The following is a 144179-nucleotide window of genomic DNA, read 5'->3' on the forward strand; positions in this document are numbered from 1 at the left end:
CGGTAAAACAAGACACACAAACCTTCAGTTTGTATTTCTCACGTAGGTGGTAACTTTCTCGACATCATTTTAAGCTTTCAGCATTCTCAAGTGGCAACAAACATTTCAAATTTCACAAGTGGACAAGTACTTAACGAAGTGACTTCTTTTTTAAAACGGCTTCAGACAAGTATAGGCAATTTCAATTGTAAATATAACCAATATTTCTTTAGTACTTCAATGGCAACTTGTCTAACATATAATAATCAAAAATAAAAAGGAATACAAACCAGAGGGCCGGGGCTAACTTCGACCGCGTCAAAGTTTGTATACCCTTGCAACTTTTATGGTAACTCTTTCCTTACCTATAGCCATCAAAGTGGAAAAATGTTTAAGCTAAAAAGGCTAATGTTTGCGAAAGAACGGCCAACAATCTTAGCATAGGAAAAAAGTAAGATATTGATCAAAGTCACTGTTTTCCACCGATCGTTCCTAAGGGAGCTATATGATATAGTAACCTGATCTTTATCAAATTCGGCACAGTCATTAACAGATATATTAAACTAACAAATGTTTAATTTAAAAGCAATCGCGTCAAAAGTAACGAAGTTATTGACAAAAGTCACTGTTTTCGAAAGATCGTTCCTATGGGAGCTATATGATATAGACACCCGATCTTGATCAAATTTGGCACAGTCCTTTATATGTGTAATTAACTCACTAATACTAAATTTCATGACAATAGCTCAGAAAATAACGAAGTTATTAAGAAAAGTCACAGTTCGTGACTTTGCCTTTTGTATGGGAGCTATATGATATAGTGATCCGATCCGGCTGAATCCGAGATATACAACGCCTGCAGTATATACAAGCCTACATGCAAAATTTCAGCTCTGTAGCTCCAACGGTCTAGGAGGAGTTTGCGTTGATCCAGACGGACGGACAGACGGACAGACGGACGGACGGACGGACGGACGGACGGACGGACGGACGGACATGGCTATATGAACTCGTCTCGTCATGCTTATCAAGAATATATATACTTTATATGGTCGGAAATGCTTCCTTCTATGCGTTGCACACTTCTGACCAGAATTAATATACCCTTTTTGCAAGGGTATAAAAATTCTGCCAAAAACTAATGAATAACAAATGTTTTCAATTAACTAACAGCAATTTACATAATTGGCAATTTCATTTTTATTAGTTTAATGTTAACAGATTATTTCAAGGGGTTTGCTTGAGGCTTGAAATACCAACGTTCAATATAAATGCAATTTTCATGAGTTTTTCAGAAATATTTTCATAATAATATCTAAGCGTTCTCCTCTTGGGATTCGAGTGCACTTCATTTTGAAAAAGGAAAAAAAAAACCAAAACTAAAAGTTTAAAAACTAATTAAAAAATATTTCAGTTAAATCAATTGCATTAAATGAAAATTAAATGCAAATATATATGTATATGTGTATATCCATTCAACCTAAAGCCGTATAACAATTGAAAATGCCAAAATAATAAATAAATGCATTGATATATTTAGTTATCACTGACATGAATTTGCGGTCAAATCAATGGCACTCTCGATGTTGAAATTGCAAAATTTTCCATTGTGTGTGTGTGTGGCAACTAGCAAGCGATGAGAACTGAGCCAGAAATGCTAAACGAAGCGAAATGAAAGGGTAAAAAAATAGTGGCAGAAAACCAAATAATAAAAAATGGAGCACTCAAACCCCGTTTTAATATTAAAAACGTGCAAAACATGCCAATAATGCCATAATGCAAAACAAAACAAAGCAAACAAAAAAACTGTAACAACTTGAACTGAAAAAAAATGTAAAGACTGAAAGATAAAGAGAGTGTGAAAGGAAGATAAAAACCGCAATCAATTTATGTTTTTTTTTACATACAATTTTCATCTATCCAATTATAAAGCGACTGTTATATGCCCTATTTGAAAATGGAAATATTATATGCCTTATTTTGTTCTGTTTTGAATATGTATTGAATTGAATTTTTGTAAACTAAATTCGATAAAAGCACCTCAATATGGATTAAAAGAAGTATTTTCTTTGGATTCTTTCAACTTTTTTTTAGCTCTTGTAAATTATTGCGAAGCTTGATTGTTGGCATCAAATTTCAGCTTGACCTTCTGTAAAGTTTAAGTTTTCTGTCAAGCAACTGACTATTTAGTCAACTTTGTTTAATATTTTCACTATGGCTTCTTATTGTTAAGTTTTCTTGCATACTTACTGACATACTTGGACAATAAGAAACATAACAATCACACATAAGATTTCTGTAAATTGTTTTAACAATTTGGCGTAATGCTATGGCCAAGAAAAATATCGACGTGTTTACTATATGAATGCATATGTAGATATTTTTTAGTTAAACAAATAAAGTTGATGAAAAAACTTATTCAACGCCAAAATAATTCTTGTTGCCTAAAATAGTTTTCAAAAATGTAAATCAAACCTTTCGCCAAGAGTATAGACAGATAGTATTTTAAAATTGTCCTAGAATTGATAATACATATGCAGTTTTTCCTTTTTATTATATATGTTATATAAGTCATACCCTGCTAGGGCTAACTAACAGCAGGGCAACTCGTAAAAAAAGTAAAAAAGTATTGGCATTTGTATTGGATTTGCTGCAAGGGTCGGAAAGCTGTCAGTTCTGTTAACCACAGCAGGAAACATGCGGATTATGGCCACGTTAAAAACTGTTATTTATGGCCGACCGTCAAATAACCGACAACAACAAGGAAAACAAGGAAAAAAAAAACACCCACATCGAACCAACGAAAATTGTAAATCAAATTTTGTGCTACAAATTAATTGCATTTCTCTGCATTAATGGAAATACAGTCCACTTACCACCCCATCCCCTTGTTCCATTAACTAAATCATTCTGTCAGTGGAATTAATTATGGCAGAAAATAAAAAAACAGAAAAAAAACAATCAACTTATATTCTTTCGTACCTCTGAATGGTTTTGTATGTGGGCGACAGCCATAATCAGACGGTACTCAATTTGATTTACCATTAACTAGGACCTATATAAACACATTTATGTGTGTGTGTGTGTGTGTGTGTATTGTATATATAAAGAACATTCTGAGAATGGTTAGTTAATAAACCCATACAGTTGTTGAAAAATGTTTAATTGTTTGGCAATCGGCGGCATAAATGTAATTTGTTGACTATCCTAATGGGCGTGAGTAATTAATTTTTAATGGCTTTCACCAATGGGCCAAAGTGGCAAAAGAATTTTTGATTCATTGCATAGATTTTAATTGATATTGTAACTGAACTTTATACACACATATATATATTTTTTTTTATATGAGTATATATGTATCTGTCATACATTGTATTTAGTAAGTGGTGGCTCTTAATTCAAAGCATTAAATCCACCAAATGTGGCAGCTACTTGCTAAATTGTTAGTGCTATAACAAAATATATATTACAATATATGCTAAACACACAAAATTTGAAGTTGGCCAAAAGCGAAAAACATTGAGATTAGTTTTTCCATAAAATCAATGTAGAATAAGTAAATATTTTAGTTTGAGATGTTTTAAATTTGAAAATGTCTAACAGCCGCTTATGAATGCATTTGAACTGCCCTTCATTAATATCCCAAAACTAAAATGCAATGAAAAAAATGTGTGTATAAAAATTCAGATAAGCTGCTCTTTGGTGTTATCTTGTCATATACTTTAATAATACTGGTCTAATGCAATAAGGTAATCTGTCATCAGATTTAATACCAAACTGAGAGAATAGTTGCAACTGTGTCGGACTGTCTGGTTGTCTGTCTATCTGTCTGACTGTCTTTATGATTGTATCACATTATCCCTCTCAACCATTTACCTCAACTCTCTCGCATTACCAACTCGTTTGGGACTAAGCTCAACTTTCTGCTCCTGCTGATACCTGTCTCTGTTACTACTACCTACCTACCTATGTACCTACCTATACATAGCTACCTACCACTTCACCTATTTCTGTCTCCTACTGCAACAATAAACTGTTGGCCACAAAACAGTTGCCATATTTTCCCTCGACCTTTATACATTCTTCTGTACTTTACTCTGCCTTCCCCAGGCCACTAACCCCCAGTTGATTCTCCTTTCACTGCCACACCTTGTGCATATTGTGTGCAATATTAAAAGAACAAAACCAACAAAAGCAACAACAATAGCACACAGCAAACAACACAAAAAAAACCCCAAGGAAGAAAAAAATGTTTAGACTAAGACCAAGTCTGGAATTTCAATAGCCAAAGCTTTTGTAACATTTAAAAAAAAAAGGAAAAAAAAAAGAAAATAAAAATTTATATATATGTATATAGAATAATACATATTTATATATATGTATTGAATATTAAATTCTGGCATATTATTAAAAACCAAGTCAAGCCAGGCTGCAACAATAAGAAAACCGAAATGGATAAAAAGAATAAAAGGAATTGTATTAAGAGAAAAGCCATGCTAATGCAAATTTATTAAAAAGTAAAACCAACATTACCCAAACACACACACACACACACATACTCGGGCACACACACACACAAATAAAAGGGAGAAAATGTTAACGAAAGATTTTTTATTTATTTTCATGTCCTTTGTTTTCTTATTACGTCTGCCTGATTGGATATTCGGACCGATTTTGACCAAATTCAATTTCTTTTCTACCCGCAATTAAGCGATAAAGCGTAAAAAACACTTCAAAAAGGTTTCCAACTTTCAATTGTTTGTGTGTGTGTGTGTATTGAACTTTAACACAGTGAAAATTTATTTTTAAATAGTTTTCAAATTTGTTGCGCTTTGTTTTTATTATTATTTTTTGTTTTTACGCTGAAGTTCACTTTGCGGGCGCCTTTCAATTCAAATTGAATTTGATTTGGTCAATATTCATAAAATCAGTTGGTACCCCTCTAATCCCCTCCCACTCGCCGTCGTCACCATTGGAAAAAAAGAAAAACTTGTTCAACTTTTCAGCGGTTTTAAGCTGGAAAGTTTTTATTGGCGTTTGCCTTTTACCTCTCTTTACCCCCACTGATATTTTTTAGTCGAATTGGTCCGTTGCCTCGTTTGTGGTTTTGTTCGACTTGCAAATGAAAATAGTTTTTCCACCATGGAAATTGAAACTGAGCAGCATTCGGAGCCAAATATTTAGCCAAAATGCGGTTTATGTTGTTCAAGAAAATTAAAGGGGTGAAACCAAAAATACAACAATTTTGGCAGCTGGCAAAAAACCCCGGAACAAACCAGAAAGACCCTCACAGACTGAGGGGGCCAAGCAGAAGTCAAGCAGGAAGCATGGCATTGGGAAAAACTTTACCATTTTTCCACTTCATGTGGCATATTGAAGAAAATAAATATACATATAACTAACTATACATACATATATGTATATATACGGATGCAACAAATTGTATGAGGCACCAGCAGCGCACTAAGCAAAGCAAATTGAGCAACCAAAGTCAAATTTTTTGGTATTCTCCATAGAATCTAGAATATTTATATATATATGTATGTATAAACATATATACAATATGGAAAATTGTTGGAGAAACTCAACATTAAGTGTTTTGGGTCAGAGTATCTTCAACTTGGCCATGGAGTCAATTTGAAGGCCAGTTCACTGCTCTGCATAGCGGAGCAAGACCAAATACGATAAACACGGGGTCATACACAAAAGAAAACATTTCCCAAAGATAAAGCCAATGCTTAATTAAACCCAGAAACAGAAAACTAATTTAAATACAATGAATTTTTAAATACCCCCTAGACTTTTTATAACCGAATTCAATCTGTTTTTATATTAGCAAATACAGCAAACGAATTTCAAACTTCAATGTGACGGAAAAAAGAACTGCAGTCTCTAATGATTAGATTGACCATGCACTTTAGCTTTGATTAACATATATTTTTACCACTCAATTCGTGGTTAGTTGAGCGACGCTCATAAGTATGCTACACTTTGCATAAAGAATAGCAATAGAACGTGGATGAAAACAAAGTAAGAAGATGTTTAAATTTATGCACCATGCAAATGGGCAATGCGCATACGAGAAAATCCCCATAAAAATAAAGTGTCGCATAAGTCAATATGGCGACCAAGTCCAAGGAGGTGCCTCGAAGCAAGTATTGTCAACATTTGAAAGCTTTAAGCAGCAGAGACAATTTACATAAGACCTGAAAAGGCTTAACGTTAGTAATAAGGTGAAGTAGCGTACATATAAGAGTGCCAGTTCTATCTGAATCTCTGTGTGTGTGGGCGTGGGTGTACTTATACGGATATGGGACGGATTTGTATCATCACTTAAGCGATTGCAATGCAGTGAAGGGAAAGAATTCGAGAACTGTAAAATTCACTATTAAAGGAAACGAATAAGAAAATTAAACATTGAGTGTAAGCTGATTCACATTCGTTCCCTCACACACACACACACACACCGTTTTTACTCTTTGTTTCTGTCTTTAATCGATCTCATCGAAATTGTTTACTAGTTGGCCATAATGTTTAAGCATCATCAGGCACTTGGAATATGTTGAAACTTATTGCCAATTGCACTCATCATTGCTTCATTGGATTGCATCATTATAATCTAGCTGAATGAAAGCAAAAATATAGAAAGAGAAATAGAGAGAGAGAGTGAGATATGGAAAGTAAAGCAATGCAACGCATCATCAGCATCGTTGATGAGCATTAAAAACCGCTCGCTTACACATATTCTCTTGGTCCATGGTCCCATATTCATACCCAACAACCCGATTTAATTCTCCATAGCTATTGCCAATCCCTTGTGCATTGCCATTCGAGTGTGCGCTGATGGTTGAAGGAAGTGCTGAAAGAGCAGGAGGAAGCACAAAGAAGAGATGAAGAAGAAGCTGGGAGGAAAGAGGAAAAAGTGGCTCCAGGAAATCTCTTGGCAATTTATTGTAATGCCTTTGGTATGCATTTTCTTGCTGCTTTTTCTTCTCTCCTTTTTTTTTTTTTTGCAATAATCACTGCATTTAATTACGAGCAAGCTATTAATTGAATTAGAAATGCACACACACACACACACCCTTCTCTCTGGAGAAAGGCAGAAAATAGATAAAGCGAAATGCATAGAGAAATGTTGTCAATGTTGGCTAAAGAGAGGAGGAAAAAACGATAAGGCAAAAAGGGAAAAAATCGTATTTTCACGTTGCCATGGCTGGCTAGATGCCTGACTGGCTGCCTGCTTGCTGCTTATCACTGAAGCAAAGTTTATGAACCCACGCCTCATATGTGTGAATGTATATGTGTATAAGTGTGTGTGTATAAGTGTGTGTGTGTGTAGGCGTGGCCATCATCTGCCTTTTACCTTTATAAATAAGCAAAGAGTCAAGGCATCAGCATCAGGCAGATGTGTCGTCCTGTTGGGTTTGTTTTTCCTCTTTCGTTTTCCCGGTTTCTCGTTTTTTTTTTTTTTTTTGTGTTTCCACTCCACTCCCTTTTTTGTTTTCTGTTTGGTTTCATTTTTTTTTGTTTTGTTGTTACCTCGCCACACTTCACTGGTTGCTCCTGTTGCCTGATGATGCTTCTGATGCTGACAAAGATGCGATAATCGCTTCATTCATGGGCCTTAAGCCTTAAAGAAGCCCACGCAGAACAACAACAACAATAAAAACAACAACAATAACAAAAGGGGATAACAGGTGAAAAAAAGCATGGAAATGGCAAGGGAAATGCCTGTGCATGTGTGTGGGTGTGTCGGTGTGTCAACATGAATGAATGAAACTGTGACTGTAACTGGATCTGCATAGATGAGATCACTTGTCGTTAGTGAAATATGCTTTCTCATTAAGTAGTTTTGCATTTTTTTTTACCATGTGTAATTTGCATTGAAATATGCTTAAAGTTTTTTGGTCGTTATTGTTCACCCTTTTTGTCAGTTGCAGTTAGTTTGTTTGCCAAAAATATTTGCCATAGAAAATTTAAATTTGATGTGCTGCTGATGTTGATATATGTATATATGACGATGATGTTGTTGACGATGATGATGATGATGATGGAGTCGAAGACGAAGACGAAGACGAAGTCGAATGTCTGTTGCGGTCAGCTGTTGAAAACGGATTCCGTTTGTTTTGGACTTTTGGCTCCCACCGGTCCCCCTTTTTCTTTATTAATTTCCTGTCTACATGTGGTGCACCTCAAGCCGGAAAAACAATTTGTTAGCTTGTCAAAAGCATCGACGAGCCCGAGCTAGAACCAGAAAACCAACCCAACAGCATAACTCCAACACCGAAAAGCAACCGAAACGCAAACTCAACCCCAAACACGTATCCAAAAACCCAAGACCAAGTATCAGAGACAGAGTGGGAGAGAGAAAGAGAGAACATTTATGTCCAAGTTTCACCCGCCATCTTCTTGGCAAGTATATATATAACTCGTTAACTTTTTGGGTTTTGGCTTTAATGTCAATATTTGCCTATGTTTTTGTCCAGAATTTCCATAATGAAAATGGCAAATATGTTACCGGATATTGTGCTGTACATGCAAATTGTATAACTACATATATATATATATATACATATATATTATCGTATGACCATCAGTATCTATGGCATTTACTTTAGGCATTAATCAGCAAATTATGTTCTTATGGTGAGTGTATTAAATTAGCATAAAATCAACAATTGCCGTTCACATTTATACATAGTTACCGAGTACAAAACAAATTTCCCCAAAATGAAAACACCAAATACAATTACACACACACACATAAACAAACACAAGCAATGAATGAATGAATCAATGAATGAGTATTCGAGAGGGAGTTAAAGGGCAAAGAGAAGAGGGGGCATGTAGTCAAAGTCTGGCATACAACTCTATGGACTGCAATTAAATTCAATTTAATGCACAGACACAAATGCCAAACTGAAACAGGACATACGAAATACAAGAAACTGAAGAATCGACCCAAAGGATAACCTATTTTTTAATGGAAATTTTTGTATACATATGTATATCGAATGCTACATTTTGAAAATTTATTGAAATGGAATTTTGTAATCCCCAAAAACACATTATTCAATAGAATTAATTATGGAATCTAAATGAAAGATATAAATTCCATATAATTTTGCTAAGAACATGAATTCGTATACTCTCTACCATCATCAAGTCTTGCAAAAAGTAAAAACGTTCGCGAGGGTAATGTACGTATGTACATACAATGTGGGTCTACGTTGTAGGGAATTGATATCAGAACGAGCTTTGCACTTAACTGGCCCATTTTATATTAAATGCCTGCCAATGGCGACCGAATTGAAATACGCCATGCAAGTACAAAAAGAAGAAAAAAACAGATGAATACCTGGTTACTCTTTGATTCTGTCTCTAGGTATAAACCTTTAAACAGAAGGTCTTAAATTTATAAAGCGTTAAATTTTTGTCTTATGATTCGTTTTCGTTAGTTTGCAAGAAAACTTCAAATAATTACAAGCAGTAAGAGTACAAATTACAAGTAACGAGTAACAGTAACTAGTAACAAGCATCTAGTAAGAGTACCCTTTAATGTAATGTTGAATGCAGCCAACGAATGTAATGTTTTTAATAACTGAGGATAAAAAGAACGAATAAAAAACGACTAAAAATAACTATAAAAAATAACAAATAAAAATGATATGTTAAAATAACGATTATAAATAATGAGTAAAAATAGCAAGTAAAAGTAACGATTAAAAGGCACGAATAAAATAAAAAAAAAGAATAAAAATAACGTATAAAACTACCGAAGAAAAGTATCAACTAATATGAATTAGTTGCCGAACAATGTAATAAGTATATTGGTTAATCAAAAAAGTAGTTTATGCCTAATATAATTTTTGAAAAGACTCTCAGAGTCCATGAATATAGTCTCAATTTGTTATTTAGGAAATTTATAACAATTCCTGTTCCATCTATGCAAATTAATCCTATTATCGGTTCAAAAAGTGATTCCCTTACCCATTCATTTTTTGATGAAATTGCAAAACTCTATGGGTATACCCGATTCGCTTTTGAGTGCAGCAACATACAAAACAAAAAACCAAAAATAGAAAACCAACTGAGTGCCTGAAATGCGGCGATAGTCGTAGTCCTAGTTTTTCCTTTCTGTCTCATATCTCTTCTTTTTTCTCTCTATGCCTCACTTTGGTTCCCTATCCCCACCAATCTCTTTCTCTCCCTCTCTCTCTCTCTCTCTCTCTCTCTTTCTGTATATATATGTTGGCTATTTTGGCACTGATTGATTGAGTGGCGATTGCTAAAACCCGCCTACGTCTAACGGCCAATTGTTGGCACTAATTTCTGTGTTTCTCTCTGTTTTTAGGGTGTAAATAATGAACCGCACTTGGGGGTTTTCGGGTAAAGTGCCAAAAAGAAAGGCCCACATATGTACATACGTATATGTGAGTGAGAGAAACAGAGATAGATGGGTAGAGCGATTAAGTAAATGGAGCGTCACTAACAAAAGAGGACACATGCGAGGACATACATACATATATGAGAATATCTACATAGATGTAGGCATATACGATTCTGTCAATATTGCTGCGTAATTTGATATCCATACAAATGAAAATGCAATTAACATTCAAACGAGAAACGAAATCATTTCCAATATATATTCATTTAAATTTAACTGAACAGTAAAGAGTTCGATTCTTTAAAGGATTCAAGTTCCGTTTGAAGTTTCATCCTCAGTCAGACTTATTAGGCTATAGTTTTTGGCACCTGGTTTTTTGGCTCTTCCTCTCTTGCTCTCTCTCTCTTTCTAGTTAGTATGTGTGAAGTGTGATAAGAAAAACCGAGAAAAGTTTCTAACGAGAACGAACGAACGAATGAAGAACTTGTCAGTTGCTTGCCTTACAAACATTTGTCCAGTTTTTCATTTTTTCCGTTTTACTTGAATATGTTGTTTAGTAAACCAACTCAATGGAAAAGTTGCCAAAGTTGTGCAGTACACAAGTACATATATATTTTCTCACTTTCCCTCTCTCTTCCTCTCTCTTTATATCTACTCTACTCTATTTTTGTATATATGTATCTATGCATATGTTTTGTGTCTGGCATAACGAGCATTAAGTTCCAATGCTTCTAGCCATATGATATATGACATTGCAAAGACATCACATCATGAACAAGAAAGAGAAGAAGACATATGCACGCGGTCATATAGTCAGTTAGTTTTGAAGATAAATCATCAGTTAGAGACACTTTAAGACAGAAACACATACACACACACACATACTAACTATCTTTCTTTCACTCTCTATCTCTGCCTTTCTCCCCTACCAATTGCTTCTCTTTGCACACTTTCAAAGTTTGGCTGTAAGTAATCAGGTAAAGCATGTGTATTTTTCACACGTTGAGAAAAAGGTAAAGTGATCAGCGCGAATGAAACTTTCTTTTAAAAAAATTACTTTCACAAGTTGAAAGTGAGAGAGAGACAGAGAGAGAGAGAGAACGAATAAGACGTACCTTTAACAATTGATTCTAGTCTAGATTTTAGTAGGCTTGGAAAATACACAAGTTAAATTATGTTCCTCATGATTTTCATTACAATATTTGAACGAGACCTGGTCACAAGTAAAACAAAGTTGTTCCTAAATAGAACATATTCGAAAGAAAAATTTCACCAAAATTAAAAAAAAAAAACAAAAATTTCGAAAACGAATCCATTTTTACATTGTAAAAAAAAAGAAAAAGAAACAATCCTTAATAAAATGGAGCTTCCTCCTGAAACGAGGGAACGTTTAGAGACGATTTTCAGCGTGAGCCAAACCATATTCCATTGGGGACTTGTGCCATTCATTATCTATTTGGGATTCTCCAAAGGATCCGATCCGGGTATGCCACCAATAAGCCTACGCAGTCTACTATGGCAATAGAAGAAGAAAATTTGAAAGAAGTTTAAAGCAAAAGAAGATACGACAACGAAGAAGGATGAAACGAACGAAGATGAAATTTTGAAAGATGAACGATACGCCCAACCAGATGCCTCCAACTCTCGCCCTCCCCTCATTGCAATTTCGGTTGTAACTAATAATTGTAGTTACCTACAATCTATAAGGAATAAATTTATGTTTGCTGTGCAGTAAATTTTGCACCCATTTTTTCTTTTTGTTCGTGTCGCCAGTTTGATAAAAGAGTAAGTATACCCTCATTTGTGTTTCTGGCAATAATATATGACAGGCGAAGAGATGAAATTGCGCAGTGCTATAGATACTTCAATTGCCTGTCTAAATGTCTGGCACAATAAAAGTTTCCTCTCACACGCTCTGATTGACAATTCGCAAAAATATAAGAAAAGAAAAAAAAAACAAACAAAACAATGTAATAAAATCAAATAGAATAGAAATTTCTTTGCTGCCTTTTTTTTGCCAAGGCTTAATTAAAAAAGTTTCTCTGAACAAGCATTCTCTTTTACCTTTTCGTTTCCTTTGTTTTGTTGTGCCTTTTTGATGGCATTTCTATGTCCAGATAGAAATTGATTCCCACTCACACTCGACATCCATAAAAATATCGATATCCAGATGTATATATATAGATATATAAATACATGTATATACCTTTTGTATTTATTGTACAACCGATTGTCTTTTTTATTTTTCTTTGGTTTGATTTCTTACGGTTTGGCTTTGGTCTTGGTTTTTTTTTTTTTTGTTGTTTTACCGGGAACATAAGTTTAAGAATCCAAAAAAAAATGTGATAAAAAACAATAATAAATAAATTAATTAATGAATGCTTTGCCTGCTCGTTTTTGTTGTTCTCTTAATGTGTGTGTGTGTTCTTCTCTAAGATTTAAGAACTTCTTCAACTAAATGTAAATTTTAAAGATACTTGTTTTTTGTTTTTCTTTTTTTTGTTGTTGTTTGTCGCTATGTTTCATTTGTATTGAATGGTTTTCTTGCTATACATTTGGCCTAAGTGAAAATGTATCTTTAATTTATAAAATATATATATGTAAAGACATATTTGTAGGATGTTAATGGCTTTATGATGCAAATAGCTAAGATGTTGTTGTTGCTGCTGATGTTGCTGTTGTTGTTGTTGTTGTTGCTGTAGCTGATATAGCTTAGAAGCACTTGCGGTGGACAATACCAGGGCCGGATTCATCGTATTCCTGCTTGGAGATCCACATCTGTTGGAAGGTGGAAAGAGATGCCAAAATGGAACCACCAATCCATACAGAGTATTTACGCTCTGGTGGAGCAATAATCTTAATCTTGATGGTCGATGGAGCCAGAGCAGTGATTTCCTTTTGCATACGATCAGCAATACCTGACAGAAGCAATGAAAAATTAAATAAATTTCAATTTATTTGAAAATTTTGAATTCAATTTATTGTTTAATTTACCTGGATACATGGTAGTACCACCGGACAGGACATTGTTGGCATACAAATCCTTACGGATATCAACATCGCACTTCATGATCGATTGATAGACAGTCTCATGAATACCACACGATTCCATACCCAAGAACGAGGGCTGGAAGAGGGCCTCGGGTGTGCGGAAACGCTCATTGCCAATGGTGATCACTTGACCATCGGGCAACTCATAGGATTTCTCCAATGAGGTCGATGCAGCTGCTGTGGCCATTTCCTGCTCGAAGTCCAGAGCAACATAGCACAACTTCTCCTTGATGTCGCGTACAATTTCACGCTCAGCCGTGGTGGTGAATGAATAGCCACGCTCGGTCAGAATCTTCATCAGATAGTCGGTCAAATCACGACCAGCCAAATCCAGACGAAGGATGGCATGAGGCAGAGCATAACCCTCATAGATGGGCACAGTGTGAGAAACACCATCACCAGAGTCCAACACAATGCCAGTGGTACGACCGGAGGCATACAGGGACAATACAGCCTGAATGGCCACATACATGGCCGGTGAGTTGAAGGTCTCAAACATAATTTGAGTCATCTTCTCGCGATTGGCCTTTGGATTCAATGGGGCCTCAGTCAAAAGGACTGGATGCTCCTCTGGGGCCACACGCAGCTCATTGTAGAAGGTATGATGCCAGACCTTCTCCATATCATCCCAATTGGTGATGATGCCATGCTCAATTGGATATTTCAGGGATAGAATACCACGTTTGCTTTGGGCCTCATCACCCACATAGCAATCCTTCTGACCCATACCGACCATCACGCCCTGATGACGGGGACGACCCACAATCGATGGGAACACAGCACGTGGAGCATCATCACCGGCAAATCCAGCCTTGCACATACCGGATCCATTGTCCACCACCAAAGCTGATGCTTCTTCGTCACACATGTTTAGTTGATATAAGTTTCAAAAGGCTACAACGAGATGAGAATTGCCAAATATCAGGACATGTATCCTTAAGCAAAAAAAATAACCATAAAAAAAAAAACACAGCAAAAAAAAATTTAATCCACTAGAATAGACGAAACACTCACGACGTGTAAATCCAACAGCGACAGCAATCAAAGTGATTCCGTTCTATGTCGAACTCATGCATTTAAATAAGTTGCACTTTCCTAGTAACATGTTGATGAATTCATGATCTATGTCTAGAGGCTACAGCAGGGACAAACGTTGGGAGGGGGGGAATTGGAGGTGGGGTGCTGCATACTGGGTTGGATACACATCATTTCGATTGTCAAGAAAGTGTAGCATTTGGGGTACTAAGCAAAAGATTATGCCACTTGTCAAATATATAACAAAAGTTTCCATTTTTTTAAGTAAGTAATAACTTTATATTCATTACAAACTGGATTCTGTAATGTCGAAACACCCAGAGAAATTATGTAAATAAATATGAATATGATTGCAAAAGTAAAAACACAATTTAGAAAGGATTTCTTGACCAATCAGAGGCATTAGAATATCGTCTTGCCATTTCTACATAAAAACTTTACATTTCCTTGAATTTTCTGAAGAAATAATTGAAAATACACATCGTTCTTACTAGCAAGTAATATATATCTTCCTGGTCCATGGTTAACCCATCCACGATATACAAAAACACAATCTATTTGATTAAATAAATTTATGAAAAGTCTGATATAAATTCTCTTTTCCTTATTTAGATTTCCCTTGCAGAATAAATTGTAAATTGAAATTGGTTTCAACAATTTGAATATATAGCATATCAAAATCTAAGTTAACTCTGTTTATATAATCTTATAGAGTATGCAATTGTTCTTTATGTCATAGTGCAATTCATCATTCTCTGTCATTTCATTTTCATTTAAATTATGCCTCTTTCTCTTCTCATCTTTATCTTCTGTTGTTGTTGTTGTTGTTGCTGCTGCTGCTGCTGTGTTGCTGCTTCTTTAGAATGCATTGCTTTTGACTTCTGAATATCTAAATATGTGTTGCAGGACTTGTATAGGCATCTGTTTTCGGCCGTTTTGTTGTTATATTTTTAAGTTTTTATATAAATAAATTACCCCGCACGATGCAAAACAATGCAAAATGCATTTACCCACTAAAATTTGCCTCACATTTACGCAAATACAACAAATTTGTGCCAATGATGTGACAAAATCGTAGAGGGCCGGATGGATGATCCAACAAAATGCATTAACAATACAATATTTGTTGAATACCCTTTCATATACTTTTATGATTGACATTGAAATGTTTTCGTATTTGCACAAACATTGAATTTCAAAAGAATTGGTGTAAGATAGAAATAACCATTTATTCAATACATATTACAAAGTATTAAAAGGTAAAGACTAGGCATTGATTAACTATAAACATAAATATATAGATATATTTAATATGAATATCAATATACCCTTCCTGGGCAAGTGCATGGGAATAAATAATTTTGCATCTCTCACTCACTGAGACATCATCTGTCCATAGATGGTGTGGTAGTCCGAAAAGAATTGCCGCTTGCCGTTTTTGTTTTACAAGAAAGAAACAAGAACAACAAGCAAAAAAAAAAGAAAAAACAGAAAAAAAACAAAAACAAATAGAAAATTCTATCCACATGATATACAAGTTGACGCCGTGTAGATTTCATTGAATTTCAAATCATTTTTATTTAAAATGTTAGACCAAAAAGGAGGGCAAACAAAGGGAAATGCATTTTTATATCATTTGCTGCCTTGCCATGCCTAGCCATGCCTTGATATATCGTGGCTCATTCTTTGCACTGCAATTTCTCGGTTGTCTTTCTTTGTCTGATATGATCTTAACGTAATATTAGCTATGAGATTTATGTATATTATACTAATTAAATGTAGCACAAAATGCTTATGCATTAATTCCCCCCACCAAAACAAAAGAACTAAATTTGTCCCCTTTAAAGATGGGGGGACAAGAATTGTATGGTGAGGGAAGATCTCAATACTGCTATCGTTTTAAATTGTTTTTTTTTTTTGCTTTCGTTCTTGTTGCTGCTGTTGTTTCGCCTTATTCTGCAAACTGTGTAAACTTTTTTAAGTGCTTTTGGTTAGAAACTACATAGAAAAAATTTACGTGACTGCAACCAGAAGCAGGTACAAGAAACTTTCACGTATCATTGTCTGTATGCGCCAGGAAAGCAGTTGAAAGAGGTAAAAATTATGCTTGGCCTTGTAACTCAGTCGTACCACGAATAAGTTAAGTGAGTTTGAGTGTGAGTGTAAGTTTTCTGGGGTGTGAAGGTGAGTTTTGACTATGGGTTTACTTAGAAGCAGGACGAAGATAGTATAGATAAATGAATGGGTTGATTGCATAGTTCTTCAAGCAAAAGAGAACAAAATAACGGCTTAGGATAGGGTATTGTTGTTTAGCCAGTAAATATTCATTGTAAATTTACAAAAATTGATTTATTTGACAAGAGTTATAATGGACGTTTAGTTTGGTTTACTAATTTCCAAAGTTTCCACATAATTATTTATAGATTATGAGAAATTTCATAAATTATTTCATTCACTACTTCTGGTAAGTAGTTTAGACTATAGATTTAATTTTAAAATATCTAAAGCCTTTTAAAAGTGTCAAATAATTGCAGGCATATAGAAAAGAAAGCAATTACAGTAGAATCCGGTTATAACGACTCCGCTTATAACGTCCGTCCGGTTATAGCGACTAAAGTTCGATGAGTGATTGGTTGGTCACAATACAAACTTATACATATGTCTGAAAGAGCCTCCGGTTAGTACGTCTTCCGGATATAACGACGAAAATCGTCGATCCCTTGAGCATCGTTATAACCGGATTCACCTGTATATCATCTTTCAGAGCTTGATAAGTATCACAAATGTAGATAATATTTTCAAAATTTAAATCAATCTATTAATCACGCTTTAGAATATGAGATATTGAATTTAGTCTTCACTAAATAATAAAATAAAACTTCTAAACTAATCAATCCACTCTCTTTACGGTCATTATGCACCACTGTAAGATGTCACTAACTGACTTGAGAATGGCAAATGGCGAAAGCTGACCCGCACTTCAAATAGTTTTCCCCACCGTGCACTTCTGTCATCTTTTAACTCTTAAACAGGATTTCGTGGCGATGGTGGTGGTGTGAAAAAGGTGGGAGTAAAATAAAAATGCGCGTTGACAAGGCAAGGCACCACCTCGACTACAATTCACCAAACGGAGCCATGTTTGGGCATGGGAATGGGAACGGGAACGGGAATGGGAATGGGATGTCTTGGCCTTTTGGCACGCAATGCAGCGTGCGGCACTAAAATAAACTTTTTCGGCCAAAAGTGAGACGAGACGGCGACAAGAAAACTGAAACTGAAACTCAAACTTAGAACTGAGAACTGAGCGAACTGAACAAACTGAGCTGGGCTGAGCTGTGCAAGTTGCCCCAATGCACATAAAAATTCAAATACTTGCAACGCGGTTGCATACCAAGTGCCACAACCATTTTACATTTAATGGCTAATTTATGAAATTTTCCAAAAACGAACAAGCGGAACAATAAAGCATTTTGCCTTTCCTTACTTTGACCCCAAAGACCTCTTGTTTTTTTTTTATTCTCTTTATTCATAAAATAAAAACCTTAAGTTTTAATTTTAATTTAATTTTCAATGTCAACAAGAAAGAGTAAGAGAGAGAAACCGAGAGAGAGAGAGAGAGGGAATGAGAGGTGCAGAGTTGTAGGTGGGTGAACTTTTGAAAAAGAAAAGTTCCCAAGACAAGCGCTGACAGTTTACCAGCATCGTCAGTGGCAACCAGAGAACCAAACCAAGTAACCAACTAGAAAACCAACCTCTTTTCTCCTGCCCTGTCCTGGCCCCCCTTGGCCCCAACAAGCTGTCCTTAGTTCTTTAGTTTATTAATTACACAAGTTGCCTGGGCAAATATTTTTCACTCAAATTAATTTCTCCCATGTGGCCGCGACGGCAGCTGTCATCCGACCTCGTTTTTCCTTTCCTTGCCTTTACTGTTGCCGCCTTAGCCTTTCCTTAACTTAATTACCCTTCACTCAAAATGCAATAACGTGAAGAAAAGCAACAACAAATAACCATAGAGTGAGTGAGAGAATATAAGAACCCCAACCAACAGCAGCGACTTAAAAATTAATTCAATTTTTATTTACAAGAAATAATATACATATTATTATTATTATTATAAAATTACATATTTTTGTTTCTTTGGATTTTTTTGCGCTTCAATCCAATGGCAGTGTCTCATGCAACCAGGTACGTTGACCGCCTTCGGCAAAATCAGCTGCCGCATGATCCTGTCCATTGAGTATCCATTTGGTGGTTAATAGACCCTCTACACCAACTGGGCCACGGGCATGAATGCGTACCGTTGAGATGCCAACCTCGGCGCCAAGGCCAAAACGGAAACCGTCCGCAAAACGTGAACTGGCATTATGGAATACACAGGCACTGTCCACGCTACCAAGGAATTGCTTTGCTCTGGCATCTAAATGCAAAATGAAGGAGTGTGTAAGTGTGTGTGTGTGTGTGAAAAATGTGGAAAATATGCGAGTTTATACATATGGGAAATTGAACCAAAGAAGTGCAAAACATAGTGCAAGCCAAGTTGAGTCGAGGTGCGACGCACAACGGTTGAGTGTTGAATAAAATTAATTTCCCAAATGATTTAAATTTTTCGTTTGGGCCAAAGGTAGAGAGTGTGAGTGAGAGAGAGAACGTATTTTGTGTTTATGGCGACAAACAATACATTGAGCACATGCAGCACACCACTTGCATGCCACATGGCCACAACTTTTGTTTTGCGGGGCTTGGGTCTTGGTTTTTGGTTTCAATTTGCTATCATATTTCGCATTTGGCGAATTCTCCAACAAAACAAAAACTGTTATTGAAACACATAACTTGCACCAAAAAAAAAAAAACAGGTAGAAGCTGCCTGCCAATGGCAATAACCAATTTTTCGATAAAATATGTACATATAGATATGTATAGGGGCACACGAAAATTTATAGCCCGCACATTGTGAATGCTCATTAGTTGCATCCTTGCCCTTTTTGCACTTCTTTCCGCTTCAATTGCAAGCAATTGTGAAATTAATTTTCAATTGAACAATCGCAAAAACTCTCTGGCTTACCATTTTCGGTAACAATGACATCGGTATGCCCGCTGCCATATGTATGTATGTGATTAATGGCATCCTCCAAACTGGGTACAATCTCAATGCAACACTCTAGGGCACCATATTCATGCTTTAGACTCTTTGCCGCCGGTGGTCCGAAGGTTAGTTGCTGATTTAATCTTGGTCCAGCATAGATTTTAACACCCTCACGTTTAAGCATGTTGCAGACATCAGTGAAAATGTCCCCGCTCATTAGATCCTCGTGGATGAGTAATGTTTCCATTGCATTGCAGGCTGTGACAGGTGCCACCAAAATGTGCGCCAGTACCGAACACCACCGACAACGATAAATTGAAAAGAGAAAAACAAACAAAACACACACACAAAATGCAATTAATTTTTGTTCAGCATCAAAACCAAAAATAACGAATAAAAAAAACTGAAAATACAATAAGCACTTAGGTGGAAAATTTTGCAATTAAAAAATGTGTGTGTGTGTACCACAAACCAAAAACCCACACCCCTAACAATAATATAAACTTCTAGTCCAGGCAATTGAAATGTTACATAATCGTATGTAGAGTCAGTTGACTTTATGATCCTACACCATTCCCATATATTTCAAAGTCCATTAAACAGTTAGCTAGCTCAAACGTTTTATTATCCATATTTTTTTTAGGATAATTTTCGATTTGAAATCCTGAATTTCAGTCACTTACTTAGAAAGCAAGTCATTTGCTTTTTATTGAAATTGATTCCAGCAAGAAAGGGTTAGAAATGATACAAAAGCAATTACCGCGTTTAATAGATAAACTTATCGATAGTTATGCATCCCTTTGCATTAGAGAGCGTTTTTTCTCGATCAATCTAGGGTAATTTTGGCTAAAGCTTCTTCGGCACGGGATTAAGTAAACTAAATATTGAGATCTACTCATTTTTCAATGACTAAATGACTTGTTCTACGCCTCATAGTTTTAAGTAATTTTTAAAGCCGCTAAAGAAGACAACCTGAATTTGAAAAAGATTCTTATAAAGTGTTTTAAGGCTCTCCACTGCAACTATTTTTCACTGTTAAATGTTTGCTAAAGCTAATTTTGTATATATTAGTAAATGATTAACAAAAATTTGCTTATGACTAGCGCTTACCTGCTGGATAATCGCATTTGGCATCACGGGCAATACGCAAAGCCTTTTTCAAATCGGCATCTTTATCGATAAAGACATGGCACACACCTTCCGCATGACCTAATACAGGTATATGCAATGATTGCTGTTGAATGCTACGTACTAATTCCGATGAGCCGCGTGGTATGATTAGATCAATGTGATTTTCCATGGACAGCAGATCGCTGATTTCCTCGCGAGTAGAAACCTAAGAAAAAGAATGTTAATGCAATCATAAAAGATCAAATCAAATGGGATATTTTTTGTTCACTCACTAAGGATACTGCATGTTCGGCACCAACGCTGGTCAATGCCTCCTTAACCAATTCCATGAGTGCTTTATTACTGTAAGCAGCCTCTTTGCCGCCTTTGAGTAATAGACCATTCGCCGAGGCCATGGCTAAGGCAGCCACTTGGGGCAATGAATCTGGACGGGATTCGAAGATGACCAATAGCACACCAATTGGCACTGTAACCTGTTTCAGTTCCAAATTCTCGGCCAAACGTGTACGACGTAGGACACGTCCCACATTCTGCAAAAAATAAAAGCCAATTGACAAGTCAGCAATACACAAATCACATTACATGCATTATATGCCATGTGGGTCCAGGACCATAAAATAACTCAATATTTATGCGACAATTTTCCCGCTCCCTTGTAATGCCAACAACGATGAACCTCCAACCCCGCCCACAGCCATATAAAATCCCAAGCGTCCATTTTTAGAGGCATTTGCTGGCGCAGTTTTACATAAATCAAGTTGCTCATCTTCATCGTAATCTTTATTTATTTTTAATGGGCTGCTGTCCGAACGCCTTCGCTTTCGCCTTTGCCTTCTTTTCCCGCCCAATCCCCGTTCCAGCTGAAAATTGGCTGCAGATAACACGAAGAAGATTGCGGCTGGGCTGCTGACAGCAGTTGCCTGCCCTCGTTTGCATAGAATGGAATCTACTTCCCATAACCATAACCCAATGTTGCCAAACCCCAATCCCTCTAGCTCTCATATCTTCTCCATTTTATTTTTTACTAAAGGGCAGCAGGACAAAAAGAAAAAAAAAACAGAAAAGGAAAATCTAAACTCAACTCAACTTGTGCTCTGAGTAAATTTGGTTATATGGTCATTATTATTGACTTTGGCATTGTGTAGGGAAGTAAAAAACTTTAAATTATATTTACTGAGGACAATTGGATAAGTCATGGCTAAAAAAATGGTGAAAGAGTGAGAAAGAATGCCAAGGGTTTGGCTTGGCGATACAGAACATGAAAATTTAGTTTATTATGTCTCTGTAAAATATGCAAGAGTAATAACTTTCTCTTGCCTACACAATGATGAGAAAGTGAAAAGGAAATTAGAAGTTAAAGTTTAGCAACAAGAAAAAAAATTAATAAAGGAACTTCCGCTTGATGATGTAAACATTAATATATATATTACTTACATATGTACATAACAATTTTATTGCTTATTTTGATTTTAATGCCTTTTAGCCATTTTTAACTTTCTTTCAAAATAAAACGTTCAAGTTTGTTAACACTCCACTCTAGAAAAATATGTTCAAGTGTCTTAAACATTAGCTAGATCAACTTTTATAACGAGTAAGTTTATTAATTAACGGATAAATTGTGTCATTTCCTCATTTTGTTTACCCATTTCTCTTTTTTTCTATCTCTTTCTCTAATCAGTTTCTATTTATTAGTTTAGGTGATCTTTTTATAAGTCATTTTTGAGTTCGTTACTTCACTTGTTTTCTTTCTTAGTTGATTAGTTCATTCGCTTGTTAAATTGTTTTTTTGTTTTTTTTTTGTCGATTCAATTCTTCTTTTATTTATTTCTTCAATTTTTGTTTTTTATTTCGTTAAATGACTCGCTGATTATTTTTTTCCATTTGTTTTTTCTAAAGGCTTTGTTTATTTCATTGTTAAGTGTAGATTACACTTGTTTGATAATGGAAGGGTTTAAGTAAGTGACTGTAGTAAACAAGTCTGTTAAATGGAAAAGTATCTTTTGTCGGTCCAAATAATTGAAATTTTCGAAAGCCTTGTAGATATTAACATAGATAAATTTCTGTTTTGGTCAGCCGCATTTTCATAACCTTTTCTTTTTTGTATCCTTCTCTTGCTTTCGTTTTGTGATTCGTGGAATATTTATTGAGTGCGTTATGGCACTTTCTTGTTTATTTGCCCTCACACACATACTGGCACACACACCGGCACACATTCAAATACAAGTATATATATTTTATGATTTTTTACGCTGACGCCATTTTGTGTCACAATTTCGCTGCCATTTTTACAATAAACTCCATGTCCTGGACGCGCTATGGAAAAACTTTTCTTGCCACAAAAAAAACAACACAACTGAAAAAAAAATGAAAGGAAAAACGACAACACACACATACTGGTGGAAAAAAAAAAAAGTTTTGCGTTTCCGCACAATCACATCCAATAAAACGGCTGGTTGAAAGGTCCCACCACACGCTGTCCCCCCGCCGCTCCCTTCACGACCCATTGGAGTACATTCAGTAGTAGTAGTCTAACCTTCAACTGCTCTGCTGCTTCCTAAATCCTTCTTCAGACCCCGACACCATCTCAATATTCCATCAACTCTCTGTCTGGGTCTCTCCGGCTCTGGGATTCTAGGGTCTTGGGTCTGTGTGGCTGGTTAATGTCATTGCCAAGATGCCATACATGGTGGAGTGATATGGAGTGGGGAAGGGGGCAAGGGAAACTGTCTTTTATCTTCCACATGCTTAGACTTTTCTACCCATTAGGGTTTAGTTACATATAAAGGGGAATGTTCAATTCGATAAAATACTATTCAAAATACAAGCTAAACAAATTCGTTTAGTATTAGTTCGTCAGAGAAATGGAATCAAACAAACTGTCACATTTAGATCTTTAAATTTTCAATCATTTGATTAATTTTAAACCACAAGATAAACAAAAATGTTTCGTAAAAGATTTAAATTTAAAGTCGAAAGGGTTTTTAAGACTTTTTATCACTTGAAGATTTAAAAAATAATGCAAACCTAGATACAATAAAAGTTAAATATAATAACGGTTTAATAGAAATTGTCTACAGATTTTCATGTTTTTTAATGGAAAGAATATAGAATACCGACTCGACATTATACATATAACTTGCCATAACTTTTCCAATTTTGAAAACTAAAACTTTACAAAACTGCATAAAGTGTGTGTGTGTGTGTGTTTTTTTTTTTTTAGGTTTTTTTACGAGGCATTCCCTAGTCTACAATTCAGCAAGTGCATTATCCTTACTAGCTCATACTTTGCCCTTATTACCCTCTCTGACCCTCTGGGATGTGAAAAACGAATATTTGAGAAAGACAGAAGAAGGGAGTGTGGCGGGGTGTGTGTGTGTGTTAGTTGAGAGGGTGTCAATTTTTGTTGAAGTGTAAAATTGCTTGGAGATTTCATAATGTTGTTAAAGCTTTTCCGAAAGAGCAAAAGAGCAACTGCATATGGCTCATAAAATGATCAATTCTTGCTAAACAACAATTCCCCAAGACAAGTGCACAGAGAAGCTAACTCAATTTTTCTAAAAAGCAATAACAACACCAAAAAGAAAACGATTTTCATTTTTCAAACAAAAAAATTAAATAACAAATGCAATTTTCTCACAACTTGTCATCAGACAAGTTGAATGCCCAAACTTTGCTCGCTCTAAAGGCTTTTTCTTTTTTTTGTAACATTAATTTCCCTTACCTTGTGACTATCCTCGGCAATTTGCTTCAGGCCAATGGACAAGTTCTTCAATTTCGCTGAAGTTAATGACAAACGCGACAGCAATGGCTTGGCCAGACCATTTTTCTTTGCCTCAGCCAAATCCTTGGCATTGGCATCGAGTATGAATTTCTCGCGACTAACCAAAAGATCGGCCAATGTGTTAACAGCGCTGGCACGTTGGCCGGCAGTCAGTGCCTGCATTTGACGGCTCCCAGTACGAGCTGAAAAAAAAAGAAACAAAATAAATAAATGAAAAACGAATAAGGGAATAAGAATAGAAAACTCGGCGGAACGTTATACAAGTTGTGCATCTTTTCAATTAAGTGGCAATTTTTACCACCTGCCACCAGAAGAGCAACTGTGGCAGTGGCAGTTGTCTCTAATAACAATTAAATTAAATTTTAGCCACAACATTGCCATAGCCAACTTCACAGTTTAGACTGGTTAGCCACTTAAACTTGCTGCCGCCCTGGGTGATGAAGCCACTTAGCACAGAGGAGTAGACGAAGAGGACCTCCCAAAAGGACTCCTCAGTCACTTTAAATGAAAAAAAAAAACCTGCACAAAACATGGCAAACCGGAACAAGAACACAGCAGAGCATCGTGACCCACTTTGACATCATCTCCTGCATCTTCCTCCCTCTCTTGTTTAGCCTGACTCTGTGTGTGTGAGTGTGAAACTTTAATGGCCATTAGGTTAGTCCAAAACCACTTGTCATTCGCTGTTAGAATGACGTAAGCTGAGAATCTACTACTAGCTCGTTCTTTGGTGGCAACTTACCCAAGACCACACAATGTAACTAAATAACTAGCACAAATTAAGTTGAAGACTGAAATATCTCACATACTTTGTAAGCCCTTTCTGGACCGAATTCGAATGTTGAAACTAAAATATATTTGTTGAAATATATTAATAAATATCAATCCAAATTAATTTCGAGGTCCTATGTATCTTTTGATTCACCCTTTAGACAGTGTTGCCTATGATTAATTTAAGATGTAACATTGAACACTTCTCGATTTCTCTAATGATCTTAACCTTACTTAGATTTAATTATATAATATCCAACAAATTAAAATACCTGATCGAAATAAATAGAACTAATTAATTTGAAATAAAGACGGATCTAGATATATGTTTCTCTTGCGAAGACAAATGGGCGATTTTAGAAGGGGAAGTAAATATCGAACAATTTTCCACATTTCCTTTCCCAAGGATCCGCGACTAAATCTACAATAGACAACAATTCATATTTTTTGTGATAACTTTGCTGCATTTCGTATAGCCCATCCCATGGCGGATAGCGTAGTTTCCCATACCAAATCTTTATCATTTAAGTATATTTTATCCCAATATAGGTGGTAAACTCATCAAACTTATAAACAAACTTGATCTTTTGAAAATTTAACGAAGAAAAATTATGAAAATCACCCAACAAAATTATTTTTTCAATAACCTTTCATTCCTTTTAAAATTTGATCAATTGTGGCCAGTTAATTTTATGCAGTTCTAATTGCTTTAGAAATAGTTTCTAAAATAAGAACTTTTTCTGCATTTCTTTAGATTGTAAATGTAAGAAATTTTTCCCTTTTGTTATCACGCTAACAAGAAGTTTCTAGTTAATCTATTGTCCTTGTTCATAGCCATTGTTCGAGATTTTCACAGTTGCATTTTTACTCATTTTAATTAGTTTTTTTTTTGTTTTCTTGTTCTTAAGACTCACCGTTCTCGGCCATCACTTCGACGGGCACTGAATTGGCACTTTCCGTTGCCTCGGTAAAGAATGTTCCAACCTTTCTACCGCCAATTATTGTCTTAATGGCCTTCTCCTGCATACCATTGCAAATTACAACGCTGACACCACGATCTAATGCCCAAGTGGCTGCTTTCACTTTGGAGTCCATGCCGCCAGTGCCCACCTAGAGGAGCAGAAGATGAAAGAAAAGAATGAGAAATAGGGATAGATAGGAAGAGTGTCAACACAATTTCATCTTCTTGTTAAAACGGAAAAGAAGAAGAAGAAAAAAACCAGAGTTCAAGAGAGATAGAGTTTATTTACTAGGTGGTTACCTACCTAATTGCTATCCTTACCTTTGACTTTTTTCCAAATTCAATGCTGTTGCTATCGTCGCTTGTGTAGGTGTGCATGAGCTTGGCACCATCTTCCCATGGTGGCTTATTGTAAATGCCATCGACATCCGACATAAGGATTAGTAAATCCGCTTGTACTTCAGCGGCCAACATGGCCGACAAACTGTCGTTGTCCTTAATGGGTATACCCTAAGACAAAGAAAGAGAGAGAGAGAGAGAGAGAGAGAGAGATGCAGAGGAAATAGTTGTCTCCAGTCACGTGTCTATGGCATAGATAAGAACACCTTCATGTACTTACCCTTCTCGCACCACCGGCTGGCTCATCGTCACGTATAAACATTGGTGGCGAAACGGCATCGTTCGTATTTATGATTGGCACAATATTTAGGCTAATTAATTCGGAGAGCGTGCAGAAGAGATTGTTGCGTGTTTCCTCATTGTAGAAATCCGGTTTGGTAACAAGCACCTAAAATATATACATACATACACACACAATCCAAGTACAGACAACTCACTCTGTTTTAATTAGACTAACGCATGTTGTTATGCGTCCTATGTCCCTATTACTAACCTGTGCAATCTTGACGCCATATTGGGCAAACATAGCATCATAGAGAGACATAAGACCCGACTGACCCACCGCAGCAGCCGCACGTGGTTCCAGTGTGGCGCCATCGAACTAATAAGCATTGCGTAGAGATACAAAGCGAGTGACAGGCAGAGAGGCAGAGAGAGAAAGTGCAAGAGAGGGACATAGAGGGGGGGAAAGGAAGAAATGTTGAATTGAAATTGTATGATGTGCAATTGCGCGAAGGTAACCTCTTTGCTGTCCTTGGGATTAAGAGTCTCACGCATGGAAAGGGACATGAGCAGCTCCTGTGCCAGTTTCTGTTTTCCAAATGCTACAGCGCCGCTGGTGACCATCATAACTTCGCGTCCCTCTAAATGACATTCGGCTACCTGATGGATAACAACAATACCAACAAAAATGAAATGTGACAAGATTAGTTTAGCTAACTTGAAGATTTTGTATTATGAAACGTTAGTTGAAATTAAACAAAGATGGCTTTAGGTTCAGGATATGTTACACTGGACAAGTGTTGTTGGGTTTAAGTAAGGTTAAGCACAACTTTGGAAAGATTAAGAACAGTTGAAGCAATCTTAAGTTAATGATACGGATGGGATTGTAGATAGTACGATAAGATTGTGATAACACTGTGATACATTTGAGCTAAGAATTAAAACATGTCCATGATGAAGTTAAACGTTAGTTAAGAATAAGTAAAGTTAAATACTTCTTGGGTAAGGTTAAGATAAGGTTAAGTAAAATTGATATAAGATTGAGTTAGTATTAAGATCAAATTTTATAATTTTTGTGGATATGAAGAAGAAGAGATTAAGACTAGCAAACTTTACTCTTATGGATATTAAGATGATCGTTAATTAAGGATAGGGAAATTTAATATAAGCATATAAGCTTATGTAGAAATAGGTCAAGATGAAGTTAAGTCCTAGTTCATAAGTTCGTCAATAATTACCTGCTCCACAATTGATGCCAATCGTCCCAGAGCCAATCCATGATTGTCCTCACGTGTTATCACAGCACTTCCCAGTTTCACAACCAAACGTCGAGCATATTTTAACTGACTACGTTCCGTGAATGTGGGATGAGATCTCTCCAGGCGTTTCTCAGGCGAAACCAGCTGCAGCAAAAACAAACAGAACAAAAAGAAAACAGTTAGCCAAAACACATAAACTCATTTGAAACACAACCAGACAAAACAAAAAACCAGAGGGCCGGGGCTAACTTCGACCGCGTCAAAGTTTGTATACCCTTGCAACATTTTTGGTAACCCTTTCCTTACCTATAGCCATCAAAAGTGGAAAAACGTTTAAGCTAAAAAGGCTAATGTTTGCGAAAGAACGGCCTACATAGGAAATAACGGAGCTATTGATCAAAGTCACTGTTTTCCACCGATCATTCCTATGGGAGCTATATGATATAGTTACCCGATCCTTATCAAATTTGGCACAATCATTAATAGATATATTAAACTAACAAATGTTTAATTTGAAAGCAATCGCGTCAAAAGTAACAAAGTTTGTCACCAAAGTCACTGTTTTCGAAAGATCGTTCCTATGGGAGCTATATGATATAGTCACCCGATCTTGATCAAATTTGGCATAGTCGTTTATATGTGTAATTAACTCACCAATATTAAAATTCACGACAATCGCTCAGAAAATAACGAAGTTATTAAGAAAAGTCACTGTTCGTGACTTTGCCATTTGTATGGGAGCTATATGATATAGTGATCCGATCCGGCTGAATCCGAGATATACAACGCCTGCAGTATATACAAGCCTACATGCAAAATTTCAGCTCTGTAGCTCTTACGGTCTAGGAGGAGTTTGCGTTGATCCAGACGGACGGACGGACGGACGGACATGGCTATTTGAACTCGTCTCGTCGTGCTGATCAAGAATATATATACTTTATATGGTCGGAGATGCTTCCTTCTATGCGTTGCACACTTTTGACCAAAATTAATATACCCTTTTTGCAAGGGTATAAAAATAACAAACACCGACATTAAAATGGCTTATCAATGACAATCGGCAAACATGCGAGGTCGTAAATTACGACAACAGAAAAGCACTACACAAATTTCATAAAAACAAATCGAAAGCCAATTAATTAAATAGACCAATCCAACCCAATAACCCCCGCCCTTCCACCGCCCCACGACACATTGGCATACCCACGCTTTTTTTTTTGACGCTCACTCAGCGAACTTAATCAGTTTGTGTTCCGTGTGTAAATCATAATCACTAAATTGACGGCCAAGTCTGATTGTAAATATGTGCATTATAAACAGACAAGAGCGTATAAAACCAACAATAACAGCAACAACAACAACAACAACTAAAACAACTAATGCCATAATTCTCAAATAATTATTATGATTCTGTGTGGGGATAATTGGTTTTTTAGCCAACGGTGCGAGCTGCATAATTAATTAGAAATTATGGCTAATTGAATTTTACACTTTGTAACATAAATTGATAAATATATATTTACACATAGATTTAGATATTTTTCGATGCATATATATAAATACATATATATTTATACTATATATACATACGTATACATGAATTCAAGTGTAGCAGCAGAGAACGTTTCCGGGTAACGGAAGAAACGTATTTACCTTGTGCTACATCCCGGAAATATTAACCAAACTGTATGAGAAAACTTAACGGCAAAATGGTGCAAAGATTGACACTTAAAAATAAAACTAACAAAAAGTATTTTAGTATAGAGTTAAAGATAACTCTTTTTAAATAAAATTTCCCAACCAAATGTCCATTTCCCCCATCACCTGGCAAAACGCTATGTACGCAAACAACTGAGACCAATTTTGATAAAGAGACGGAACATTTTCTATCGTAATTGTATAATTTTTCACATAGTCACCGATTTTGGCTGTCATTTGGCGAAGTCTTTGATTATTAAGTTGATAACAAATGCACAATTAAATTGCTCAGTTAATCGAATTGAGACGTAATTATTATTTTTCCCCTCTGACAAATTTTGATGGGGCAAACAGGCAATAGCTCAATAAAATGTACAAAATGTTTATTTGTTTATTTTTGTCGTTTTACTTAACAGTTACTTGGCTATTTGACCGCCTTCAATTATTGTTGTTTTTCTGTTGTTGTTGTCGTTGTCATTGCTGTTCGTTTGTTGATTGTTATTATCACTAAAAGACAGTTTATTTGTTATCACAATACAAAAGCGAATGCAATCAAAATAAGTACGTTTTTTTGTTTTTTTTTGATGACGCGATTTTTGGTCTTATTGTCTGTCTGTGACACATGTCGTATGAGTGATATACATTAAGTTCGCCCCCACAGAGCAATTAGTGTTAAGGTCAAGGATGTAACCTCTTTTTTTTGCTCTTATCGTATAACTTGACAGTCACTCATAAGTGTCAATAATTTTTTTTGTCAGTTTAAGGGGTTAAAATTAGTATCTAAATAATGGACACGAATAATGTTTATTTAACAAACAAACAAAAAATTATCATTATTATAAAATAAAAGGGCAGTAAGCTTCATTTTAATCATCTGTTGATATCTTTTATAATTTCTTCTAGAAACTAAAGAACATTCCCTTCCTGTCTGCCTAGCCAATGTTTACCTATATCTTTATTTGGCCATTCATTTTTGTTAGGACTGAAACTACAGAGCAAAATAATTGGCAATAATAGACAGTTAAGTTATATGGGATTCACCCGAAGATGCTAGAGACTAAATTATGTTGTATAATTTTCAAAAGCTCTTTATGAAAATGTGCCTAATTTATGTCCCTATGCCCACACAAGGGGCATCTTTATGAATTTAAGCCGAATTTCATATACTCTTTATTAAAAGCAATTGTGTCTATCGTTCGCCAAGTAAAGGAAATCAAATCAGACAAGACATCAAGATATTGCAAAACATATCTGCTATTATATCAAGTAGGTTTATAAACATAATAAAGTGACACAAAGTGTTTAGTAAAAAAAAAAAAGCGGAGAATTGGTTGACTTCTGAAGTATTTTCTGGCTAATATTTAATACTAATCCTTAAACAAATATACATAATATAAAATGTGTAAATTTTAGTACATAAGAAAACTATTGAATAACTAACACAGAAAATCTAGAGCAATTCACTAAGAAATTTCTATCTTAGAATGCTTATTAACACTCCAACTGTTAGTAAAAACAAAATACTCTCAAACTAAAACTGAAGTTTACCTATGGTGAATGAATAAGGCCTTTTTGGAAAGAGTATTAAAAATAAGAAATATTTTACGGCCAGCTGTTGATCCATTGTATGGCGTTGTATAAAAATTACAACACTTTTTGTTTTTTTGCCGCTTGTTGTTTGTATTTTATTTCACTCCGTGTGTGTGTGTGTGTTTGTCTCTCTGTTTCTCTTACTCTGTTTCTCTTACTCTCTCTACATTTTTATGATGTGCCTTATACACGCACAGTGAAGCTCCACCGAAAAGAGTCAAGACCGAAGGCGCCATAACTGCCAACACGTGTCAAAATGAAAACGGACCAAGGGTTGCCAAGGCTTTAAGAGAGTATATAAGTATATGTCTATATGTGTGTGTGTGTATATGACGTTGTGTATAGTGCACTGAACGAGTGTAGGCAACGAGGTTGCCCTCGCCTCGACCCTGACCTAGCCAAATCGTTTTGAGTGTCAAAGGCAGGCCAGGCCATTGAATGTCGGACATATGCAAATTGTTGGAGAGAGTGGCCTAGCCTGAGGCAAGCAAAAATGTTGATGCATATACTATATAAAACAGGGTAGGCCAAACGGGGGAAGAGACGTTAGAGTGTTCCTCAAGTTCCCATTGAACAGAATATTTACACCATTTTCTCATCTTTTGGTCTTCTAATTTTTTATTTTTAGTCCCCTAACTTTCTCTTGCTATTTCTCTCTCTCTCTCTCCAGTGGAATTTATTTTAACACGTTTTTCCATTTGCCTGCCAGGCGCCAGCTGTCATGCTGTGACAACATTTTATCAGCTCTTGTCAGGGATAGTAGTAGGAATAGTGTTTGCTTTTCTATTTCTTTCTATCGTTTTTTTGTTTTGTTTTGTTATTATTATTTTTTTTCTTGTTCCGAACAAATCTCTTTTGTCTTTTGCCTGCCTCTGTTTTGCATGTTGAGTAACATCAAACGATGAGAGCTGCAAATGATTTACAAGCATCCCTCCCTTTCTATCGTTTTCTTAATACACCAAGCAACAAAATAATGAATCTTGTTTTATCAAATAGCATAGAATTAAAGGTTCATATATATCTATTAAAATCAGTCACATTATGGAACCCATATCTAATCAAAGAAAGATACTAATCAACAATTCACAATTAAGTCTCACTCTTTGAACAATATTTAAACATTTTGGAATTGACTGACTGAATTTTTGTCAATTTGTTAGTAGATTAATTTGTTTTTCATCTAATTCTCATTAAATTAAGTGTAATAAGTAAAAATTGTTGTTCTTTAGATTAGAAATTCAAAGAAAATATTTACAAAATTTACAAATTATTACAAAATTTTGTCAATATTTTTATCTTTTTTAAGGGAAAAAAAACAAATTGGATAACTTTCGATTTGATTGATTTTTGATCAAGACTCACAGGGCAAACGTTTCTCATGTTTGACAGTTTAATATGGCAAATGTGAGATCCCCTTCAATTAGCTTTAAACCCCAAATACATAGACCCATTTTTGATGTCCCATTTCTGTTTACTTTATGGTTTTGGGGTCTCTAAAAGCCCAAGCTGTTGCCGTCTGCCCACACACACACACAACAGGCAGACCAAAAAGGGGTTGTGTGCTTGCCTCCATTATCGTTACTCATAAAATAAAAAGGAAATCTTGAACTATATAACAACTTGGAAATGGAATTGCTTGTGTTGTTTTGATTGAGTGTAGAGTGTTGAAGAGGTGGAAGGGGACTTTTCGAAGCTGATTAAATTTTAGTGCCAAGGAAAATTTCGTAACTAATCTATTGAGAGAGCGAAGGAGAGAGGTAAGTAGGTATACCCCACTTCAATGGTCTGATATTGAACCAATTTCAGTCCCTTGCCTAGATTGAGTGTGGTCATCGAAAAAAAACGCAAAAAATCAGCTGAGTTTCACGCTCAAACGTCATGCCGGTTATTTTCCCAACATTTCGAAAATATACTCACAGGTTCTTTTGTTTAATTATATATATACACATAGGTGTATGTATATGTAATCTATTCTTATCGGTCAATGCAAATATGGGCTATGTGTGTGTGTGTGTGTATGTGGCTACTAGTCTTGTCTGGTCAATTATTTTCGGCATCTGAGTTGAAATCAAAGTCCAGCAAAGTTAAAATTCATATAAGCTGGACTTTATATTTGCTAGACATTTAATCTATATAAATGAGCAGTATTAATAGGAGCTGATAATGACAATGAATATCAGATATTGATTGTAATTTTTGTACATTGAGTTAAAAGCTTGAGTTCCTTTTTGTTCTAAAAGAACCCTGGCACATTGAACCGGTTAGAAGTGGTTATCCCTCTCTCTCCCTCTCTCACTTTTCTCCCCCGTCGTGTGCAAAGTGCAGATTAGCCTCCCAGATTGTTAATCATAAATCACAAGGTTCAACAAACGGGAGAAGCACAAACATAAAGAAGATTAATACCCCCAAAAAAATGCTAATATTGAGGATTTTTGGAATTGTATTCGTTTGATTTTGTGTCACTTGTTGTATTTTCTTCTTCTCTTCAAACGACTCGAAAAAAATAAGCACTTATGTCAAAAACCAGGAAAAAATAAGAGTGGGAATCAAATTGGAATCTTTCACTCACTGGCTGTCTGGGACCATGAGAGCTAACAGCTCGCCAGGCATTGCTGGCGAAGCCGTTGCGTAATCCATTGGCCAAGTTAAGGCTATTGCGCAGCATCATCTAGATTGAGAGAGATCCTGGATCTATTTCGATGACACTTGGAAAACCACAAAAAAAAAACGAATAAAAGGAAGAGATTGTTTTTTTTTTGTTGAACCGCACCGTAAAACCCAACGAGTTCTACTGAATATAGAAATATAGACGACCAACTGATGGACTTGCTCGTTCGTTGGTTGGTTGCCCCCCGACTCTTGCGTATACTCTTACACACACTCACACACACACACACATAAAGTGTGTGAGTCTGAGGCTATAACTGATAATGGGAAGCGCAAACATGTGTAATTGTAAGTGTTCTCATTGCGATTGCGATTAAAATTTTGTATGGCAAACTCCTAGCCCCTACTCATTCTCTCTCTGTCTCTCTCTCTCTCTCTCTTTATATGACTCTTTCCCCTCTCTCTGCTCGCTTGTTGTGATTCAATTAGGAATGTTATCAATCACAAACACTAACACCAAGTAAATTTTGGCACCAACACCAACATCAGCCAATGCTCTGCATTGAGATTATGGCAAACATTTACAGACAGTCAGACAGACAGACAGACAGATAGATAGACTACTGACAGGGACAGCGAGAGAAAGAGAAAGAGAAAGAGAAAGAGAGAGAGAGGGAGAGCGATTGCGACTCAGAGAGTGAGTGAGCAAGCGATAGACGAGTATGTTGATAGTCGTAGTAATGGGCCATGAGGCACTTTGGTGGTTGGGGGTGGGAGGGTTGCGGGTAGCGCCCATTATATTGTTCTGTTCGGCCTTATCAAGTGGGGCACGAGGGAGAACACTGTGCAGGCGGGCTTATCTAACGGTACAGTGTGTTTGCTTAGCCAACGGTTTAATTGTTTTTGTTGTTCTTGCTCTGGTTGTAAATGTTGCACTTTCTGCACTCAAATATAATTTATAGATCTTTCTGCAATTCATATAATTCAGTTTACAAAGAAACAACACTCCAAAAAATAAAAAGAAATCCAAAAAAAGAATGCAGAGAACTTTAGCATAGACAACCCCCAAAAAGTAGGCTATGAAAAATGTGGTGATTTTAATATTCTCGCAAGATTAAATAAAATGAAAAATACAGAGTTGTCGTGAAATGTGCTTGATTTTAGACATAGAAGCTGCCATTTAATTTGAGTTAAATAAATTGTGTATTTTTCAATAAACCTCATAAATCGGCTAGCTTAATATTTCTTCTTTTTTTTAACATTCACTTTATGAAATTCTATAGCCTTAATACATTTATTTTATTGGATTGAATATATATTTTTTTTCACCTTTCCATTAAAACAAATAACAATAATTTTGTTATTGTTTTTTTGTTTTCTGCTTTTAATAATGCTGAAGCATTTAACACTTCAAATTTAATTTAGCCTCTCTTGTTAAACTTAAAACCAATTGCAACCACTCACCTGGCGGGACAAAGAGAGATAGAGAGGAAAATACAATAAAATAATGTGATTATAAAACAAATTATTTAAAAGCAAAACAAGAAAAAAAATGAAATAATTGCTAGCAATAAGTAATTTTAATTAACTGACAAAAAATGCGAGCGAGTCCATTTGAAAAGTGGCAAGTGACAACACTAAAGACATATGGAATGGTTCTGTGTAGCCGTTGGCATAGGGCAAACTGAACAAGTACAGGATACTAGGGATACGGTTGATAATCAGTGCATATTGTGTGCAAAATATCCTGCAGCTTTTCATTTAATTATTTTCACAAGCAACAAACGATAAACAAGCTCTGGGAAATGGCTGACAACGCAAACCAAAAAAACTGAAATAGACGACTAGCAAATGCCCAGTCAATCATATCAAGGGGTAAACATTTTCTGAAAGATAGAGTTATATATGGTTAGATAGCAAAACAATTTAGTTTTTGAATGTTATAATGTTATGTTAAAAATGACTTGGTACTCTTGGTACTGTTCTGTATCAATAGCTGAATGCATTATCTTGTCTTATGCACGATTAGCAGTCCTTTTCTCTGAAAGATATGCTGTATTTCTAAAGCATTTCTTTGCCTAGTTCTGATTATTTAACACACTTTTTTCCTTCATAAAGTAAACTAGCACTAAATGTGTTCTACTTGGTCTAAGGTTTGTCAATTTATGGCTTTATTCAGTGTGAATAAAAAAAGAATATACAAACTTATAGACTACCCTTTGATATCATATCCCCTATTCCGGTTAAATGTTGTGTTTGCTGGCAACCAGAACAAAACAGAACAGAACAAGAGGCATGACAAAAAGCTGTTGCCAGGCCACTGAACTGACACCCGGATATGAAATTATGTTTCATAATTTAATTACATCTGCAACAACAGAAACAAAACAAAAAATGGGGGAAAAGAAAAGTGGACACTACAATGGAGAGTTGAAACAAGTGTAAAATATATTTATATATATTTTCGCCCATATTTGTACATATATTAAGAATAATAATAATAATGTTGCCCATAGTCCATGGTTGGTCTTGTTCTGGTCTCTTGATTGCAATTGCATTGCATAGAAAAGCCATAAAATACAAAAGCAAAATGGCCAAAGGGCTGGTCGACCACATTGACTGCCTGGGGTCAGATAAGTGCAGAATTATGTACCCAGGCCTTTTGCCTGTAGCGGCGGGCAAAACAAAAAACAAAAAAGAAAACCAGGCCACAAGTTTTTCAATCGAATTTCGTTGTTTATGTTTTGTTGCCACAATCGTTTGCACAAATGTTGGGCCATGTTGCATTTGCGTTTGAGCCAGCAAGGAATGCTTTTTCATATGAATATGAATTTATTATGCCAAAAAACCTATAGGAGGAGAAATACATAAAATAGTTGTCAACTCTGGTGCCTTGGTTTTGTCTTTTGGCTGCCCACAAAAAAAATGTGAAGAAGACAAAGAAGAAGGACACTTGTAATTGAAACTGGCCATAAATTTTATACATAGAAAACTTGGATACATTTGCGGCTCTTGTGTGAATTTTCGTTGCATTTTGAAAACACATACAAGCAGGCCACACACGCACACATACACAGAACAGAACATACACAGACAAATACACTCACAAATACCCACAATAGACACAAAGGGGCAAAAACGCATTCAAGTCTGAAATTGTTTGCATTTTGCGTATGCAAATTTTTGGGTTTTTGTTATAAATGCCTGAATGGGCATTTCCATGGGAAAAAAACAAAAAAAAAAAAAGGAAAAAAAAAACACAAAACGGAAAAAGGATACTCTGATCAAAGGAGTGCCGATGAATTAATTGATTGAATTGAAGGCAAGACGAAAACCACAAAAAAAAAAAAATTACTCTAGATTGGCATTCGTTTTGGCTTTGCATTGGTTTGGTAGCTCTTTGGAAATGAGTTCAACACAAAAAAGTGTTGAAGTGTAAAATGAAGGAAATGAACTGCTCGGTCTATTGCTGACTTCAAACTAAATGGATATAGATAAATTTTCGCATAAATTTCAATAGAAAATATTCAAGAACCTAATTTGTTTCAGTTTAAAGTTTAGTTAAGTGTCGGTTATTTTTATTTCCAATTAGAAATAAAATCAAATCCAATCCCAAGCCGATAACTAAACTTATTCCTTGATGAAAATTTATTTATCTTCTTCCTTAAATATAGAATATTTGACTTATTCGCAGTTCTATGACCAAGTCTCTCTGTCTCTGTGGTTAAAAGTTGCTTACGAACTATTGAACTTTCAAATAATAAAGTTTGATTTTACTTACACACTTCGGCAATTTTAGTAGTCGGGGCCAGTTTGCTGCTCATCGATTTTATATCCTTTCGCATGATAAAAATAATTTCATTTGCAAATCCGATTTCAAGATTTAAAAGCACTATTAAATCTTGGCTTTGCTTTGATAATGAACCTCCTGAAACGAAATTGCTTAAAGTTTTATGTTTAAAATCTTTAAAAAACTTCTTTGAGTTTCCAATTTGTTGTGTGTGTTCCTTTCATACATATGTATGCACATATGTATGGTATATTTAAGGATTTGTTTGCCCACCTACCTTGAAATCAAAGTAATTTGTCCTTAGAATTACTTTGCTTAAGTCCCCCCTTTCGTACACTCATTTGCAGTTCGTGCTTTATTTTGTTCACCTTACACAGATTGCATTTGGTTTTAAAGCATTTGAAAAGGACAAAACCACAAGTTGTGGCCATAAGTTTCTACTATGGGTTGAGTTTCTTCGTTTTTAATATATGCGCATTGCCAAAGTAAGTCCTGCTGCATGTTGTGTGTCCTTCGTATGCGGTTCTACTATACTTTTAGCCTGTCAGTTAGTTTTTCCTTTTTGCTACCCTCAACACCCTCTAGAGCTCTAGCTAAGGCAGTAAAAAATTCACTTACAAAACACTTACGCCGACACCTAGCCACGCCCACACACACACACACACACACACACAGATATAGCCGCAAAGAAACTTGTGCATTGCAGCAGAAACTTCATCAAATCCAAGCTAATCACACTTTGATTTGCATTTTGTAACCAAGAGGAGTGAACTTTTTCAAGCAAAAAGCGCATCTCCAAATGCAGAGAAGAGAGAGAGAGAGAGACAGACAGAGGGAGAAAGAGAGAGGGATAAATAGGAGAAAGGGGAAGAGAGTGAGAGAGAGCACTTAACTCTAAGCGTTGCCTAGACATTGATGAATGAAGTCCGCCCCATTCCCCACCATTCAGCAGCCCGCTTGTAATTATGCTAATGAGATGTCTTCAGTGAAGGGAAGAAAGAAGAAGGAAATAAACTTGGCTGCTTTTGCCACTTGAGTTAAATGCAATTAATTATATTTTTTAGCCACTAAGCCCTTTACAGAGTTAATTAATACAATATGGATAGATAGATAGTAGGTACATATAATAGTTAGTAACATAGATTAAACATGTATAGTAATAAGCATATTTCATACATCAATATATTATCCACGATTAGGCTACAGAATAATCTAAAAGTTAGTCCAAAAATGGTTGCTTCCAAAATTCCAAGAGAATTTTGAACTATCTTTAAGATCATGATTTATATAGTTAACAAAGTGGATAACAAAAGATTCATCGAATAATCGAGTTTTAAGTAATGTATTTGTTTCTGTGTCTTCTTTTTCTTCTCTTTAGAACTCTGTGTGTTCGTAACCATTGTTATCATAGATTTCCAAATTTGCACGATTATTGAAACTAACTTTTTTCGCCGTTGTCGTCGTCGTCGCCATCGGCGTCATCATCATGGGCGGACGTTTTCCTGTTTTCGGTGTTGGTGTACCACCCGGCATGGCTGCTGCATTCATTTTTGCCTCTGAACGACGCATTTGAAAGAGTTTCATAGACTTTCGATTCAATGCCAAATTCTTAAGATTCAGTTCATCTTCGCCAAAGAAACGCCTCTCGAAATTCATAACCAAATTGCTATAATCAGTTTGTTGTCGATTTCGTGTTGCATGCAAGCGATAAATAGTCTGACGTCGAACTAAACTCTCACGATGTTCACCATCATCTTGCTGATGAGGATGATGATGATCACTATCCATTAGGATTTCAGAATAATTTGGCTCATCCTCTTCATCATCAAGTCTTCTGGGTCGTTGCAATCGTCGTGCTATATTCACTGCACTACCCTTTAGCTCGAGTACGGCATCTTCGTCACTGAATTTTCCACTCGAACGGAACCAATCGATTTGTGTTGTTGCCAACAACTGTGACATGGTGGCAAATCGATGAAAAAACATTGCCACAAATTGTATAATCAATATAAAGCCAAAAAATATGACAAACAGTAAACCAATCGGATCCAATTCCTTATATTGACGATAGATACCAACTTGCAAATTATCACGATCAAATGTAACAAAATCTGTAGGATCTATGGGCCATTCCAGATGTAAGAATTCTTTTTTCAATTGCAAAAGGAATACAATTAAAACAAATATGGCATTGATCATAAGAAATGCAAAGGCAATTAGATTACGTAAATCTTTTAGACCATCGGCCATGGCTTGTTTTTGTTCTTTACTCAATTCGAGTGGTTTCAAATACTCTTTGATTAAGTCACGCCAAAATCTTTGCTCAATTAGTGATATTTCACCCAATTCGGAATTAATTAGTAATGGATCATTTAACCAGCCTGGTTGATAAAGTTCAGAATCTTCTGTTCTTCTGCCATCTCCACCAGCATTATCATCTTTAACAACTGGCGCTTCTCTGGTGCCCCAGCTAACATCGTTCATATTGAAAACGGAATAGAACATAAGCAGCATATACATTGAGGGTATGGTTATATAATAGATAACACCACAAAGTAAGGCCCAAAACTCTTGCGGATGCACAAGACCTGCAATAAGGCAACATTTCATTTAAAAATCGAATTTTCGGTCACCTAAACTCATTAAAAAACTCACCAGCTATGGTAATCTGTACGGCAACAAGTAGGAAGAATAATGAGGCTGGAGCTAAAGGTCCATCTTCCAACATCTGGACTATAATACCTATCAATACCGCCATCATAACTAAACAGTAAATGGCACTTATAACAAATGCCAAGAGTAATTGATACTTTTGTTTCAAATAAACGCAACTCAGAATGAAGAATAACAAGGGAAAGAAATTCCATAGAAATGCTGTCCATATATCAATGGTAAAAACGGCCACAAGAGCTCCAACCATCATTAGAAATATGGTGCCAGGACCGAGAACAGTGCCAACCATAAGCATACTTTGATACCACATATATAAAGTGGATATGGAATTATTCCTCTTCACCACCTTATCGGCATCGGCCAGGATATCGAAAATATTTGCTATAGTCGATGGTACCCAACGACGACGTTGATTATAGAACTCATTGAAGTACTCCGGCGAATGGGTATAAGCATCGGAGGCGGCACAATACTCAACCCGAGAGCCCTGCTTTAGCAATAGGGTGCATAGCCAACGATCTTCACCCTGATCATATTGGACCATTTTCATAGGTTCGGCACTCACAAGCGTATAACGTTTCATAACACTATTCTCCATTAGGGCACTAGCCCGAAAGAGACTGAAACAACCGGGACTGCAAAGAACACAGCCGATAACATGTTCGGTGGCCTTTTGCAACCAATGACCGATGGCATATTCGAAACGTTGATACCACACCATGGGACCACGGCCAACAGGATGTATACGTCCGCAGGCGGCACCTAATTCATCGACAGCCTTCATTCGATCAATAAGCAAATGTACAGCACGTGGCTGAAAGTCAATATCTCCGTCTAGTGCCAAAAGGAATGTATTCTCGGCAATTACTGCCTTGCGGCGTGGTGAGAAATGTTCCGTTTCCATAATGCGATAGCCAAGTAGATAATACATATACATGACCTGCGACCAGCGTTTCTTGTGACGTATTTTATCCTTATTCTTCAGATGGGCAACCATTTTTGTACGTCCCGGCAGGGTCCAAACCAAGCGTCCACCATATGGAGTTTCAATTTTCAATGGCGGTTTAATTCTAATATTCACACCATAGACCTCAAATGCCGCCTTATCTAGGGTCTTGGTTAGGGTCTTTACATACTCGTTAACTGGGGGATTTCGTTTATTCTGGCAATAGCGTTCATCCAGCACAAAAGCGTCATCAAAGAATATGTTGGCTGTGCAGAAGAAAAAACCAAAGACAAAAAAAAGCCACATTAATATGTATTCAAGTCGTAAACTTGCTACAGATTTTTTGGCCTTTCGCCATTTTGGCATACGATAAAGTCACAAAAAGAAAAAATCCCACAATCCCAGTTGCATAAATTTTAAATCTGACACTTTTTTTCTTCATTACATTCAAGTAAAATAATATCTAAATGACGTATATTCAATATGCCTTACGAAATCAATTTAATATTCTTAGCATTTGTTTTTGCTCGTAGCTAAAATACATATTTGAATTGATTTCAAACCAATTTGTAGTAAGCAAAAATAATAGAAGAATATAAACCGTTTTTCCTTCTGTTTTTCTTTGGCTTGGGAGATGTTTTTTGAGATCTGCAAATTACTTTGAAAAAGTGTCTAAAATCTCTTCTTTAGTTGTTTTTGATGTTAAATAAATAAATTTACCTTGACTAACTGACCATTTAATGTTTTTTTTTTTTTTTTTTTTTTTTGCTCGAAATGTATTCCAAGCCAATAAAAAGAAAACTTTGATCAAAAACTAGAAAACTGCTCTATGTGAAAAATTCTTAGGTATGCAAAATGATTTCAAAGTCCTTGCGAAATATTTGTTTTATGCATTTGTTGGCTGCTAGCTGCTGCTGTTGATGGTGAAAATGTATGCAAAAAATAAATAAAAAGAAAAAAAAGCAAACTTTATGCAAATCATAAAAGTAAAGCAAAAATATTGTAAAATATTGTAAAATACTTCAACAGACTTGATGCTGCTGGTAGTGCTGGTGGCACTTGACATACTTTCCAATTCATAGTATTCATCATCCGCTTTGCCGCCATTTAGATGCGTTTTTGCCATTCGACGTGCGCATTGGTCCTCATCCAAGCGTATAATTGATTTGAGGAATTCCATCATTTCCTCTTCGGTTTCATGCCACATTGTGGCACAGACAATCAATTGTGGAATTTTATCCTCCTCCTGTATATCTCGGCTGGCATTTATGTCGCTGGCCAAAGCCAATACTGGATCACGTGGTGTGGTTAGGTCGCTCTGTGTATACAACAAAATATAACAAAATTTTGAATTAAACAAAAAAAAAAAAAAAAAAAAAAAAAACATAAGAATTTAATGCACTTGTTGATTTTAAGTTTTTTTTCTCTCTATTTCTTCACCAATATCATTTATGTATGTGTGCAAGTGTGTGCGCTAAGGCGGGAGCAATAGATGGAGCATAAAAGTGAGGAAGGGCAGAGAACTAAAGCAGCAGCCAAAGTTAACAAAACGAAGATTAAATAAACTGAGCTGCTTTTTGTACAAGACTCTCGTCTCTTGCACTTACCACTAACATTGACAGCTCTCACAAATATATATGTATGTACATATAAATGTATAAAGAGCAGACGGTAATTAGTTTTAATTAGTTTTTAATAAATATTAGGTATTTATTTTATCTAAAATGTGTGTTGATATCGTTGCGCAATCGCAGAAAAAAAAACAACACATGAAAGTGCATGGAAAGAAGAAGTAGATAAAAGGAGAGAGATTCTCTTACTTTAACGGCTCACCATTAACACAAACAGTTCTCCCACTCTCCCGCTTAGCTAACAGCGAATTTCCGCGAAATTCACAAAAAAAAATGGCCACTGTTAATTAACATTACATTTCCGGTCATTAATGGCTCCTAACTAAATGTTAATTAACATTACATAAGATTACTCTCTCCATTTTCGCTTGCGCAACATGTTTAACATTTTCCTTCTTAAAATGCGCATGTGCGTATTTCACAATTAATAATCACTAATAAGTTCTCAATACACATCGCACAGGATGAAAATATAAAAATCTTGACTTTGTAGAAGCAGAAAAATTAACCGTTTTCAAGTGAATGCGCAAATGTGAAGGAGGCGTAAAAGAAGTGAAATAGTGAAAGCAAGCCTCAAAAAAATGTGTTTTTTTTCTAGTGTGTGTACAAATATCGCTGCGCAGTGGCGCATGAAAAGGGAAGAGACAAAAAGTGAAAGCTAATGTCAAATATTTATGTGTGTGTGTGTGTAGTGTTAAGTTATTTTTGTGAGAGAACGACTCTTCTTATACATCAACTGTATAAGAAAAAAAGGTAAGCGCTAGGCTAAAGGTAAAAACATAATATGTGATTATTGAAACCAAAATGCACAGCCAATAACTAAATGGTTTTTTTCCCCCTGCCCACTGCCCTTTAAACTTTTATCATACAAAAAACTAATATGTGTAGAAGAGATAGAAACAATTTCGTCTTAAGAAGATGGCGCTGACGTCATCGTGAAGCATTGAACATTATTAGAAAAAGAAAATGGAGAAAGAGAGTTAAACGAACTTCTAATTTATGTTTCCGAACAATAAATAATTTAATAATTTTATTATTTTACGAAATGGTAAAAAACGAGGAAGGAAAAAGAAGCCGACTAAGAAATTTAATTATTTTTCTTTTAATATTATAGTGCAGAATATACTACGGCCACTGAGAATTGATTCTCCGATGAAAAAAATGCTTTTCATTTGTGTTTTTTTTTTCTTTTAAAATCAACATGTCTGTCAATTTATGTTATTAATTGTGAGAAGAAAGAGGGGGATAAGGAGGGGGATTTGTAAGTATGTTTATTTTTTTGTGTAAATAGTGAAGAGGGGTTGGCTTTTGGAAAATCCAAATTCTGTTCAAGCCGTTTACCGCCAAATTACATTACGACCTTTGTCAATGCTCGTAAAGCAATGCCAATGCCATTCTAATTTATTCTTTTAAAAATCAACCTAAATTTTAATTACTTTAATGTCTTTATGTTGGCCCTTTTGGGCTTTATATATGTATACAACTGTACCCACTTTTAATTAAGTTTACACCCACGTAAATACACACACACACACGCACTCGCACATACTCATACGCATACGCATACGCATACGAAGAGAAACGCAAACATTTCCTGAACTTTGCAGTTTCCCCGTCATTTAACTTAATTACATTGCTGCCCTGACATTTGAAGCAACGCAAACGCACATCATCCAGCCAGGCAGAATGTACCGAAAATAGTCAAAAAGTTCCTTTCGTAATAGAGATAGAGACGGAGAAGGACTAGGAGGAGTAGGCGAAATGGTAGTGTCGTCGACGCAAGGAAACTTGTCGCTATGATTGATGTTAACGCCTGATTACAATAATTCATTAACACAAACTTCTCCACAATCTCTGCATAATGAGGTTGAAAGTGAAGGATGAGTAACTTACTCACCTTTATGGTTAAATACTCATCACTCCAATCGACAATACGTCGATTCATGATGGCACACTGATCCACAAGTAAACCACAATACCATGGGCATACAAATAACTTTTCAGTTTTGGCATTTCTATCATTTTTCGGTAGCCAAATGTGCAGGCAAATCCAAATCTGTGATAGCCACCACAATGGCCATATCCACAGAGCATATTGGAGACAACGTGCACCCAATTCATCGAGATTCTCAGCCAAAGGTCGCAATGTTAGATAGTCGGGCATTATACGATGCAATGCGCAGGCATCCGCAGCACGAAGCTGGGCCAAAAATGTGGCCAAAGCCACAGTTATTGGCATTGAGAGCGTTAAAGGCAGGGCGTAGCTGAACTCTTGTATCTTAATTTTGCAAGCGAATTTACAAAATATGTGACACAAATAGGCGGAGCCAATCTGCAGGAGTAGAGCATAGATAATGGCATTCGGATTGGATTGAATCGTATGTTGTGACACTTTGCTGACAAAGACATTGCTGCTTCCATTTGCGGCTATATCGTGCTGGGTATTGGTTTGCTAACGAACAAAACCAGAAACAACAACAAATTAAAGGTGTGAAAGCCTCAATTCAAATGTCACTATGTTTACTTACCACTATGGTTATTGAATGCGTTTGCCAGGCATCGAGAAATAGACTAAAATACTCGGTAAATCTCTGACCATTTAAAAGAAATGCCATCAAGGCAAAAACCACAATTTTCAGGGGTGACAAATATAGATATAATTGATAACGAGAACGAGTGCATCGAATGGTACGAATAATATAGGCTAAAAAGTAAGATATATACAGTATACAGTAAGAAGTGACAGGTGATATCAAATCGAAGAATGACTCACCGATTGCATCATGTGTATTGGCATAATTCTCCCACCAACGAAACGATACAAGAAGCAATGGAATGACCAATAATTGCAACTCCAATTGCTCAGACATTGATGGCCAGATTAGAAAGACACTTCCCTGTGAGACCATGGCCAAAATTGAGATGCCATAGCCGAGCATATCCATTGATTTCCATTGCAGACGTGTTCCTGTCAGCAAATCTGTGTGTGGGTGTGGGTGTGTTGGGTGAGTGTGAAATGGCAATCAATTTAATTGCTGTCAGATAAGATGGAGGATGGAGGAAGGCTATGGCTATGGCTATGGCGAGATAGAATGTTCTTGTGGTTGTTGTACTCACTGAGTATACCGGGTATAAAGGATACACAGCATCCAAGCATTGCACCGCGCGTCATATCCAATTGGGGCAAAACAATAAAGGTGAGCAGGGCCAGACCGGCAACATGAAACAGTTCAAAGAGTGTGACCTACACAAGAGCAACAAGCATATAGAGAAGGACGATTGGAAATATAGAGCAAAGTATAAGGGACCTGCACAGGCTTTGGGCTCATCAATCTCTTTTCTTTTCCTTTTGCTTTTCTTTTTTTTTTTTTGTTGTTGTTGTACATACCAGCGTCATTTCGAGACCAGTGGGTCGTTGCTCTCGCTTAAAAATGCATATGCGCAACGAGCGCAAGAATGTAAAGACTTCTGGTGCAGCAAAGGCAAAGATCAAGGCCCAAACCCATGCAATTTGCTCCTGTTTACTGCTAATCGCCGTCAAATCGCCATTAAGTAATACTTGCATATGTCCAAAAGAGATTTATTAAACTAAAACATATACATATGTATGTTGTGTGTTATCTATAACCTTCAACTTACAATATTTGCTGCACACTTGCACCTTTTGACTGACGCTATTCGTGGAGGCCGTATTCCCAATCATATACAGATAAAGCAACTTGGCTAATACACTTGATATCAGTACGATGGCAAAGACCAAGAGATAAACAAAGACTTTGAACAATTTAAGACAAAATTGCAATTTCTTCCAATCGGCATCGCTTCCGCTACGATTTTTCTCCGGTGGATCGACAAAAAGATTCCACATGCGCAATTTTCTAAAAATAGTAATCCAATATTTTAAGTTCCTTTTTTTTCTTTCTTTTTACTAATTTTTGGGTTGAATACCAACCGATTGCGTTGATTATAATCACTTTCATAGTCACCACTGACACCGCCGACACCGCTCATGTCTGTCAAGAAGTAAAATTTATTTACAACTAAATAAATTTAATAGCAAGCGCGGCCAGGCACTTAGCCGATTGTTTGCCAATTGGTGTATTGGTGGTTCCGAAGATAACAAGCCTTGTGCTTGAACTTCCTTTAACTGCGACGATATCAAGAAAACATTGTGGCAGTGCGTAAGTTGACAAGCATGTCAACAAGTCAACTCATCGACAATTCTATATCAATTGCAATTAAAGAATCAAAGAAAATGCCATACGATAAATAAATATATCTATAAATATGTGCTAGTGCATTTGGGCTTTCTTTTATCAGGCTAGAGCTAGGCCAACGTTGTTAGATGGCACATTTTGAAGTGGTGCATATATATACACCTATGTCGTATATATACTTTTTTGTTTTCTCGGAAGTTAGCTTTAAATTATAGTTGATTACTACAAAAACCACTTAACCGCACTTGGTCGTTTAATTAAATATCTATATATGTATGTATCAGTATAATGATGACAAATAATTCAGAATCGTCGGACCTCAAGCATAGCATACATTTAGGCAGCAGTATGATATGTTAACATTCGATAACGATAACATTTCATCATTATCGTTTTGCTGCCAATTTAAAGATTTAAAAGTCTTTTCCTTATACACTCGCTTAAACACATTTTTTATATAAAATAGAATGGACATTAATAAACTAACTTATTACGAAATAAATGAGAAATTAAAAAAAAGGACAAAAATTACATATTAAAATTTACAAAAATAAAATCAACAAAATGCGTAGGTTTGGTACTTAAATGCTAATAAAAACAATTTGCTTTCTAGTATAGTTTTCTTGGGCCCTCGTCTTGGGCCTGCTGCTCCTCATCACCCGTTCCGCCTCCTGCCCCGACTCCTCCTCCTCTTGTGTGCCTTTTGCGATTCAAATCGCGTGCCTCCTCCATTGTGGTGGGCAGAACTTTGTCAGCCGTCTCGGGAAATCCCAATGTAAAGAAACCACTTATCAATGCAAATGTGGCAAATAGAATTTGTGGCGCATAAATATAATATTTGGCCAATAAAGGAGTTTGTGGTGCCAACATGGAACCAATGCGTCCCACCATCGAGCACATGGACAATAAACTATTGCGCACATTAGTGGGAAAAATTTCCGAAGTGAAAAAGTATAAAATTTGAAAACTGCATGTAATGGCCAATTTGCCAATGAGAAATAGAGTCAAAGATCCAGCATAGTTATCTGAAAAAAGAGAACAGATTGGATTTTACTTAATCTCTTTCTCTCTGTCCATCTCTTTCTCTCACCTGGATCAATTGCCGCTGATGCTCCCATGCAGACGGCACAAACCAACATAGAGGCACAAAGGGAATATCTACGCCCGAAACGGTCCATAATAATGAGGGGCAAAAGTAAACCCGGTATCTGAATGAAACCATTCAACATGAAATTCGTATACTTATTTCCACCCAAATTAACTGAATTCAAACTCAAACCAAGCGCAATTAGAGTGTGAGTGAACCAGCAAAGGCAACAATTGGCAATGCGTAGCAAAAAGAAACGAATGGCCTTCATAATGGGATATTGACTCTCATTCGCTTGACGCAATTTCTGACGATTATTGGCCAACAGCTCATCCAATTGCTCTTCGGGTAGGGAACGTTTGTTGCAACGGGCGGCACGTCTCAAGACAGAAGCTGCTTTTTGTTCTGCTCCCTGGCTAAGAAGCCAACGGACACTTTCCGGTAGAATCCATAGGAATAATAACTGCAAGATCGCCGGTGCATACAATGCCCTCAGAAGCCAACGCCAATGTTGCAACTGTGACGCCAAGAAACCCAAAAATGCCTCACCCAGCGAATAGAAAATTGTGATAATTGTTGCAGCGGCCACACGACGTTTCGGACCCACCAGCTCAATGGCCAACAAAAAAGCGGTTGGAAATAAAGTGCTACCCACGGCCATGTCAAGAAATTCAAAGGACAGGAACATGTAATAATTGGTCGAAAGGGATCGTATGACACCCATTAAAGCACTTAAAGCTCCTCCAATGGCCAACATGGTGCGTCGTCCGTATCTAAAAACGAAACCAAAAACGATGAGCCACACTCTCACATGAAAGCCAATTCAATGTTATACTAACCTATCGGCAAAATAACCACCAATTGGTATCCCAACAAATTGTCCCACATTGTTGATGGTTCCAACCATCGAAAGCATCCATTCATCTTTGCAAAATATGTCAAACTAACCAGAGAGAGAGAGAGAGAGAGAAACCAAAATTAGCCAACAAATTAGTCTACTATTACATAAATCTTTACCTCTGTCGATATAGTGCGCTCCTCATCACGAAATTTGTAACCATTGCTGCAACTTTGTGTTGCAGTTCTATTAAAATATTCTGCCGAACAAAATTCACCCGATGTTTCAGTTATATTTTCCACATACTGATGACATGAATCCCATGCAGAATTCTGATATGGTATAGTAAAATTAAGCCATGATTCCTCATACAAACTACTTGGACTATCACATTGTGTTATATTGCATCTGAATTCAAACGAAAGTTGAAAATTGAAGTGAGTTTTGCACAATGAGATTTCGTTAGATGCCACTCACCTTTGTACCACTGTACTAGCCGTAAATACATAAGAAATTGAAAAGAAAGCATTGAAAACCATGGGAATACACAATAAGATATAGTTAATGATCTGATATCGTCCAAATTGGCCAATACGCACAAGAATGGCATCCAGAGAGTTCTCATCATCATCATCATCAAGTTGACGATCATCTGCCTGTTGCTCCTCGGTCTGTCTCATATGATGACCATTTGAGGGCGTAAAATTTTCCCCTGTCGCCGTTCCTGCTTTGTGGTTGGTCATTTTTAATAATTTTTCTCGAGCACGTGTTTGAATGCACTTTTTTATTATTTTTTGTTACGTTCGGTGGGTTAACCGAGTGGAGCGAAAGCAAAACACGTATTTTTTCTCACGCTCACGCCGCCGGTTCACGTTATACTAAATTTATAAATTATTTGTGTGTGTTTTCGTTTTCGTTTCGAAAAAAAAAAAGACCAGAGGGCCGGGACTAAACATACTGTATACCCTTGCAAGATTTTTTTTATTAATCTTTTTGTCAACGAGAAAAAAGAGTTTATATAAAAAATCCAATGTTTGCAAAAGAACAGCCTTCAAGGTTACGCTGAAGCAATCTGGCGCATTTAGCATGCCATTTTATCGTTCGTTTATATGTCAGCTATATAATTTAGTTATCCGATTTTGATCAAATTTGTATTAAACTGACAAATATTAATTTTTATGAAAATCACATCAAAAGTAACTAACTTATTGATAAAAGTCTCAGTTTCGAATGTGAGTTTCAACGAATATACCCTTCTTGCAAGGGTATACAAAATGTTCTTAAAGTTATTTTTATAATGGGCCAAACGGCGGTGGCGTCGTTGCTACTGCTGGAACGAAACGAAACGATACGGCACGGCACTTCGTCGTCGTCGTCTCGTTGGGGGAAAGGCAGCCCATTGACTGACTGAAATCGCCAGCCGACTCGACTATATTTAGTCTATCTGCTTCGCTCTGCTCTTCCGACTGCTGCTCCTCCTTCTCCTTGTCTCCCATAATCAGTGTCTGATATAGTCAGATAGTCTCTCTATAGTGCCCTTATCATCACTTACTGTATACATACATACGTAGTTGAAAGCCAAGTAACAATTTTTTTTCGGGTTTTAATCTTTTTACGTTTCAACAACTGGTTTTATTTTTGTTTTGTTTTTGTTTCTCGTTTTATTAGCTTGTAGTATTAGCTTATTGAATGACTTGGCAATACACATACATATATTGATTGGTTATCAAATTCGGATGGTTGATGGATTGGATAGATGAAGGGTAAATTATGTTTGTCAATTCGATACATAAGTAGCCCAAAAAGAGCTGTTTCTCTTGTCTCTCTGTTTGTCTACTGACTGATTACTGAGTGTGTGTGTGTGTGAGTTTTCCGCTCCCCCCTTCTTTATTCTTTCCTTATCTCTTACACTATTTGCACAATGTCAATGACTTTGGCTCCACTTGAAGTTTACATTACAATTTTCAAGATTAAGTTGAATAAATTATGTGAGAAAAACTGAAACCAAAAAATAAAACAGACAAAAATTGCATTTGATTAACCATTTTACAGGGTAAATGGGGGCAGGGGCTGCAATTGGGTATGTGGGGTCAATTAATCAATGATTTGTCATGAAAACAAATGAAAATGCTGAATGAATTCATAAATTATTTACCTTTTAGAAATAAAATAGTGACGCGTTTAGTAGTAATTGAAATAACATAAATCACTGGCAATTCGGAATGCTAAAACTAATAATAAATACAGTTCTATTGATATGATCAATATGTATTGATAAGAACAGATGAACCTAACCTAACCTAGATAATAAATTCTAATCATTACCAACTGTGAATGTCCCAATTGTGATTAAAACTTTTTTCAAGTAAAACATTTCAGAAAAAAAGAAGAGAAAACCAAAAGAAATCACAAAATCAAAGATAAAGATAAATCATATTTATTTGTTTAAAACAAGAGTTTAAAGAAATAAGTTATTTTAATTGTGTTATTTATTGATATTCAGATTTATTTCATATTTATATAGGAGAAAACTAGTTTTTAGAATAGGGGTGAATTTCAATACAATCGATTGTCCCTATAGATATGTATATATTTTTAACTAGTCTATAATATCTATAGTTGGAAATAAACTTAACTACTTTCTGAACTCTTGAAATTGTTTTTAAAAATTCATCAGATTCTGTATAAATTTATGAATGAATTAAAATTTCTACATTTGCTCATACATATGTATATAGAAATGTATCAGTTCTAATCAGTAATTTGATTTAACTCTGTAGGGTTAGGTGTTACAAAATTTCTTTACAATAATAAAGCAAACAAAATAATGTTAATAATGATAATAAATTTACGTTTCAAGTGTAAATCAAAAATTGTTCTTAATCAAAAACCAAAAGTCATTCATAAATTGTGTTACTATGCCAAAGAATTTTGAAAAGCAAAATAAAAAAAATAAAAAACCAAACTGATAACAAACTAAAACCTACTGCTTCTTATCTTTTGTAAAATTTCCAAATTTCCTATTTTAAGTCTGGCACAAAATTTCAACATTTGCTGTAACAAAAACGTTTTAAAGAAAAATAAACGAATTTCCCTGTTTTAGTTTTCAATTTAAAAGGTTCAGTGAAGGATTGCTCACTGAGGACGTGTAGGATTCAGTTCTTCAAGAACAATATTTTAGCTCTTAAACTTCAATTTCAAGCTAAGTTCAAAAAATTATAATCAAGATTATATTTGCTTTAAAAGTTTTGTAATTTTAGTTGTTGGTTGATTTATTAAAATTACTTGATTACTTCAACGACTTACTGGTTGGGCAATGAAAATTATTGAAAATTATATGAGAGACCGATAACTTGGAGGTGTCCAGACTGCCTGGAGACCCTCAGGGCAAAAAAAAACTATCCCATTCTAAAATTAAAAATTACATTCCCCGAATATCTACCCGTAGATTCGTTACTAAAAGAGCTAAACTGATTAAACTTTCTAAGGATGACTGAAATTTTATAGAATTTTTAATTTTATATAAAGAATGTAAAAAATAAAGGTAAACATATTTCTTAAACAACAAAATTTGTTGAACTTTATTAACTCTTAGTTATTTGTTACAATACAAAATTGATACCCTACGATATTTTTGAGTCAACTAGTAGAATTCTGAAAATGATCTGTGGATGGAAAAAAACAAGCTTTATTTGGCTTAATTAGCACAAAACGACAATGTAATTTGATGATTGAGTGAGCCACTTTAGCAACCTTCTTCCCATAGTAGAATGTACATATATTGGAATCATTTTGTGTTTCAATTGACAAATTGATAGAGAATTACTTATGTATATACGTATAAACATCTTAATTTGATTGTTCATGTGTCTATAGTACATACAATATAAGTGTATGCTTATCACTTAATGCAAGCTCTCTCTCAGCCACTGTGGCGGGCGATTACTAATAATATTTACAATTCGATAATGATTTTACCGACGATATTTAATTAGACGACACTTTTTGTTTGCTTTTCCGTGATTGTGGGTTTATTGCTTTTATTGTTGTGGTTGCTGTTGTTGTTGTTGCTGTTGTTGGACACACTTCTTCTATCTAATTCACGAGCCTCGGCCAATGTGGTTGGCAATATTTTATTTGCGGTCTCGGGAAAAAGTAAAGTTAAGCTCGAACAGATGAATGCAAATATGGCAAATACCAAATGTGGTCCATATCTATAATAAATAAGCTACAAAAAGACAAAGACAATTAATAATTCTAATTCCTTTGAAGGAGAGAAGGAGACAGAGAGAGAGAGGGAGATGACTAACCAACAGAGGCGTCTGTGGTGCCAACATAGACCCAAAGCGTCCGACCATTGAACAAAATGAAAGTAAACTATTTCGACAATTTGTGGGAAATATTTCTGAAGTAAAGAAATACAAGACCATAAAACTGCCAGTAGAATTCATTTTGGCCAGAAAATATAAACAAGACGCAATCAGTGGGTAATCTGGGAAAAAGACAAAATAAAACCTTTTATTGATGCATTAAAAGAATAATCCTAGTTCTCTCTCACCCTCTTCGAATGCCATCACCATAAGCAAAAAGATCCCACAACTGGACATTAATGAGGTTAAAGCCCATCTTCTGCCAAGTCGATGCATCAGGATTGTTCCAAAGATGATTCCAGGTATTTGCATGAATCCAGTTATGCTAAAATTTTCAAATTTATTGCCACCACTCAAGCTATTCGAATTCAAACTGAGACCCAAGGCCAATAGCGTGTGAATGAACCAAACGAAACAGCATTGAGCTATTCTCCAGCCAAGAGCGTGAAAAATTTGCTGCACCGTATAATGCCCACCAGAAGCAGCCGATTGGGCAACCAGCTGACGATTCGATCTCATCAATTCACTTAAATGTTGTTCCGGCAAAGATTTCCGATTCACACGAGCCGCTTTACGTAAAGTGTTCTTGGCATCCGTTTCCTGCGATTGACTCAGAAGCCAACGAACACTTTCCGGCAGCAGGCAAATGAAGAGCAAGTGCAGCAAAGCTGGAGTATACAAGACACGAAGTAAAATCCGCCAATCTCGTATATATGACGCCAGATAACCCAATCCGGCCTCAGCTAAGCCATAGGTAAGGCTTATGACTGTGGCAGCCACAACACGATGTTTAGGGCCCACCAGCTCAATGGCCATTAGAAAGGCAGTGGGAAATAGAGTACTACCCACGGCCATATCTAAAAACTCCAGACACAGAAAGCTATAATAATTTGGGGCATGAGAACGAGCCAGGCCAGCAAATGCGCTAAGGACTCCAGCCACAACTAGAATGGTCTTGCGGCCATATCTAAAAGGAAGAAATAGTCGAAACGGAACATACAATATAGGAAACTATGTAGCAGTGACTCACCTATCAGCCAGGTAACCACCTAGAGGAATACCCACAAATTGTCCAATATTATTAACCGTGCCTACCATAGAGAGTTGCCAACGATCCGAGCAAAATATGCCAAACTAAAGTAGAAAATTATGAATTTAGTCCCAAACTTGTGTTAACTAATCTTCTCTCCCCTAACTAACCTCACTGGCAATGGTTCGCTCATCTTGGCTAACTTGGTAACCCTCTTCACAGGGTACACGATGCCTGCGATTGAAGTTCTGAGCCAAACATTCAGATTCATTTTGTAATGAAATAATTGTCTTTGCAAAAGCAAAATGCGAACACTGATCCCATGCAGAAGCTGTTCCCATTCCCTTCTCTTGGGGAATTGTGAAATTCAAAAAGGATGCGGAAGTGTAGTAAGTGCTCTCTAGGTTATCGCACTGACTGATGTTGCATCTGCAGAAAGAGAAAGGACAATATAGTATAGAGAGAGAGAAAGAGAGAGATTGATTCTCATCCTGTTTCTCACCTGTGATCCACACTACTGGCCGTAAATATATAGGAAATGGAATAAAATGCATTGCAAACGATTGGTAGACACAGCAAAATATATAGGCAAATTTGATAGCGACCAAATTGGCCAATTCGTATGATAATATCATCCAAATGTGTATCCTCTGCTGTTGTTGTTGTTGTTGCTGTTGGTGTTGGTGTTGATATTTTCTCAACAGGGATCTTCTCCAATTTCATGATGCTAAACTAAGCGCGTTTCTTAATTGACTAACAACCGACTGAACTGACTGAACAATGACTGAAGATGTTTCGCTAGATGTTCCTCAAACATTGCACGAGAGCACCGAGAACAAAAGTGGCGACAGCAACGCCGCCTCTCCATCTGGTCAATTTAAAAGGTTTGGATTAACTAATTGAAATTGAGATAGATACGTGCACTTCGCGTCACTTGAATAGATCCCACTCAAATTTAACCCTGCATTCGTATGAATTTTCATCAACTATACAAAAACAAACACAAAAATGTTTGATAGATACAAATATATGTATCAACTAACTGGCTTATTTTGTCCGATATATTTTCAATACCATTTTTTTTCGTTTAGTAAGTTTGGTATGTCAAAGTGACCAATTTTCATTAGATAGGTGTTTCTATTCAAGTGAACCGGGGTATATCTAGAATTATGTTTGCTGCAGGTGAATAAACTTGATCAATGTCTTGCCTCCCCTTATTATTATAATAATATAATAATTATGATTTCTTTTTGTTTATTGTTGAATGGGAAAAAATATCACTTTATTTAAAGACAAAAGAAAAGATAGAATGTGTTTGTATGTATGTGTGTGTGTGTATATATGTATGTATATAAATCGAGTACAAATATATCTAATGTAAGAATACTAAAGCTTAATTCAAAGTAGATTGTGAATACAGACGAAACAGACAGAGAACTGCAATAGTCGTTGTTGCTCATAGAAATATTGAACCCAATTTGTGTTAGTTTTCTGATAATTATTACTTTAGAACCTAATTTTTTTTTTTGTTTTTGGTGTTTTTGTGTATTTTTCCAATCACTTGTTCTTTGTAATGGGTAATAACTGGTTTAAAACTGGGCATAAACTGCTTTAAAGTGCCAGTGCCACGCCTCCACGAAAAAAAGAGCGGGGGAGAATGAATTTTACTCTTAGATTACAACCTAAATAAATCATGTTCTAAACTGTTGCGTTTTGTGTATCTACTCTTAACTACAGATATATATGTATTTATATATATTCATATTATATATATAAAGGTTTACAAACAACTCTAAAATATATATATGGAATCAATCTTATCAAATTGCAATACGTGATAATTTAGTTTGTGTCTGTATCTGTACGTGTGTGTGGGATAGAGATTAGAGATTATACATGGGATTACTAGTTGCATCGAATAACTGAGTGCCAGTTGACTCGATCATTGATCTTAGTGCGATACTTCGCTGCTTGGCCACAGCTTTGCGTAGCGTCAATTCAAATACATTCTCCTCATCAATATTATCCATGGGTAAATGTTGTCTTTCCCCTCCCTCTTTGTTGGGACCCTTGAATACCAACTCTTCATGTTCATAAAGGACACAAGTTTCAGCAAATTCCTTGGCAAAATATTGCGCTGTATTACGATTTGTGATCACTTCGCTGGGGAAACATTGTAAAAGCTCTTCAAAACTTAATTCCGCCACCAAATGATTAAGAATTTCTACAACAAGATTAAGACAGTTTAAAAAGTATATCAAAAAGATGAGGTGACTGATGTTTCTTACCAGTCAAATGAGCTTTCCAATTCGTTAGTGTTTCTTGCTTGCTGAGAATCTTCCTTAGCAAACTCTCCCAATGTTTAGGTGTAAAGCCACAGGACTGAAAAGATAAAAGAAAACTTAATTAAGATAAAGAAAAATTAAATTTTTAATGATTTTCTCTACCTTTCCATATTGCCATAGATAGGCTGGACAAAAGCTCATCATATAGTTAATGGCCAAATTTTTGGGTAAAATGATAACCAGGAAACTATCAATGCCCATTAGATTTGGTGTCTTTTGTATGAATGCCAGGAATTCGGATATAATTTCACGATCCACCTTACTCGATGCCAAGAGAGATTGAATCTTTAACGTCAGTGTGAGTAGTTCGTTGTGCCAACTAACGAAACGGACTTCAAATTCACCCTCATCCTTGTTTGGATAACTAAAATCAGCCCGCTCAAACGGTGGCAAACGATTCAAGTACTGCGGACGCTCCAAAAGGCATGGAATGGGTCGAATGTACGATTTAATGTGTCTATCGTATTCGTCGCCCTCATCGGTTAACTTGTAATCAGGTATATAGGGCACATAGATTAGCTTACTCGTTGACATGGGATCATTCAATCTCAAATGATTCGGCTTGGGACAGTAGTTAGGAGCCATTCCCACCATATAGGATATGCATTCCATGCGCAAATTAAGAAATTCCTCCCGACTCGATTGTTGTTCGATATCCGCGGATTGTAGATCGGTAATGAGATCAGACAGACATTTCAATCGCCCCATATACATGCGAAAAAGGATCTTTAAACCCTTGAGATTGATTGCCATCTGATCGTCATCGGTTTGTGGATGCGTTAGCGAGGCATTTGAATTACGTTTCTGGAATGGCGATAGCGATTGATGCTCCTGCAATTGATCATAGACAATTCTCTGCTGATGCCTGCTACCATTCAGTGATAGACTTAAAGATCGATCCTCGCACGAACTGGAGAGCGAATGATTATCGGCTTCACTGTGCAGCGATGGAGCTCTCGAGCTGCTGCATTCCTCATCGTAATCATCATCCAATTGTGGGGGTGTCTGTGAGCGGATGTCATGCGTCTGCTGGGAGGCACTAACATCGAAGAGATCATAATAATAGACTTGCAGGATGTTCACAAACACTTTTTGTGAGGTCTGATAACCCTTTTGTCCTATATGCGAGGCTATATAGTTTAGGAATAGCTGAAGTATAACATCCAGACGCAGAGTGTGCTCAATGCACAGGGCATGAATGAAGGCATCGCTAATGGCCTCAATTAGAGCGGGTTGCTCATTGGCCAACAGGATTGTCTCACAGAAATCGGAAAAGGAAACAATGGCATTTGCAGAAGAAGAGTTTGTCGGAGTCAATGGTTTAGTTTTTGCTTGATGATTTCTTCGATGAGTTCGTTTCCCACCGACTCCACCTCGTTGACTACCAATACTGCCAACTCCTGTAGTCCTTGCGGCTTCCTGCTGACGTCTCTGATAAATCACAGTGCTGTCGTCGAAGAGGACATTCTTGTGTCGTATCAAAGCTGTGGCTAGAGTACGACGCGTCGATTTGGCTATCACTTCTTGGGCCAGCAAATAGTTGGACATGCGGCAGGCTGTAACAGCCAATAAAAGTGACTCATCCGGCGATCTGTGAATTTGAAAAAGAGAGAGAGAACAATGATTAATTTGAGTCGAAAAAAAAAGTATGAGGACTTACAACTTGTTCAGGTATTTCAAATAGTTAATCAATTCGCCGCTCATTGCATCAGCCACAACGGGAGAGCTTAACATTATCTGTGGAATATCTCCGGGCGCATGTTTGATGAACATGTTGAGGAATTCGAGTGAAAGCGGAACCTGCTTGTAGCCCTGCTGCAGGACACGAGCTGGTGTGAAAAACGGTTGAACTGTCTGATGAAGAAACGATGATTTCAAGCGATCTGTTCCCAGGCCAAGTAGAAATAGTTTCACTGTATAGATGAGGCCAGTTAGGACAGGAGATTCTTTATCGTCCCGCTGCTCCACCTCCTCCATTTTATAGATCATAAACTGATCAATATAATTCTTATAGATATCCACCAATTGAAGCTGGCACATTTTATAGAAACCTGTGGCCTGTAGATAAACATCCTGTTTGGTAGAACTGCCAAAGAAAATAAACCGATTGAGTCGATTAAGCGGTTATTATATATGGTCATCTTACCGTATGGAGAAATCGGCCAATTTTCGGCAATTGGCCATGAACATCTTACGTAGCTCCTGCTCCCTTTCCATGCCCAATCTTTCGCATTGTAGGGTCAAGCTTAACCTCAGCATGACATGGGCCTCCTCCATGAGATCATAGAAATTTGAACTACTCGCACTACGATAGGATTCGGCTATACCTTCGAGATCTTCTATTATATACTCCACTCGCGGCACTTCTAGATTATACAAAGTCCATTCGTTTACGACATTCGAGGATTGAGCAGCACTTGAACTTCTCAGCAGACTGCTATGCTTTGCCTTAGCTTCAGCCAAAAGTCGTGCGGCTATATTCTTTTTTGTCGTCGTAGCAACAGTCGTCGTTGATGCCGAGGATGCCACTTCACCCATACTCCGACGCTTGTGCAGATCCAGAGCTGCATTTGTAATTAGAACCAATTGCTCTCGATTCACACAGACAAATTGAACATGCATAAAAGCAGCCAGCCCAATGACTGCAATGGGCGAACTAATCTCTGGAGCAGATTCCTCAGGGAAAATGCCACCAATCGATGGATATTCGAAACGATTGTGGAACAGCTTATGACCCAGGCGAGAGGTATGAGTTTCTACCGATTCCGAGGTCACAGCATAGATCACATAGTCATTAATGTGCACCTGAAGGACAGGTGCTGTAAAGCTATAACTGGCAATGGGCTTCTCGTTCTCACTATACCATTTGCCCTGGGCCGAGAACTGATACAGATAACCATCCACACTGCTAGCCAGGAGCAAGCAGTGGCCAATACAACGTTGATGTTGCGACGATTTCAAAGTTCGTCGATTCACATGCTTGAATGTGGTCACAGCACTTGGAATCTGCTGATTACCCATATCATATTCATCTTCCTCTTGATCCTCTGACTGACTTGATCTCTGATAAATTGCCCTCAGATCCATGCAGCGCAATATGTCCAGGACGCGAGATTGTGGCTCCGATGTTTTCATGCATATCTGTAGCAGTTTTCGGATATCATATTGCACAGAGGCATCTTCCAGATGATTGGATCCGGCTATGCCACGCACATTCATGGCCTTGGCCTCGTTGACTAGCTTGATTTTTATTTCACCAGCTCTCTGAGGGCTAATGATGATATCCTGATTATCCTCACTCGATTTATTCTCACTCTGATCCCACTGAGAACGCAAATCCGGCTCGAATTCTCGACCATAGGCACTGTTAACCAGCTTGGCCACATTGAAATCCAAGGGAGATCGTCCAGCCAAAGCGCCTCCGCCGACACCATTTAGTGACTTGGGAGTGCTCGATTGCAGGGAATCACTGTCACAACTCTGTTGACTATGAGTAGAGCTCAATATGCCGCCACCACCGCCAGCTCCAAGGGGACCCCCACTTGTGGGACCACTTGCCTTGCTGGCCAAACTCAAAGATTCCGAGAGGGGTTCATCACCAACACCTCCAACATAATCATTGTCCAAGCAGCTTTCATCTCTCATTTTGGAGGCCAGGGCATCTATCACCTTAAAGGCTACACAATAACGATGACTCAGACAGGCTATCACATTCTCCGCCAAACACAGACGTATGGGCACGAAATTCAATTGGACAAAGAACTTAAAAGGCAGAAAATCGATGAAAGCGAACCTCGGTTGGGTATTCTCATGGACACATTGGGTATATTCATACAAAAAGATTCTATCCCTGCTGCTCACTATGATATTGCCCGATGTCTGACAACACTGCACCAATTCTGGGGGACTTCGCAGTGGCAACTCAATCACATCGATGCTCTCGATTAGCGGTGTCTTTGGTGTTGTCATTGATGCTATCCTTATGGTAATGGGCAGCTCATTGAGACGACTATCGGCGAATTTCCAGAAATTTGCATAGATTCGTACAAACATTTTAGTGTCATCCTCGGAGCAAACTGTATTGCTATTGCTGCTTGAAGTGCAGCTAATTGTCGATGATGAATGCACTGGACTTCCAGCCTGTTCCTTTTCCAATGTGAGAAGATATTTGCCTGGGAAGAAGATAAAAAGGTAAAACACTCAGTTTGGATCTCCAAATATAATCTCTACTGATTCTCTTACCTGACTCACAGTAGATCAATTGAACTACCTCACCCACTGTGGCCAAGGTATGCCTAACGGGCATCCTTTCATCATTTCCACCACCACCACCACCAATTCCATTGGGATCGCCATCAGTTGTAGTTGGCTCCCCATGCTGATGCTGGTCCTCTGCATCCTTGTCCAGATGAGGCGAGTTCTGCTGCTTTCCACCTAGATCATAGATCTCAATAAATTGCTCAGCACTGCTAATGGCAATCCGATTGTTGCCTATCAATGTGGCCGCCAATATCTCGCCATTCAGGGCATAAGTCTGTTGCCTGGCAAAGTTGTAGGCCTGCAGTATCTTTACCATGATGTTGTGGAATCACTATAAGATGACCAAGAAAGGGTGGACCAAAATAAGAGTTTTATTTTTCACACACAAATTTCAAATACAACGCCCCAAAGAGAAGAGTCGTGGTGACTTCATCGCCGGGCGTACTCAGACTGTCTGCTGCCGAATCAGGCAGTAGTCAGTGAGTCTCAGTGAGGAAGATATTCTGAAAATGGTAGTGGGTGAGCTAGACTTGTAAGTTTGTGTGTGTGTGTGTGTGTGCGTGTGTGTGGGGGGGCGGTGTGAAGCACTCAGTCAAGTGGTTGTTGTATGGGCATGTCAACCATTAGCATAATTGTTGTGCCTTTTATGCTAGAGAAAGAGGAAGAGAAAATGGGAGAGGGAATGGAACTAAAGGAGGCGAAAAGAAAGCAGAAAAGTGTTGAGGCAAAGCCAGAGGTCAGGGCTAACTCTGGTCCGTTTTAATACCGTGCATTGACAACTAAAAGTATGCAACGGTAATGAAGTTGGTCTTTTAGTCTGCAACCTCATAATTTTCAATTTCGTGCAGCGAGAAATAAAAGAAGGGTATCTTTTAAGTCGATCTTCACAATTAAAAACTAGTCTGCTTGTAAAGTTATTGTTAAATTAAAAGCAATTAATTTTAATGACACTTCATCTGAGCTAATCATTTCAATTCTAACTATACATATCTTTAAAGGCACTTTGTAAAGTTTCTTGACATGTTTACTACAACTTGTTAACTATAAATAATATCAATAGTGCTAGACCAATCAATCAGTTTGAATTCAAATCGTTATAAACTAAAAATTTTAAACAAAATACAAAATTAAACTGATTGTCTTACTAAAAAAAGATTTTTAGCAAGAATATATATTGAATAATATTTTATACCAAAAAAAAAACTTATTCCAAGCCAAAAAGTATTCGAATTTTAGTCCGCCCTGCTGAAATTCTAGTTGTTGTCCATCATAATGTAAATAGAAAAAGAGGAAATTAGGTCACAACACGCCCTCACAATAAATATCAACTTAAGCCCGGATCTCTTCCCCTTGTTCACCTGTTGGCCCCCCCATCATGGTCTTGAATTGATTGCCTTGGCTGGACTTGGGTTTGGTTTTGTTTTGTTTTTTGGGGTTTTGGTTACATTAGGTTGGATTGGGTTAGGTTACTCCTGACGTGCCTTTGGGTAATTAAGTCATATAAACGCAAAGCAACACACTCACATACATCAATCAGCACCTGAAATGCAAATGACGTCACAAGCCGGCCAAGTGTAATACCACAACCGCCCACAAAACAAAAAAGAAAACAATGGATCGAAGGGGGAACCGGAAATAGAACAAAGTATATATTTTTTTGACCAGTGACCAATAGCCGACAACCGAGAGAGGGCGCGATAGACCGCGATTGGAGGCGGCAAATCAATAATAATCAATTCAAACATAAATAATGCGTTCATTAACCCAAATCAGACGCTTGCATTGAAGGGAGAGGGTGTTGGCTGGGGGGCGATAAATGGGAGAGGAGGTTGCATTTTTGGCAACAACAACAAAAACGAACTCGACAAAAAAATCAATAAATTTTTCGTTTGCCAAAATAATTTTTATATAATAAAATTGGCACTTAGTCTTTTAGATTTTTTTTTTTTTTGTTACTAAAACTTGACTATTAATTAATAAATATTTTTTTTTTAAAATTCAATAACAAAAATTATCAAAATATATTTTGTAGTTTATTTTAATTTTAAAATTAAACACTCACATTCCTAAATTGAACTTGTTATTAGTTCTCAAGTTTTCATTTTAAATACCCGCACATTTTTGATTTTATTTAAAATTTGATTTATTTGTTTATGTTTCTACGGTACTTTGTGTTTTTTTTTTGTTTCAATGAATTAAAATTAAGAAAAATTAAGTGTGACCACAGGGCGGCTAACAGTAAAATACCTTATGCGGGCTCAACAGCTGTTCGTGGCCTTGCGCAGATCTGGCAACCCTGATACCCACATTTGTGGTATTCCTGCCAACTTGGTAGAAAATTAAATATAAAAAGTTGATTGAAAATTTTAATTAAAAATATATTAAAATTAAAGTAAACCATGGAAAGGGAGGACAACAGAAATAATTTAATTTTCCCTAAATTCCTTTTACTAATATGATCTGGTCACACTAAAAACTTGTTGCGAAATTAAAAGGCGCAAAATTAAGCGGCAATTCAGAAACTCGAAATTTAAACAATGACATCGTCTCGGAATTTTGTCAGTCCACAGAATAAATATGATCGGGTTATTCTGCTGGTCGATATGGATTGCTTCTTCTGCCAGGTGGAGGAGAAGGAACAACCGATCTATCGAAACAAACCCCTGGCAGTGGTCCAATTTAGCAACTGGAGCAAAAACGGCGGCATAATTGCCGTAAACTATGCGGCCAGGGCCAAGGGTATAACCCGGCATATGCGTGCCGATGAGGCCAAGGATCTGCTACCGGAAATTGTATTGGTCAAAGTGCCCAATATAAGGGACAAGGCGGATACCACCAAATATCGCGATGCTGGCAAGGAAGTGGCCAATGTCCTGCAAAAGTTTACAAAGCAGCTGGAACGTGCCTCGGTGGATGAAGCCTATTTGGATATTACAGAGACGGTTAATCAACGTCAGAAGGAGCTACAAACTGTAAGAATCAGCAGCACCTTATCTGAGTCCTCTAATCGTTATCATCTTGCTCTCCATGTTAGGGTGCTTTTACACTGCAACCGCAGGAGCTGGTCAACACTTTTGCCGTGGGCTATGACAATATGGGCGAATATGTCAATAAAATAACCAAAAGATTCTCTAATCCCTATATGGATGATGAACGCTTTCAGTTGGTGTACGATCAGAACGATTTACCCTCTGTGAGGCAGAGTGATATACGTCTCCTGATTGGAGCCTGTATAGCCGGTGAGGTTCGAGCCGCTGTAAAGAAGGAAACGGGCTATGAGTGCTCCGCGGGTGTAGCACACAATAAGATATTGGCCAAACTTGCCGCTGGCCTAAATAAACCCAATAAACAGACCATACTACCGCTGGACGAGATTCCTGGTCTATTTGAGACATTGCCCGTGGGCAAGATAAAGGGTTTAGGTGGCAAATTTGGTGAAATCGTTTGCGAAACATTGAGCATTAAATTTCTTGGTGAACTTTTGAAATTTTCCGAAGGTGAACTACAAAGGAAATTCGATGAAAAGAATGGGTAGGCCGAACAATCTAACAACTTGGACAGATAAAGACTTTTTCTTTTTATCTTACAGCACTTGGTTGGCCAACATATGCCGTGGCATTGATTTGGAGTGTGTCACACCACGATTCTACTCAAAGAGCATTGGTTGTTGCAAGAAATTTCCCGGACGGAATAACATTACCGGTCTGAAGACACTCCAACACTGGCTGAGTGAACTGGCCACCGAGATTACGGAACGCTTGGAAAAGGATGCCATTGAGAATAATCGACGGGCTAAGCAAATGGTTGTGCAATACGTACAGGATCTTGATGGCGAAGAGGTGGCCAGTTCACGGTCGAATGCCCTGCCCAATCACTATGATAAGGAGACATTGGCAAATATATCACTCGATTTGATCAAAGCCAATACCAAGACATTTCTACGTGCCGGCAGCGATGCAGCTCTAAATAATTCCATTAAATTTCTTGGCATAAGTGTCGGAAAATTTGAGACAATTACAAATAATCAAAATAAATTACAAGAAATGTTTGCCAATCAAATGGCTAAAAAGCGACGTATTAGCTCAGAGGAGGAGCAAAAGCAGGCCCAGCCCAAAGAGAAGGAGATGGAGAAAGAGAAAGATGCGAATGTGAAACCGAAAGAAACAGAAGAAGCAAAAATGAAGAGTTTCTTTGCCAATTATTTGCAAAAGCCAAAAGCGGATGACCAGAAGGTGGCAATGGATGTGAAGCCAAAAGCCCCAGTGGATGAACCGACGGACACGGTGGGGATAGTGGAGAAGACAAGCTTCATTGAGGGTTACAAACAGAAATTGAAAGCCCTTAATGCAGTTAAGGAGGGTGCAGCAGCAGATTCCTCAATGCCATCATTGACATCAACGCCTCCAGAGATGAAGGAAAGTTTCTTTGCCTCGTTTCTGAAGCAACAGAAGGAAGACACGTCTAAAGAGAAGTCATCAAAGATGGATGATTCAACGGAAATGCAAGGTTTGGCTGATGAGCTTGATGCAATTGAGGCCAGCAGCCAACCAGAGCCACCGTTAACCGAAGAGGAGCTACAGCCATCCTCATCCACATCGACGAAACGGAAATTTGAGCAACTGGAGACGTGTAACAACTATAAGGAAAGCTATGCTGAATATGCGACACCCGAATTGCGTACAGATCTCGTTATACCTCTGATTAAATGTGACGATTGTGGAGCGCAATTGCCCAATGATCCGAAGACACTGCAATCCCATCGAGATCATCATTTTGCCCAAGAATTGAGTCGTCAATTGAGAGCCGAACAGCGTGAGGAGAGGGAAAAGAATCGGCCCAAGGCCAAGCAGTCGCCAACAGCTCCTACTCCACAGTCCAAACAAAAGGCCAAAAAAAGCACAGCAACAGCAGTCGTCAATGGAAATGCTTCGATAACCAAGTTCCTGGCGCCAGCTAATGCTGCAGTTGCTCCTCCACCTCCACCTGCCAACAGTGAGTTTCCCATGCAGCAATGTGACGAATGTAAAACATATATCAAATGTGTGGATATGCCAGAACATTTGGACTATCATATGGCCAAGAAGTTGCAGCGTGAACTCAATCAACAAGATATGCAAGCCAATCGGCCAACTCCCTCGCCAGGAGCAGTCAAGAAACAGTCGTCAAATAAACTAAACGCCACCCTGCCAAGTGCCAGTGCCTCTTCAAAGGGGAATCGAACCATAGCCCAGTTCTTTAGTCAGATTAATTAAGCTAAGCCAGGCCTTAAATGATGCTACAATTAAAGTATTAACAGTTTTTTTTTCTATTGCCTAGTTTTAGGATGAATGTTTAATAAAATACATTAATTTTGAGTTGGTATATGTACATGTATATATATTTCTTACCTCGTATATATGTATAAACTTATTTTGTCTTACAAATGTCTTTGATTCGGTTCCTTAAAAACTAAATCTTAGATTAAATTATACTACATTATGCAGCCGTTAGATTTAAATCGTTGGCCTTTGAGGGTTTCTTTTTGCCACCAATGGCATGGGCTTCCTGCACCGTGGTGGGCAATATCACATTTGTCGTCTCCGGAAAGAATAGAGTGAGACAGCCGCTAAAAATGGCTGCAACAGCAAAAAGTATGGCCGGGGCATTGGCATAATACTTGGCCTAAACGAGAGAGGATAATAATGATGATAATTATCTACTACAAATCTAGGTTGAACACTTACCAACAAAGGAGTCTGCGGGGCTAACATTGAACCAAATCGACCCATCATGGAACAAAAACTGAGCAAACTGTTGCGCAAATTTGTTGGAAAAATTTCCGATGCGAAAAAGTAAAGCACTTGAAAGCTGGCCGTAATGGTTAATTTGCCCACCAGGAATAATACCAATTGGAGGACATACTGATCTCCCCCCGTAAAGATGGTTCCAATGCAGCACAGACCACTGAACAGCATAAGACCGCAAAGGGAATAACGGCGACCAAAACGATCCATTATGAGGAGAGGCAGAAAGAAGCCAGGAATCTCCACCAGGGCAATATATGCAAAATTATTATACTTATCACCATCCAAAAGGACCACATTTAAACTCAAGCCATAATAAACCAGAACGTGAACAATCCAGCACAAGGAACAATTGGCAATGCGCCATTTGAAATTCTTGAATGCTTCTCGAATGGGAAATTTACTTTCTTGTGATTCCTTTAACTTATCTCGATTCGCCATGACCAGTTTGTCCAGCGAACTCTCGGACAGTTTTCGCTTATTGACTTTGGCTGCCCGCCTCAGAATACCCTTGGCCCTCTCCTCCTTGCCCTGACTGAGTAACCAGCGTACACTCTCCGGTAGAATCCAGAAATAGGCCAACAATATTAACGATGGCATATATGTGATTCGCAGAAGAATACGCCAATCTGGGAAGGCTTTGGCAAACATGGCCAATGCAACTTCACCCACAGCATAGAATATTGTGATCACACTGCAAGCAAGGACACGTCTTCGTGGACCTACCAATTCGATGCCGATCACAAAGCAAGTGGAATACAATGTGCTACTCGTTGCATTGTCCAAGAACTCAAAGATCAAGAACCAAATATAATTTGGCGAATACGAACGAACAATGCCCAGCAAGGCGCCCAAAATGCCGCCCAGGGCAATGGAAAAACTACGTCCATATCTAAACACACGAAAAAACAAAAAACACTTTTAATAATTTTCAAGTAATATTTTATATCAAGTTTAAGTGTTGGGTCACAATGATTAATAAACAAACAAATCATTTGATCACTCACTTGTTCAATTATTCAATGACTAACTTATTCGATGACAGCTGTCTAATAAAGCTTTCTGATCAGATCTATTACCATATATTTTATATACACGCATACAGCAGACAGATTTTGAGAATTTTAAAAAACGATTTAGTGAGTAAGTAAACAGTTGGATCATGAAACAGAAAGTGAGTAAAAAAATGACTGAGTAAGTAAACAAATAAGTAAAAGAACAGGTGATCAAGTGAACAAATAAGTCATGGAACAGAGAGTGGGTGAACAAATGAGTGAGTGAATCAATGAATAAGTGACAAATATGTTTATGAACAAGTTAGTGTGTGAATGAACAAACCATGTAGTAAATGAACAAGAAGATCAGTAAAGACGTAGATAATCAAAAAAATGAAATGAAGAAAAGCTAAAAAAGTGAATGAGTAACAAAATAAGTGAACAAGTGAGACTGCAATCCAGTTTACTGAGCATTTAGTCTCTCATGAGCAACCCAACACAACAACATAACCGCATAAATTTGTATATATATTACCGATCTGCCACAAATCCACCAATTGGTATGCCAAAGAATTGTCCCAGATTATTTATTGTGCCAACTAGCGATAATTTCCATTCATCGTCGCAATAAATTCCAAACTACTCACACACACACACACATGGGGACAGAGAAAGAAAGAAAAATTAGAAGATTTAAACTTGAGTATGGAAAAGTTTTATTTTTCGGTTCGTCAGGTCAACAATAGATTGAAATTTCACAGTCATCTCTTACATTAAGTCTTGTTTACATACAGATCAAAATCACCCGCTACCTGTCACTCTGCCACCTGCCTGCCCCCTGCCTGCCCCCTGCCTGCCCCCTGCCTGCCCCTCATAACCTCTTTTTTTCTCATTGGATGGTTATCTTTTCACATCATCATCATCAACTGACTTGTCTCTCTGTCAGTTAAGTTTGCCCAATTATATGATAAAGCAAGCACTTGAGCAATTTCGACTAGCTACTTATGTTAAACGACATAAATATTTACCTCAACTCTGATTATGATAACGAACATATGTACATATATGTATATATAATTCGACGGAAGGCCATAATAAAGGTCTCTAGAGATTCGCTGATTCACAGTTACTGTGAACTTGAAACTATTGATAAATCGAAACGACTTGATTTAGGAGGTTTTCATAATCTCAGAGAGAAAGATAGAGTGCTAACCCCCTCGAACGTCGAATAATGTTGGTTCTTGACCACTATCAATAAGTAGAGTAAAGATGCAATCAGAATTTTATTTCAGAAAGTTTCATTTGGTAGAGTTTGAATTTTAAACCAAGAAATTGCAATTGTTATGGAACCTAAGCAAAACAACTGTCTGTGTGTGTTGTTTAGTTAGATAAGTTTATTGGAAACATTCTACAACAATTGTGTATTACTTAAACAATTGTCTGCAGTATCTATCTCTTACTTATATAAAGTCAGTTTGTTGTTCTTGAAGTTTACTAATTTCTAGTTGGTAAATGGTAGCCATAAATAGTTAAGTAAGTTTAAAAATTCCATTCGTAATTGAATTTTCCCTAGGAATTATCCCTCTTATATATAGAAATTTTTATGATTTTCTTCATATCTTGAATTCAATTACACCACACTTGGGCCCCGATAGAGTAAACATTTTGATTGCTTTATTTACCCGATTTGGCATAATTCCTCCTCCTAATGCCTAGTCAGTGAACTCAACATGTTAGATTAGTCTGCTGATTAGAAAGGTTTTTAACACCGCCACCCCCCAAAGTGAAATACTTGAGTTGGCCACGTTGGTCCAGAACCAAGAGACAGCATGTGCTTGAAATCGGCTGACTTATTATCAAAGTCCACATAGAGCAATTCACACACACACACACACACAGGCACACGCAAGTCTGGAGTCGTTTGTATTGTGGTCGGTCCCGTCGCTCTCTGATAACTCGCACTTTGATACTCACGTCATTGGAAATTGTTAGTTCATTATCGCGAAATATGAAATTATTGTCGGGACATGACTGAACCTCTTGTTTTTGATAATAGTCAGGATCACAAGTAGACGAGGATGCATTCTCATTCACATAACGATTACATTTATCCAACTCTTTGCCATTGTGTGGTATACTGAAATCTGTCCAGTCTTCATAGTATTGACTTGCCGGTGAATCACATTCTGTAATGTTACATCTGTTGATGATGAACAGAAACAAAGTAACCCCCTAGGATCACAATAAAGTTGTCTTTAACATTAATCTTTACCTGTGCATCACTGTGCCAGCTGTAAAGACATAAGTCACCGAGAACATGGCATGAAACATCATTGGTAAACAGATCAATACGAATATCATCAATTGGAATCGTCCGAATTGTCCAATATATTTTAAGATGCCATCTAAAGTGACATCCTCTTGATCAACCACCGATGGCACTTCCATTGTGGCGGGGGTGGTCGTGGTTGTGTTTGACGTTGGCGGCGAGGCCGATGAAGTTTCGTTTGCTGTCATTGTTAAGGATTTCTTCTTGATTTTTTTAGTTTAAACCATTAACTTTAATCATTCACAACTTCATCTAACTGCACATTCAAAAAAACAAAACTAAAACAGAAATTTTATTTTCGCTCAAGTATTGCGATTTCTATGAAACTTTTATGTCGTATTTTTCTTTTTGTATTTTTTTACATACATATATAGAATTTATTTTTACACCCCAAAAACCACCGAACAAGTTACGCGTTGTGTACCACACAAAATCACTTGACCAACTGTGTACACGTTTCACACGATCTCTCCGATCCGTCGACGTTCGCCCACCGGCAGCAGCGGCAGCCCCACCGACGACCCCATGAATGAATATATATGTATGTGTGTGTGTGTGTGTGTGTGTGTGTGCTTGAGTGTGTGAATAATGAGGAGAACAACTTTGAATGGATGAAGGGTAACGGGTGGTGAGGATGAGGACAACACATTAGTCCCCTATCAGCCATGATAAGCAACGCGCCTATAGGAATTTTTCATACCCTCGACTCTCACCCTTAACAGCTTAACTTGGGTATATTTGGCCCGAAAATATCTGCAAATTTTGTGAACAAATACCAAACAACTGTGCTTTAGCCATAAAATATCTTTAAATATTTCCTATTTCTCTAAAGAAACTACAAAGTTTCCATCAAACTGGCTACAGGGTATGACAAAGTCTAAGCAGAACTCTTTCTTTATTTTGATTATGTCTCAACTTGATTTTGATTGGGACTGTAAATGCTTTTCATTTGGTTTGGACCAGCTATAGAATGGTAGTGCCCAGAAATAATCGTAAAATTGAGCTATATATAAACTTTGTGATTAACATTCGTTTATTTCTCTTTCGAAATGGTTGCAATTGACTAGCCATATAAGAATTAAATATAGGCATAACTCTAGACTCTAGATTAAAGAATTTAACGATGTCAATTAACGATTAATAGATAGATCTGACAAATATTTTTTTTCTAGGGATTCCAACATACATAACTCAAAATTTAATAAACGGGATGACATGACTTTAAGTATTTAAACTTTCAAGTGCCAATTATTTATTTTATTTATTACATTTAAGAGTGCATTTTTATAGCAGAAAAAATATGAAAAGTAATTTCCAAAAAAGATAATTTCCACAACTAACTTCAACTCGTGCTTGAAACGGTAACGATCTTGAAAACTGATTGTTGAGCTATTACAATATCTAAATTATACAGTACAATATCTGAATTATTTGGTTTTGTTTTTGCATTTCACTTTCTAAGTAAATTTGCAAAAAATATCGCATCATATTAATGCAAACTCTCTTGGGCAATTAACCTGTTTTTTTGCTGCTTTTTTTGTGTTTTTTTTGTTTTTAAACGTAACAATAGCTTGAAATAAATTTTGTTTTGTATACAAGCAAAGCAAAACAGTATTATTGAGATCTGAAGGCCAATGGCGATAAAAAAAAATCAACAAAATGACAATGGGACGAACATATGTGACAACAATATAGAGTATACGACACGTTGGACAAGTGTTATTCCTCTATTATCAAAAAATTATATGACAAAATACAAAAAAAACCTCTATTCATTCATAACATTTACGAAACCAACAAAAAACAATAATAAAAAATCAAAACAAAATCCAGTCATGAGAAAAAAAAACAATAACAAAATATCAAAACATAATCCAGTTATGGCAACGACTTTGGTATACCATGCACCAAGTATACTTGGTGATTTTAATTTTCGCATGCCTTTTAATAAGCTTTACAAGCACAGAAACACTGTGGCGCCACCAACGTCCATTTTGATAAAAATTTGTGAGAATGATAGATAATGAAATGCTATATTTAGGTTCAAATTTTCATAGGAGAAAATAGATTTACAGGGGCGGAATCAGGCGTAGAAACAAGTTCACATGTCTATATAACGAATTTAATGGATATAGCTCATATATTCTTCGACAAGTTAAGTGTTTATATAAACGGGCATAGGCACATCGAATCGGTTATTGATGGTGATCCAGAATGTATATACCTAATGCTGTTCTTTTGCTTATAAGCAATAAGAAAAAAAATTAGTTACAATAGAAGCCCATTTAAGAACTTAATTGCGATTAAAGGGTGTTTGATTCTTTTTACCAATAACGTTACTACAAGTGGGGGGTAGGGGGCGGTCAGACAGGGTAATGACATCAAAAAGCCCAAAAAAAAATAAAAAAAAATACAAATTAATTTAAGGTTAAATTTTGTTTACGTTTTTAAACAATTCATTAAAGATTAATTATATTCATGTACATTACCAAGCGGAAACCTGCTACTATTTGTAATAAATATAAATTGCACTTAATTTCAATCATTCATTTCTCACAATTTTTTGGACAGGTTTTTAAATTCCCTTTTTATTTTGTGCTCAATTGAACACGTCGAAAACTGAGAACTGGAACCAATTAAAATGTCAAAAGCTTTAACTGGCCCACTAGCCACAACTAAAGTAATAGTTAGTAAGTTATGTTCAACTGTGTTTGGAATACATTAAAGTCGTTTTTTTCATAATGACGTCTCGTACGTACTGAAGCTATGCGAGGGTTACTCTAGAAATTGGTTGATCATAAAAATGGAATTCAGTTTGTTAACGAAAACTATTAAAGTGTCCCACGTATGTATGTGTGATCATTCTGGTGACGTTCTTCGTTTGGTTTTTTTTTTGGCACTAGGCCAGCCAACTAAATCATTTTTGGTTTGGTAAAAGCATAAAACCAAAATATAAAACACATTGTTTCAAACTCATTATGGAACAACGCAAATCACGTTTTTGGCACATGCATTTGGTGCCTTTTATGTTTATGATCACGAGACGATCTAATGATCGATCTATGACTAGAAAATGTTAACAAGAGAAAAAAAAAATGGATATTAAATAATTTCATTCGTTTACTAATTGAATAAGAATTTGAGAAAACATTTCAGAATTCAGTTGACTTGGATTAATAGATATTAATTTCTTTTGGATTGCTTTGAGTCAACGGAATTACTCTTCTTATATACCGAATGGGATTGAGATTAAATTGTTTTCAGTTTCTTTGAAATTGTTTAACTAAGAAAATTAAGAGATATAAACTTATTAGGGTATTACAGTTAGAGAAGCCTTAAAGTTGTTTTGTCCCTATTGGACGCCGTGAGGGACATACCCTACGATAGTCTTGATATTCTTAAAAAACTTTTAACTACAATTTGCCATAATCATTGACACACTGTGCGTATACGTAATGTATGGCTAAATGATGCAAGGCATAAGGCCTAAGGCGGAAAAATTACCACAGTTTAAACCATTTTACTTACCATATTTTATCATACATATTAAAAGAAAAGTCGTCACGTTTGTTGTGAACTTTTTGTTTGTTTTGAATATATCTAAACACATACCTTTATTTAATGAATTCAAAAATTGTGTTAAATTCTTTTTTTTCTTGTTTTTTTTTTTTTTTTTTTGTTTTTGTTATGTTTCTCGTTCATTTTTTCTTTGAATGCTCTTTTTTATGTTTTTTTGTTATCATTATCATTTTCCTTTTTTTTTTTTTTGTTCTCTCCCCTTGATTTGTGGTACATTTTTGTTGTTTTGCAAATTTCTCAATATATTTCTTTTGTTCTTTTTGCGGCATTGTTGAAGAAATTATCCACTTTTGACAGAGTTTAATCTTTTGCTGTGAGTGTTATGTGCTCTGTCATCTATTTTTGGTAATTATATAGATTTTGTCTGACTCTGTTTTTGTTTTTTTTTTTTGTTTTGTTTTTTTGCTTTTACCGTCATTGCATTTTATTAGATCTTTTGACGATTTTATTTTTCATGTTTTTGACTCTTAATATTTTATACTTTTGCTTTTGTTGTTTGTTGTTTTCTGAATTTGTTGTTGAAGTAAAAAGTTGACTCAAAAAACATTTATGTAGTAAAGAGAGAAACAACGCAACACATCATTGTACAATATATGTATGTATATATATGCAACGTATGTATATGTGTATGTAGTTATGTATTTTCTGTACCTACAAATACATATAGATCTATTGATCAATCAGTTGTTGTGGTTGTTGTAGTTGTTGTTGTTGTTGTCATGTGTGTCTTGATTTGTTGGTGATATGATGGTTATATATATTATTATGATCCTTATGCATGAGAACTGAGAACATTAACTAACACAATTTGATATAGTGATTTTTTTTATCTCGCTCTCTCTCTCTACCCTAATTTTTTTATCCTCAATTGTTGTTGTTTTTGTTTTAGCGGTATATGCTTGTGATAGATATATATATATATATATATATATATACTATATTCATATATATGTATATACATATATGAGTTTATGCATTGGTGATAATTATAATCAGTAATAATCAGTAATAATAATAATAATAATAATTATAATCAGTTTAATTTATTTTGTTTAAATCTATAAATTCAATTATAATGCACTTAACTTTCTTCATTTAACATATTTTACGATGCGTATGTATGTATGTGTGTGTGTATGTATATGTATATGTATATATGTGTGTTTGTGTAGATGTGTGAGTGTGTGGTTCAAATTCATCTCTTGCTTGCTTCCTTCATCCTGTTATACTGCATACACATTGATTTTTTGTTGGGTTTTCTTCTTATTTTTTTGTTTTTGTCCTTTTCCATATATATGTAAATATTTTTTTTGTTTTTGTTTTAATATAATTTATATAGAATTGTAAATATGTTGTTTTTTTTTTTTTTGTTTTGTAAATAATGTTTATTATACTTTTTTTGTTTTGCTTTGTTTTATTTCAACTTTTTACCATTTGCTTGTACATTTTGCGAATATTTTTTTGTTTTTTGTTTTTTTAATACTTATTGTAATGCAATTATGTTGTATGTGTGAGTTTGTGTATGTGTGTATGTTCATGTTGGATTTACTCATGATCATTGATCTATTTGAGATAGAATTTCATCATCAATTCAATTAACGCTTTGAAGTTTAGTGCCGAATACTAAACTTTCCGGTTGGCCTTCTTCTCATTTCTTTTTACACTGAATTAGTTTGATCTAGTCATATAACTCAAACATCTGAAAACACACTCGGTTAGTCAGTCGATTGCCAAGACAAAACAAAAATAATGGCATGTGAATTGGCTGAATGAAATTTTGGAGAATAAATATGAACATATATGATTCTCTCTCTCTCTCTCTCTCTCTGTATTGTTAATAAAATGAATTGAAGACTTAACAACTTTTCTTTTTTCTTTTTAGTTAGCATCGGAGCAAGAATGCCAAAGATATGACATCGGTGAGTTCACACGAATATAATATTCGATATTTTTGTTGACCTTCTTGAGATATGTTTTAGAGTTACTTAGCAAATATCTGCAGAGAGTTTTTCTTAGATATAACAGCCATAATTTGCTTTAGATGCATAAGAACCTCAAAGGTAATAAAAAATCCAGGTCAAAAGGAAGGGGAAGAAACGTCTAGTGTATCTATTCATGTAGATATTGGCAGATAAAGTTTCTGAAATTGTTTTCTCTAGTTGATCCATTAGTTGAATGGAAGACTTTAAAACTTTATTTAGTAAGTACATATATGATCCTGATCATGGATCTTAAAATTTATTGTATTATGACAGACAGACTAACGAGAGGCTTCACAATTGAGATTCTTTCTTCGCGTTTGTGTTTTGGTTTTTTCGAGTGTAGAAGATGAAATTAGATGTTGTTGTCGTGTCATTTTCCTTTTGCAATTCATTTTCTGTTTTATTTGCTTTTTGTTTTTGTTTTTTTTTTATAGAATTGTAATACACATTTAAGAATTAGTTTTGCTTTTTTGTTTTAAATATTATTGTTGTACACAGATAAACAAGATTAATTTCACCTATGGTATAGGTTTTTCTTTTTTTGTATTTTTTACTTTTTGGTTTTTTATTTAATTTTTTTTACGTTTTATCTTTATTTTTTGCTAGCCACATTTAATACCCTTTTGTCTGTGTATGTGTGTGTGTATATGTGAGATTTTCTTAGTATGTTTTTTGTGTTTTTCTTTTTTATTTAGTTGCTAAAAGTTTTCTTATTTTTTAAATTTTTTTATATGATCAGTGCTTCATTTCTGTTTAGAGTCCTTGATGTGTCAGTGTGTGATTGTGTGTGTCTAGGTGTAAGTGTGCAAAAAAAAAATGAGTTACAACTAATTTTTTCTCTATGTAATTTTGCTGTTTCGGTTTTTGTGTTTTTTTCTTTTTTGTTGTGGTCTTATTTGTTGCTGCATCTTTCTACGCTAGACTACACACTGTGCTAAGCATTTCTCTGTTTTACTTTATCTTGATTTTTTACGTTTTGTTTGTTTGTTCTTGAAAATTTCCCAAAAATTGGTGGTTTTGAAACCAACTGTTTTTCATATACATATATATTTTTTTTGTTTTCAATATCTTGGTTTTTTCTTAATTACTTCATTAGTTTGGTTTTTTCAATTTTCAAAGAAAATTTTGACAAATGATAAAGGATACAAAAAAAAAACAATTAGGCAAACAAAAATTTGCACTTAAAAATTGGCACTAACTTTTTTTTTTTTGTCCTTTTTTTCTTCTTTTTTTTTTGTTTTACTTTGTTTATCCAACCACAATTGTAACGCAAATACATATACATATTTGTCCAAAAAACAGTTTGCTACATACATTAGGCATTTTCTTTCTTGCGATTTACCATTTTCATTCTTTGTTTCTTTTTATGTTATTATATTCCATTTATCATTTTAACATATTCTCTGTTCATTTTATTTATTGAAGCTCTAGTTATATGATTGCCTTGCAGTTTTTATTCTTGTTTTGTTTTTTTTTTCTTTTTTTATTTGTATTTTTTTTTAAAGTTTTGTTGTTCTTTGTGTGTTAGAGTGTTATAGTGTTTTTTGTTTTTCTTTGCAACTTGTAAATATATTTTTAAATATATTTATATATTTTATTTGCATTTGTGGAATCAGTTGTGGAAAATAAGAAGAAGAACCAAAACATAACGGGGAAAAACGTGGAAAATCGAGTGAAATTCGAAGTGAAAAATTCTTGTTTGTGGTAAAATTGGTGCAAAGAATAAAACCAAAAACAGTCTACGCAAACTAAAATGTGTAGCATCTTTTAGGCGCATGCCCCCAGATGCATGCAATGCAATTTCTTTATTGCCTTTTTGCTGTTTTTAGGATTCTCTTAGACATTATATACTCACATATAAATGAATATACGCAGGTAAATATATATGTATGTACATATACTTATATAATGAACCCATATTATGCATTTCATTTCATTTGCAACCTTTGTTTTTGGTTATTTTGCCATTTTCCTGTAGATATCCTTCACATATTGGTTGTGGTTTTTTTGGCACACTTTTCTTACATTCACTTGTTTCTGTTGTCGGTTTTTGCATTTTTTTTTTAGTTTATCTCTTAATATTGATTTTGTATTTGAAGCTTTTCTTAGCTTTGTTTGTTGTTCCTTTGTTTTGTTTAAATAAGCTCTTTAAAGTGCTGAACTTGTTGTTGTAGCTTTTTTGTTTCTTTGAATAATTGTGTTTTTGTTTTTTTTTTTTGTATCTTTTTGTTTTTTGTATTAGTTTTATTTATTTCAGAAAAATGAAATTCCATTGAAATTCGTATAATTCCTATGTGTTGTTCCCCCCGAAGGAATAAAGAGCAAAAAACGAAAAAACATTTCCATTGTGTGCTTGTGCTTCGTTTTTATATGCTGCTTTTATTTAATTTTATACATATATATTTCTTTGTTTTGTTTTTGGCCAGTTTTTTCTCTTATACTTCTTCTGCATTTGCTCTTTACTGATCATTTGTCTAGTATTATTATTATTATTATTATTATTATGTTTTTCTTTTTATTATTTGGCACAATTTTTGTTTGTTTTCTTGCTTTTGGTTTAATTACAAACATTTTGCTTGGGCTGCTGATATTCCATTCTCTTTATTTTTCCATTTCTTTCCAACATCTTAATTAAGAGTTATGTTTTTTTTTAGTTTTATTTAATTTAATCTTATATTTTAAATATAAGTTGATCCCAATTGTTCAGTTTTATCAATTTAATGCTGCAATATCCATTATCTTCATGATGATATAGATTCAAGTGTTCAGAGAGAGTTGTTCATCCATAAAGATAGATATATATACACACATATATATATATATATATGTATCGAGTTATATATGTATGTGTACACACAAATATACATACATATGAATGTATAGAGAGAGTCTTACAATTAGTTTATCCATTTGTAGTTAATAATTTCTTTCATTAATTACACATATACAAACACACACATATACAATATGTTAAACAGAGATTTTTTGTTGATATCTTTTTTATTATTATTATTCTTTTTTTAACTTTTTTTTGTTTAGTGTAATGCGCCAATTTCTTGCCTTAGCCATGCCAATCTCTATAACTATTGTCTGTGTAATGAATTTTTCTTTTGTTTGCTATACTTTATTATCTTGCAACATTCTGTTTTTGAACATGTATTCGAATATTTGCCTGACCCAAAAATATCAGATGTATGTACCTTCGATGTGGGAAAACATCAAGACAAGAGACAATGAGACTCATCGAAAACGATCAATAAGTTGTTCTAGTGTTGAAAAATTAATATCGAATAGAAATATCAATCTTAAAGAATCCATAATAATAAGTCAGCAAAAGTCTTTTCGAAAAAGAAAAATTCATTATATGGTAACTATTTGAAACTTTCAGAACTCCTTTGGTTTATACCAAATCCTTCCACATGATTGAAATCATTATCGTTCTAGAATTGCCTCTCTTTGGCCCAAGCAAATATCGAATGATTTCTAAAACGGAATGTACTCTTTTTCTTTTAGTTTTTTGTATACAGATGTAGTTAGGTATATATGTAGTTTAATCATTTATTTAGTGAATAATATTTTGTGTTGTTTTTTGGCTTTTCCATATATATATGTATGTATGTATATGTATGTATATATATATATATATATATATATATATATGTCTGAGAAACCTTTGGCTAGTTTCCTTTAGCCTAGCCATGCCTATTTTGTTTTATTTTCTTTTTTAGCTGCTTCTTCAATTGCTTTGTTGAATTGGAATACACGTAGATTTAAATCCTTTTTATGTTGGCGGATTTTCGTGTGAGTCTTGTAAGTCGGCTACCTCCACCCCCCCTCTACCCCTGCTATAGGGGAGGTATGGGGGAAAAGAGGAAGCAGAATAATCAGAATAAATGAAAATTGGCAAATGCAATTTATGTATATGGAGAAAATATCCATCCATCTGTCTAATATTGATTTGTTTTTATTTTCTTATTTTCTTTATGGCCGTGTCTTTTCTCACTTTGCTTTTCTTTTGTGGCTATTTTCATGCGGTTTTCCTTTTCGCTTGCCTTTGCCTATGCGCAGAATTTATTATTCTTTCAGTTTTTATTTTATTGTGTTTTGCTTAACAATTTCTAACACCAATATATTAATTGAATGCCTTTTTTTTATAGTGTAATTATTATTATTATTTTTTTTTTCTGTCTAAATTAAAACATTTTCCTTTTTATTTCGTATCGTTTTTCGCTTTTGCATTTCATTTTTTTGTCTGAATTTTTTCCTTTTTTATTTAATTTGTTTTGTTTGTTTTTTTTTTCTCTTTTGGATATTAAATAAGAATATCTAAAATACCTTAAAATTTAGCTTTCTTTCTTTTGTCTTTGCCTTTTTTATATATGTATGTATATAAATATGTTTGTTTTTTTTGTCTAATATTTTTTTTTTTTGTTTTCTTTTTGTCTTTCTTTTCTTGCCTGTTTGGGCAATCCTTCCTTACATTCATTCCATTCGTCAATCCATCAATATGTCAAAAGTGCCTTAAATGCTTGTTTTTCATACTTTTGTTTGTTTTATTTGTGTTTTTGTTTTATTTCTTACTTATTGTTGTAAAAATGTTGTGAGCAAATACACTGAGAGAAACATTTATTTGTGTGTTCAATATAATGATATTGTTGTTTTTGTTTTTTATTCGGTGTTCCAACTACTTGCAGCTAACTTGATTAGTTCAAATAATTGTTGTTCTTTTAAATATATATATATATACATATACATATATATATCGTTTGTTATTATGATTTTTATGTTTCTTTTTTTTTTGTTTTTGTTTTTTATTTAAGTGTAACGGGCAACTCTACTGCAAAGTGGTTCTTCGAATAGCTTTGAGCAAATTTTGTATATCTGTTGTTGTTGTTGATGTTGTTGTATTTTTGTATTTACTTTTGCTGGGTCGGTCAATCTCTAAAAGGGATAAGTTTCATCTTCTATACATATATATATATATAATAGTTAATAATATTTGAAAAGGTGTATGTAAAAGAGAAAGAGTTATAAAGATCAAGTGATGAGAAGTGATAGAGAGAGAGAGAGAGAGGGAGATTGGCATATGGTCAGGATTATTAACATATTAAACTAAGTTTCATTCACATATATTAATTAACAAATTAACTCCCTTCCATATATATAGAAGACTAAGTATATAGTCCAAATATAAATAATATATATAAACGTATATATTATTACGCTTTAAAAAACGTGGAGAAAATTGTTGAGGAAATTGAAAAAAAATTAAGAAAATCCACATTGCCTCTTGTTGTTGGTTTGTCTTATTATTTTTTTCCTGTTTGTTGTTGTTTCTTTTCTGATTCGTTTCTTTATTACTTTCTCTCTCTCTCTCTCTTTCTATATATATAACTATTTTCATCGGTATCCTTGTTGTTTTTTCCTTTGTGTGTGTGTGTGTGTGTGTGTGTGGGACAAGAGTGAAATTTGCTTGGATTGGTTTGGTTGTTTAAGGCACCATTAAAATTGCTTTTCTTACACGTATTTTTCCTTTGCAAATTTACAAGTTTTGAACAAAAAAAAAAGTTTACCTTAATATTGTATTTCTTTTTTTTTTTTTTTTGCTGATGTTACATTAATTACACACATATATTTAATAAAAATTGTTTGCGAAATTTTGCATTTTTTTTTTGGTTTTATTTTTTTGCATTCTTTCTTGAGCTATATAATACACATAATAATTTATATACCCTTGCAGCGTTTAGAGAAAGACAGCGACAGGGAATGCATTAATTAATCTTTCGATACGAAAACTTTAAACCGAAATCGGACAACAGTTCTTTTAAGGACATATATTAATCTCATTTGGAAAGCTTTTCAGTTCAATTAGAGACAATCAACTCAATCCTTTTGAAAAAAGTGATATGTTTGCTTACATCGTAATCGTTAAATCGTCCTTGATCGATTACGTTTAAGAATTTATCTTTTTACCGATTAAACTAACAAAATACGCAAGCTGATCTTTTTAGTTCCTTATTTTTTGTTTAGTTTACTTTATGAAATAGGCACATTTCGGGATATATCGCTTAAAAATGAATCAAGTTCGGAAATAATTTTCAAACGGCTTAAGCTTAAGCTTTACTCCAAACTTCCGTGTCAAATCTAGTGGTCAGAGCACTGACACCTATGATAAAGGGCAGCAATCCGCTCCTGTTATGTATATATTTTCAATACACTTGAAATTTTAATGGTTTTTTAATTAAAAGATGCTTAAGATGGAGATTTATGTATGAGTAAATATACGCTGCGAACTGCAAGAGCATAGAAAGTTCGGTGTACCGAAATAAAACTTTTGATAGGTTTATATATAATTTATATATATATAATTTTTTGTGTTATCATGTTAAATTTAATTTAATTAACCTTATCCCTTATAAACCCAATTAACCCGCCTCTAGTTGACCCGCCTACAATTAGCCGCCGTTGCTCTTTGTTTTTTTTTTTTGTTTTGTTTTGTTTTTTTTTTTTGTTTAAGTTTGTTTTAGTTTTGTAACTTGCGCAAAAAATTTACTAAATATTTCAAATACAATTACATTACAAGTTTACAATAATAATATATTTAATTTATGTATATTTATATATATATATATACGATTCATTTATATATATATAATACGAATTTACTTTTCGTCATTTCGCCCATTTTTGCCTTTTGGTTTGCTGTGGTTTCTTTTTTTAAATTTTTTAGTTTTTTGGTTTCTCAAAAAATGATTGCTTCAAATTCTTTGTCCTCAGCGAAAATATTTGTCACTAAAATCACCAAATAGTTTTTCCATTTGTTTCGCTTGATATATTTTGTTTTCTGTTTTTTTTTTAGGTTTTTTTATTTGTTGCAAATTACTTTTACTTTTTTTTGCCTTTTCATTTGTTGTTACTTGATCCTTCTAGCTCTCTCGCTCGATCGTATAGGCAGAGTGATGTTTAGTTTATTTAATTTATTTAATATGGTTATTTTTGTAGTTGTTGTTGTTGTTGTTGTTCATCATCTTGTCGAGAGATTCAGATTTTAAATTATTTAATCTCCATTAACAATTTGAGTTTCCTGTAATCATGTTTTATTTCATAAGTTTTGGTTTTTCACTATCAGCAACAAAAGAAATTGGAATAGTTGAAGAAAATCTAAATACACTTAGATATATAAGATATATAAAGAAATTTCTCATCAATTCCATTTCATAGTGTGTGTCTGTGTGTGAGGGGGCGAGGGGGTAGACAAAGAACAAATACAAAAAAAAAAAAAACAATTAATTGTTTACTTTTTACTTGTTTCTCCTGCGGGGATATGTTTGTCTTATATTTTGATATATAATATATATATATATATATATATATATATATATATGTTAGATTCTTTGCTATAATGTGGTTTAGTTGTTGTTGTAACTGTATAAATAACTGAGTGTGTGTGTGTGTGTGTGTGTGTGTATGTGTGTGATTAATATAATTACAATATATGTGGGTGTGATTGTGTGTGTGTTTTTGTGATTGGATATGTATTATTTAATTTGTATACTCAAAAAATTTGACACATTTTGGCCTTTGCTTCAGCATTATCTTCTTTTTTTTGCTTTTTCTTCTCTTCTTTATCAGCATTCTCTGTTTACATCTATTATTTCTGTGTTCTGCATTCTTTTTTTCTCTTCTTGTTTGTCTTTGCATTTGTTTTACCTTCCTTTTTTTTCATTTGACACGTTTTTACTTTTATTATTTGCATATTTCATTTCGTTCTTGCTCCTTGTTGATTTTTAGTTTTTTTCATTTGTTAATTTATTTGTATTAAACGTTTTATTTTGTGTTTTTTTTTGTTTTTTTGGTTTTAACTGCCCAAGCCTACTATTATTTATAACAAAATTTGAATAAAAATTTACAAATTATTTTTTTGTTTTTTTAATTTTAACATTTTGAAAATCAATTTATTCTTTTCTTTCTCTCTTGGTTGTTCTCTTGTTTCTCTGTGTGTGTGTGTGTGTGTGTGTATGTGTATTCATTGTTGTTTTTTTTTTTAATTTTTATATTTTTTTTATGTTTTGCGTATAAATTTAACAGCTAATAAATTAAAATTATTACATTAAAATTTAAATCCATTATTTATTTATCTTTTTTCATCCTTCTTCTCTCTTTCTTTCCCTCTCTCTTTCTTTCTTTCTTTCTTTGCATTAGAAAAGTCTTTTTTAATCGCCGCAAAAAGTGCTTAAAAATTATTATTGTAATTTGAAATAAAAACTATAACAAATTCAGTTAATTTGTTTTTTTTTTCATTTCATTTCATTTTTTCTCTTCTTTGTTTTAGTTAATAAAAATTTGGCTCAATATTTCAATTTTGTGTGTGTGGTGTGTTGTATGTGTGTGAGTTTCATTTATGTAATTTGTCTATGTTTTTGTTTTTTTTTTTTAACTTAAAAAAAATTCAAGAATTAATTGTCTTTAACTAGTTGTATCAATTTTGTTTACAATTTGTTTTTATTCAATTTGGAAAATAAAGATTTAAAACAAAAATAAAAATAAAAATTCCATAGTCATAGCTAGATTTTAATTTAAATGATTGATTTCTAAAGTTGTGTGTGTGTGTGTGTTGGTGTGTGTGTGTGTGAATCAGAATTTTGCACATCAGTCTAAACATATTCAAAAATCACAAATACAATTTCGATAACAATTACAATAATAATATTATAATAATAATAATAATAATAATTAATAATCATAATTAAGACGACAAAAAAAGAGAATTAATTAATTTAAGAAAAAAAAAAGAATTATTATTATCTGAAATATATATATGTATATATCTGTATATAACGCCATTATCTTTCTACACACACATATATATATATATATTTATATATATATGTATATATATATGTATAAATGTTGTTAAAGCAAACAAAAGCAAAGAGTTTTAATTGGTTGCCCCTCTTCTCCTTGCTTGGCCAGGTTTGTTGTTTTTTTTTATTCCTATGTTTTATAATTTGTGTTATTTTTTTTTAATATTGTTTCGTCCTTTGCTGCTGAGCTAAAACATTGATGGATTTTATCTGCCTTTTTCTTTCTATGTGTTTAATTTGTTTTTTTGGTTATGATGTAAAACTTGCTGTTAATTGTTCTTAAAAATTAACTGCAATTGGAAATTTTTTTCGTGTTTTTCATTTTCTTTCTTTTACAGCTCATTTGCTTTTGCTTTCTTGTTTGTTGTTTTCATTTCGTCACATTATCAATCTCATCATTTCATCATGTATTATGTATGCATGTATGTATGTATTGTGTGTGGATATTATTTGTCTTCAATTTAAATTTTTTTTTTTGTTTTTTTTTCGTTTTTGCTTTTGACTAAACTTACAATTAATTGCTGTTCTGATCTTACTCTCTGAGAGGTCGTCGCCTGCGTTTAAGAAACGATCCTCGAAAAAACTGTTTAAAACATAAAAAGTTTTTTCTTAAATTGGTTTTCTTCTTTTGCTGCTTTTTTGTTTGTTTGTTTCTTGTTATATTTTCTTTTTCAATATGTTTTTGTTTTTATTGTTTGCTGTGGTTTTCTCTACATTTTTTTATTTTTTGTTTTTCTATTCATTCTTCTTCTTTGCGGTAAACTTAATGACACAAAAAAAAAAATTATAAGAGTATGACATATATATTATATATATCAAAATTAATAAGAATCAATGAATAAATATATAACGCGTATGTATGTGTGTGTGTGTGTCTGTGTGGCTGTTTGTGTGTGTGTGTGTGTCGATTGGTGAGTTACTGAATATTATGAATGAAATTGTTGTTTATATTTTTGCCTTTGCTCTTTTCTTACATATTTGCTTTGCCTTTTTCATTTTACTTTTGTATTCTCTGTTTTGTTGTTGCTTTTGCCTTTTTTGTTGTTTGAGTTTATGATGTATTTTCCTTTTTTTGTTTAATGTATATAATTTGTTGTATTTGCTTATAAATTAACATTTTTTCTTTTTAATTATGATTTTTGTTTTTGTTTTGCTCTTTTTTTTTTTTGCTTAGACATTTTCTCGCGCTGTCCAGTTATAGGTTGCCTGTGTGTGTGTGTGTGTGTGAATGTGTTGTATGTGTGAGTGTGTAGATGTAGATACAGCCCAGTCCCAGTTCCAGTGCCAGTCCCAGTACGAGAGTCTTTCCTCTTTGTCCCATGTTTTTTTTTTATTATTTTTTTTTTTATCCTCTTTTTTTTTGTTATCCTTAATCATCGTTATTCTTCTTTCGCCTTATCATCCTCGTCCTCCCACAGTTCTTGCGGTGCATTCGAATTTGAAGTTGTTGTTAGTTGAGTTTTATTGTGTATTGTTGTGGCCCCGCCGCCCATTTTAGTGTATGGGCGTTTTAACAATTGCACTTGGGGCAATATAATGGTAGCCAGGTATGGGCAATCCAGCGGTCTCCATTGATATTCTGTACAAAGAGAAAACCAAATGTTAATTAGTTAATCTGTTGTTTGTTGTTTCCTTTTATTTTCTAAGTAAAACAAAAAAAATCCTTTTGAGAAACTCACTCCATCACCATCCAATGATGACGAACCCATAAAAGGGTCATAATTTTTCTCCCCTTATTTCTTAAATATAAAATAATACAAACGGAATATGGTTATATCTTTAACTACTTTTCCCACCTAAAAGTTTAAAGAGAATAAAGTTTATGAATGATTTTCTTTTTCTACATATTCGATTCCATTTTGTGTATTTACTGATTACTGAATCGATTAAAACAAAATATCAATTTTATTTCCATTTCTATGACTAAGGTAAATCCGAAAATATGGTGTAAGACAAATTTGCCCCTTGAAGCATGCAATGCAAAATTCTGAAAATTGGTTTATAAGTTAAAAACAAAACAAAAATCGTTTAACTAACTATAGCATAGCTTAGGGAGCCATTCCATATCCCTTAGGCTTTTCCGCACATGTATGTAAATGGATTTTGTAAGATAAAGTTATTTAGTTTATAACAAAACGCGAATGGGATTTTGTTGTTTTAATTTTATTATTCCAATCATTGTTTCATTATAAATTATGTTTTGCTTGCTTGGTTGTTGTTTTTTTCTGTGTTGTTGTTGCTGCCACTACTATTATGCTTTTTGTTGTTCATTTATATATATGTATATATATATTCGTATTCGTAGTTAGAATCGAGGCTACAGGTAAAGCTTTTCCTATATAAGTATGTATATTATTGTATGCAAGTATGTGTGTGTGTGTGTTTGTTTGTGTTCACTATAATGTGTGTGTGTGTCCCTAGGTATGTATGTATATATAAGAATTAATTATTAAATTGATCTTGTTTTTGCTTCTTTTCTCTTTCTTTCACGTTTCAATTCACTTCATCATCTGAAGAGATCAACTACATTTTGTATAATTGTGGCATATATAATATATAAGTAATTAGATTTCGCATAATTATATATACTTTTTTGTTTTTATATAGAGTTTTGGTTATAAAATCGTAAGCCCGCTTAAAACTTAATGTGTGTTTTTTTATATGGGATAGAGAATTAGCATAAAAGAGTGTATGAGTGTGTGTGTGTGTGTGTGTGTGTGTGTGTGTGTGTGTGTGTGTGTGTGTGTGTGTGTGTGTGTGTGTGTGTGTGTGTGTGTGTGTGTGTGTGTGTGTGGAGAGGGAAAAAGGATTAATAGGGAAGAGAAAGAAATTTTGTGAATTTCCAAATACTTTTCAAAACATTATATATATATAAATACAGTGAAACCTCGATATAACGAACTTCGTTATAACGAAAAACCCAATATAACGAATTTTTTGTTAAGTCCCTTGAAAGGACTAAGGTTTTACATTTCAGTACCTATAGCGAATCAATAGATATAACGAATAATTTTGCGATCCCCCTCAGATTCGTTATATCGAGGTTTCACTGTATATGTATATATAATGTTAATTTTGACCAATTCAAAAATTGAATTTGGTTTACAATTTTATACAAAAAAATAATAATCATAATAATAATAATAATAATAATAATGATAATAATAATAATAATAGAGTTGTGTAACAAAATTTACAATCGTATATATATTTAAAATTTTCCGATACAAATAATAGATAATTTATATATGTATATATTGTTATTATTAATATAATATATGTATATTTGTATGTAAATGTATGTTTGTGTATGTAGTATATAATAGAAATGTGTGTGTGTGTGTGTATGTAAATGTAGGATGAATATCGACTTAGACGACAATCAAAGAATTAGAGACTTCAAGTCTAATACATTAATAACTTTTGCTTTCATATTTTTCACTTTTTTTTCGTGTTGTTTCTTTTGTTTCTGGCTGCTTCTTCTATAACCTTCTGCCTTCGATTGGCTTCAGTTTATGATTATTCAAATACATGTAGTATATAATATACATATATATGGTAAGTAATTTTTACGCTCATTGCGTCGATTGCGTCAATTAGAGCGAATTGGTCCATAAATGGTCATTGTACACACTGGGATTGATTTTGATTTTTTTTTTTTTTGTTTTTTTTTTTCATTACATTTCATTTGGATTACAGATATATTTATCTTGTGGGAAAGGGACAAGAAGAGTGTACAATGCATGGGGATTTATTTTAGTGTTATTATTATTATTTTTTTTTTCATTTAGTAAAGCTTCTTACAGAAACTTTTCTTGACAAATGGCTTTTTCTTTATTTTTCGCAAAACTAACAACTAAATTCTATTATTACATTTAGGAGTGTATAGGAGAGTTGAAGAGGAGTATGAGGAGGAGTGGGAGATGAGGAGGGTAGAAAATACATTTTTATGTTGAATGTGCATAAATATTGAACTGGAGAGAGGATCGAATCGATCGATTGATTAATGGATATATATATATATATATATATATATACTCTATGATACAATAAGTAGTGAATATATGAGAAGGAAAGATTAGATTGTAAATGAGTAAATACTAGGGGAGGAAAGGAAGGGGTTATATAGGATGTGTATATATTCTATAAACTTGTTAATTCTTCATTCTCATTAATATTCGACTTACTATCTCTCTCTCTCTTTTTCTAGATTACTAGACTATGTATGTATGTATCTATATATATGTATATATATTACTTCAAAAAACTGTTCTAAACTGGATGCGCATTGAAAAATTTGGCAAATTCTATAATTATTGTAGATAAAAGTTTATCAATGTATTTTTTTTTTTTGTTTTTTGGTTTTTCCATGAAAGGTAAGAGAGGGGGTATATATGGGTATGGGGTAGGGGGGGTTGGGTCTTATCTCTTCTTACTGCTGCCAGTTTTAGTTGGTCACTTGGTCAAAAAGTTTATTTGCTGCTATTTTCGTTTTTCCTCTTTTCTCTTCCTCTCTATATATATTTATATATATATATGTATCTATATATACATATTCGATACACACAATAATATTGTTCAAGTGCTTGATTATACATATATATATATATTATCTATATAGAGCTGCCCTACAAAATTTTTGGCTAATCCAATTCATAAAAAAAAAAAAAAAAATATTAACAACCGAATATATATTTGTTTTTGTTTTTATTAAATATTGCTTAAATCTATATATATATATATAGAGAGAGAAAACTACTACAACTTTCGATCGATACTGATGTATGTACTGCACTATGCGCTATATATTATAAATATATATATAATATATATATCGTATGTATAATCGTATATGTGTAAAAAACTGTCTTGAAAATGTTTCGAATACAAATTTTTGGATTACCATGTAAGAATACCCGAATTATTTATACAATTTTTTGCACTCATCTTTCTTTTTTGTTTTGTTTTCTTTTTCATCTGTTTTTCCTTACATTCATTCAATCTCGATTTTCTTTTCATTTATTTTGGGTGCCTTTTTTTTCTAAATCTATATCTATTTCTTCAAGAATCTAAACTCTAAAGCTGTCGCAACACTAATTCTTATTCTCATCATCGCTTCCTTATGATCTGAGCTGAGAGATTAGAAACTATCTTTCTCTTTCGCTCTCACTCACTGTCTCGCTCGCTCGCTTCCTCGCTCTCGCTCTCCTAAGCAAAGAAAATCTTGTTTTTGTTTTTGCGTTATTCTCATCTTCCTACTTTTGCTCTGTTCGTCTTGTCTTATTCATCATAGTATACTTTTAGGCTTCTACTCGCCTAAGTGCTGCCTGTAAGGGGCTTTTCAGATGTGTGGGCCTAATCCTAGTAGGGATTAAATTTATTACGCGGCTTCTCCGATTCACCAAGAGTCTCGGTCTGATGCTGACGGAAACGTGAAGTGGCATAATGGCCCTTGGCACGATTCACACCGGTTGTCTGTACCGGCGGTCCGCCGGGTGTATTGCCACCATTATTGTTACCCAACGTGGTCAGACTGAGCAAGTCCAGAGCACTTAAATTGGATAGGGCACTCAGTGCACCCGGTTTGGTTAGCAACTGGAGGGCCGATGCCAATGGGCTGGCTGCCAATGCCGCAGCTGTCGCTGGATTGATCGCAGAGGCGGCTGCTGCTGCTGCGGCTGATGCGGAGGTGGCAGATGACGCGGACGTGGTGCCATTTGTGGTGGCGTTGGTGGCATTGCCTGCAGCTGTTACTGTGCCACCTGTGCCATTACCAGATCCTGCGGTGCTGTTGTTGTTGTTGCTGTTGGTGGTACTGCTGCCATTAGTATAGCTGCCATTGCTGCTGGCGGTGCTGCTGTTGCTGCTGCTATTACTCCCATTACCACCCCCGCCGCCGCCACTTAGAGTCACTGTGAGGCAGTTGCCCGAGGCGCCACTGGCTGTGGTGCCATTTGTTCCGGTTCCGGCTCCAGCTCCGGTTCCATCAATGGGCGTTGCCCCGCCATTCTGTTGCTGTTGGGCTGCCTGAGCCGCCTGCTCTTGAAGATTGGCCTTCTGCAGCTCAACACTGTGAAAGAGGAGGTGGGGTATTTGGGATTGTTGTTGTTGTTGTTGATGTTTTTTTTCGTTTTTTTTTTTCGTTGGGATAGGTAGGTAGATAGAAAGAGAGAGAAAGAAAGAAAGAAAAAAGAGGAACAAATTTTTGGGATATTGTTGTGAGGTAATGGTAAGTTTTTCAAAAATACTTTATTTTTTTTTTTTGGTTTTTTGATTTTGCGGAATTGAGTTGATATTATTACTTTTTTTTTTTGGTGTTATTTAAAAAGGTTAAGGAGGTTTTTGTGTGGAGGAAACGGAACGGTGGTACGGAGTTTACGGAGAGTTTTCAGTTTTTTTTTTGGTTTGGTTTGGTTTTGGTGGGGCGTTCAATTTTTTTTTTTTTTTTTTTTTTTTTTTTTTTTTTTTTTGGGTGATAGGATAAGAAAGCTTTTGGTGGGCGGTTGTTGTGTTTTTTTTTTCTCTGGGATGAAGAGATGGACCGAAAAGAATGGGTGGGATAATTTGTTGTAGAGTCTTGTTGGGTTGGTTGGATTTTAGGTTTTGGTTTGGAGTTGAACTGCAGATTTCAAAATTGAGATAGAGAGACAGAGAGAGACAATGAGCAACTGGCTTGGCTTGGCTGGCTGTCTCTAGGTTGGTTATATTTTCAATTGATTTGTTTTGTTTGTTTGTTCTTTTAGAAGATGATACCAATTAGATATATTTAATCCATAGTTGTTGTTGTTGTTGTGTGCGTTCGTTGTGGCGCTTCTGTTGTTGTTGTTGTTTTTGTTGTAAGTACATAGTAGTGGTAGTTAAAAGTAGAAGGTAAAATAAGTACTAATTGTAGTTGTAGTTGTTGTAGAACTAATTGGGAATGGAGTAACAGTTAGAGGAGGAATGCGTTGCCTGCTTCTTGCTCGATATATATTTCGATCCTTTGATCCTTTTTGGCGGCTGCTGATCTTAGATGCTAATTATATATTTTATATACATAAATAAGAGATTCAGAGAGAGAGAGAGAGTTAAGCGCTATGTGAAAAGAAAAGTTTTGTGTGTGTGTGTGTGGTTTTTTTTTTGGGTAGGGAGTTGTGGAAAAAAAAAACTATGGATAATTTATTGTTTATTTTCGGCGAATTGTAGTTGTTTTTTGCTAATAAGGTTGGGCTTACGACTTATAGACTAGAATTCATTTGTTGCTGTTTTGTTTGTTGTTGTTGAGATCTTAACCTAACCCCAAAACCGTTGTTACATGATTTTTCCATATTTTTTTTTTATTATTTTTTGAACGCGCCGCCGCCGCCACAGACTACTGAGAGGAGACCGCGCGCGACCACCTCCCTCCCCTCCTTAGACCTTCTTATTTCTTTTTTTTTTTTTTTTTGTAGTTGTCATTTCAATTCGACAAAATGTTATAATATGTATATCTTTTTGTTTACGAATTAATCATGAAGATACATACATATATAGAGCGATAGAAAGACAGAGACAATAGACAGAGGTGAAAGAGACAACAGTCTCAACACTCAGCACTTACCTCATATTGATTAAGTATTGAGCCAATGCCACCGAATCCGGATTACCACTGATGGTTATGGTACGATCAGTATTGCCACCCTCACGCTCCTCACAATTGGAGATCCTTATCATGGCCCCAGAGATTTGGCGTATTTCTGCAATCTTGGTGCCACCCTTGCCAATGATGCAGCCAATTAAATCATTCGATACGGTCATCTCGTGCTGCTGTTGCTGGGCACGATTCGCGTTTGCTGTACGCAATTGAGATCCGGCCAGGGCAGCCAATGCTGCTGGATTAGAGCCTATATATGGAGAGGTGGGATAAAGGATCAGAATATAACAGAAAGAGGGAGACGGCCTGGCACTCAATTGGGTGTGGGTGAAAGGGACGGGAGGATGGATAACTTACCTGTGTGATTGATGCCACCAGTGCTGGCGGGATTCATTCCAGCTAGACCCAAAGCAGCCAAACTGGCCAAAGGATTCTTGGCAACCTATGTGCGCCCATGTGAAAGTGTATTCGTTCGTTTGTGTGTGTGTGTGTTCGTGTGTGTGGAATAGGTGTGTTTTTATGAAAGGGAAGGGAAAAAGAAAATGGAATTAGTCAACTTAATCATGTTATATTTATATATATGTATGTATATATACTATTTAAATGTATTTTAATGTATTCATATATGTAGAGAGAAAGTGAGAGAGAGAGAGATTGATAGTTTGATAAAGATAGAGAGAAAGGTGGTATGGACATATCTATATACATACATATATATATATATATATATATGGTATCCTGTTATAAATAGGTACTCTGATTAGTCAAAAATATATATATATGTATATATAGATATATATATCGTTACAGGTATAGTGTAGGCATATATAATAATATTATTCAGTATATTGTTGGTTGGTTGATAATAGTTAGTTCTGGAACTGCTTCTGGTTCTGGTTAGAGGAGAATAACAAAACACAACGAAAACAGACAAAAACCCAAAAAACGAATGAGAAGATGTACAGAAAAAAACAACAAACAAATAAGTGGAAAAAACAGCGAATGAAATGCAAATCAAGATGAAATCCAAAATATAACATAACAAAGCAGAAGGATAGGATAAATAAATATGTACGAGATGATATATATAATATATATATCATTCCTTTACATACAAGAAGTATATATACAGCTTTTGTGTATGCGAGTGTGTACTGCGTGTATGTGTGTGTGTGTGTGTGTGTGTGTGTGCGTGTGTGACAGATGTTAACTGATTGTTGTTTCGCTAGGTTGACAACATTTATAAAAGTAGCGAAACCAAGAAAAGATAGAAGGGAATAAGAGAGAAAGAGAGACGGACAGACAGACATAATACAAGGATAAAGGACCAAAACTTATAGGAGAGACCCTCCCACATTTTATTACGAAAAGGTAGACAGACACAGACATCGGGATAGACAGATAAAGACAGGGACAGAAAAAGAGAGGGAAAGAGAGATATATGTACACATATAGATCATTCATTTGCTCGCATTCGAATGTTGTTACTATACAAACACTTTGATCTTTTAAACAAAAAACACTATTGCATACCTCAAGGAACGAATTTGATTTAAGAGCAAGAAACTTGCTTAATTCTTGATCTCTAAATTCTATTGTGTTTTTTTTCTCAAGAACTTTTTTTTGCCACCTAAGTCATTATTTTTTAGGGGATTACGATCTATCACTCAGCTAGCTGAAATTAGTATTAAGGAAATAGTCCCTCAAGTTTTCCCTCGTCTATTTGGCTTTGGTAATCGTTTTTGCACCTCTTTTGTTTATTTTTCAATATTCTGGTCAACAGATTCCTGTTTAACTATATACTTCTATATAGACTTGATTTTTTATTCAAAAAGAACAAAGTTTTCAATTGAATTTGGCCTTCTCTTTTAGAGATGCCCCATCCACCGCCTGCCCTCTGCTGCACTTTCCTCCTCAACTATCCCTTCTCCTTCTCTTTATTCATTATAGTTCTCAAAGTTATTTTTTTCACCAATGACACCTACAGCAAATCACACAAACAGACACACACATTGAGATACGCACACATATAAACAGTTGCTCTGTTTGTATCCTTGCCTATGACTATACATACATATATAGTTTTCAAAGTTTATATATAATATATGCCATGTATATATATGTACATAGGACAAGCAGCAAACAGAGTAAATGAAAAAGAAAAGGACGTACTAGAGGACGCAATGCACACACACACACACACACACACACACACACACTCATACATACATACATACATACATATAGACGCGTTTTATAAATTAATCAAATCAAAGGCAACACTTGCAAAATAAGTTTTGAATAAATACATAAAATTGCAAAAAAGCGTGTGTGATATGTGTGTGTGTGTGTGCGTGTGCCTGGGTAGGGTAAGGGGCGGTAATAGGGGAGAGACACTCACAACAAATGCAATGGGGTAAAATCTGTTATAAATCATATACATATATATATGTATATATATATATATACAATGAGGAGCAGCAGGCCAAGAGAATGCTGCGGCTAAGGAGAAGGTGGCCGGCCATGGGTATGAATTTGTGTGTAGTTGTATATCTGTGTATGTGTCTGTGTATGAAACTGAAATATTTATCAAATGCGAAAATATGCGAATTTTAAATCAAACCAAATAAAACGAAACAAAACACGAATGAAACATGCGATTTGGTAATATTTTATAAGTTGAAAACAAAACAAAAAAAATCAAGCAAAACCAAACCAAACCAAATAAAAAGACACTGCACCACAATGAAGAGAATGTAGGGGAAAAAGGGCAAAAAGGGCAAAAAGATATAGGAGCAGCAGGTATGGATTAATATTATAAAAATTGTCATAAAACAAAACAACAAGGCAAGGCAGGGCATTGGCAGGGGCAGGAAAGGGCGGCATAGTAAAAACTTGAAACAATTTGCAAAAACTACAAACAAATTACAAAAACTTTAACTAGCCAACACAGAGAGGGAAGAAAAAAACAAGTAACACTGGGAAGATGGGGGACAGAGCTATAAAGAGGGAGATAAAGAATAAAAGAAAGAGATAGACGGCGACGACAGAGGGCAATAGTAACGATAATAAGAAAAGAAAAAAATGCATTTGATGGCTTTTGGAGGTCCCCAAGTTGCCTGATTTTTAGTATTCCCCCCACACAACACAACACAAACACACACATACACAGAGTCAGAGTGAGGCGAGAGAGAGAGAGAGAGAGAGTGAGGGGGAGGAAAGTAGGTTTAACTAAAAAATCAACAACTTTGTATGGTCTTTAGGGGGTAGACAATGTGAGCGGGGGGAAATTGTGGTTACAAGGACTGTTAATGTTATTGAAATGTGGCCAACAGTTGCGACCAATATACAAACACACACACACACATACACCAATGGGGGATCGTAAAAGAAATGCCAAAGGTAGTAAAAAGGTGGCAACTCTGGTGGGCGTTGGGTGGGTATAAAACATGTGTGTGTATGTGTGTGTGTGTATGGGCGGACAGGTAAGAGGAAAGTTTCATAGCACTAAAAAAGAAGAGAATATATAACTAGAAATGTGAACACTACTGTGAAATAACATGGATAAACGATATACACACACACGCACACTCACACTCACACATACACACGTTCAAAGGGACAGACAACAAACAACAGCAGCAGCAGGAGAACACACACAAAGGATGAAGAAAAGTGTAAGAACTATAACAAAACTAAAGGTGAAAGAGAGATGGAGAGAGAGAGAGAGCAGGGAAATTTAACCAACTACGGGGAGCGAAACAATTACAACTAGAGCTAACAATACGTTGGGCGGGAAAAGGGGCGTAAGGGACGGTGGAGAGGGTGGCTGGGAATGAAAGGGGGGGGTGTAGGGTAAAGGAAGCAAACATGCCAAATAACCATGCTTCTACAAAACATTTCAAAATTCTTTTACTTTCGGGAAACGGTTTCGGCTTTCGGTCATGTTGCGGATCATGTGAATCGATTGAGAGCGGGTTGAAAGAGATTCTTTGGTGGAGAGGGTGGTGGTGGGTGGTGATGGGGTAGGGGAATGTGGAGTTTGGAAAATAAAACCCGAGAATTATAGCAAAATCCGACAATTGCTTTTCTTTCTCTCATCGATAATAGGCTTGGGGTTTCTTTTTTTATATATATATTTATTTGTTTTTTGTTTTTTTTTTCATTTTCTCGAACCAAAAACTCACATCGGGCATTTGCTGTAGGTGATGGTGATGTGCTGGCACCGCTCCTTGTAAATGTGCCCCCTTTAATAAAGGATCCGTAAGGCCTGAAATACCAGCATGTAGGCCACCGGTAGCCAAAGCCAGTGGAAATACTGGGCAGGTCTAATATGATTGGTAATTATTTGTTTTTTTTGTTTTTTTTTTTTTGAAGATTTAAACGTATTGCAATTGTGTTTGTATGTTGGTGTGTATGTGTATGTTGGTGAGTGTGTGTGTGTGTGTGTATGTGTGTCAGAATTATGGCCAAAGAAGAAAAAAAGAGAGCAGAAGAACAAAAATTGTTTACCAAACATAAATATCTCTTCCAATTTGTTTTTTTTTTTTTTTTTGGAAAATTGTGTTTAATTTTCTTTTTGTTTTATTATTATTAATATATATTTTTGTTATGCTATGGAAAGATAAAAAAAGCTTATCAAGTCGGAGAGAGGCTTTCGAACATAATGGAGAGAGATAGAAAAAGATGGGGGGAGAAAAAGAGAGAGAGAGAGCGAGAGTGGGATAAAGAGGATTTCTAGGAGAGGTCAAAACGATAATTCACCGATTTTCTGAATATATTATAAATAAACGATATTCGCTGGATAAAACACATAAAGGCAGAGCAAGAGATAAAGAGTGAGAGATAAAGAGAGAGTGGGAAGAGTATGGTGGCGCAAAGTAGTAGAATGAAGTGGAGAGAAGGAGCAAACAACTAAGAAAACAAAATATATATATTAAGACAGACAGAGAGAGAGAGAGGAGAGAGAGAAATGGAGTGAGTACTTTAGCTGGTCGGATTCGTTGAGAGGGTTAAAAATATTGGTATTGGGACAACGTCGGCAGGTGACAGGGCGGGGGGCGTGGTAGAACAAACACCATGGAGAGAAAAAAAAAGAGGGCTACATAATATACTCGTAAATCAGATGATCGTGGCTGGCAGTGGAACAAAGGGGGGAAGTGAGAACGGTGGAGGATCAACTGTTTCCTAAATTTTGAGAAAGAGAAATGAAAAAAAACCAACTTTTTCTTAATAGGCTCAAGAGAGGAAAATAGTGTAACAATTCTGTTGCACTTTGAAATGAGAGACAAAGTTATTAAGTATTTCAATGAAATGAGAGATGGACTAATCGTTAAATCACCCACTAAAATATATTTTAATAGGTAATGCTCATATTAAAAGTGAAGTGTGCCTAAAACTGAACCAAAGCTGATGGAGGCAATTTTTAACGGATTGGCAAAAAATAAAAGGGAATTACAAAAAAGAAGTAGCCAACACCGACAAAAACCAAGGACCAAAACGAATGTGGAGGTATTTTTTTTTTGGTTTGAGACATAAATAAACGGAGAGGGTAGAGAGAGGAAGAGAGCCAGTAAGAGAGATAGTAAAATGGATGGTGATTGTAAAACTATATTTTTGATTTATTTGCGACATTTTTTGCGACATTAATTGAATTTGATGTGACAACGACGACGGCGGCAACAACAACAGCAACAAAACTTTTTGTTAGATTTTTCAGAAAAAAAAAAAAATAAATAAAATGAAAAACGAAAAACTTCTTTGTTGTTGCTGTTGTTATTGTTGCTGATTGGTATTTGTTGGCAATATCTGGACGCGAGAGTGGTTCTTATTGTTGATTGGTTGGTCGAATATTGGTTTGTTTGTTGGGAGCTCGACTAAAATACGAGTACAAGAGTTTTTTTTTTTTGGTTTAAATTAATTTTTTTTTAGTTTTAGGATAGTCATTATTGCTACATATCATATATATGTATGTACGTATGTATTTATATATCGGTAGATTTTTAGAGTGATGTGAGGGCTCGGGCAGGACGATTTTTGAACAGTATGTTGTTGGTGTTGTTGCTGTTATTATTGCTGCAAACATTTGCTTGGTTGTTTTATATTCGTTTTAATCTTTTTTATCTAAAAATGGTTTTTATTTTACTACAGACAGCAACAAAAAACGAAATAAAATAATGAAAAAGATTATGGATATATATATATATATAGTTGTTATATAGAAGGTATATGGCAGGAATACCAAGAAAAAAAATATACGTAGGAATTTGTGATAAATATTTTGTTGTGAATAGGGTTTATCCTTTTTCATCTATATATGTTTTATCGGGTATATAATTCGATTATATAAAAATAATAGACAATTGGTTTAAATTGTTTTCGTTTTTGACTGGCGCACTTGAAGGGATTTTAGTGTAATTTGATTGTGGATTGTGGTTGTTCAAATAAGGTGGAGAAGGAAGAGGAGGACGAGGAAGAGAGAGAGAGAGATTGGCGGAGACGTAGGCGGAGAGAGAGAGAGACACAGATTGAGAGAGAGAGAGAGATAAGGTGAGTGAGACTGGTGTAGTATTTTTAACATACTTCTCCACGCACGCTGCCAGCGAGCCCTTAGAACGAGAGAGGGAGTGAGTGATGGAGAGATAGAGAGACACAAGGTGAGAATGAGCAAGATCAAGATTTTGGAGAGATATGTCAGGAAATTAAATGAGAATGAGACAGAGGGAGAGAGAGAGAGATACTGAAAAATTGTGTTGTGCATGTTTTTCTCATCATCAATCCCATGGCTCCTGCTTCTCATTCATCTCTCTCCAAATTCTCTCCTCCGCTTCCTCCCCTTCTCCTTCTCATCCTTCTTCTCATCCTTCTTCTCCTCCTCCATATTCTTCACATCACATCACTCACTCGCCTCGCCTTCGAAGGAGAACCCAACAAATTCCCGACAAAAGTAATTCTCGCGACACACGACAAGAGAGCTAGAGAGAGAGAGACAGAGAGACAGCTCTTTTAAACCTGAGAGAAGAGAGTGCAAAAAAGAACTAAAAAAAAAAACACAAAAAATATAAATATATTTATATAAATGTTTGTAAGACAGATTTTGTTTGTTTTTTTTTTCATAAACTTTATAAATTAGATATTTTTGTCACTTTCTTGGTGTTTGCTGCAAAATTTGGTTAGAATTAGTTTTTTTTTTTTTTGTCACCAACAATATGGAGTATGAGAGAAAAAGAGGCAAAAAAATTGGGATAAGGACGCAAAGGGGATCTTTAAAGAAGATAACATATGTCTTGAGAAAATTCAAAAATATGTCAGAGAGAAATAGGTCGGAGAGGAGATAAGTATAACCAGCAAAGAGAGAGAGGGAGAAAGTGAGAGACAGAAATTTCAACATTGGTCGTTTGGGTGCAAATTATAACTGGATAGAGAATCTATAATTATATAGATCTATATGGAGAACGAGCAAATCGAAATTGTTAACAAACTTCTTCCGGTTTTAATTTTGGAGGGCAACGAAGTAAAAGAGGAATATAAGAGAAATGGAGAATATAAAACTAGGAAGTTGGCAAAATTATAACATAAAAGATACATATATTTATATATCCATAAGTAAGATAATTTTTAGGGGGGGGTAGGGGAAAGAAGGAAGAAAGAAAAAGAAAGGCAACAAATAAAAGCTGGCAGAAAAGATGATAAATTATAGAGAAAGATATATCTTTTTTTTGGTCAAGGGGGGGACAGGGTCTCTTATTCGGTTACGGTCAGGTTAAAGACAATAAATTTTGAATCATTTAGAGAAAGTGACCAGAGAGAAAAAGAGAGAGAGACATATAGATAGACAGATAAAGACAAAAAAAAAGAAATAAATATAGATAGAGAGAACTAGCTCTAGCTGCAGTAATTCATTTTTATATAAGTAGGTATATACATAAAACACTCTTTTTATTTTAGTTTGTTTTCTTGTTTAAACTATAAATTTGCGAATTGTTAACCAACACTGGTGGATTAGTTAATTTTTTTTTTATATATTTTGGGTGTTTATTTATTGCTAGTGGCATTGAAGCAAAAGGAATGGATTGGATTGATTCGGAAAGGAAATGACCTACCTCTTGTGTGGGCACTGCATAATTGCCTTGAATGGTAAAGGCCTGTCCATTGGCCAAGATAACTGGTCCAGTTACTTGTGGTTTTGGTCGATATGGTATGGTAGCACCGCGTGGCGGAGACTGAAATTAAATGAAATTTCAATTATTTGCCATTTAATGTCTAATGTCGTACTAAATGCTCTTACCTCCAACATGACAAGACATATCTGATAGATACATTGAGTAATCTGCTCGGCACTGCCACTTAGGGTAACCGCACGTTCTGTTGAGTTTGGCAACATTTCACTGGCCACTTGTATGGAACAGCCTGTGGTTTGGCGTATCTCCTTGATCTTTGAGCCACTCTTGCCTAGACCACGCAAAAGAAGAATGATTATATTTGAATCGTCTGCCTCAGTCTGTATGGTTTATTTGAACTTACCAATTAATGATCCACATTGACTGGCTGGCACAATCAAGCGTATAGGTATTTGAGTTTTACCAACTTTGCCTACATCATTGAACTGCGAGCACCACTGAAACGGGTCAGAAGTTAGTAAATGTGAACAAATGGGAGCACAACAACAATAGGGATTAGATTTTATTTGCAAATTTGGCGACGCTTTGTCAATTGGATTTAATAGGGCTATAAAATGGAGGCAAATAAAACGTTGCCCCCCAAAGTAGGCAATAAGCAGACCAAAAACTTGCTTTACTTCGAAACATAAATTTAACGTACACAAGGGTATGCCTGCCTTGAAATAGTATCAATTTGTTTCAGCATACTTTAGGGGGCAAAGTTCCTATAATTTCACTGCCCCATATACGTTTCTATAAATTGGATTTCTTTAATCGAATTGGATTAATTCTCTGATTCTTTCAATAGAATTGTTTCGAATTTGAAAACTTGTCACCCTTATAGCTAATCTTAACGATGCTGATCTCAATGATCATAGTGCGTTTGTATATTTTGTCATTTTGTCATTATAGCGCACACATACCTCTTCAAATTTCTTTGTAATTAGCGTAAATGCCGAAAAGATTGCGCTAGTTGTACCAGACACCGTTACAATGCGTTCCGGGCATGAGCCATCCGAAATATTAATTTTGGCACCAGACTAAAAATAAAACAGAGAGCAAACTAATGGTTAATATTCAATTCAATTAATTCAAACCAAAAGAGAACTTACCTCTTCACGAAATCTGTTGACAATTTCACCCTTTTTACCAATAATACTACCAACTTCCTGTAAATATACAAAGAAACAAAAAGTGAGACATTAGTAATAAATAAGAGAAGGTCAACAAATTTTAAATGATCTTAAACTGTTTTTCTAGGTGACTTGAGGCTACTACTACCAACTTTGCTGTCCGTCTTCCATCCTTCTCTAGCACAAGCAATCAATCCTTCAATCCGTCTCATTCCCACCTCTGCCATTTCTTCCTTCCCACACACAGACACACATCCAGACAACCAAACATTCAAAAGCACTTTATGTTCTTTTTATGTATATGTACATGTGTGTGTGCGAATATATATATATATATTTCCTTTATCTATCTCTCTCATTCTCTTTCTTTATCATTCTCTGTCATTTTTCTTTCCCAATTTTCCATTTTTTCATTTACGTGCAATGTCAGTGACGATGCTCAAATTTGATTAAATATTAAGTGATATAATACCAGAGGAGAAAAAAAATATGTACATACGTACACACACATGCTCTCTCCCTCACCCTCTCTCTCTGTTTCCCCCTTACCGCGTATGTATGTGTGTGTAACTACTTTTGCATATTTAATTGCCACAAAAAGCAATTCACACCCAACCTACCATATACCTACCTATACATTACTCTTCAGAGCCCATGCCAGACCCAGACCCAGATCCACATCCAGACCATCCCATCCCATTCCCCTCTCTTTCCTCCCTAACGAACATCACGCCGCTTCGATGTAACCAGTATACCCAAAAATCCATTTCCAATTTCTGTCAGAAGACTGACTGACTGTGTGTATGTGAGTCAAGTCTGGAGTAAGCGAGGGCAGGGCCAACGGAGGAGGTAATGAAATTTGCGGCCAGCACTTTTACGCGTTTTAATTGATTGTAAATATCTGCACTACCACAGCAGTTCGTAACTTTGTTTAAGCGCAACAACAACCAACAACAAAAAGGGAAACCAAAAAACAGAAAAACGTAACTTCACTCACTACCCAGCGAAAGGAGCAAAAAAGAGAAGAAAAAAAGGAAAGTGGGCGGCCAACGTGGGGCAATCATTTGGGCTACTCCTCATTTCAATATGATTTTCTATTATAGCTGAATCTCAACATTTGATTATCGGTAGCTTTAGAAAATTTATCGCAATTTAAGCAGCTTCTTTAAAGCAAGCACATTCTATAAATATGAAACAATGACATTAGTCCCCAAAAGTATGCAAAATATAGTGAAATACGTCCTTTTTTTTAACCTATCAAAAACTTTTAGAGTGGTTATTTATTTCATAGCTAATTTTTAAGCCTCTAGGATATCCAAATCTTACGATCTTTTCGAAAATGAACTTTTCAGTTACCAATTGCATACTTTGAGGGGCGAATGTCCTCTATCTTACATTTTCCCACTGAGGTTTCTCATAAAACTTTAATTTTCAATTATTAGAAAACTCTTTGATTCAATCAAAACCAAACGACTTTAACTAATCACTGTGCTGCATCTAAAGAGGATTGGGATCTATGGCAGATCTAAACGCCAATGATTATTTCATGGGTTTTAGTAATATTTGAAAACTTTGAAAAGGGCGAAAAAGCGAAAATAAATTCAAGCAAAATCAAGCCCGACCCGATTCTGTTGCTGAAAACATTATTCTGTCTTTTCTCTCTCTCTCTATTTTCCTCTCTAATATTTTGCTATGCATTAGCCAACCCAATCTCTATTGCATATTCTATTTGGGTGTAATTGAACAAAGTTGTAAATTATTCCTTTTTTTTTTTTTAAATACTCAATATATTATAGTAAAAACTTTACCTCGAACTAAAGGACTGGGAATTTGAGTGATTTGCCAAAAGTGACTTTTATATACCCTCTATTGATATTTTAAAGTTGATTTTAGGAATATGTAATTTAAAGCAAGGCAAAGTTTCCTAAGCCAATTTAGCTAATCGTTTTTGGTCAAGTTAATGTTGGCAGCAATATGAAGTAAGAACTTTATTGGTTTCTCGACTTTAACTGACTGAAAATTGCAGATGAACGAAATGTTTATACCCTACGTACTATATGTGTATATAAATATAAACCTCCCAACTGAACAATAACAATGCCAACCTTCAGCCAAAAACCAAATAAAAAAAAACCAAGCTGCACTCAGGGCACTTGTGCTTCTATCTCACTCTGTTTCTCATTCAGTTTGCATTTTAGCCAAAAACTATTGAGTGTGTGTGTGTGTGTGTGAATATGTGTGTTGGCTGGCTCAGAGTATTCCCAAGCATTTAAAGTCTGGGCAGTTTGCCAGTTTTTTTTTTTTGTCGTCTATGTGCCACACAGTGTATTCCATTTTTGTTTGCAATTTTTATGCGCTGTTTGCATTTTCTGTTATTTTTTTTTTGTCTGTCTCCATTACTCTCTCTCTCTCTTTCTCTCTCGCACTCTTCATCCTTGTTGTTCTTGGGTTTTTTGTCTTTTGTTGCTACTGGTTTCGTCCACTCTTCGATAATATTTATGCCTATGACTGCGCCGCAACTTGGCAAACTAAACCGTTAAGTAAAATATGAAAAAAATTATTATATATATATATAGAAATATGTGCATGTATGTACATCATATGTATGTATGTATGTAGGCATGCAACAACAACAAGTTTATTGTCGAAATTGGCATAATTATTGGCATAATTATCATTGAAAACGACAGCGACAGCGGCGGTCCAATTCGTTTATACCCCGAAAAAAAAAACAGAAAAGAAAAACAAAATAATGATGGCCAACAAGCAAAATGCATTGCGTTTTTACGCCTGTCTGCGCGCACTTGCGAGACACAAAATTTTCATCTCTATAATTTATAGGCAAACTACTTTGCTAGCCTCCCACCCCTCATCCTCCGCCACTCCTCATTTCGCTCTATAACCAATGTTAATGCAACAAACACAGTTTAGGCCTGATGCTGCTGCTAACGAGAGAAGGCCATTCAATTTGCCCCTCATCCTCGTCACCGTCCTCCTTCTACCCGCACTCATCATCGTTAATAATGTGAACAAATGCCGCTCCTCTTCGACATTTTCGGTAACTTCGGTTCGAAGTTTACGCAATTTGCATAAATCCCGGAGAACGAACATGCTAAACACAGTTGGACCGGACATTCGGCCGGATAACAAACGACGTAGGCGCACTCTCACTCACTGTGAATAGAGAGCAAAATCGGCACTTTCACTTGATTGAATTGATTTTACTTTAATCGAAGAAGGGGAGGGGAATGGGGGATATAGGGGTGCGGGTGAATAGTTAGTTACTCTTGTCAATTCCAAAAAGGACACGACTTGAATTGGTCTATGTGTGTGGGTGTGTGTGTGTGTGTGTGTGCAATTAAATGCCAACAAAAAATTCCTCTGATTTGTTTCCTCCTTTACCACAATCCCCCCTCCCCCCTCCAATCACTGCGCAATGTAAACGCATTTTGCATTTCGAATTTTACAATTTGTATGCAAAAATCACTTTGTGGTTTCCATGATGCAAGGAGGAGGCAAATGTTGTTAGCTGGCACTTCTCCTCCTACCACCCTCCCCCCCACACACACATCTACAAAAACTTGTATTCTTTTGTTGTGTTTTGGTCAGTTTAAAGTTTTTCGGGTTTTTATCTAGGTAAAATATGCATATAAAAAGTTTACCAAGACGGGAAGAGAAAGAAAACGAAACGGTTCTACAATGAAATTTTCTAAAATAGTCTTGTGGTCGGTCAATCAGTACCACATGATGGTATGATAATTTATTTCATTGGCGCCCAACGTAAGGCAAGGCCCTAACAATTGTTTAAGAAAGAGCAACTCTTTATAGCCAAAATCTGAAGGCTAACTCCAAGTCTATTAGAAATAATTATGTTACCCTAATTATCGGCCCATTAAAAAAGAGAAAAAAAACAAAAACAAAAAAAGGGTAAAGAAAATCCAAACAATTGTGATAAATTTGCTGCTGCTCGTATATCTTTTTCTTTTCTTTTCTCTCATTCGTTGATTCGCTCCCTCTCGACTTATATTACCTACTATATAATCTAATGTTATTCTCAGCGAAGCGAAAAATTTTGATAGGCCATTTATCGCGTTTTTAGGGCTCGTCAAATATCGCAAACCAAGTGCCGAAAGATGAACAAGACGAATTTGATGAATGATGGACGGAACAATAAACATAACAGAAAAGGCATTAAAGTAGTCTCAAGAAATGGACGGACAGACCGACCGACCGACCACCAACGAATGGGGCACGGACAAACAAATAGACGGACGGACACAAAGCCAATTTGTGACGAGCTTTTTTTTTCATGTTAGTAGAGCAGCCAGCCAAGTCAGCCAGCCTTCCATTAGACGAAGCGGTAAATCCCTCGAAAAAAAGAAAATTCTCATGTTTTGATGGACAAAAAAAAATGTTAGAGAAAATTAATAAAGGGTATATTTTGATTGAAAGTTTTCTCTCAAACTAAATCTAGGATTAAAAATTGTATTGAAAGTAAATTTATAACTTTTCAATCAAATTATATTTATATTATATATATATATATATATATATATATATATGTCAAAAATCGTATGAAAGTTTCTTGTGAGGGTATCGGGACTTTGTCATGATCAAAAAGTTAGAGAAGTTTGTGTCTCGTTTGGTTGTTGTGTGTTAATGCGGCAGCGTTGAAAATTTTACAAAAATATATAAATTGCTGCAACAATAATAACAACAACAACAACAACGCCAAAACAATCTGACAGCAATTGCAAAACCGTGAGAACCATTTATGGGAGCTGCTGCTGCTGCTGTTGCCGGTTGTTGCTTTTTTTGTCGCTGGCAAAAAAGAAAAATGCAAGAAAAACTTTGCAACAAATGTGTTTTTGGAAAATGCTTTGGCCCAAGAGTCATTTGGGGGGGATAAGGCGAGGGAGGGGAGGGTCACATATGGCACACATGTGAGTAGGTATCCCTGCTGTAGCTCCTCCCCCTCCTCCTCGTCCTCCTTCTCACCCATATAAATCATGCTGTGCATTTGTCGCCCTGTTTTGGTTTTTTTTTTCGCCCCTCGTCTCTTTCTGTTACTGGCAGGCGAAAATGCAACGAAAAAACATCAGCAACAGCAGCAGCGGGAAACAACAACAACAACAACAGCAGGAAAAAAAGTACAATTAAATAATTTACAATTTGCCAGAGACAAGCCAAAATTGCAATTACTACATACAAACGCAGCAAGTGGCAATTTTTAATTTGATTAAATGAAAAAGAACAAAGTGAGTGTACGAGAAAAAGAGAGAGAGAGAGAAAGGGAGCAAAGGGAGAACATGACATAGAAGGAGACACAACAGAGACAGATGCAAAACGCCTGCCATCTGCCAAGACCTAAATGTCAACTTGAATTTAAACCTACTATATACTATGTATGTGCATATATATAAAGTGATTTCAATTAACAAGCAAATGCAAAGGATATTCAAGAGTTTAAACAACTTTAAAGTCATCTTTTACCATTACGCAAACGGATTAAATGAGACTAAAGGGAAACAACTATTTTAATTCATGCATTTTGCATCTTTCTATGAAATGATTTATACAAACTTTGTGTAAGATGATAAAAAAAAAAAAAATCTACCCACATAAAAATTTTATATTTATATTGTAAAAAAAACAATGTCATGATTATCAGGGGTATATGAAGATAAAAAATATTATGATAACTAACATTTAATGTTAAAACACACAAATTACTTTAAGTTTTTAAGGGAAAAACGATTTAAAACAGTTGATCTGTGATTACAATCGATGGTTAAACACTATCGACCAATAAAAAAAATCGATGAGAACGTCTATCGGATTTTGCCCAGCACTAGTTTATTGTATCGAAGTAAAATCTGCTTATTGAACGTGGACTTTTAACCTTAGTGCTCTCACACAAATATAAATAAATAACAAAATGCAGGAATACAATTGAATAAACCTAAATTAACTCAAAGCTTTTGGAATTACCAACTAAAATTAATAAATTATGTGTTTTCGATTTCTGCTGAACAAAAGTCATTGATTTTATCAATGGTATAAAACTGCTGATTAAACTGCAATTTTAATTAATGCGGTCTCCTTTTCATTTCATACTCGAAAAAGGAGTCGACTTTTATCTAATGGTAAGTCCATTCTAGATCATATTAAACCTTCCTCAAGTTTGCCTTTTGGCAATGTTATTACTCTAATTTCTAATAAACTTTTGTGTGACAATTGTAATTTAATATGCTGCAAAAATTTTACTTGAAATGTTGTTTTGTGATATTTGATTTGTCATCTATGTATGTTGTTTTTCATTAGCGACAGCAATTTTCTTTTTGTGTGCACACACACACACAGAAAGTCAGACAAACCGGACAAAGATTTTTCAATGTGATCTAATTAAAGAGAAAGCTATAGCTGTTAGCTCTGTTGGCTCTCTAGCTCATTTCACCTTACCACAATTGGCATTCGAAGTATTTTTGTTGCTGCTTTTTGCTGCTAATTGAAGTAGAAATGTGTATTCGATTCTTAACATTACATGCCAAATGATACAGATGAAGGGGACAAAATCAAGAAGAAGAAGAAGTAGAGGTAAATATTTTCTACCATTAACAACAACAACAAGCAGCACATATTATGCAATGCAACAATTCATATAGAATATTTACCTATAGATGAATTTTATATATACCATGTCATTTGTATAGGGTTAAAAAGTATAGTTAATTAAATTTAGACAAGTGCTTGAGAAATGTGGCGCACTATACTGAAAATTTGCAACAAACATCATGATGATGATGATGATGGGGCAGATTTAGGTGTGTGTGTGTGTGTGTATATACCATGCAATTTCACTAATTAAAAATGCATGATTCAAAAATATACAGCAATAAAAACAACAGCAACAACACCTACCAACAATAAAGAAGAAGCAAAATGGCATACATAGATTGTGTCTCGACTCGACTCGACTCTCGACTCTTGGTTTCCAATTCAATTCATTCTAGGTGAGATTGTACTACGACGAATGAGTGACGGAGCAGCAACCCAGTTTTTTCTTTAGTCTTTTTTGGGTTTTCTTTTCTATGCAATTTACAAATGCTTGCCAAGAAAAAAAACAAGAGAAAAGAATGAGAAAATGAGAAAAAGAAAAAAAAAACAACAAAGTGAAAAAGGCGTTTTTCAATTTTCACATTGTTGTCGTTTGCTCGCTCTCTACGTCTTGAATGCGTTCTTGTTTTTCTTTTTTTTTTCTTCATAAATTAATTAACTGCCTCACGACTTCTTGCCAGGTTAGTTGGTTGGTTGGCTAGACGACAATGTCGTTTTTTGAGTCACTTTGCCAGTGACTGTGACTTTCACACAAAACTGCAACAATTGCAAAATGAAGAACAGAAAAAAAAAGACAAAAACCTAATAAGCCAAAGTTAATTAGAGATGGAAAAGGCAGAAAAAACTAGCAACTAGCTCCATGACTGGCCTTGACATGCAACCAACTAGCAGCAATAACCATGCAACAGCAGCAGCATCTCTCATATGCAACTTCAACGTCATCGACATCGACATCGACATCGACATCCACTCCTCCCCTTCTCACCCATCACCATTTAAAGTACAGTCTCGTCATCATTATTATTATTGTTCGTTGACTTTTATGATTGGCATTGCATTGCCTTTTGCTTTTGCCTTTGATTGACCACATTTTGTTGCTGCTTTTGCTGATTTCTCTTCAATATCAATTTGGCCCATAAAACAACCAAAAATGAAGCAGGAACTAAATTTTTAGCTGAAATCTCTATATGTACATATATGTATATATGTATATGCAAGTGTTTTCGGCACGTTTTTCAATCGCAACGAAATTGAAAACCAAACCCCTTTCAAGGTTTAATTCATCATCATTATCATCGTCTTTATCATCATCGTCTGAGAGACATTATAAGTCTATGTGTAATTGAAGAAGATTTATGACAGCTTTGTGTTAATTATTTCTGTATTATTTCTATGCAAACTTTATTACCAACTGAGTAAGTAAGGGTATAAAAGAAAACAACAATTTCATATTTATACTGCCAACTCCAAGTCAATTCAAAGGCGCTAATATTTTTAATCAAACTTGATAAATACATTTTCCAGAAAATTCAAGTAAATTGAGTAAAATATTTACTAATTTAAAGAAGATGAGAGATTACATTTGATGAGTTATTTTAATTACTTTTGAAACAGTTCACATGACTCTCTCTTAAGCACGATAATTCAACAAAGAGTATAAAGACTTCGGGGCTATGAGTTTATTGTTAAAAAATACTTATAGATAGAGTGTGTGGTGGAGTGCTCTTTGGCTGTCGAAAGCGTTTACAAATACAAATGTTTATTTAGGGATAAGTTTCCACATAATTTGAGTTGAGTTGAGTTGAGTTGCCAGTTTCAACATTTTATTTGTGACACGATAAACCAAATCATTTCTTTTTTTAAATAAAGAAAACTGATTTTTAGCTCAACTTGATCTTAGTTAAGGTGTATCATAACTAAGTGTTTTGGTTTTATTTTTGCTAGCCGATTACCCTTGTCCATTAAAAAACATTTACACTAAATCCCCCCCAATCCCATTTAGTGTCTAAAAGTAAAAATGAACAAAAACAGAAACGGAGATGAAAAGATGAGCATCAGAGAGTAAGAGATAAAAGGGGAGGAGGAAGAGAAGAAGACAGAGAAAAAATACCTCTCTAAATAGCAGCTTATTTATTTAATAACAGTCAACAGCCATTAAAAACTATTATTCAACAACATTAGCCACGTCACAGCGAGGGACAGAGACAGAGAAACAGGGAAAGAGACGGAAAAAGAGAGACAGAGACAGAGAGAGAGAGAGAGAGACTCTGTGAAATAAGCTGAGGCTGTCACGCAAATCCACAGCACAACAAAACAGCGCGTCAACAACAAAAGTCGTCGTCGTCTCCTCTGTTGGAGCTTGAGATGCTGCACTTGACTCTAGATGAAGAGGGGATTGAATGGGGAGGAGGAAGTACGCCTACTAGTAGTTGACTAACTGACTCACTGACTGACTGACTGACAGACAAACTGACTGACTGACATATGAATGTGTTTAAACGCTTGGAAACGGGAGGTGGCGGAGGTAAATAATGCGTGGCTAAGCAGTCATTTATCTCACTTAAAAATTAAATCTTTCAAAAAAAAAAAAAAAAAAAAAAATGCCAATTTAACACGATTGATTTACACAATATTCAAAATAAAATACATATATTTGGGTGTAAGGAGGGAGGAGACTGCTGCATGTTGATGCATTTTAAATTTAATCCAATTGAAAGTCAGCGACAGGTGCAAAGATAAGGCGACATAATGAGCGATAGATATAGAAAGAGAGAGGGAGAGAGAAACAGACGACCCAGACGAAGACATTTACATGATGATGTGTAGTCGAAAATTGGCAAAAAGGCCAACAACACAACAAAATGGGCTATAGGACATAACAACGACGACAACAATTTATTGCAAAAATAGACACAGACAAAAGGCAAGAACAAAACGAAATAGAATAGAATAGTAGAGAGAAAAACGGTCTTGAAGACGAGGAGGACAAGAAGGAAGATGCCAAGAGGCAGGCCAGGCCAGGCCAGGCAGAGGCACTTACAGAAAGACAAAAATGTCTAATGAATAATTGCGCACTTTTTGGCTTTTATTCAGCTAGTTACAAAAATAAATACAATATATTTGCTGTAAAAATGTAAAATGCGATTTCACTAGCAGTCGTCGGTGCGGTGCCCTCCCCCTTCTTTCCCTACCCCAACGACAACAACAACAACAGAAACAATTCCCTTCTCTCTATAAGGATTCGGGCAATAAATTGTAAAAACACTTTTGTACAGACGCCGCCACCGCCACGAAAAGCAACAGCAACAACAACAACATAAAGAACAACCACATATAAGTCGTCGTCTCGGGTCTCTTTTTGATCGATAGTTATAGATTAGCATGATTTATGCGAATAGCTGCTGCTGTATGGTACACACACTTGGATATTTATATAGGTATAGGAGAGTATATGTAAATCAATTTTTGATGCTTAATGCAAATCAAGTGCCTAACACAGCAGGCGGCAGCCAAAGCCAAAACGAGTGAGGGAGATGGGGACCGAGAGAGAGAGAGAGAGGGAGAGGGGTAATGTCAACTGCGTTCAGGCAAATTCAATTGATCGGTTTTTCTATGTAGTCATATCCGCGTATTGACTTGTTCAATTGGCCATGCAAAGAGAAGTGAAGGTATTGAATGTGATTTGAGGAAGGTTGGCCGAGGTTATGGTTTGCCATGACAGAGATAAAGAGTGAAAGAGAGGGAGAGCGAGACAGAATGATTCAAGCATTGAGATAGGTTCTTGAATCTGATAAACTATGCGAAACTTTACATTATGTTACTTTCTTTAAACTCTCTCTCTCTCTCTCTTTTTTTTGATGGAATTTTAAGATTTATTCAATTTTCACCTCAAAGCATTTTGATTGATTGAGATTTTGTAATGACAATAAATATAAAATTTAAGTAATTATTTCAAGAATGCAGATGACAATTGTGTGTGTGAATGTGTGTGTGTGTGTGTGTACAGGACAAATGAAATTTACTTATCATATATGTTTATCACTTATTGATATTAAATGCATTCAACATTTCAAATATTTCATTAATGTGTATTTAATATCACTTGAAATTTATGGCAATAAAAAAAACAACCAAAGACAAGAAACAGCATTTTATTGTCAGAGAAGAGAGAGGGGAGGCAGTCATTATGTTAATTGTTGTAGGAGATACAAATATTTGAATACAATATTTAATATTAATTCATTTCTCTTCTTTTTTTGTTGTTTTTTGTTGGTGTTTTCAACTGGTTTAACTTGTTAATGCATTCGATTCATTTGAACCTTTGATTGATCAACATAATTAATATCCTGTTGTGTGGGGCGGGGGATGAAATATCTTAAAAATCCTGAAGAGAATCTGTTTAACTAATTTGACTGACAGTTTTGACAGAAGTTCTATAACTTATTAATACTTTCTCATAAAAATGATTCATAAAATGTTGTAGTTATGGGAAACTTGATTTGTTTATAGGGAACTTGATTGGTCCATAGATATATATTTATTTATTTTTTGAGGAGGGATGAATATGTCAGTAGCTCTATCTGCTGAACAATTGATTCAGCAACTTGATGCTGTTGTCGTTGTTGTTGTACTCCTGGTTTTTTGCCCCTATTATTATTATTACTCATATCTGGAAGCCATAATGATTGTTTAATAGCCGCGCAATGCTTGCGCTGCGCGTTCATTTCGATTCGCATTTTATGACTTTATATATATATATGTATATGTATATTTACTTTTATTTATTCCGATTCTCGTTCAATATATATATATATGTATATGCATCGTTCCTACTTTAATTTGCCATTAAATGGGGTGGGGGGATGTGGCATAATGCGTGACGTGGCGTGTGTTTAATTTTAATTTGCATAAAAAATTGCACGTTAATTTATAATTTCATTGTTTGTTTTCCCTCATGTTGTTGGCCTCTCCTTCTCTTTTCCACTTGGTACTTCTTTTTGGTGTTTTTGTTTTATTTGCTATTGCATTTCTTTTTATTGATTTTGCTGTGTATTGGCATATTTATTTCATATATAATATATAGTGCTATATATATATATATATATATATATATATATATATATTTCTATATATATAGATGTATGTATATACATACTCTGAATATGTCTATAAATATTTAAAAATGACAGAATCCAATGGTGTGCATAATAGCGTAGATATTTTAATAGACATGTGAGGAGAAGTGGGTTGCCTTTTTCCTTTTTTGCTTTTGTTTCTTTTTTGCCTTCTGTTTATGGGTTTTGCATTCGAAATTGAAAACAAAGTCAAAATGAGATGTCAATATTGAAAATTGGATCTTTTAATAATAAAGTAGGCGACAGATAGAGAAGAGAAGAAGAGATGGGATGTGAAACTATATTTAATCATTATTTTTTAATCAAATTTCATTTTGGCTTTGCATAAGAAAACGTTAACTCTTTCTCAATGGAAACATGAACAGATTACGAAAATATATTCTTGAAATATATCTTAAGGCTGAGCATAGTTAATCACATTAATTTAACAATTATTTTAAAAGATAACACAACTTTACTCTAAAAAAAAATCTTAAAAGATCTTTCCTTACGATCTATTATCCTACTGACAGCTTCTTTAGCTTTTAATCCTCCAACTAAAGGCAGGCAGCTTTAAAGGACCTCTGGACTAACATTCCACTCGTCGTTTCTGTTTACAGAGAAATCAAATTTAGTCGCTACTAATAAACAAACTTAAAGAGAATAAACCATCCTCATATTAATAAGGCCCAATTTTTGCAATTATTTGTCAAAATGATAACAAACTTGTCACTTTAAATTATTTATGCCTGGATATTAAGAGTTTTGACATCTCATTTTCTCCCATTTTTCCAAGTGGAAATGTGCATTACACGCGATGGCCACACGACACATTAATATGCTTTATATCAGGGAAAAAAAAAGGAGTTGAGATCCATAAAAATATATATATATACATAATTGTACATATAAAGAGAGAAAGATATTGGCATTCAATTGCAATTCATTTCACACTATACATAATTGAATTTATCCATATGCCTTATTTATTATTATTGTTGTTGTTGTTGTTGCCTGTCATATTGTAGTTATTTGAATTAAATTGAAAAAAAAAAAAAGGTTAAAATACTTTTGCAGCATTTTCGAGTTGAATGTTAATTAAAAGGGTCAATGGAAAGCTCTTTCCCACCCAGTCAGAATTTGGTGTAATTTCTGAACACGAACAAATTGGTTTAAAATCCTTTCTCTGATTATAAAAGGACTTGTTTGTGGCAAGAAACCTCCTCTGAATCTTTTTTAGAGCTAGAATCCTTTACTTTGAGCATATGAAAAAGTCAAAATGAAGTCTTTTAATTATGTGTATGATCAGATTCAGGCCCAAAATAGACCTATCAAGGTTGTTTTTTTAATGAATTCATGATTGTTTAGGATTGCCGCAGTTGAACTTACAGAGTGGAGAAAGTTTGCTGTTTATTGAAGCCTTTCTTGCTTTTTGATTGTGAATCTAATCTTACAATTAACAGTTGATTATTGAGACCATTTGGCATCTAGGGTTGCCACCATGCCCTTTAGATATATATGAGAGATCTCTAGGACTTACCTTTCCTTGCATAATCAGCCTTATTGTGAGTGTCACCGATGGATCCTCGTGTTTGATAGGCGCTCCGCCCGCACTGCTGCTTGTGTTATTGTCCTCCATTTTTATGTTGTTTTTTGTTTCTTTTGTTTTTACTGCTTTTTTGCTGCTTTGTTGTTGTTGTGATTGTTTAATATATATTTATGTATATATATGTTTTTTATTTGCTCCTTACAGGTAGAGTATATGGGGTTATGATGATCTGTGTTTAAGTTGATCTATTCAAGTTATCGACCGAATTTTTACGATCTATTTTTTCTTTTTTGTTAATTTGCTTTTATTTTATTTGGTTGTCTTTTTGTTTTTTCTTTTATTTTGTGTGGTTTTTACTTGGTTTTTTTTTTACTAAAATGATTTTGGTTTTTAGTTATAGTTTGTAAATATAATTTGCATTGATTTTACTATATATATATGCATTTAAATATATATATATATATTGATCATACATACATATAGATTTTGACTACTTGTTTAATTAGTTTTTAAGAGTTGTTCTTGTTGTTGGTTTTTTGTTTTTTATTTGAAAATTAAATTGGTGGTGTCTTTTGCTAGTCGTACTACGTTTTTTGTTGGCTTAAGCTCGCTGCGTTCTGTGTTTTTTTTTTCTTTTTGTTTTTTTTATATTATTATATTTTCTTCTTCACAAGAAAGTGTTTTTTGGTTTTATTTATTTATTTTGTTTTTTTTTTTACAATAAAATGCAACAAACAATCACTGCTTTAGATTAGTATTAGATTTATTTTATATTTTCATTAATTTTTCTTTGTTTTATTGTTGAGCAAAAATACTGTGTTGCTTAGCTGCTGCTGCTTTTTTTTTTTAATGAAGATGATGATGATGATTTACCATTTACTGCAAAGAGAGGGAGAGAGAGAGAAAGAGTGATTTGCATAATTAGTTTCGGTTGCGTTTTCTTGGTTAAAATACAAATAGAATTAATAAATTTTCTTTTTTGACATAAATCATTTTTGTTGTTTTTTTTTCGCATTAAATATTCCATTCTCAAAATTTCATATTTACAATATGAATTTTTAAAGTAGCTAATTTATTTTTGGGAATAAAATTCTTCTGCAATGCATTTAATCAAAATTGTTGCCCCGCGGGGAGGTATCAGGGAAACAAGAAGAAGAATGAGAAGGAGGGGGAATGGCTGGGTGGAGGGGGCTATGTATGGGAGTTGGCGACTTCCGGCACTTTGTTGAACCATCGACAAGGAGGAAGAGCGAGAGAGAGAGAGAGCGAAAGAGTGAGACGTAAGGTAGGCCAGACACTGGCGCGCCTCGTTCATCATCATGCCCCCTAAAACCCCTTCTCCACCACCACACCCTTTTGCACTCTATAACCGGCACCGCAATTCACATGCTTATTCCTCAAATCAGATGCTGCCTCTGCTGCCTGTCCTGGGCCTGTTTGTAATTTTGATATGAAAAACAGAATTTTCTGATTCTTTTTCATTTCAATATATTTTGGGTTTTTTTTTTCGCTCTCCCCCTTTTTTTCTTCTTGTTCATTTTCATTTTTGCGCGCGCGTTTTTCGTGCAATATACAACACACAACTTTGAAACTGCGCCAAGTTTTTATGCATATTCCAAATGCTGCGACGACAAATATATACATACATACATATATATATATATATTATATATATAATATCGATGTGTTGCTGTTGTTGTCGTGGCATTTCTTACGCTCGAAATCACTTCATGTGCAATTTAGTACAGATATATACAACATATAAAGCATTTCATATGCATACACACACACACACACACAGACACACAACATCATCTCCTTCTACATCTTGTTCTTCTTCTACTGCTCCATCGTGACTCCTGCTTCTCTCCTTCTCCCTCCAACGTTACCCATACGTTTATATCACAAATTCCCAGCATAACTTTATATGTACATTTGTTTGCCAGAAGGCAGGAATCATTCCCAGGGGCTACAAAATATTTGCACAGGCCAACGCGATGACTACCCAAAGCTTCCATCTTCATCCTTCCATAGGGCCGCATATCGCCCCGCCCCGCCCCGCCGCACGCCATCCCATCTCATTCCTCCTCCTCCTCCCTCTACTAGGAGTTGTTATGAAATTATGCGCACTAATTCCCCATGTAACAGCACAAACAGACAGAGATAGCTAAAATGGAGGATGACTGGAGGGAGGGGACAGTAGTTGGTTTTAGTAGCAGCGCATTAGTTCTGCGAGGACTCAGCTGCTGGCTCTCGCTAAAAGATTTTTCGGGGTCCAGCAAGAGACTACTCTACTCTACTCTAGGAGGAGCAAAGTGATAGAGAATGCGGGAAACAACGTTAACAAAATGCGCATAATTTTGGTTGCAATTTTTTACTTTGACATGGATATACATCTCTATATATATACATGTATATATATATATATATCATTCTCTCGTTTTCTTGCTACCAAGTGCCACGCCCAATTATACAGTTGTTGCTTTTATTTTCTGTGTAACATGAATATTTCCATTGGTTCAAAAGTTAAGACTAGCCAAAAAAACAAACTAGATACAATTGTCCATGCAAATGAATTCTCTGTTTTGTAGGTACTTCCCCCTTTTGGCTTGCTTCTTTCTTTTTCCTACATCGATGTGTCTATGGGCATCATCATGTAAGACAAATTAAGTGGTTGGAGCAGTTTTGAATCTGTCAAAAATGTCACAAAGTATTAACAACTCAAAATACAAATTTTATTTTTAATGCACGTTTAACACATTTTCGAAATTAATATAAGAAAATTGTGTGTATATTTAGACCACACACAGAGGCAGAAATTGGATTCTATGGCAAAGGAAAAGATCGAAGTATATATAGGGTATCTTTGGTTCATCTGGAAACTAACTATATAAAGAAATCAAGTAAGCTTCAGTTGGGGTTCAATTTTAAGAAATGTTAGCAGCATTTATACATTGACATTGATGACCTTTATGACCCTGCGGATGTTAACAGAGTTTAGTTGGATTATAAATTGATAAACACACTCCCTGGCACCGTTTAGGTAGCAATTCAGATTTTTATTTATATAATGACAGAATATTATCAATAAAATGAGTTAAACACTCAGTTTACAAATTCAAAAGTGCAAAAGGGATGAAGAAGTGAATCGATTCAAAATTGTCCTATGTGATGTTAATTGAACTCCCCACATAGTCTTTAGAATGTGTGGCTAATCCTGAAATAACGTTTGCTACCAAAATTATATAATTATAATGGGATAATTTGTTTATTTATAGAGAATGTTTTCATATTGGAATACATTTCTGGTTAACTCAATTCAAAGTTATTTGAATTCCATTTTAACTACACAACATATCTCACAATAATGAGATCTAATCTCATAATGCTGATATTCCTGGAATGTATATATGTATATATGTACATATGTATATTTGACAGCTTTAAACCAAGTATAGGCAATATGCAAATTGCTTGGTCAGGTGTATGACAATTGTGTCATGTATGTAGAAAGTCAGTAGAGTCATAGCAGCAGGATATGCAATTTAGCTTGATTTGAAGATAATTCTACCCCTCACCACCTTCTTGCATTGTCTATCATATACACGTTATACCCCCTTCTTGTTTACCTATTCCAACACATACAGACACATGCATAGGAGATAGAGATGTGCATGTGTATACACACATGCCTATATAGCCGTAGGATTCGCACAAACAGCGTTTTAATATCCAGTACATACTCCCGCAGCGATTTCTTGAGGTTATACACAAGGATGGAACCACAGAGACGAGAGCTGTGAAGAAGAAATAGGAGCCGATGCCGGTGCCAGTGCCGGAGGTGACAGCTCTGGCTGGCTGGCTGGCTGGCTAGGAGGGGGCTCTCAGTGGTAAAACCAAGACAGCGAAAGGCCACAACACAGAACAGAGCAGACAGAACAGACGGAGACATAACAATGAAGAGACTATGGAAAAAAGGAGGAGAAGAACGACATAGACATGCAAAAAGGAGAAAGACAGAGGGAGAGGGAGAGAGAGAGTTAGGGGAAAAGGAATGGAGTATAATAAGTTCCGTTACAAGCTCTTTGAATTCTTTGCATTTCTCGAAGCACGCAGAGAGAGAGACTGAGGACAGACATAAAATGAAAATATCTTCTTTCCTCTTGTTCTCTGTCTGCTGCATTGACATTGAATTGAATCTCCTTTACCAACACATCGTCTTTAATTTACAGGCTTAAACTCCCAACTCCACAAGCAACCAACACCAACTCATTATCAATCATAGGACACATACACGCACTGAGACTCAGACATTAAAGAAGGGAGAACGTCTATAACAACGACTTCTTCATCAGTTTTTAATGACTTTTCTTGTGGCTTCTCTTTCGATATGTATCTTTCTCTCTCTCTCTCTCCCTCTCTGTCTCTCAGTTTTTCCCATTCTCTTTGGTGTTTTTTGGTGTTCTTGGCCCATGCATAACTAGTTTTCTTTTAATTAACTTGCCAACATGGGCGAAAAACCAGTTTGCTTTCTAATTTCCCTTCAAAAGACAAATACTAAGCCCAGGATGAAGGATGATGGCGAGAACAGAGTTTCAATTTTAATCAAAAGCCAAAAAAAAAATCTGTTGCCTACTTTAAGGCCCATAACTTCAAATAGAGTTCTTTCTCTCTCTCTGTGTGTTGCTTTGCGAGAGGTAATATGAGAAGAACTCTTGGATTATTGCTTCATGTGTTGTTTTCCTACTTTCTTTCTTTCATTTTCTTTATGTTGTCTTTTTCATTTCTACTTTTCGGGTGTTTTTATTTTTTTTCTCCTTTTTTTTTGGCAAAAAGTTTTCAATTGGATTTTTTTTCTTTCTTTCGACACACTCACACAAACACTCGCAGATAGTGATGGAGAGAGTGAGCAAGAGAGGGGGAGAGAATAAATGCTAAATGCTGTACGTGACACACACTGGGAGGTCACATGACGATGATGATGACGACGTCGACGACGACGACAACGACAACGTCGACAACATCTTTTGGCCTTAGAAATGCTGTCATGCGTTCCAGAGAAAGACTGAAACACAGAACATACAAGAGCGAGAGGAGCAGTGAAGAAGGATGGAAGGATGGATGAATGGATGCAGAAAGGGGAGGGAGTTAGGTACGACTTTGTTGACGGCGTTGACTTTATACGTCAATTTTCGTGCGGAGTTTTCGTTTATGGCATCAAAAAAACAAACATCAACAACAGGCGCAGGCATAGAAGAAGAGGCTGAGGCTGAGGCTGGCTGCCTGAATAGCTGGCTGGTTGGTTGGTTGGTTGCTTGTTTCGTACGTTCGTTGGCAGGCTTTCACCCTGTGTGTTGCTGCCTGCTGCCTGCCTGAAATGCCATTTCTAGTCACCAACACTCTCATGTCAAGTTGTCGTCGTCGTCTAGCAAAGTCAACCGCATCATCATCATCTCATCGCCTCATCATCATTGTCATCATCAACAATTTTGCCTGTATTCACCTTTTTTCTTGGTTTTTTTTTCTGGGTTACCTTACATTTTTTTGCTGTACCCAAAAGCAGCAGCAATCATTATTATCAAAGAGTTGACATTTTCTATTTAGATATTTTTGATTTTAAAAGTTTTTGGATCTTTAGGGCTATGAAACGTTGTAACTTTTTTCTATGATGATTTATATTTCGATTAATTGAAACTAAATTACAGGATATTTCATAGTCGATCTAAATTTGTTTTGTAAATTTTCAGTGTTTGTTTCGTTTCGTTTGGGTGGGTGTTGCCTTTCCGCTAGACTTTTGCTCATTAACACTTTTTAATTGCCCCCAAACACAAAAAGCAAAAGAAGGGAAATAGGTAAACTCTCCTATTCTCTCTCCCTCTCTCTCTCTTTGTCTGTCTTCTTAGACAGAACTTTAAGTGCAAATTAATTTTTTAACATTTAATTATGCACATGTGCTGTGTGTGGATGTGTGTGTTGAGCCCAAAGGGCTGACTGAAAACTGGAAAACTCATTAAATTGCATAATTATGTGTACACATTGCAACGGCAGGCAGCAGCAGCAACAACAACAACAAACAAAACGAAACGAATTTAAACCGAAATGAAACTTTGTCGCTTCGTCTTTATAATAATATTAATATTAATAACATTCAACATTAAATCAAAACTTGAACCAAGCTCAAAGCAAAAGCACAAGAGAAACAACACTTCAAAATGGTCAAGAAGGACACACACACACACTGAGAGAGGGAGAGAGAGAGAGAGAGAGAGAAAAGGAGGCATAATGCGGGATGGTCCCTTGGTCACACTTAATAATATTTTTGTGGGAGAGTGGGGAGATTTGAAGTGGTGGGCGGTCTCATAATTTGATTTATGATGCGGTTGAAAGGCAATAGTAGCGCAACAACTGGACCCCAAAGGCATCCCAGTTTAAAGGAGAATGGGGAAATGAAGGATATGCCTTTTAAATGCGACAGAGACCGCGACGGCGACACCTGGCATGGATATAAAGTCAAGTCTTTAACTTAAAAGTCTTTTCAAGTGTTTTTTGTTTTGTTTTGAACTGCAGCCGTACAGGCAACCTTTTTTATAATAAGCATAAACCAAAACGTTTAACGATAAGCGATATTCAATTTTAAGCTCTTTCCAATAAACCGTTTTTCTTTCGATTTCTGTTTAATATTTGATGCCAAGTCGCATTGAATTCAAAAACTCAAAGATAATTCCCTTGGCCTATATACCTCTTGAATATTGAATCAGCTTTTAAAGTAAAGATTTGAAACTTTACTGAAACTTGCCCATAAAAGTAGACTATGCAAAATGATTTGTGCCACAATTTTGTTTTACTGTTTCTCCAATTAGGGGTTGTATTATAAATTTATACAATATTATATATATTACTTTCACCTCTACTCATAAACATCAGTCACATCTGCAATTGTTTTGCCTATTAAAAACGCCCACATTCCCATTTAGAGAAACAAAGCGAAAACGAAAAAATAACAAAAATTAAGCCAAAGCCAATGTGGCAGAAATATTTAATTACCCCTAACACAAAATGTACAGCGAAAGAGAGATGGCAAAAAAACATTTAATAATTGCCGTCACCGTTGCCCCGTCTACTAGTGGAAACAATGGACATGCCAAAATTATAGCATACTTATGTGGGCTAAACGCACATTGAAGGAAGGAGGAATGACAAGGACCAACAACTAAGTGAGGGAGGGAAAGAGTGAGTGAGAGAGAGAGAGAGCGAACAAAATGCCGAGTGCCATATTAATTTGTGTCAAATAAGTAAAACGCAATTAAACGCACATGTCAGCGAGTGGCAAATGGCCAATAAACTAGAGACGGAGAGTGTGAGGGAGTTGAAGAGTAAGAGAATTATAGAACACAGCCAACGGATGGATGGAAAGAGAGAAGGAGTGAGGAGTATGCGAAAGCTTCGACTCCGCCCCCAATCTACGCCCACAATAACAATCAATAGAGACAGAGATGGGGAGATGAAGTGAGGACTTACATAGATGAAGTGTACGTTGTGTTGTGTTCTAGGTATTGTATAGACAAATTGCACAAAATCCCTTAATATGATGACCTATTAAAATTATGCCACATGAAGAAGAAGAAAAAGGGAGAAACGTACACACACACACATTCAGACACATATGTTCGTGTATGCGTGTGTGTGTGTTGTTGTTAGAAATTGCCTATTACATATTATAAATATAGTTTCCATCTCAGCATGAAATTGTTTTCCTCTCTTATGTTTTTTTCTTTTATTCTTTCTGTTAGTTTTCTTTCACCAGCGATGAGGGGGAGAAGAGGGAAGAAACGGAAGGCAAGTCAATGGTAAAATGATTTTGCTTTCTTTTCACATTGATGATGATGATGATAAAGCAATTATGGTCTATAGAAAGTCGCTTCAATGCTAAAGTCAACAAAATCAACCTCAACCTTTTGGGGCTAAAGTAAACTAAACCTGTCTAAATCTATCTATATATACATGTATTTACCTACAAATCACACACACACACACACATAATCTCTCTTTACTTCTGAATGAAGAGTATCTTTAATATTAATGTTTTATATGGTAAATCTCTTGCACAAATTCCAATTTAATTTCCAATTACTTATGGCTTAACTGGGCCTACTCCTTTCTGCCTGGGCTATAGAGCTTTTGTCATTTTGAAAAGTTGATGTTCTCCCTCTCTCCCTACCTCCTGTAAATATTAGAAAAAGGATTTACATGCCAAAAAAAAAGGCACAAACTTTGCTGTTGTTGTTGTTGTTGTTGTTGTCGTTGTGTCTTGGTGTTTAATAACTAAATTGTTGGATTAATAAATAAAGTTTTTCCCAGCATGTCCCTAAAGTAGTAGCAGCATACATATATCTCCTTTTTATGTAACAAACGTATGTAAATATAAATTATAAACAAGCAAATTGCTTACAAAATAACCTTTTGGGCCAGGCAGCTAGAGTGTTAAAATTTAAATTTGATAAGCTCTCTTGGACCCTAAATCCCCATTGGTCTCCCCTTGAATCACTCTCTTTATGGTTTGTCTAACCCAAATTTCACACAGTTAAATCTATGTCTATGTGTCTATGTATATGTGTGTGTTTACTTTGAACTTCTCTTTCCCTCTACTCCTTCTTGTCTATTTTATGTCCAATCATCAGTTTTTTTTTCCCCCGCCCCCCCAACTGTATATTCTAATTAAATGTCACTTCATATTTTGTGACATTCAAGCATCAAAAATAGGTAAAAAAAAATATAAAGGGCTAGTGCAAAGTTCGCTTCTGGCCATGTCATATAACTATCATTGCATCCTTTGACACAAACACAATCACACACACACACATGCATGGTTACGTTCTAGTCTTCATATTATGATGACAACAAAAAAAAAAAAAAACCTGTACCAATATTTTTTGTCACTTCATTGTTGTTTTGTTGCATATTGTCCCGGCCATTTGTTGTGACACGTTTCATTGTTTCTCTCTTTCTCTGTATTATCTCTATGTATGTAAATGTATCCTCTATTCCTTATGGTTGTATATATATATATCTATATATATTCATATATATATTGTACATGTGTTTGTGACATAATCCTTAATCCTTCTTCTTCTACTTTATTGTGCATTTCACATTTCAGTTTTTCCAGTTTTTGTCCTTTTTAATTCTGCTTTGTTGCGGTTTTTCCACCCATCTCCCATTCATATTTTAGTTCATCATTTTGGGGTCAGCAAAAAGGAAAAATAAGAATATAAAAAAAAGTCAAACAACAAATAAAAGTAACCATTTGTTGATGCTGCTGATGATGAATCATCACAATTTAGTGCATACAATTTTAGTTCAAAGAACTCTAAGACAAACAGACGACGACTAGCCTAAATACTCTATTAAAAGACTCTTAAAAAAGGATTAAATGCTTGAGATGTGTGCCAAACACGTGTTTGGTTTTAAATATCAGAAATTAAAGACAACAAATTTTTAATTTGATATGACACACACGTCGCATTAGACTGAAATCTTTCGCCGAAAGTCACTCCCAGGACAGTTTCCATCGGTGGAACTTAACTTGAAGAATTTTCCAGAGAACCAAACATCAAAAACATCGTGTGACAAAAATGGCTAAAAACAAAATTCAATCTATTTGTTTATTTATCTGTAAACAATACTATATACAATCATATCTTGGGAAATGTTTACGATAATTATTTATAAATATGAGAAATGTGAAACTATATGAAATTTTTTCTCAAATTCCTCTTTGAAAACAATTGCAATAAATAAATACGACCACACTATACTATATATATTTTAGGTGTGTATTTGTGTGTGTTCCTCTTCCGTTTATCAATACCCAAACCTAATTTCGCAATTTCATTTCATTTGTCTCTTCTTTAGCACAGCGATTTGGCGGCGATCTTTTTCGGTCGGTCGGTCGGTCTGTCGTTTCAGTCTGTCTGTCCTATAATGCGGTCAATCACATGATGTTGTTGCCGGCTTTTCTGTAATTACTACAACTGTGTGTGTGTGTGTGTGTGTTATATAGATAGATATATATATTCTTTTAGCTGATTTGCTAGCTGTATGTACCTGGCTACTAATTACAAATTGCTCTATGCTACCAGAGTGCAACAAAATTCTTGCGTCTCATAAATTAAGTAGGCCAGCCATAGACAACGGAGAGTGCCCCCAGCCCCTTCCTTGCACTCGCCCACCCCTCTTTGCCTTAACAGTTGGTTAGTTGGTGGTACTAGTGCAAAAAAAAAATAGAGAAACATAAAGAGAAAGAGAGCTAGAGATGCATTTGCACAGCGGGAAAGGTTCAACTAGACGACTGAGGCGCATCTTTATTAACGCCCGACGTCAACGGGGCGAAACATTACACACACACATACCCGAAAGGGAGGGAGAAAGACAGAGAAAGAGACATATATAATTACACCTGGTACACCTGTCTTAAGACATCGTCGTCATCGTCATCGTCTGCTTGAAAGAAATCTTATTAAAAACAAAAACAAAAACTACACACTATGAGTTGCAGTAGACGAAGAAAACGAAACGAAATGGGAAGAAGCAAAAAAAAAAAAGAGAACGACGAGTGAGAAGATGAAAAAAAAAATGACTAAAAAAAAGTAACACAAGAATTATGGCCCAGGCATGTTTGTTTCTACATTTTTGTTTGTTTGTTGTTTTTGTTGGTGCTGTTGTTGTTGTTGTTGTTGCAGTAGCGGAAGGCACCGTTGCAAGTCGTTGCATAAATTACGGCCAACTCTTACCGCTTCACCACCTCCTCTACCTGCCCATCCTTCTCCTCCTCCTCCTCGTCTTCCTTTTTCTTCTTCACTCCATCTCATCACAATCTCTCGCACTTTTTTTCTATTTCCCCTTGCCCCCTCACCATCTCTTTTACCTTCTTAGAGTCTCTCTCTCTCTTCTCTCTAGTCTTGTCTGGGGGCATTCGCCTTTTTAGCACCCAAAGATGATTATGCCGAAGCATGAAATGCGATTTACCGCGGCATCATCATTATCACAGCCCAAGCATCAAAGAACCAAGAGAAGTCTATATAGAGGAATAGCAATAGAAAGCGATGGAAAGAAAGCGAGAGAGAGAAAGAGATGGTGTAAATGTGTTTAGACAGTCTGCGTGAATTTCTCAAAGAAATTGAAATAAAATTGTAAGAAAAGTGTATTCACAGTAAAAAACGAAAAAGAAACAACAAAAATACATCTCAAGTATTTGAAATACGCAAAAAAAATGCACTATTTGCTCCTAAATGTATACTGCAGAACTTTTGACATCGTTTAACAACCGTTTTTAATCAAATATTTTATTCCCAATAGTTTATTTTCTTTCGCTTTGCTAAACATTAGGCCCCTAAATCTATAAAGTATTAGCCCCGATGCCAACTATTTGAACTAACTTCAATTGAATTCTGTTTTACAAAGAGCTAAAACAAAATAAAAAAAAAGAAAAATTTGCTTTTCAAATAGAATTGGAAAAGGTTTTCCCAAAATATTTAATTAAAACTACTACTAAGCTGTAAAGAACTTGCTTTCAAACAATTTTTAGCGAAATTTTATCGCGATCTGTTCTGTAGCTTGTAATAAAGCAAGAATTCATTAATAGAGCTTCTAAATGTTTGCTAAAGAATTTGCAACTGTTTGTATTTCAGGAAGAAAAACACGAAAATCCTTTTTATTGCAACTCAAACTCTGAAATCAAAGATATGCAATTTCGAAATTAAATTCTAATCAATTTCATTTAGCCTGAGTGGATCTAACCGTATGTGTGTGAGTGGGTTGGTCGGTCAGTCGGTTTGACTGTGTGTCTTTCTGTTTGTTGGTCTCTCGGTTGCTCGGTGGTTCCAACAACATTTCTAATTAATTAGCTAATTAGCAAAGGAGACCTCAAATGCAGTATGTAGTTTCTCCAGTAGCAGCAGCAGCAGCAGCAGCAGCAGCAGCAGCAATATGTTTTTTGGTAAAATTGCAAATTTTGCAGTTAAAATTTGAAACGTTTGAAAGTTATTTTGCACATGCATTTCGCCCATTAGCTAGAGAGTCCGGTTTATAGAAGTCCGTCCGTCTTTTTCTTTCCCTCTCTATCTTTTGGTTTGCCTGTTAGAACGTACATAGATATGTTCGAATTTTCGGTCAAATGTCATCGAGAGGGCGTATCCACATTTCAACTTTTACCACATGGCAACATGGAACTCAAGGAGGGGAAGAAACATGAGCAAGAGGTGACTCGGTTGTTAGGTTGAGTTTAAAAGCTTTTCATTCTCGTCGCCCTCTCTCTCTCTCTCTTTCTCTCTGTCTATCCCATATCTCTTTCTTCTTTATGCAACAGTGCATTTTGGAAAAGTATCTCTGACAAGCCAGCCAGCCAGCAGGCCAGTGAGGGCACCTAGAAAATTTTCATTCACTCGTAAGGTTTCATCAGCAAGTGCCAAGAAGCAAACAGGCAGCAATTACCTATCTAGCATATGAAAGTCGTCGCTTTAAAGGCATTAAAATTCATTTAGGTCTGTTGAACACCCACGGGGCACAGACGATATGGACGAAATGGAACGGGGGGATGGGAGGGGGATCCTTCTAACACAACCCCAACCCATCAATATATATATATATATCTATTCAGTGTAGCAGCGTAGATAGACAGACGACACACAGTACTGAGAACTGAACTGAACTGAACTGAACTGAACACAGAACGGAACGGCATCGATATTGAAATTTATGCTACAGATTTAACTAATAATGCAGTTAAATCCTGTTCAGGGGACCAAGCCAAAGTTATAAGCAGCTGTAAGTAAAGCAATCACACGCTTCATAAGCCATGCAGACGCGACTTTGTACGAAGGAGCGAGAGTGAGAGAGATAGAGAAAGATGGGGAAGACCAACCCATGGTAACTAAATGCTCTGGTGACTGGTTGCGTGGTTGTATTAGATGAAGCAGAAGCAAAAGTATAGAGTAGGAGGAGGTAAAATGAGTGGAACAGGGGATTGGTGGAGTGAGGAAAAGCAGGGAAGGGGGAACAGGGGAGTACAACAACACAATTGAATAAGCGAGGCAATCAATCAAAATACAAAATCTATTAAGGAGCAGAAGCACAAGCTCAGGCATAAGACGAAAACGAAGACGACGACGACGACGACGGCGTCAACGACACTGCCTAAAGGAAGTTTGTCTCTGACAACACACTGTGGTTTGAGAAATGACATTTACGAATACAAAATATAAAAAAATAAAAATAAATAAATAAAGAAGTAGTACGAAAGTAATACGAGAAAATTTGAAAGACACACACATTTATGGATTAATAGATTTTGTCATTTAAATCAATCGTTTTAATACTCTCTATCGTATCAAAACATTTAATGATGTCTTTATCTGAGACACGTCACTGCAATTGGGTTTAAATGACAATCGATTTGTTATCGAATATTAATGTTAGTTATTTACTTTCAACAGGAAATCGATTCGGTTAGACACTCCACAATATCATTTAACTTGAACTTCAAAGTCGCCATCGATAATGTAAGTTATCGACGATTAGCATAGAAATTCGACTAGATAACAGCAAAATCAGGCTTAAAAGATTACGACAAATGTTGCACTATTTTGTCCTATTCTCAATTTATTCTATTGGAAGTATGTACCGTAGAGTTCTTTGAAAATATCGTCGATATGGTTTTGATATCTTTTTGGCCAGTGCAGTTAATTAGGAAAACAACTAATTCGATTGTAGATTCAATATAGATTCATTAATTTATTTCCTATGATTAAACGTGGTCTAAGAATCTCAAAGTGATTTCTACAAAAGGCCAAACGAATAATCGACGTTAAAAATATCAATAATCGGTCTTAGTTTATTTGCTACGCTTAGTTCCATTGTTATTTGTTACGATTTGTGAGGTCGAAAAAATCTAAACTGAGGCCATGACGGCGATGCCATCAACATCATCATCATTAAGACTGTCTGTTCCAATTATAAAGCGTTGGAAAATCATCTTCCCATTTTTGTTTTCTTTCATTTATTTTGTTATTCTTATTCCACAATTTTATAGAGCACAGCGCTCAGCTAATTTCGAAAATGTTCATCATAAGCAAAGTAAACGACATCCTTAAATGACATAAATTAATAATTTTGCAGAGCTCTTTTTTCCTCCATTCCATTCTATTCTCTCTTTCTCTCTCTCTTTACTCACACTCCTTTTTTTTGTGTGTGAGTGCTGAAACAAAGTGCTTTCCATTTTAATTTATTAATTTAATGGGCAAGCAAAAAAGAAGAAGAAAAAAAGCAAAAGAGAAAGGAAGGGAGTGGGCGGAGTAGGGAAAGAATTGCTTCTGCCTTGGCTGTGGCAAATTTTGAATTTTTAATTCAATAAAGCGTCATAAATGTTTGCCTATTGAACCCCTAGGCCAGCTTACCCCCCAACAGCATCCTACTACTTGCCCGCTGCCCCCAGCATCGTGCTCGATGCTCCATGCCACTGCCACTGATGAAGCCTGAAGGCTAAAAGGAAGCTGACTGAAAGGAAGGATATTTAGCGCGACAGTCGTGCAGGCTATAAAAACTTTAGGGAGATGACAAGAGGGAAGGGTAGGGGGTAGGACGAAATGGAGAAAGAAACGAGAGAGTGAGAGAGATAGAGTCCTAACAAAGTTTTTTGGCCAGCTATTTTTAGAAGAAAATATGGCCAAGTACGTTAAATTTTTTCCATATATATATATATATATATATATATGTTTGTAGTTTGTGTGTGTGTGTGTGTGTGTTGGCAAGCTTGAGGGGAAAAGGTGGAAAAGTGGGGCGGACTCTTTCTCCTCTGTGATGGGACTTTGGAATCACCCAAAATGTCTTGCGGGTCTGAGCGACGAGTGAGGCTAAATGCTGGGGAGGGGGACGGGAGGAAGGAGGAGGTGTAGCCCAACGAAAAAGCGGCAAGTCATAATACTTATTGGATTTGTGCTTGGGCAGAAATATAATTATGGCTTAGCGCAAAAGAAAAAAAAACCCAAAAAAAAAAGGAATTTCAATTAAAGTGGCAACAAGAATATATATAGGTACAATATATATAAACATATATATATATATATATATATATATGACAATCATTTAGAGTTGAACACAGATGAAATTCAATTGAAATTGTAAAAAATTGTCATTTTGTGTCCTGTTAAATCTATAAATAACGGCAAAAGTCGACTATTTAACTGAAATTAATTGGGTTCTGGCTGAAGATCTAAATTGCAATTAGATCATAATCAGTTCATTTAACCAAATTTGAATTTAATTTGTATGATTATTAAATAAAAGAAAACTACATGTAAATTTTATTTTCAATGTCTAAAATTTGAAATGCGCTTTAATGAAAACGTATTGCGAAAAGATTTCACCTTAGCAAGGCCAAGGCAACAACAGCTCGTTTCGTTTTTAATGTCTTTTCTGTTTTAATTTGTTTTTTTTTATTCTTGTCTTAAATGAAGTACCACTTCATCGCCCCAACCAATCGAGAAGGCAGGAGCACCTGCCTCATCTCTGTGTGTGTTTTTTCTCCCACCACAAACACATGAATTTGTGAAAATTCATTTGAAATGATAAACTCACCAATTTTTTTTTCCTTTTTTTTGCTTTTTTTATTATATTTTTTGTACGACTTCCTGCAGTAATTGCCTCACGCTGTCATCTCTATAAAAACCAAAAGAAAAGAAAAAAAAAAAAGAGAGTATTAAAAAAAGAAAAACGTTAGCATTAGGAGAAAGAAGCAAAAAATTAAATAAACGGAAACCGAAATAAAATTGTATTGTGTGGCTTATATTTATTTTTTGGCTTGTTCGTCTTCGTATTCGCAATTCGTGGGAAAGGGGAGTGGTGGCGGGACTGCAGAGAGCAGGACGGCAGGCAGTAGGCAGAGTGAAATAAATTTTTCAAAATTTAATTAAAAAGGGCAAGCATCATCGCAGTAGCAGCAGCAGCAGCAGCCGTAGTTAGCTGGCTGCATAAATAAGAAATTAGATTTTAATAAAGCACACTTTTAGGCGCCCCATAATGAAAAGCCCTTGCACCCAAAGGCAAGGCAACGGCAGCGTTAACGGTAAAGGTAAAGCAAAAAAAGGGCTTTAAATTCAGTTAAGTTCTTTTCATTTCTTTTATTTTTTTTTTTGTCTCCCCTCCCCTCACACCGCATCCCACCCGAAGATTCTGGACAAGCCTTTTGGGTCGTCTTCAAATTGCAATGGTGGGGGAGTGGAGAGTAAGGGAGTAGTCTTAAGGGTGAACGGGGGTAGGGGGTGGGTCTATACCTTCTTTTGTATTCGACAAAGTTTGCTTTACCTAATGAAACTTGAACGAGAAACGCTTAAAGAAATGCTTGAAAAATGCTTTTGTTCGGACACAACACACACACACACACACACATACTGACACCCAAAAAACCCATAAACACTAACACACTCACAATAAGTAAAGAAGTAAAAAAGAGAGTTGTTTCTTTCTTTCTATCTTCTTGTTGTATTTGAACACGCGAAGTTACTTATTTGAAGAGTGTTTGTTGTAGTACCCCCAAAACAAGACTAAGAACAAGAAGAAGCCTGGAGGCTGTCGAATAAGAAAGAAAGAGAGATACTTTTTGAGCCAAAAAATTTGTTGTGCCTGTGTGTGTGTGTGTGTGATTGATGAATGGTTGTGCGAATTGGTAAACAAATCAACTTTGGAAACAAAAGAAGAATTGATGAAGTTGAAAGAAATGGAACAAAATATTCCATCAATTGCCCCGACACGGGTCGCTCTCAATAATGTCGATGGTCCCCCCATGCTTTTTAAGAAAGAGAGATAATCTACAAAACGTGAATCTAATAGATGCTGCCACACAAACACAAAAAATGTGTCAAAAATTTAAGGTAGAAAGCTTTCTGAAAAAAAAGCAAAATATATAACTCAAAGGTTAATTGGTTTACGCATCAAATTTGGAAATATGTAAGAAACAAACCTTTTTGGCCAAAAAAAAACCTTTAACCTAATACAGCTTCCGCGATTAGATTAAGAGAATATTGAAAAATACAAGTATCATCAATGAAAATAAGTAGGCCTTAAATTAAAATTTATTAATATGCAATGAAATATTTTTAGTTTCCACATTTTAATTAAAGGTCCTGAAAGGGTTAAACACTTATTCATTTATTCTGTACCCACCTCCAGTTATTATTTTATTCTTGCTTTTAGTAGAAGAAACTACTATTACTTTTAGTTAGAGCAGCTTATTCCACAGAAAATATACTATCCTAAAAAATTTGTAGGTAAAAAGTGAAAAATTGCACTAAACCCAAAGGAGAAGACAGACAGAACAGAGTGCGAGGGGGGAATACATACATATGAATGTAGGGAAACAAAACAAATGCCATATAAAGTTGGTCTGTTATAGGGACTGACCCCAGCCATAACAGACAGAACATAGAAACATACAACAAGGAACAAAAAATATATAGAGAAAGGGAGATTGGCGAGTAACGAAAACCCGAGACCCCGAAAGCGGAACAGTTATGTAATATTTCGTATGGCAAAAATCAGCTTTTGAAATAATTGCCAGAGACCAAAGCGCGGACCAAACACCAGACCAAAAAAGAGCAGACCAGACTGGACCGAGTCTCAAACCCAAAACTGTTTAATAAAGGCACAAAAAACCATAAAACGTAAATAACTTTTCAGGTAAGGATGAAGCAGAGGAGAGAAGATGAGTGGAATGTCGGGACGGGAAGGAGGTGAGAGAAAAGCTTGTAAATACATGTGAAATACTCGCTAAAACGACGAAAGGGCTAGTTTATTTGTAAAGAGTCCGAGAGTGGGATAGAGAAATGGTAAGAGCATTTTAAACGGTAGAAGAGGGATTACCACGATTTAATCTTCGAGACTAGTTAAAAGTTTGACAACTATTTATTCAATTGGTGTCCATTTTGCATTTACCAAGATGCTCTCTTTAGTCGACATTTTTAAATATATGTGTAAATAAATATTTCCAAAAGATTGTTAAAAAAACTGAGTATAGAAGTTTCAGAATAGAGCAAAAGAATTCATTACTAATAGTTTGTTCATAAGTTTATTTATGTGTCCATTAGTTTTATTTCTATTTCTCATTCTATTGGCATTTTATTCTTGAATCAATTTCTATTCGTATTTCTAGTTTACAGAGAAAAGCCTGCAAAAAATAATCACCATAATATGTACATACTTTTCAGGAATACAGATATATATGTAAATAATTCTATACATACGTTTATTCTCTTGGTTAATAACTATTTGTTGAAAGTAATTACATTGTCGACGACATTGAACTAAAAAGTAAAAACCGTGATTTCGAAAATCTATGCAATTTTCGGCCGTAAAATGTTGGACAAAAACTAAACTAAGCGAAAGAAACATGTAAAAAATAACGAAATAATTGTAGTTATTAAACTCTACAAGGGTATGTAAACTATGCTATACACTATAATTTCATCCCCTTCCATCGTCCATCACCTATAACGAATATTCCCCTCACTCTACGCTCTCTCACTCTCTCCAATGGGTATTTATTCTTGGGGCCAAGCCCGGAAAACTTTTGCTGCTTCACATAAGAGAAATAAATAGCATTTAGTGCATATTTAGTACAAGCAAACGACAACCTAACAAATAGATATATATATATATATATATATATTTGTTCACTCTATACATATATACATACATATGATGGCAAAAATAAAGAAAGAAAGAACGCAGAAAAACATAAGCACAAAAAAAAAACTCGACCAGACCAGACCAGACTAACATACCTGCACTTTACTTACTTCTACTACTCGCTCTATTCTCTCTGTATTAGTTGTTGTGGCAAGTAAGAAAAATGCATCAATGCATGCAGCAAAATGTATACAGGGAAAATAAAAAGAAAAGCAGCAGCAGCAGCAACAACAAAAAACAGGCCCAGACACAGGCCAAAAGAAGGAATGAAAATGGCCAAACATGTTCTATGAATAACGACCAACCGCCCGTCCGACCGACCGACCGACTCTACTTGGCGTGCTTGTTTGCCATTTTTACAGGAGGCTAGAGGGTTGGGGGAACGGCAAGCGGCGACATATTTGGGAGGGAGTAGCAGGAGCATAGGGGGAGAAGGCTAGAAACAGAGAGCAAAGAGAGTTGGGAGAACCTGCTGGCAACCAAACAGCAGCAGGAGGAGGGGGAGGAGGCAAAGGCAAAGAACATGTTTGCCAGGTTTCACAATTTTACCTTGCCAGTGCAACTAGAAAACCAAACCAAACCAATCCAAAACAAAAAAAAAAAAAAAAAAACCAAACCCGAACTGAACCTCAGACTAACCAAAAGACACATCCACAATACATCCGCCTAGTTTTCTGCTTTATAGTATTTTTTTTTTTTTTTTTTTTTGCCAATGCCTGGACCACACGTCAGCAGCAACCAAACGAGAGCTTTATATTCCACTTTCTGTAAGTCTGGCAGTCAGTCAGTCAGTCACTCACTCATTCAAGAGCAACTTTGGCAACTTTTGGTCTTCGTCATTCTGCCGCAAAATCCTTCAAAAGTATTATGATAAACTCTTTATCTCTGTCTCTTTCACTCTCTCTCTCTCTCTCTGTCAAAGAGTAAAAGGAAGTTGCCTACAACATGCAACATGGCCCCCAGCATGCAATTAGACACAGCGCCAGCATAGAGAGAGGAGCATAGACCAAAGAAGAAGAAATACATTCAAATGATGATGATGATGATAGGAGGCGACCAGGCGAAAAAGGTGCCGCATACACCAGAGGAGAGTGAGTTGCACGTAGAAAAGTAGTTTTTACCCGCACAACCAACACCCACAACATGCCGCACACACACACACACACACACACACACACACATACACACACACACACACACACACAGTCATCAAGAAAAACTTTTTGAGAGGAGGCGGCAACATGAAAACTTACCAAAAAGTGGGTTTCAATTGAGAAGACAACAACAACTACAACAAGAGTCAATATATTCGATCAACAATCTGGGTGGGGCGGGGGAGAGGTGGGGGTATGGCACAAACTTTTCATAGTTTCAAGTCTTTTAAAAACTATAAGTTAATTTTCCTTTTCCTTAAAGTAATACGCAGCAATAACAGCAAAAAGTAAATACATATTCGAGAAATAAGAAAATCCACTTAGGCTCTGGAATAACCGCATCTCCCGGCTACTAATCTCTTGTTTTCAAAACGAAGCCGCCGAACCCGTCCCCGCCCCCACCTTTTTCACCACACTTTTAACAGCTTTTGTCCCACAGCGCAGCGCAGCGCGACGCAGTCAGTCAATGTTCACTTCAACTTCTTGAACTTGACGTAGATAGAAGACGAAGAAGCCAAAATAATCCTAGACGCTAAGCCAAACCCCAAACCAAACCCCAAACTCAAAAACTACTTCAAATGCACTTTTTAAACTCTTCTTAAGCAGGAGCAGTTGAGAAAGAAAGAAGTGGTGGGCGGCCCCAACGATGTCTCACACCTCAAACCGCTAAAAAACTATAACAAAAAGCAGACTATCAGATATTTTTTTGCTTACTCTTTATAAACTTCACTTGAAGTCAAATGCAAACTATGCAGGGTATTCTAAAAACCATAGTAGGCAGCATTACATGTATAAAAACTTTTAAAAAAGAGGAATTTAATTATGTTGGCCCACAAGCCGCCAGCTGGCGGCAACCCTCTCCTCATCTTCTCACCCACCACTCTCAGACACTCTCTCTGGAGGAAACAAAAAAAAAAAAGGAGAAAAAGCCTCCAATGATGATGATGATGATGCTAGGAAGCCAAAAGGCCGCCTACGGTTGGGTTTGGTTTGGTTTATGTTGCTGGTTGCTCTCAGTCGGTCGGTCGCTTGCTTTTTTCGCTGTTGGGTTTAATGAACGGAAATCTCTTGCAAATATTCAATTGCTATATAACAACAACAACAACTTTGAAAGCGCGCAGACAGTCGCAATACGTATATATACAATGCATACAAAGTGGAAGTCAACAAACAGACAGACAAAGCGCATGTCGACAGTCTGTCGTTCGGTTGGTCGGTCGGTCGGTCGGTTAGGCCATGTGCAATATGCCCGAGATTGATAAAGATGATGATGATGATGAGGACGCCCTACAGCAACGGCAGGCAGTTTCAGGGTTACATGAACTCTTTTTCTTGATTCAATATGTAAATACAGTTAATTAGTTGATAGAGTAGGTCTATCCGCCCCCTCGTTGTTAATAAAAGAATAAATGCTTCTAAAGGATACAAAAAGAAGTTATCGGTAATCGCTCAATCTCTTATCCTTGTTTAACTGAGCTTCGAAGAACAGTTGGCAGTTGATACTGCCAGGAATAACTTCTTTTATCTGATTGGCTTTAAGAACAAATTTAATTTCATTTATTCTCTTTAAGTATTTGCAGAAGAAAAAATGGAATAAGAGCGTGATATCAGTAAAACTTTAATACGAGAGTTATTATATATGTATGTATGTATTTATATTATAGATCCCACCTAAAATATCAACTGATTATATTAGGGAACATTGAGGAAAACTTTGGTAATATAAATGAACATTTTGGATCTCTTCTATCATTTAATTAACCTTTAAGACTATAACAAAGAAAACATTAGAATGAGACATGGCAAATGTATATACGAAGAAGAGATCCAGTAGATATAGTACTTGCAAATAATATCTATTAGACTGAAGTGGCAAGTACTACAATTACTTGTAACCTGAGTGTATTTGCATTATAATCGAATACATTTGATTGCCTTATTCGGTTTCTGTTGCATTCTCCGATATCTAGCAATACCTTTTCTCATATTCTTTTGATAAGAACTTTATTTATCCACTCTTCTTATGTAAATAATATACATTTAGAGAGATGTACATACATAATGAGTAGTTTTGTGTCTTTTGCGGCAAAAATGAAAGATTAACTCTAATCTTTAAGCTCTAGGCCTAATGCCAAAACATATTTATAGGCTCTGATGATTTCTGCTTCATCCATCTTTCTCACTCGTCTCCATCTCGTTTTTTTCCCCCTCTCTCTCTCTCTCTCTTTCTCCCTCTGTCTTCTGCGTTTTTTCTGCACACACATTTGCAATATTAATAATCTACTTGCCATTGAAAGCCATACAAGGCGCGATGTTGCCTCCGTATGTATGTATATATATATATATATATATATATATATATATATGTATGTATGTGTGTGTGCGTGAACGTGTCAACATTCGACGCTAGCAGCGGACGTCGACTGTGTTCGACGTCAACGGCAACTGCATGCGCGACGGCGCATATAAATTTTTTCGTGGTATTCTTTTTGGAGTGGTCTAGGAACTTTTGCCGAGTGGCTTGCAGCAGCAGAAGCAGCAAAAACTCATTTGGCAGGCTATGCACATGCACACACTCACACACACACACATAGCGAAGAAGAAGAAGAGAAAATGTAAGCAACGACTAATGCGAGTGAGTGAGAAAGCAAGACGCCCCAGTGTAGTAGTACCACCAACAGACCCCGCCCGCCCTACCCTTCTTCCATCCAGCCCTTGCTCCATCACCACCATCAACCTCATTGATATATGGCAGCAGCAGCACAGTGGAGCAAAAGTAAGTAAAATCATAAATAATCAAGTGTGACTGTGTGTGTGTGTGTGTGGGAAACTTTTCTGATTTTCTCACTGCGCCAACTCACATGAGTTTTGCTTGCAAATGATGAATAAACCATTTCTGATAGGTTCAACCAACACACACACACATCATCAATGAGAAAAGAGCCCAAAAAAAAAAAAAAAAAAACCAAAACTAAAACAACTTTATTTTCAAATAAAGTTCATGACAGAGTGGAAAAGTTGCAGTTAGAAATGGAGCTTAGAAACTGAATTAGTTTTGCATATACAAAAAACATTTACAAGTTTGACTTACCAACAATTTAAAGGAATATTTAATTTAAATGGCTTGAATTTTATGAAAATATTTGAAAATTTTAGATGGTGTTTCTTCTTACAATAAAAACACCTAAAAATTATGTTTTTATCCTTTTAACAATTATCTAGATAGTGTTCAAATCCTTTTTGCACACTGTGCCAGATACTAGAACAACCGCAAAAATGAAAACGAAAAAAAACACTGGGGAAAAAAAGTTAAAGAATGCCTAGGCTTTTGTCTCGGGGACCCCGGGTCCAGAGGACTGACTGACTGACTGTGCGCTGCCTTCCCATTGGCCTTTGTCTTTGCACTTTTCGCTCTCTCTCTTCCTCCTCTCTTTGCCCTTCTGCCAGCCTACTACCACTACTTGGCTTGCCTTCTTCTTCTCCTCCCGCCGTTGTTGCTGTTGTTGTTGTTGTCATTCCTGTATTACTTATTCTCTGCCCTCTCTGCATTGGCGTAGAGTGCACAACAAATATTGTCGCCGGCTAGGTCGGGAAATCAACGCACTAAGCGGCGCACACAGAACATTGCTCCCCTACTTTTCCCCTACCCCATACCACACACCTCCCTCATCACATTACCCAACCTTCCCTACATGCTATACGCCAAAGAGAAAGAGAGGGAGCCATAGAGAGGAGGAGTGCATGGGAAGGAGATAGAATAGCAACCGACACACAACACAAAGTAAATAGTAAACAAAAATAGTTTTGCAAGCCAAAGTAAAAATGCAAAAGCAAAAACAACAAAAACACACCAAAAACAACAACAACAACAACAACATCAACAAAAAAGGCTAAAACATAGAGCAAGAAACGCATGGGTGAGTAAATAAAAATAGCGTTAAAAATAAAATGCGAAACAGCTTTTAGTAGTTGTTGTTGTTCCTAGTGTGTTGTGTGCGCGTGTGTGTGTGTGTGTTTGTTATTTTCGTTGAAATAAAATTAAAGCTGCATAAAAATGCAGTCAACAGAAGAAAGAGAGTGAATACGAAGAGGATAAAGATAGGGGAGAAGTAAAGGGAGATCAGAGAAGTAAAAGTCTGCCCTCTGGGATTGAGATTTACATTCTCTATATGCACATACATATAGACCTCCTCACTACTCACACTACAACTACCACAGACAGATATATATACACACACACACACATACTATGGCACATTTTATAAACTGATTAAATGTCAGACCTCGCCGATTCCTTTTACCCCATGCCCCTTAGTCCAAATGAAAGCGAATATGCCCCGTCCATAAAATTGATAAGCAATCTGCTTGGAACACAAAAAAAAAAGATTAACCAGAGAGCCCCCCGAGTGTGCAAATGAGATGGCATTATATAGGAATCAAAGAGATTGACAGAGACAGTGCATTGTAGAGAGAGAGAGAGAGAGTGAGTGAGTGCGAGAGAGGGGGGAAATGACTTTCTGTTACTGATACTATTAAGTATACAATTGTTAAATGGTATAAATAAATATTTAATAGCTTGATTGTTCCAGCGATAAATATGTAGTAATAGTAGTTACCCCCCAACACACCTCTCCAACCACCCACCACACCACAACCACACCTCAACCTGTCCCCTTCCTGCCACCCATTCACTCACGCACAGACACATTTGTGCCTTAATACTTATGTATAATTACACTGTCGAGCTGGTTTAAGTGATTTATTAATAGATGAGAGCGATTGAATGACTAATGATGAGAATACAATAAGAATTTCCGATAACACGGGGCCCTCACACACAAATATACAAACATATAATACATCGATGCTATATATCGCGAAATAAAAAGGGAAAAAACAAAACAAAGGGCCATAAGATGTTTTGACTCGCATATACATATGAATACCCGATAAATGTTATCAATTGTTTGAATAATGCTTTAATAACTGAAGTAGAAATGCACCCAATACAAGGATGAGTTCAGTCCCAGTTCAGGGTAACGGCTCGAAAATCACAGCCATGGTCACCATTCAGACAGTACCTCCTTGAAAAACTCCTGTTTAGAAGACTATTTTATCTGTTTGGGAAACTTACAATTTTATAATTTTTTTGTTTTATGCAAGGCAAAGCATTTTAAACTATTATCAGAACTTCATAAACTTAAACGATTGAATTATTTGAATCAGTTAAAATCTATAATAGAACGCTAAAAATATGCATATATACATATGTATATATTCTCTATTGTGCAATAGATGAACAAGAAGGAAGGTCAGGTCAATTGCTTGACCTTGAAAATGTTTGTCCAACCATTTGATGACCCCCAACAGAGAACAGTAGAGGAGTGGATAAAGTCGGAGGCGAGGCAGAAGGTTGATGAAGATGAAAAGAAATTCAAAGGGTAATTGCCCCAAAACAGCATAACAATATAGCGGCATATCAACAAAATACAAAAAAATGATTAACCAAATTGTCTGCGTTTGTGTGTGTGTGTGAGAATATTTTAAAAATACAACAAAATCAAAATGCAGCAATATAAAATAAACGGCAAAAGAAGAACATATACAAGACCAGAAGGAGACGAGTTGGAGGAGTAGAAGGAGGAGAGCATAAAGAACGAACGCAGCAAATGCGGGCAATGAACGCTTGATATACGCAAAAAAAAAAAAGAAAAAAAAAAGTAGCCAACGGAACGAGGAACCAAAAGCACACGCAAAAGTCTGACGTTTTCTCTGTGTTGCACACACACACACACACATACACACACGAAACAACAAGAACAAGTAAAACGAATGAACCAAAGAGAGAGAGAGAAATAAAAGTTAAACATTTGATTGAGTTTGCGATAGAATGAACTTTATTTTCATTCCATCCACCACCCCCGCCCCCTTATCACCACACCACACAATGCCTTTACCAATCCAATAAAGATACATTTCAAATGCACATAATTTAGCCGAAAAGACAAAGTGTTAAGAGTTCTAACAGCCGACACTGGCCACATGACGTATGCGTAATCTCTATACTCTGTATAGAGATGGTGAAATGTGTATCTCTAACTTGTAGATACATTAAAAGCCCCGACGATTTTGAATTCACTTTTGAGTGTTGAGGCCGTTTAATTTATAAAATATCTAATTCCCATTACCGTAGATGACCTTTGCTGGCAAAAAGAAAAAAAAAAAAACATTACAAAGATCAGAACCAACACAATGAGTATCTGGCAAGTCGTTTTAGTATTGTTTTCTTGCATATGGATTAAGTGATTGGGGAGTTTCATTTTCAATTCAATTGGACATACCCTTGCCAAGAAGAAGAAACAGAGAGAGAGACTTAACTTTAAGTTAAATATATTCCAACAAAAGCTTCGAAATTAAAATATATTTTGAATGATTTTGAAAACGAATACTGTCAGATTTAATTGACTTCAAAAAATGTTCGAAATATAGACAAATAGTATACATATATTCATATCTGTAGTTGGCATTTCAAAATTAGATATTTAGTTTGGTAAGCAAATTTTTAGTCCAGTTAAATAAAAATTGCCAAATGAAAGCTTGGGAAGAGACACGTAGGGTAAACAAAGTTCGAAGCCAAAAGAAAATGAAATATTTAGTTTTGTGCTTCTTTTTTGCTTATTTTGTATTCTTATTCTTGTTTTTGTTTTGATTTTTTTTGATAGCGGAAATTGCGTAGAACTGGTTGACTTTTAAAAATAAGTGAGAATGCAAGCGATCGGATGGTCGGGCGGCAGTTGGAGTCGAGGGGTGGGAGGAGCAGTCGTCTTTTGGCGGGGCGCAAATATCACAGTTCAAAGTACCTTGCTATACATATAATTTGAAGTTACTTATCATCATCATCATCATCACGAAATTCCGATGGCGTTACACATTTTGTATGTTATGAATTGAGTGATTGGCTAGCTGGCTGGCTGGCTGACTGACTGATTGACTGACTGACTGACTGAATGCATATGTGTACATTAAGGAAAGAGAGAAGAGTATAGACCTTGGCTCGACTGTTGCTTGAGTTTAACTATCCAATTACAGACATTGTTGTTGTAAGAGCCAACAATAGCAATAGCTATAGCAATAGCAACAACAATAACAATAACAATCAGCAAATGGAGGGACACACGTAAAACCAGCCCTTAACTTATGCACATTCTACTTACTCACTCACTTAGTCCCTGTCTTTGTCTAGTATCTCTATCTATCTTATTGCCTCTCTGTCGCATTCTCTTACTCTCTCTCTCCGTCTCTTCTTGGTAAATTGTGTAAAAGTCAAACTATCAATTACAATTATGTGCATTGCATATATGTATCTGCTTACATACATATGTATAGAGAGACATCTGTATATATCCCTCCATATATGTAGGTAGATATACTATATAAATATATATATCTATATATGTAGTATATTGTATAAAAACAATTAGCTCGAGCAGTAAAGCACAAAAGCCAAACCCAACCATAACAAAAGCCATTTCAACTTAAAACTAAATCACAGAGGGAGAGAGACAGAGAGAGAAATAGAGAGTGAAAATGGAAGAGTAAGGAGGAGGGATACAGAGTGAAGGCGGACAGAAAAGAGATAAAGATAAATGGACAGACGACCAGACAGACGGACGGACCGAGAGACAGACGTACAGAGTGAATGTGCCAATTTTGAAAAACGAGATGTACTACGGTTGAGACGTTTTACTATTATAAGAGCAAAAACGAGGTAAATTGAGTCTCAATGTAATAGCCAATGTTGGACGAGAGCGAGCGGGAGAGAGACAGAGGGAGAAAGAGAGATTATTGGCATTTGCTGATGGGTCAAAATGGTCGGTTGGTTGGGAGAATGGGGTCGGGGTTTGGAGCTTGGGGTGGATACTAGTCATAACATATGCAGGCCAAACCAAAAAACCAATTTGTTATATTCTTTAATCAGATGAAAAAGTTCTCATTTATACCCATATCAGATATGACAACAATTTTAATTTGATTTCTCAAAGCTTCATACATATACACACACACACTAACTGTAGAAGAAGCAGCACATAAATCGAAACTATTCTCGACTGTGAGAATTTTGAGCTACTTCAGATAGAAAAAAATTCTAATAAACAATTGAAATTTTTGTTAACCCTTTCATCAGATATCTATATATCCATAAATGTTGGTTTTAAATAAATTTTTAAGTCCTAGTTATTCTGATTCGCCTAAAAACGTTCTAGAATTTGCCTAATCGATAATATTGTTTAATATGATTCGAGTCAAATCAAAAAAGTTATAAAAGAAACTTCGAATCAGGACTACTACTACTACCAGCCAGGACTCTAAAAGAAGCTATATCTTTTGCTTTAGACAAGTTTTTAATCATCAATTCAACATCAGAAAAGTATGGAAGCATTCACTTTGAGAATATATGCCATATATCTGATTGGAAGCTAGACAAACACACAAAAAAATACCTTTTAAACCATTTTCTTTTTCTCGAGAAATTAGCCATAGACCAAAGAGCATTTAACCTTCGATGCCTTCGACGAAGTCAACAGCTTTTTTATCCATATTATTAACAAGTTTTCTCTGATAGTTACGTAGAAATTTACAGAGAGCGAGAGAGAAGGGGAGAGACAGAAAGAAAGAGAGAGAGAACTAAAGCTGGCTTGGTAGGTAAACTATACAATTACGCTTCAATGCAGCCAGAAGATATTGTATCTACAAAATACGTGTAGCTTCTGTTGTTTGTCTCCTCATCAATGTTTGTGTGTGTGTGTGTGCTTGTTTGTGTTTATAGGAAAAACTTGTACTACATAGACAGAGAGAAAAAGGAATAGAAAAGAGGTGTGCGGGAGGTGCCGAGGAGGAGATAGAGGTGGGGAGATGGAGATGCTGCGACTGTGTATCATACAAAACGAAACCGGACGAAATGCATATCCTCTTCACTCTTCTATGCAAAAATGTATTTCAGATAAGATAAGAACTCGACGCTAACACGTTTGTTCGTTCCGTCGTTCGTCGCCCCCATCTATCCCTCCTCGGCACCACCCGCACACCCCTCACTAACCACTGCACTTCTAGTAGAAAACATTGACAACTTTTCTATTAACCAGAGGCCGACAAATACAGCGAATGTAGAGTTTTCTATCTATACAAAGAAATCTTCTCTTTTACCCGACCTCCCCTTATCAACCTCCTCCGTTTGCTCCTCTTCTCCTAGCAATGTATCTCTCTCTCTTTCTTTTTTTCTCTGAAGAGGCTGTGTTAAATGCAATGAGGCGGCACAGGCGATGCTGAAGATGAGGGCGAGGGCGAGGGTGAGAGGAAACAACTACAAGTCTGCAATTGATTGCAGCAAAAGTTAAGTAGATTATGATGGAAAACTTTTAGACATAGACG

General features: G+C 35.6%; 9 protein-coding genes across 16 annotated transcripts; 1 reads left to right on the forward strand and 8 right to left on the reverse strand.

Moving 5' to 3' along the window:
- Nucleotides 1–12534: 12534 nt before the first annotated feature.
- LOC6645495 (actin, larval muscle) lies at nucleotides 12535–14450 on the reverse strand. Its single transcript, XM_002068013.4, has 3 exons — nucleotides 14435–14450; nucleotides 13364–14314; nucleotides 12535–13287 (listed from the first exon to the last, which is right to left on the reverse strand). Exons 2-3 carry the CDS (start codon nucleotides 14286–14288, stop codon nucleotides 13082–13084), a joined length of 1131 nt encoding a protein of 376 aa, XP_002068049.1. The 5' UTR covers nucleotides 14289–14314; nucleotides 14435–14450; the 3' UTR covers nucleotides 12535–13081.
- Nucleotides 14451–18510: 4060 nt separating this feature from the next.
- LOC6645496 (delta-1-pyrroline-5-carboxylate synthase) lies at nucleotides 18511–34115 on the reverse strand. The gene is made up of 12 exons (XM_002068014.3): nucleotides 33920–34115; nucleotides 28042–28206; nucleotides 27323–27463; nucleotides 27075–27182; nucleotides 26802–26969; nucleotides 26504–26692; nucleotides 26136–26331; nucleotides 24391–24632; nucleotides 20942–21199; nucleotides 20649–20874; nucleotides 19518–19796; nucleotides 18511–18872 (listed from the first exon to the last, which is right to left on the reverse strand). The coding sequence occupies exons 1-12, from the start codon at nucleotides 34016–34018 to the stop codon at nucleotides 18610–18612; spliced, it is 2334 nt and encodes a 777-aa protein (XP_002068050.2). The 5' UTR covers nucleotides 34019–34115; the 3' UTR covers nucleotides 18511–18609.
- A 4708-nt stretch (nucleotides 34116–38823) lies between these two features.
- LOC6645497 (chitin synthase chs-2) lies at nucleotides 38824–47027 on the reverse strand. The gene is made up of 10 exons (XM_002068015.4): nucleotides 46950–47027; nucleotides 46637–46875; nucleotides 46386–46555; nucleotides 46115–46241; nucleotides 45771–45977; nucleotides 45526–45701; nucleotides 44895–45449; nucleotides 42435–42684; nucleotides 40403–41632; nucleotides 38824–40335 (listed from the first exon to the last, which is right to left on the reverse strand). Exons 1-10 carry the CDS (start codon nucleotides 47006–47008, stop codon nucleotides 39122–39124), a joined length of 4227 nt encoding a protein of 1408 aa, XP_002068051.3. The 5' UTR covers nucleotides 47009–47027; the 3' UTR covers nucleotides 38824–39121.
- A 715-nt stretch (nucleotides 47028–47742) lies between these two features.
- LOC6645353 (organic cation transporter protein) lies at nucleotides 47743–50534 on the reverse strand. The gene is made up of 5 exons (XM_047011868.1): nucleotides 49617–50534; nucleotides 49319–49547; nucleotides 49141–49244; nucleotides 48305–49074; nucleotides 47743–48239 (listed from the first exon to the last, which is right to left on the reverse strand). The coding sequence occupies exons 1-5, from the start codon at nucleotides 49880–49882 to the stop codon at nucleotides 47824–47826; spliced, it is 1785 nt and encodes a 594-aa protein (XP_046867824.1). The 5' UTR covers nucleotides 49883–50534; the 3' UTR covers nucleotides 47743–47823.
- A 2271-nt stretch (nucleotides 50535–52805) lies between these two features.
- LOC6645354 (organic cation transporter protein) lies at nucleotides 52806–55443 on the reverse strand. The gene is made up of 6 exons (XM_023177463.2): nucleotides 55042–55443; nucleotides 54710–54968; nucleotides 54540–54643; nucleotides 53698–54476; nucleotides 53450–53631; nucleotides 52806–53367 (listed from the first exon to the last, which is right to left on the reverse strand). The coding sequence occupies exons 1-6, from the start codon at nucleotides 55260–55262 to the stop codon at nucleotides 53131–53133; spliced, it is 1782 nt and encodes a 593-aa protein (XP_023033231.1). The 5' UTR covers nucleotides 55263–55443; the 3' UTR covers nucleotides 52806–53130.
- An 807-nt stretch (nucleotides 55444–56250) lies between these two features.
- Nucleotides 56251–63262, reverse strand: LOC6645355. Its single transcript, XM_002068018.4, has 7 exons — nucleotides 63207–63262; nucleotides 61127–61475; nucleotides 59031–61056; nucleotides 58545–58970; nucleotides 56987–58475; nucleotides 56828–56921; nucleotides 56251–56763 (listed from the first exon to the last, which is right to left on the reverse strand). The coding sequence occupies exons 2-7, from the start codon at nucleotides 61458–61460 to the stop codon at nucleotides 56423–56425; spliced, it is 4710 nt and encodes a 1569-aa protein (XP_002068054.1). The 5' UTR covers nucleotides 61461–61475; nucleotides 63207–63262; the 3' UTR covers nucleotides 56251–56422.
- Nucleotides 63263–63608: 346 nt separating this feature from the next.
- Nucleotides 63609–66505, forward strand: LOC6645356 (DNApol-eta). The gene is made up of 3 exons (XM_002068019.4): nucleotides 63609–64116; nucleotides 64179–64675; nucleotides 64734–66505. The coding sequence occupies exons 1-3, from the start codon at nucleotides 63682–63684 to the stop codon at nucleotides 66394–66396; spliced, it is 2595 nt and encodes an 864-aa protein (XP_002068055.1). The 5' UTR covers nucleotides 63609–63681; the 3' UTR covers nucleotides 66397–66505.
- On the reverse strand, nucleotides 66486–70688 carry LOC6645357 (organic cation transporter protein). 2 transcript variants are annotated; one of them, XM_023177453.2, is made up of 6 exons: nucleotides 70618–70685; nucleotides 70195–70529; nucleotides 69897–70122; nucleotides 68458–68561; nucleotides 66868–67819; nucleotides 66486–66805 (listed from the first exon to the last, which is right to left on the reverse strand). In XM_023177453.2, the coding sequence occupies exons 2-6, from the start codon at nucleotides 70437–70439 to the stop codon at nucleotides 66620–66622; spliced, it is 1713 nt and encodes a 570-aa protein (XP_023033221.1). In that variant the 5' UTR covers nucleotides 70440–70529; nucleotides 70618–70685; the 3' UTR covers nucleotides 66486–66619. The 2 variants fall into 2 exon arrangements, with proteins under 2 accessions (XP_023033221.1, XP_002068056.1); XM_002068020.3 differs by having other exon boundaries at nucleotides 70195–70688.
- A 15116-nt stretch (nucleotides 70689–85804) lies between these two features.
- Nucleotides 85805–115735, reverse strand: LOC6645358 (poly(rC)-binding protein 3). Of its 7 annotated transcripts, none has more exons than XM_015177779.3 (10): nucleotides 114853–115735; nucleotides 101560–101616; nucleotides 101371–101487; nucleotides 100812–100905; nucleotides 100576–100739; nucleotides 100391–100510; nucleotides 96476–96616; nucleotides 92646–92730; nucleotides 92256–92538; nucleotides 85805–86255 (listed from the first exon to the last, which is right to left on the reverse strand). In XM_015177779.3, exons 1-10 carry the CDS (start codon nucleotides 114949–114951, stop codon nucleotides 86171–86173), a joined length of 1245 nt encoding a protein of 414 aa, XP_015033265.1. In that variant the 5' UTR covers nucleotides 114952–115735; the 3' UTR covers nucleotides 85805–86170. The 7 variants fall into 7 exon arrangements, with proteins under 7 accessions (XP_015033265.1, XP_015033264.1, XP_002068057.2 ...); XM_023177266.2 differs by lacking the exon at nucleotides 85805–86255 and adding an exon at nucleotides 89451–90746 and having other exon boundaries at nucleotides 100812–100893; XM_023177265.2 differs by lacking the exon at nucleotides 85805–86255 and adding an exon at nucleotides 89494–90746.
- Between the last annotated feature and the right edge of the window lie 28444 nt (nucleotides 115736–144179).

This window comes from Drosophila willistoni, assembly GCF_018902025.1.
Source record: "Drosophila willistoni isolate 14030-0811.24 chromosome XR unlocalized genomic scaffold, UCI_dwil_1.1 Seg143, whole genome shotgun sequence".
Classification (NCBI taxonomy): Eukaryota; Metazoa; Arthropoda; class Insecta; order Diptera; family Drosophilidae; genus Drosophila; species Drosophila willistoni.

Coding starts and splice junctions, on each gene's coding strand:
- LOC6645355 (XM_002068018.4), bottom strand. CDS start 61,460: ATGGTAAAGATACTGCAGGCCTACAACTTTGCCAGGCAACAGACTTAT. Junction 58,476..58,544: donor TTGAAATACCTGAACAAGTT/GTAAGTCCTCAT, acceptor TCAAATTCACAG/ATCGCCGGATGAGTCACTTT. Junction 56,922..56,986: donor ATCTATGGCAATATGGAAAG/GTAGAGAAAATC, acceptor TTATCTTTTCAG/TCCTGTGGCTTTACACCTAA.
- LOC6645496 (XM_002068014.3), bottom strand. CDS start 34,018: ATGATGCTGCGCAATAGCCTTAACTTGGCCAATGGATTACGCAACGGC. Junction 26,693..26,801: donor CAGCCGGTGGTGCGAGAAGG/GTAAGTACATGA, acceptor TCTTTGTCTTAG/GGTATACCCATTAAGGACAA. Junction 26,332..26,503: donor AATTTGGAAAAAAGTCAAAG/GTAAGGATAGCA, acceptor CTGCTCCTCTAG/GTGGGCACTGGCGGCATGGA.
- LOC6645356 (XM_002068019.4), top strand. CDS start 63,682: ATGACATCGTCTCGGAATTTTGTCAGTCCACAGAATAAATATGATCGG. Junction 64,117..64,178: donor GTCAGAAGGAGCTACAAACT/GTAAGAATCAGC, acceptor TCTCCATGTTAG/GGTGCTTTTACACTGCAACC. Junction 64,676..64,733: donor AAATTCGATGAAAAGAATGG/GTAGGCCGAACA, acceptor TTTATCTTACAG/CACTTGGTTGGCCAACATAT.
- LOC6645497 (XM_002068015.4), bottom strand. CDS start 47,008: ATGAGCGGTGTCGGCGGTGTCAGTGGTGACTATGAAAGTGATTATAAT. Junction 45,702..45,770: donor CAATACACATGATGCAATCG/GTGAGTCATTCT, acceptor CTTACTTTTTAG/CCTATATTATTCGTACCATT. Junction 45,450..45,525: donor CGCATTCAATAACCATAGTG/GTAAGTAAACAT, acceptor TTTGTTCGTTAG/CAAACCAATACCCAGCACGA.
- LOC6645358 (XM_023177265.2), bottom strand. CDS start 114,951: ATGGAGGACAATAACACAAGCAGCAGTGCGGGCGGAGCGCCTATCAAA. Junction 92,539..92,645: donor TGGTGGCATCAATCACACAG/GTAAGTTATCCA, acceptor CTCCATATATAG/GCTCTAATCCAGCAGCATTG. Junction 90,747..92,255: donor CAATACTTAATCAATATGAG/GTAAGTGCTGAG, acceptor CCTCTTTCACAG/TGTTGAGCTGCAGAAGGCCA.
- LOC6645353 (XM_047011868.1), bottom strand. CDS start 49,882: ATGACCAACCACAAAGCAGGAACGGCGACAGGGGAAAATTTTACGCCC. Junction 49,548..49,616: donor GCTAGTACAGTGGTACAAAG/GTGAGTGGCATC, acceptor GTTTGAATTCAG/ATGCAATATAACACAATGTG. Junction 48,240..48,304: donor ATCAGCGGCAATTGATCCAG/GTGAGAGAAAGA, acceptor CTCTTTTTTCAG/ATAACTATGCTGGATCTTTG.
- LOC6645354 (XM_023177463.2), bottom strand. CDS start 55,262: ATGAAATTGGAGAAGATCCCTGTTGAGAAAATATCAACACCAACACCA. Junction 54,477..54,539: donor GGTGGTTACCTGGCTGATAG/GTGAGTCACTGC, acceptor TCTTCCTTTTAG/ATATGGCCGCAAGACCATTC. Junction 53,368..53,449: donor CACCACAGACGCCTCTGTTG/GTTAGTCATCTC, acceptor GTCTTTTTGTAG/CTTATTTATTATAGATATGG.
- LOC6645357 (XM_002068020.3), bottom strand. CDS start 70,439: ATGACAGCAAACGAAACTTCATCGGCCTCGCCGCCAACGTCAAACACA. Junction 67,820..68,457: donor GGTGGATTTGTGGCAGATCG/GTAATATATATA, acceptor TCGTGTGTTTAG/ATATGGACGTAGTTTTTCCA. Junction 66,806..66,867: donor CCCCGCAGACTCCTTTGTTG/GTAAGTGTTCAA, acceptor TCTCTCGTTTAG/GCCAAGTATTATGCCAATGC.
- LOC6645495 (XM_002068013.4), bottom strand. CDS start 14,288: ATGTGTGACGAAGAAGCATCAGCTTTGGTGGTGGACAATGGATCCGGT. Junction 13,288..13,363: donor TGGTACTACCATGTATCCAG/GTAAATTAAACA, acceptor TGCTTCTGTCAG/GTATTGCTGATCGTATGCAA.